The sequence below is a fragment of the Monodon monoceros genome, unplaced genomic scaffold (genome assembly GCF_005190385.1).
Source record: "Monodon monoceros isolate NGI ecotype Baffin Bay Population unplaced genomic scaffold, NGI_Narwhal_1 Super_Scaffold_21, whole genome shotgun sequence".
Lineage (NCBI taxonomy): Eukaryota > Metazoa > Chordata > Mammalia > Artiodactyla > Monodontidae > Monodon > Monodon monoceros.
In genome coordinates, this window is record NW_021703778.1 from 116,596,225 (window position 1) to 116,740,403 (window position 144,179).

Sequence of the window (144,179 nt, forward strand, 5' to 3'; positions counted from 1 at the left end):
AAAATTTCACTGGTGAAATACTTATGCTAATATCTGAGCATCTTGGTTCAAAGTTAGAAAATATAATTTTAAATATTAATGAAATATTACTTGTCACCTTTGTCAAAAAGCAACATAATACCAACATTTCTGATATCAGAATTAGCCATTTAAAAATAACATTTAATTGACCTTTTTTCTACTATATTAACTTAAAATTTGATTATAAAGAAATATGCAGCTCTCTAATTCTTATTAGTACAGATAAAATAAAATTAAATACTTCCAATTTGGCAATGGCAGACTAGGATATTTTAATCTACTTACCTAGACAAACAATAATAATTATTAAAATATGAAAATCATTAATTAATTCATTCAAAAAATATTGATTAAGCACTTATAGTCCAATCACTGATATAGGTATACGGGATACATTTTGAAGACCCCTGTCCTTGTGGATCTTACATACTAGCAGAAGAAAACTGGTGATATTTAATAGACAGTAAAATAAGTAAATTCTTTAGCATGCTAGAAAAGTAGGAAGTACCATGTACAAAAGTAAAATCTGGGTAGCAAGAGACTAATCTGGAGAGCCAGAAATTTAATATGGACCTGAATTTTTAAGTAAATTGGTCAAAGTAGCCTTCTTTATGGTACTTTGCAAGATGCATCCATTTGTCTTCTGATTTGAAGGACATATTCCCTTAGGCTCCTGACAAATGGATCTCTATGGCACTTCACAGAAATGCCACGTCCCTGAATCCTCATAGATTTACTTTCTCATCTCAGGGGTGAATATGTCTTATCAGGGCCTCCAATGTACGTACCACCTCCTGTTGGTCCTGTCCAATCAGCTTGATATCATCAAGGTGATATTCTGTGGGATGTTCAGACGATCCACTTCTGACAGAGCAGCAGATATAACTTATCTCTGAGAAAAACATGTAAATGAATACTTTAATGTTCTAATATAAGTTCAAGCTATTCTGGTCACTTTTTCTAACGCAAATGGGAAATAATAAATTTACCAAATTAATGGCACATCATGTACTTAAGTCCTTATTAATCTGCACTAGCAACAATATCAAGTCCAGCACGGCATCTGCAATCAGGGCCACTACTTATCTGAGTCTGTGATAATTTATAGTTCTTCTCTAGGATCCATCCAGTTTCTGCAGAGGTGAATTAAAAGGAAACATAAGAAGAACCTCCATCCTTTAGCTTGGTGCCTGTAATCTCTACCATCAACCCACAGGAAGCAATGTTAGTTTTGATTTACTATTTTGTCTAGGGGGCTCGGGGCAAGCAGGGTCAGAGGCTGTGGCCATTGAATAGAATCTGCCACAAAATCTAAAAAGCTAAGATTGTGGTCAGAGGTCTGACCAGATCCAATGGGAGGAAACTTAGATGCCACCTCTGGATAGGAGGAACATACATCACCTTGTAAGACCATCATATGGCATGGGAGATATTGTTCTGGCCATTGTGGAACGTAAAATCTTGCATGGTAACTGGAAAAGAAAAACAAAGAAAGAACTGTAGAGACAAGGCCAGCACTCAGTAAAGGTTTTGATTTATTTTTCCTGGAAGCAATAAATGCCATTTAGCTTAGTCAGGCAAAATTAGACCTGAAGGGTAGAGGTTGGATTGTGGGGACAAGAATATTCAATGATCAAAGGGTATTACAAGAAGTCATCTTGGCTGATTGCACCTTTGGTCTAGGATAGTAAGAGCAGAGGTGAAAATAATTGGATTTGAGGATATTTAGGATATAAAATAAAATGTGGGAAAAGATTGTCAAGAGCAGGCATGGGACATATAGATAACAATGGCAACTCTTACGTTTCTGGCAATGCAAAAGATGAGTGATGCTGCAATTTGGATGAGAAATATGTTTAGATGAGAAAGATCATAAGTTTTACTTTGTAGATTTCAAATTTGGGATGCCTTGTAGCACTCCAATAGGGGACTGGATAGTCAACTCTATCTTAGCAGAGAGGCTATCATTGGAGATTTAAGTATGTTGGGCAGTTGGAGGTGTCTGAAACTCTGGTGAGATTATATCACTTAGGGAGAGATTGTAGAATGAGAAGAGAAGGTCTTCCAGAGCAGAACTTTGGGATTTCACTATATTTTATCTGGTAGATTAAAACAAACCTGCAAGGAGAATAATAATAATGTAATAGCTATAATGTAATTACTGAAGTGAATTAACGCCATGTAGGAAATTTTATCTGTAATCTAAAATACTGAAATAGGTGAACATGTACCCATGGATACTACTTTTGGAAAATTTAAAAAATAAATGTCAGTGTTGAGCAAACTGGAACCTCTAAAGTATTGTTGGAAAATGAAGTTAGATCTTCCCTCAAATTTTAAAATCCTGAAGCATCCTTCAAACAAAAGCTAAATAATATATTTGTAAACCTAAGCTGTCCTCTGTATTGTAAGTATAAAAACTTGTACAGGAGGGCTTCCCTGGTGGCGCAGTGGTTGAGAGTCCGCCTGCCGATGCAGGGGACACGGGTTCGTGCCCCAGTCCGGGAAGATCCCACATGCCGCGGAGCGGCTGGGCCCGTGAGCCGTGACCGCTGAGCCTGCGCGTCCGGAGCCTGCGCTCCGCAACGGGAGAGGCCACAACAGTGAGAGGCCCGCGTACCGCAAAAAAAAAAAAAAAAAAATTAAATGCTTGCTGAATAAGTGAATAATTAGTTAGGTCAAGTAACTGTACCTCTTTTCTAATTGCTATTTCCTCTTAAAATTTAATAGTAGTGCTATACTAATTAGGATAACTGTATTAATGTTCTAAATAAGTATCATTATTTATAATCAGTACAATAATACTACTGAAATAACAAAGTGTTATAAATCTTACATAAGTTGATACCTATATGTTCTTAGAATGTCCTTGACCCATACTCAGCCCTCAATAAATGTTAGGGGTTACCATTATCTATTACCAACCATATTAAGTTGCATTGGAAGACCTCTGGAATACTATGACTTCATATAGCTCTAAAGTTGTATAAGTCCATGTCAGTAGTTTGATAACTGATCAATACTAAAAGAAATGCTTTTCAATGTGTAGGGTTTTGTTTCTGCTTCTAATGAAATTCCTTTTTAACATTGTTTTCAGGGCATTTCTCCAGAGGAAATAGCATGATGTTTTGCTCTAAATCCATACAGGATAAATGATCTGGAGTCATTAGAATATGGTATTATGCACAAACAACTAGACAGGAATTCTACTACAGATGATTAGTCAACTGTGAATACAGCAGTCAGCAGATGGACAGCTCCAATGTACCACATGAATTCTGTGTGAGAGTGAGTCTCTGGTAAAAACTAAAATGCTCTTGATGAACAGCTGCCTTTTTCTTAGGATTCTAGTAAAGTGATACCAGTTAAGTTTTTTATTGCCATAGCACATGGCATAGAAAGAACTGATTACCTTGAATAAAGGTTGTATAAAAAGGTTTTATAGTTTGCTGTGTTAATTTTATATTTAAGGGACCTTCTGTATTTACATATTGAGCATCTGCATTGTGTTATCTGATGTGTATTTTATGTGCCTATAATTCAGAGTGAACAATTGTAAATTTGCTCAGGCTATTAGCTAATGACGGGAGAATGTGCTTTACATAGGTCTATAAAAAGATAAAAATTAAAATGCTGAGATATTGAGATCTTAAATGGTGAATTCCTTATATTCAGTGACTGAATAAAACCAGTTTGCATATTTTTACTCTTGCTCTTGATTACAGATATTTCTTAATTCAAAGGTAATTTCAAGGATCATTGTTGCAACTTTTCCGCCTCATTAATAAGGCCTCCAACTTCTCTTGTTACATTTGAATATTGAATTAAGAACAGAAGAATAAACAAGTCCATATTAGAATTATTTTAAAAATTCATAGTACTAGGCTTAAACATATACTTCATGCTAATATTAATATGCCTGTTTTGAGAAGGTAATAATGCTTTCATTGAGTACAACTTTACTGCGCATGACACTTATTGGCTTTATTTTTATATGTGGTGCTATGTTATTCCATGCATTTTCTAAAAAGATTTTTTTAATGGGATAATTGCTTTATTTATTTTTTCTGTAGATCCATCCATATATGTAAAGCTTTTAATAAGTATATTCTCATTTGTAAAACTTAGTCACGTTCATAATGTTTAATGAAGAACATTCTTCCTTATTTCACATAATATTAAAGTCTGTCATGAGATAAGACGTGACTACCTATGTATTTAATTTTATGAAGATAAAAGCCATTTGTTTGATGGGGAGAATAGAATAAAAATATTTCCCTCAGAATATAGTCTAGTAAAGTCTCATTAATTTGTACTATAGTAAATCTCATAATAGAAAAATGCTTCAAAATTTTAAGTAACAATAAAAATGTAAAAAGTACAATTTAAATATATTTAATTATTTTTGAAACATATTTTAATACCTTGTCTTCTCTTTATTCTAAATTAGTGATATTTGTGAAACTAAAATACATATACATATTTTGCTAAGTATATATGCTGAATATGTTCATATATATTACTTAAATATTGAATATATATGTGTGAGTACATATATATATATATATATATATATATCTCAAACACTGACAACTTTTCAACAATCCTAGGTATTGGATGTACACAAATGAAAAAGGATATCCTATACTACCTCAAGGAATTTATTACTCAAACAAGAAAACAGGGCTTCCCTGGTGGCGCAGTGGTTGAGAGTCCGCCTGCCAATGCAGGGGACACGGGTTCGTGCCCCAGTCCGGGAAGATCCCACATGCCGCGGAGCGGCTGGGCCCATGAGCCATGGCTGTGGAGCCTGTGCTCCGCAACGGGAGAGGCCACAACAGTGAGAGGCCCGTGTACCACAAAAAACAAAAAAACAAAAAAACAAGAAAACAGATAATCAATAATACATAGCACAGAATAAAACTAAAATGAAAACTATTCTACAAAGTGTATGATTAAAATACAGGGGTACAAAAATAGGGGTAATTAATTTTGCCAAAGAATGCCAAGAGGAATCCTTGATCAGTGACTGGTAAAGCAAGTATAAGCAAGTATACAACTCTTTCTCTGGAAACCATCCTCATACCTCATGCATAGAATATACTAATCCCCCTTCATTTGTACCACCACTGCCCTCTGGATATAGCCTTATGATTTCAATTCTATATTTGTAAATTCTTTCTTACATGTATATTTCAGCTAAATTATGATTTTTTTAAATCCAAGAATGAATTCATATTTATTGTTATATTCTCAGGAGATAATGCCATGCCTGACATTTATAAATTGCTCCCTATTTTCAAAATAATTTAATTGGCATAAAATGCATGCATATGTACAAATTTTAGGATTATTATAAACTTCTTGGTTTTTTTTGTCTTTCAGAGTTGTGATCATCATTCAACTAAAGGATGAATCAAAGTTAATCAAAGAGTAGCCTTCCAAAATATAGAAATATCATCATGCTTGTTTAACGAGTTGATATTTTAACTATGCTTTACATTTAATTAAAAATGAATATTTGCGCACACTTATGAATACATATATGTGAAAAAACAATTAGTCAAAATACTTGCTATTGCAGGTTATTTTTCTTATGCTTTTAAAATATACTTTAGGGTATCTAGTAGCTTATATTTGCAATTTTTGATATCTCATAAACACTTAAAATTGTATTTTCAAAATTAATATTTACATTAATTTATCCTGCTACTACTATGATACTCTTTTTACTCACATTAGGTGTTGTTTTAATTCATTAAGTAATGTTAAAAGTTTTCTCTTTTTATACATTAAATTTCATATTTAGTCTGTATTCCTATATTTATATATATGTATATCTGGTATATTGATGTTGGTCAGAGAATGAATTGAGTGTACTGTCCAACAGGGTAGCCATGCAAAACTATTTAAATTTAGATTTAAATTACACAAAATTAAAATTCCTTTTGTAACCCCATTCCAAGTGTTCAGTAGCTATATGTGGCTAGTGGTTATCCCCTTGGACAGTGCAGATACAGAACATTTCCATCATCATGTAAGTTCAATTGGTCAGTGATGATATGGACAAGGATTTAGTGCTAGAGTATCTATTCAGGTCTAGTTTAGATAGTGTCTTACTTAAAGGAGGTACTTGTTATGGTACTGTGTGTATCCCCAAAATTCACGTCAAAGCCCTATTCCCCGATATTTGGAGATGGGGCCTTTGGGAGGTAATCAGGGTTAGATGAGTTTATGAGAATAGGGCCTTCATAATGGGATTAGTGTTCTTATAAAAAGTGGTACCAGAGAACTTGCTCTCTTTCTCAACCATGTGAGGATACTGTGAAAAAGTGGCCATCTGCGAGCCAGGAAGAGAGCCCTCACCATAATCTGACCCTGCTGACACTCTGATCTTGGATTTTCAGGCTCCAAAACTGTGAGAAAATAAAAGTCTGCTGTTTAAGTCTCCCAGTCTATGATATTTTGTTTTAGCTCTGGTTGCCATAATGACTAATATAGTACTGAACAGCACATATACCAGACAGTAAAGAAACTTCTCATGTTAGAAGACAAAGAGGATTTCCAAAGACTATTTCTAAAACTTAGCATAAAAGATACCAAATATGGAAGGAACTGCATGTGCGTGTATGTACGCATGTGTATGTATCTGTGTGTATGATTTTACTGATTCTGGATTTAAAAAACAAGTGTACTTCTTTGGGATGAGCATAAGAAATCAGAAAACTTGCTTTCTATGAAGCTCATTACCTATGGAAATAATGAAATCTCCTAAGTTACAGCAAGCCATTCTGATCTTTTCCTTCGTTAATTAACTTGTCAACTCCAGGGACCATAAATAGTGAGAGGCTGTCCTGGTAACAGTACCAAATATAAGGCAGCCTTTCAAAATGCCAAAATGTTTTCGACCAGCCTAACGGCAATCACCAGTTTGAGAATATGTTAGTCAATTAATATTTTGGTATAAAATAGTTGCCAATATGATGAAGTGTTCAGGATTGGTGAGCTGAGCCACTATTAGATCTAGTTAAGTTAGCAAAACCCAAATATTCAAAGCCAATTCATAGAAAACCAACGCCAAATAGCCAATTCAATTAACTTACTTGTTACTTTTAATTATTTATAAGGTGTTCTGTAACTCATATTAAGTATAAAGTGTACCATAATTCACATTAATTAACATAATAATTCAGTGGGATACTGGAGGCTTTTGTGAAGTTTTAGTGACCTTACATTTTTTTCTCTTTAAGTATACAGGTATTGATTCCAAAAGACTAAAGATCAAAGGGCAGACAGAGAAGCTGCTGTCATATATACAAATTGCCCTATAAATATTTAATGGTATAATATTGGTGAATCTGTAGCTAAATTTAGCAAATTGATTTTATCAAAAGATTAAGCAGCCGTTCAGGAAATTGACTTTTAGGAGATGAATTCTGAGGAATCGGTCTCCTTCCAGCTGCTATCATTGATTGCCAAGTGGCCACAGCAGGCCAATTTCTAAGTTTGTCAGGATATAAGACCAGGTTCCTTAGAGCAAACACTGACCTAAACAGCGAGGCAAATGCTCAGCAGAGGGCTAGAGGTGCTTCAAGTTTGCCTTAAAGTGGCAAAAACACTTAGTTTAACTTGATCTTTGTAGCAGAAATTAAATCACAGGGTCTTTTCTTAAAACCCAACCTTAATGGACTCTTTTGTTTGGGAGATTTAGATAGATCTTTACCTGTACAAAGAGTTATTGATTTTTTAGCAATACTGCTAAATACCAGAAACTTAGCTGGATATATCATCCATCAATCTTAGCAGAGGTTCTAAGGGAATCTGCAAGTATTTGTATGTAATAGAAAGGATAGAAAGAAAATGCAGACACGTCCAAATTAAGCTTGTAAATATTCTTCATTAAAATGAGTTTTTAACAAGACAATTAGAATGGCTTATAAATATCATTCAAAGCACTAGAAAAATGGCCTGAATATTATGAGGAAAAGCATGGTTCTAAAATAAATGAACTACACATATATGAAAAAACTGTCTTCTCAGTAAAATACAAAATAATATTTTCCTTATTAAAAAGAGAACAGATAATAAACATGTTGGGATAAATTATTAAAAGATATACTAGACAAAATAAAGTTTACATTTTCTGTAATTTGTGATTATTACATTTACATTGAAAAGTAATCACTGAGGAAAAATTCAATTAATACAGTCATGTATTTATCAACTACATGTAAATAATGAGGTTAAGATAACTTGCACAGAACTTATTTTTAAAGTTCCATGGATGTTCCCCAAAAGAACATAGGCTAAATGGATCAAATGCTTCCATATAAAACATAATCATAATGTCATGTTAGCTAGTTGCTATTGATTAACTTGTCATCATTGTCCAAATTTTCTTTTTAAAAACTTACAAAATTTTAAAAAATATATAAAGCTTGATTTAAAGACTATAGAAGATCAAAGTCCAGAGACCCCAGGCACAATGTCCACTAACTTGTAGGTCTTAGAGAGTTCAATGAGAAACACAGTAAAGGCCTCTGAATTTAGTATAAGTCTGCCAACCAAGAAGATATAGGAAAAAAATATTTAGATTTAGATTTTGCTTCACCATCTATCTCTAGATAGATATTCCAATGTAGATATTCTAATAATTGATAATTAACTAGCCTTCTTTTGTTTCTACAGATTCTGTTCTGAGGTTTCCAAAGTCATTTTTTCCTTCCTGTTGTCAAGTGGACCTTCTAATTTAATGTGTATTCAGAGACTGAAACTCTCAGCATACAACATAGACAGGATAAAGAAGAGATGGTTGGAAAAACATCACAAGCTAAGATATAAAATTGCATATACTGGGACAAAACAAAAGAAGAGTACTAAGAAAAATTCATGTTGGGTATGCCTTGTGTGAGAGCACTGCCTTTTGTATATTGTCTCTGGACATAGAATAAGTGTAGACAGCACTATTCTTTCCAGTAAACACAAAGAACTGGGCAGCTCTAACTGAAGATTCTACTTTAGTTAATAGTGTCACACAAGATAACTGTGATGCTGGTCTCTGGATAAAAAGCTAGTGTGTATGACCAATAATTTGCCCTTCAGCTTTATATCCTTTATAGGATATAAAATCCACATATATGTAGGTAAACACTAAGAGGGTCAATGATTCTGTCTGTTGGAAGAAGACTCTAAAAGGATTATTCTCCATTGATGAGAAAAAGGGGAGCAAAATAAAAACTTATTTTTTCTAAATTTTTAAGGAAAATCATGACTCTAAGTTAATAGAGATTAAAAGAAATTTTTTTTGTTTCATTTTCCTGTATTCCCAGTATAATTAAAACAGTAATGGCCTCTATACGATAGGAATATGGTAAGAGGAAGGATGCAATGTAGAATTTGACTGAAATAGGAAATCCAGAAAACAAAAATCATAACAGCAAATTTAAAATCTGACTTGAGAAAATGTTGGCAAATGAAAACTGAATCATTGAAAAATTTTTCTATTATAAAATTGAGAATATTTCTCAGAATATGAGGAAAAACCAAAGAGTACTAAAAATATAATGAGGGATAAAAGATTAGTTTAGAAAAAAATATTCAAGTTGAATAGTTTTCCCAAAGAAAAAGCCAGAATAATTTAAACAAATTTGATGATCAAAGCAAAAATAGAAGAAAATCTTTCTGCACTGGACAATTATGATTTCAGGGCTAAACAACAAAATCTTATATCTAACCTCAAAAAGTATATGCACAATGCAAATGCAGAATCATAATAGCTTCAGAATTTTTATCTACACCATCAAATTCCAGAAGATATTCAAGCAGTATCATCAGTACCTTGTTTAGAGTAGAAAGGGTTCCAAGGAGTCTATACCTAAATAAGTTGTTGTGTCTGTGAGCAGACAAAGGAAAAACAATAACAAACAAGATTTTAGAAAATTATACTACCATTTCTCCCAAAATAAAAGAGTAAATATTTAATAGTGTTCTCTATTGAACACATGAATTAACCAAATCAAAATTAAGATTGGAAATGCATGTGTCTGAGCAAATACAGTGGCGGATGAGAGCCTTTGTGTGGTTCTTTGTGGTTGGCAGCAAGCAGAACGCTGGGGTAAGGTGCTGTGCAGATTATAGCTAAAAGGGTCTTTGTTGATGTTATCAAGTGAATCAGAGGAAAAAACTTAGGCTTCCATGGGTTGCCAATATTCTGTCACTTAAGGCTAATATTCAGGTATGTCTCTTGGGTCCTTTTAACAAAGCCGTATCTATGAAGAATGTGTACACATATTGCACAGACACAACTGGATTCCAGCTCAACCCAACAACCATCTACAACTGTACACTTGCTCCTTTGATTTCAAAATTAAACTGTGGGACTATATAGATAACATTCTGATAAACACTTTCATATTGGACATAAATTTCATGCCTTCTTTTTTCTTGCTTATGAGAGACTATTTGAGTGATATATATGGCCAATATCATAATTAGAGGAATTCTGATGCTGATAGGAAGCACACATACATATGTTTACATTGCTTACATGCCACGATAGGATCATGGATCTGGCTTTTTCTGCACCAATCACCAGTCCGATGAGTAGCCGTTTTAAATTTGTATGCAATGGAGTGCAAAGACACCACAATGAAGAGAGAGTTTATCTCCCACTTAGGGGATACTACTGACCATCTCTTAGTCTTAACTGCAGGGTATTGGTTCTATACCTTACTCTGATAGTGGAAGACAGGGATATCTTTGATAGTTTTACAATTTATCCAATAATTAAATCCTTGGCAGTAAACAAAACACCTACAGCCTGCAGTTTTTCTTTTCTAGACTGATCTAAACCGAGCTAACAAAGGCTTTATTTGGATATCAATGTAACTTCCTTGCAATAATGGAACAACAGCAAGAAATGGAAATTCAGCTTGAATTGCATATGAAAACAGGGACACATAATAAGAAAACACAAGGGATCTGTCCCTTCTTAACACAAAGCTTAATTTGCTACATAAAGATTATAACACATCTTTCTGTCTCTGTAACACAAAAAAATTATTAAAACCACATCTTTGCTCCAGTTGGTGAAATTATCACTTCAAAATGTGAATATTAACAGATGATTCTGGTACATGGAAAAACGCTGTTGGTGGAACTGTGACTTTATGGGCAGTTACCACAAATAACAAGCAACTCTTTGTTGTTTCTTGGAAGATGATTACTTGTTAGCTGAGAAAAAAAGTGAAATATGACATTGAGAGGCAGATGTCAATAAGCTGCAAAAATAGGGAAACTTTGCTTTGGAAGATTAATGTGTCTGAGATTAATGTGTCTGAGAACATATCTTCTTGGTACTGCTGAAAATTATATTCTTTGCTATTGATCTGCCCAGTTATGCATTGGAATAGAGTGTAAAATTAAATGTTAGAATTGTGAACTTGATCCTAATTCAGAGAATGTCGCTACAATATCTTGGTCTTCAAAAGATTCAAATTTGTTTGTACTTGAACCCAGTGAGCTAAGGCCATTTTGTATTCAGAAGGATATCTCCAAAGAGGAGGTTTACGGGGGGCTGAGGGTGGGGGGAGGGGGAGGTGTTTGATCCTGGGGAAATCTCTGAATCCTTCACATCAGAAGTTCACCAAAGAAGAGATCAGTTTTACTTACAGTTTTGCTTACAAAACTCACAAGCCTTATTGATATTTAGACCAAAGTCTCCAGAAGAAAATTTGGACTGAATGTTCAAAGAGACAAAATTCAGTTCAAAAGATAAATGGTAATAGCAGAAGAAAGTTGTCCAACAGCACCATTTTATTTCATGTACAAAAGCTCAGGCCCCAACAGGATGAAAAATAAATAAATAAAGCTTTGGCTAATGACTGGTACAACTACCTTTAAGAGAAAACATACTTCCGTTAGTGAGTTTCTTTCTACTCTAGCCCAGGCACTGCCCTCTGTTTTCTATGCTTCATGTTTGTAAATTCATGGCTGCTATCCGAAAAGAAAGAAATTAATGATCCAAATAAAGAAAGTTATTTAATTTGATACAATATGATATAGATTTTGGAGAAGACACTGAACACGAGCAGTCTAAAAGTGAAAGGAAAAAAAAAAAACTAAGGGATGAAGGAAAGTAGATAACATCTAGAAAACTGTTAAGTTTTCGGAATGAGGACAGAATATTAAACTTTAATTTTTACGTTTGTACACTCAAACCAACATTTTAAATGCTACTGCTGCTCTAAAATATTAAAGATGGAAAAGTAAAGTTAGGAACAACAGGATGAGAAAATAAAGTATACATGGGGCAAAATGAATAAGGAATACACTAATATATAGAAACAGGTATAACAAATTGTATAAAGATTATTATAAATTTAAATTAAGTTAAAAAGTCAAAGAGAATACCTTAAAATATCATATTGATAGTAAAAGTTAATATCTAACCAAACTAAATGTCTAATCATTAATCCCATTGTTTTGTTTTGTTTTGTTTTGTTTTTGTGGTACGTGGGCCTCTCACTGTCGTGGCCTCTCCCTTTGCGAAGCACAGGCTCCGGACGCGCAGGCTCAGCGGCCATGGCTCACGGGCCCAGCCACTCCGCGGCATGTGGGATCTTCCGGGACCGGGGCACCAAGCCGTGTCCCCTGCATCGGCAGGCGGACTCCCAACCACTGCGCCACCAGGGAAGCCCTCATTAATCCCATTTTAATTTAATGAATCTTGAGTTGTAGGTTATAAAAAATAAAAGGGAGGCTGAATTATATTTCTCATATAAGGGAAAGTCAAATGATATAATTTTGTTTTGTTCTTTGATAAATTAAACATATAAAATGAAATGAATTTGATTGCCTACAGATAACCACCACTGTTTAAATCACTAGCAAATATAAAAGAAAACTCAACTTGGTTCATATGAAACATAAAATTGGAAATCATCAGAATGCATAATATACAAAGTACATTTCCAAGTACTTGTTATAGTAATCGATCAATTGCATGAGAGAAAATCTTCAGATTAAATTGAAACAATAATTTCTAATATGTTGTTTATCACTGTTTTACTTAAATAGAATAAAAATGAAAGATGACAAAAATATGTCAAGTGAGTTTACCCCAAAATTAAGCAACAATAGCAATATTATTTGCTAACAAAAAATAATCCAAGGCAGAAAGTTGTGTTGTATATTATTCCAAACATACAAACAATTCCACTGATCCTGATGTCCAATTCCAGGCTCCCAAAAGCTTTTTCTTAATTTTTCATTGATTTGAAATTCTCTTGTCCCTGGCAACATCTGATTGATGAACATTTATTTTTCACTAAAATTCGGTTCAAGAATCACTTTCTCTACAACCTCTTTCAAATAATGCAGTCCATCACTGCCAAACTTTCAGGACTTCCCAGCAACAAACTGAACATGTTCTCTCTTGTACCTCTTCATCTACATATATTTATCTAAGTTATTTTCATTCTGTACCATATTCATCTACCAGCTTATCCAAACAGACTGTGAGTTCCTTAAAGTTAAGATACTATATACTCTTCATCTTTGTGGCAGAGATGGACTGGTCATTCACAAAACCTGTTTTATCTACTTCCTGGGTCCACAGTTAGACAATATTTCTCAGCCTTTCTTGTAATTGAGTGTAGCTCGAAGTTCTAACCAATGGAGTGTGAGTAGAAGTGTTATACATACTTTTACAGCCTTATCCATACAAAGTTCCCGCTTGTCCTCTGTGCCATTTTCCTGTCCCCTGGCTTGATGCACATGACAATGGTAACTTCAATGCTGGAATAAGGTGGGTTTCCTGGATCACCACGGTTAAGAGAGGTGCCGCCTGTATATTAGAAACATAGTTTTGGACTTCTCACTAGGGAAAAATTAAAATAAACTTTTACTGTATCAGCCACTGGGATTTTGTAGTTTGCCTCACAGTAGCTAGCATTACACAATTTGATGCTGTTTTTGTATCCTCAACACTTGTCACTTATACCATCTGAATAATAGTTGCTGAATGAACAAGTAACATGTCTTTAACTCTCCTTTGTTCAAAGTAATAACTTACAACTCCTGTGAACAAAAACATCTCTTTTCAGTCATCCAACATTTCCCTTCTTTCCTAATAATCTGAAATTTATGAATAACAAGTTATCATACGACTCAGAATCCCACGAATATTTTGGCTTTACTATTTTCATTGAATCTGGAGAAAGAATAGAGTTTATATAGTTAAACTGCACAGTGATTTAATTTTTGTAACAAAATAGATTTTATATAATTGGAATAAAAATTTTGTTAATAATATTATACTCCAAGTTATAAATATTTATTAAAAATTAACTCAAATAGGAAATCATGTAAAAATCCTGCCTATTTAAGGTAGAATATAACTTGTTCTTCACTTGGAAGAACTTTATTAAGTTTTACCATACTCATAATTCCTTAAATTATTAGAGAATATATGGATCCACTGCTGTATCCAAATTGCTTTCCAAAATGCTGTATCCATATGGCTTTGGTAATATATCATTGCCAAAGTGTAATCGAATTTTTTTTTTTTTTTTTTTCGCGGTACGTGGGCCTCTCACTGTTGTGGCCTCTCCCGTTGCGGAGCACAGGCTCTGGACGCGCAGGCTCCGCGGCATGTGGGATCTTCCCAGACTGGGGCACGAACCCGTGTCCCTTGCATCGGTAGGCAGACTCTCAACCACTGCGCCACCAGGGAAGCCCGTAAACGAATATTTTTTAAAGAAGTTTATTTAATGTAATACGTGTGTTTTTAGAAACCATGTTGATTGTAGTTTCTCTGAAGTATATAAATATAGAATATACCAAAAATCTGAATTAATTATCCTTGCATTTCAATATCTATTATCAAGATTTCTTTATATTGAAAGACTACACTGGCAATTTTCTAGCCCATATATTTTATTGTCAACTTCCAATTTTGATTATTTGACTCATATTCACTGAGATATGATGGTGAAGTTAAGAAAATGGAGATGAATATAAAATAATGGATCATCAGAAATAGTGGGTTTGCAAAAGTATAAGTGTAATAGAAGGAGAACTATAAGAGATATATCTGGGGGCAAAAAACATGATTGAATAGGTCAAGAGTCAGAAGGGCTGATACCATGGCACAGATTAAAGGCTTTCAAAAGGAATAAGAATACTTTGATTCATGAGGCTGAAGGGAGTGGGGTTATCCGTAAATACAGAATTATTTTAGTGCTGTAATAGTAAATACGACTTTCATTTTAGTCAAGTAGGAAACAATTTTGTTTAGAGACAAGTGTAGAAAAAGGGAAACCAGTTGGGAATTCCACAATATAAAGGCAGAAGGCAAGCCGTTTTAATTAAGTTGTAAGGGAGTGAGGACCATATCGTTGTCAGTAGACAAAGTACGAATTAGACCAAAAAGAGGTGACTGGATTCAAAGTAATGATGCAACAATATCATTTTTGGGGTAGCATATAGATAGATACCTACTTAATTGGATATTTTATTGAATTAGTGAAAGACAGGATCAATAATATCTTTTAAAATATTTTAATTAAGTTAAATGTTTTCTACCTTGAGAAATAAACATAAGCATGTTATGCAGAATTTTCCGAGTATGATGGAATAGGATAGATTGATCAATGGTATTCTCTGTTATCTAATAAAAGGATATGAACTGAACACTCATGTTATTTTAATATTTAAGAGGAGACTGTAAAGTGGAAAGTATATCTACATTCACATGGAAGCAGCCGCAGAGCACAGGGAGATCAGCTCGGTGCTTTGTGACCACCTAGAGGGGTGGGACGGAGAGAGACACAAGAAGGAAGAGATATGGGGATATATGTATATGTATAGCTGATTCACTTTTTATAAAGCAGAAACTAACATACCACTGTAAAACAGTTATACTCCAATAAAGATGTTTAATAAAAAAGAAATATGTAAGCAAAGGGTAATAATAAATCATTATTTCCATGCTAAACCTGGCAGAGGATTTTAGCCACCATATATGTAGTAAAAACTATCTCACAATAAACCAAAATAGTGAAAAAGTTGAAGCAGCATTGTGACAATAATCTTTTAAAATGTTAAGCAGACCCTAGCTTAAAGAAATTGTACTCCTTATTGGAAGCAGATGTAACTAAAGTGAATCACTGCTGAAACTAGACCAGGGATTTAACTTATGATGTGATTCTGTGTTTGCTATGTCTATCGGGAGACAGGATCTCTAAACTTTAGTTACAACTATGTTAAAGGAAGAAATTACCAGTATAAAAAGCCACTAACAGAGTCATAGATAGAGAGGCATCTATAAATAGCATCTCCCCTCAAAAAAATTCATTGGATATTGCTGTTCCTGAGAAGAGAGGAAGGTGGTTGAGATGTTTGAACAGTGTAATAACAGAAATAAGCATAGAGCATAGCTGCAGATTGTATTGTTTAAAATACTTGTTACCCCTTTCTCTGGCCCACTGACATCAAGCTTAGCTATGTAACTTGCTTTGGACAATAAAAATAAATGGAAATGATGTGTGAAAGCCATCACAAGGTTCTGCTGTGAAGATGATGTGGGGCAGGGCATCAGCACAGTGCATGAGCAAGAAATAAACATTTTCTTTTTAAGTAACTGATATTTGGATGTTATTTGTTACAGCAACATAATTTAGCCTACATGATATTGTGTATCACTTTTTGCTGAACAGTTCTGAAAAAGACTCCATATAGCACTATAGCTCACCTTATGAACAGGAGAAGCACATCAAGGAAAATATTAATCAGTACATTGGGACAAATACCCTTTCTTATCAAAATTATAAAGAGGATCCCAAGGAAGCACTATTTACAGAATGAAAGGAAACAAATACCTTCGTAAATGAAACGCAAACAATGTGGTCCTTAATGGAGGGCAAAGAAGGAAATCACACAATATGACAGGCAACAAATGGGAAAGGATATATGGAATGGGAGGGAGCAGTAACTCTGATTTTTATAAATCCAGTGTGTGTTCCAATTTGTGATTCATTTATCAATGGGGTCTATATTTAGTTTTATTTTTTCTTGCTCTGTATACCCTTTCACAACACACAATATTTAACTGCTACTACCCACAGGTGAAGGGTTATCAAAGCTGGTTTCTATCTTAAAATCTGCCCTTACATTTCAGACCCATATAACCAACCAGGAAATATCTCTACATGATAGTCTATAGGCACCTTCCCATCTTTCCTCATTATTTCACCTGGAATGTTACAATCATGTCATAGTTTCTTTACCTTCTGGCTCACTACAAGCATATTAGTCCTCAACATTACCATCTTAAGAGCTATCAAAACTGTAAATTTGACCATATAAGTGCCTCTTCTATTTTTAAACTCTTCAGTGAATCTACACTTGCTTAAAAAAAAAATGATAAAACTTTGTAGCACATAATTCCAGGCTCTTCATAACCTTCTCTAGTTTCTTCTCCGAAATAATTTTCTGCCACTTCCTTCACACAACAGACACACAAAACTTATTAACCTCTTTCACTTGCAAAATATTCCTTCATCATAAAACACACATGTAGGTATGGAAAAAGAATACATAAATACACTAAAAATGGCATTTGCTCTGTATTTATCCGATAAAGCTTTTCACCTCCAATCTTCAGCAAAGCTGTTTCAATTATTTCTTTGTTTTTTCATGCCATTGGTGTACATGGTATCTGGACAAAGAATGTTAAGTATTGATAGTGCCTGACAACATGCAAAATCATCTCAACCACAAATAATCAGTCAATTCTCATCGCACATCTAAGCAGATTTCAGAACCACATTTTCACATAGTGTCCATATAGCCACAAAAATAAGTTGTTATTTCATACTGTGTGTATATACAGCTTGAGGAATATGGTGTTTTTAAGGCAGATTCCATTCGTATTTGATTCAGGGAACTAATTTAAACTGACAAAATATTTTTAAGTGAATCATTCAAGTTGTGCTCAAATAAAAAATTTAGGGCAAGTAATTTATATGTGTGCCTCAAGCTTAAGAAACACCTGCCTCTTCTCACTGTATGTCACAACAGGGGGGTTCAATGGATGAATGGATCTGAGATCACATTAAATGCCTTGCAGCTTATCCAGATGCCAGAATAAAAATGTAGAAAACAAATATACCTTTGTGGAAATCAGCCCTTTACAAATTTTAAAAAACTTTTTATTGAAATGCGATACCTCCAGAAAAGTGCACGTGTCACAAATGTACAGCTGGATGCACTTTTCACAGTCAGGAACCCATGCAACCAACCTCAGATTGAGAAAAAGAACATCACCAAGCATCCCAGAAGCCCTCTCTGCCTCCTCCTGACCTGTCATGGCAGAAACTAGTCTCACCTGTTCTTGTACTTTATATAAATGGAAGCAAATAGGAAAAAATGCAAAAACAAATCTAGGTGCAAAGATCCACTGCAGGGTATTTAAAAAATGCAGGGCCACTAGACCAAGCAAGGATACCTCACTCTTCTTAATCAGAATTTCAATCATTGTAAGAGTAGGATAAAGTCAGAATTTAGACAACAGTATAGGGAAATGACTGCACTTGATCATTTTTCAGTCTTCTGGTTTCTGACATATATAGTTGAGATAAATGCAATTCTTACTTCTCCACACACATTACCATTGAAAGCAAGTGATTACATTAGTTTTACCTATGATGAGAAATACAAGAAATACTTAAAACTTAACAAGGTCAGAGCACCTTTTGCTATATACCTTATATTAATAAATCATTTTTTAAAGTTTTCAATTCTATCTTTTATAACATGTAAAGCTAAATTTATCTGGTTTCCAGCATTTCCTGGATATATATTTTACGGGAAATATTTTATACTTGACTTTCCTAATAATTCTAAGCACAATTAAATTTATTTTTACTCTTCCCTTACCATTATTGAACCTATGCCCAGGTGAGAAGAATTAGTTTTATATAAATCTAGGAAGATCATATTTTGGAGAATAACTGTTTCATTGAGCAACATCATAGACATGTGCCAAAAGCAAACAAATGATTTTTTCTTAACTGCACTAATGCTTCCCCCTCCATTCAGTTGAATAATTAACTTTATGGTGCAATACCTCACTGTCACTTAAGATTACCTCTCCTTGCAGAGAGGCTGTTGACTCTGAATCCCCGGATAGCATGCTAATAGTGAAGAGAGCAAGAAAGAAAGAGAAAGAAAGGCAATCAATCAAACAAAAAGGGAAAAAAAGTTTGCATAGCCTGTATAGATAGGAGTAGAAAGGGAAGATAAAAGCTACGTCAAGAATTTTCTGTAATTGTTAATCAACTATACCCTAATATAAATTTAAAAAGTTAAAAAAAAAAAAAAGAAGAATTTTCTGTAAAGAGTACTTTGCACTATCTTCTCTCAGGGTCCTTTTTCTTCGATTCATTCTACCACCTACTAAAACCTGAGTTTCCTTCTCACCAAATTCCTTCTAGTTTTTAAAAAGTGTAGTGCTTAAGCATGAAATTCCTCATATTTCCGACCCCCCTCACAAATTTACTTACATTCACACCCGTGTACATATATTATTTTATTCTCCTGCTCATACAGTGTTTTTGTAGCTTCCTGTAGCCTTCAACAGCTTAACCTCTCAGTTTCAGTTAGTAACTTAGTAATTCAGTTAGTAATTTCTCTAAAATTAGTAATATATGTTCATGTCTCTAAAGAAAAAGTAGATTTAAAAAGTGGAAGTCTCAGATCTCCTTCCCCTCAAATGAAACAAAGTTAATTAAGTAAAAGACTAAAAAGAAATAGAAAATGTCTATATCAACAGCTACCAAATCAAAATTTTAAAAAAAGAAAGGAAAAGAAAAAAAGTACAAAGTATAATTTATTTAACTTCAAAAAGTGGAGATCAAAGAAGTGAGGAAAGGATTTTGGATTGGCACAAAGAACCAGAGAAAGATTTCACCTCTACATGCATGGACTCCCCAGGATCCACACTGTTGAGATGACCAAATCTGCAAAGTTTCAGAAAAATGCCTAAGTTTTCAATTAAATGGAAGTCTACGTATGTTTGGACTATTGAAACTGGCTGTTGGGGAGAAAACCGCAAAGTCAAGAAAAGCAAATAATGAGTTTGATTCTCTAAGAAGGAAATGAAATCTCCTTGGCAAAACAATCCATACCATAAGAGTATGGTATATAACAAGTAAATTTGTGCCATCCACCATTGTGTAAAAAAATTAACTTTGTAAGACCAGAGAGCAGAGTTCAAGTGTTGTAACAAAGCCTGAATACAACCTCGCTAAACAAAGCCCTCCAAGTTTACCATTTTCTTTACCTACAGAAATGTCAGAGAATGCAAAATTCCTAGCCCTCACAATATATTTGTGGGAAAAAATCAAACTGCTCTGAGATATAATGGAAAAAGAATCCGAAAGTTTTGAAAAATTATATATGGGCAGAAACACCCAAGCACAAGAAAGATATAAAGTAGAAAATATTTAAAACACTACAGAGTGAAAGAAAAGAAGAAAGAAACAAAAGATATACAAAGAAAACCACCATAAGAGGAAATTTTAAGGAACCCCCCAAAATGCTGTAGATCAATGAAATAAAAGCAAAAGATCTTAAAGATGAGGTGACAAAACAACAACAAAAATAAGTGAAATTCCAAACCTGAGAAAACATATTGAGAACCTAGGAAACATCACTAAAGACTTATATATTAATTAGACATAGCAAGTATTAATACAATAGTATAGAAACCTGAATTGTTGTAAAAAGGGCTTTAAAAAACCAAAGTGAATACTCACGAAAAACAATTTGATTAAGTAGCTACACATAAATAAATACATACAGAAGGCAAAGGAAAAACAAGATAAAATGTAATATGTATTTCTGAAGCAGAAAAGTCAACAGATGGTAAAGATTTATTCAACAATATACTCCAAAGGAATTTCTATTAAATTGAGGGTATTTAAAATGGAGTTTTGATAATATGAAGCACTCTGCTCCAGCGACATTTGATACAGAATGTTCAGTACATGATATGTCGTACGTAAGGTATTGTTCCTTGACTATAAAGAAATCAGTGAGTAAAACAAAACAAAAAAATCCCTTATTTCACAAAGCTTTCATTCTTTTGGAAATATGGCATGGAATGTGCCAAGTCAGTGACAGAGTCAATTCTAGATGAATTGAGCAAGGTATTTTCTATGTTCTTCTTTGAACTTCTCAGTATTTCTAGTTTCTGGAAAGAACAAAAAAACCCATGAGCCGATATTCACTTTTACTAATTTCCTTATCACCCAAATTTTTGTTTCTCCCAAGACCACTTTTCTATTTACTGTAAATATGCTGGAACAAGTTATTAAATATTTTCGTAGAATTTCCAAAATCTTATGTGGGGAAAAGAATAACACTTCAAATATCTATAATTTTTTTAAACAATTATAAGAATAAATTGTAGAGTAAAGCAATTCCTATCTGGCTATAGATAGAGAGGCAATTTTAGTATATGGAGTGTGGAGTCAGACAAATTCTGGTGCAAATTGAGCCTGTGCTGCCGAACACCTGGATGATTTTGAGAAATCGACTTGGACACTAATGTCTACCTATAAGATTAGTGTGGTATAAAATATGCATCGAGCTTCATATTCTTCCTATAATGACTATAGGATACAAGTTGGTTCTTAATGCTATTTTCATTTTCCATATACTTCTTTTTTGTTTCATAAGTCAAAAGCACATCTGGAAAATGACTTAAACAACAGTGGTGCTCAATACTGCATACCCACTGGAATCACTAGGGAAGCTCTTTAAAAATACAGATGCCTGAATCCCATCACTGGGGATTCTTATATAATTGGTCTTGGGAGGGAATGAAGCTTCATCTTTTTTTAATCTCCCCTGGTGATTCTTATGTGCAGCCAGGTTTGAGACCTACTTATCTAGAAAACACTTCAAATGTTTTCATCGGACTAGATTATTTTTAATTCCTTTAAGTCCTTTCACTTACATTTTGTTGAGTTGTGTCTGCCCTATAAAACTACTATCAACCAAATTCAAATCCTTGTCAATTTTACCTCCTAAATATTTCTCAAGCTCATCTCCTACTCACTTTCCCTCATATTAGCAGTCTGGCCTTCATCATGTTCCCCCTGGGTTATTAAATAGGTTCCTGACTGCTATCTCTCTATGATTTTTCTTCTCAAATTATTTTTCAGGCCAGCAATAGAATCTCATTCACTTCCTGAATCTTTTCAATTCTTACTTATCATGTAAGATGGAGCACAAGCCTTGCCCTTCAATGTCCTCCCCCACTTTTCTCCTGCTTAACAATGAGCATATCTCTGCCACTTCCACTACACAATCTGTGTTCAAGTACCATCAAACTGATTGTAGTGTCATACCACTACATGAAACATTGTATTACTTTGCTTATTGCCATTCTGTTTCTTCTCCTTCAAATGCCATCCTTTTTTTTTCTTTTCCAGGATCATCCTTTGAGATTTCTCAGAAATTCATTCCCCTGAAAAACTTCTAAGCTCTTTGTTCGAGGCAAAGAACAACTGCCCTATATTCATAAAGCTCTTGGTGCATTAATCTACCAAAATTCTTCCATTAAATTGTAAGTTCCTCAATGAAGGTACTGTGTTGATCTTATCTTTGTATCCCCAAAGGTTAGTATTTTTACCTGTGGTGATCAGTAAATATGATTTGATTAAATTGGTCCAAGGAGCAGAAAAATGTATCAGTAGATATTTTGTGCTTTCTAGAGTAGAAAAATGTCTCACTGGAAGTGGCAATTAAGAATATTTTTACTGAGTTTTTAAGAATCTTTTAGAGTTACTGATGGCTAAAACTAACTAGGGTTACCACATACTGTGATGGGAAAATTGTACTATATATTTTATGGGGTCATGATTTCTGTCTTGGAATATATGGAATAAATTAATGGGCTCCCATCCCCTTGGATTGTGCAAATCATACATGGTACCCTAGGCTAATGCTAATCAAATATGCTGATGCCTTGAAACAGTAACTTTTAAAATTATGGCATTATGCTTATAAATTAATAAAAATATTCATCTCAAGATAAATCAAAAAATTTTTAAATCAGCAGATGTGAAAGTATCATTTAAAAAATTTTGTATTCCCTTAATCTTTTTCACAACAAAGGAATTTCAACGAGAAGCTTCCATTTAAAAATGGATCACTTTTTTTTAAAAGTAGCCCTTTTTGTTTAAAATATTTTTGTTTAATTATTTTATTCATGGGAAATAAATTTGTAAAATGACAAGTTATTAGAAGGCAAAAATTAAAAGTTAACCAGATTTTCTTAAAGATTTACATGGTCTACTAGAAAAACCTAGTTCTGGGACCTTTCTTTCATAACTGATTTACCCTGTTGTGACAGATGTGCATATACTATTCAGTTTTCTTCTTGAAAAGAGTTTTTGATTTTGCCTTACACTTCTGCCCTGGCTAGATGTCACCCATAGCTTTAGTTTACCTCATACAATGACTAGCCAAGCATCACAAGGAAATAGAATCTAAGAAATATTCTACAAGTATGAACTTGATAGGATCATGTCAGAAATGGCAGATCACCAAATTTTAAGAATTGGAGGCTGTCTTCTAGTTCTAAGATGGTAATTAATACCATCTTCAGTTTGGTACATTTGCAAGCAACATGAACAATCTGAGATACCATGTAGATGCCACGCCTGAAATATGACTTGGATGGTTTGGGATGATGACCTGTTCGGGGCATCCAGCACTTCCATTGTAGGGTAAGTTTTGTTGTCACAAGTCAGTGTCCAGGCAGATGATGCATTCTTGACAATGAAGCCCCATAATTAACTGGTATATTCCAAAGGCTGTTACCATTTTTTCAGGCTGTAAAAATGTTCTTAATGCTGGTACTGATCAGTTGATAGTTTCCCCACATCTTTTACGGCTGTAAACTGGGGAAATTTTTTGATAGTACAATCAGATATTTTGCTTCCAGTATCTAAAAGAAAGGTATTGTAAAAATAACTGCCAATTTCCTTAGAATCCACTTTCAAATTCAACAACCCAGTTTGAACACCAGTTATAAAATACCCTGGATCCTTGTTATGACAGTCCCCTTTTTGTTAGGACACATAGCTCTTTCTGTTCGCAAATTACCACAAAGAGATATCAATAGAGACAAGTTTAATTTTGGACTTCAGCTTATCCAAGAACCAAGCACATTTAAGGAACCACTTTGTCATTTTACCAGCTTCCTCCTGAAATTCGATCATTCTCCAAGAGAATCTTGGGATTTCTACCACATTCGTAGACCAGATGAATACTAAAAGTGGACTTAGCTCAGTAGAGTACACTTATGACTAAGAGATTGAAGAAAGACCACTTGAATCACTATCTGACTCATAATTTATTCTAATGGAATAATTTGATATCTGAACTAAGATGTAGGCACAAAGCTTTTATTACATGTAATAGATTAGAATAAAACTTTATATGTCCCAAAATAGGAATAATCAAATAAATCATGATGCATTTTTATTATGAAATGTGTTTTCATTTAAATGTTGTTTATGAAAGATATTCAAAACAACATAAAATGCCTTTGATACAGCATTACATAAGAAAAAACAGGACATAAAATTGTGTATCATATATGATTTAAAATATGTGATAATATATGCATAGAAAAAAATAGAAAATAACACAATAATGTTATGTAGTGATTATCTCTATCAGGTAATTATTGATGGTTTATTTTACCTTTACCTGAAATTGCTCTGCATTTTCTTTTTTTAACTATAAATCACTTTTGTAATAAAAACTTTAGAAAAAAATTAATTCAGATCACATTAGATATTGATGAACAGAAATATGCTCAAATTTTTATGTTTTAAATTATTTTATGGTGTTTTTGAGGATAGATTATATATATGAATAATATATATGAGTAATACACTTTAAAATATTAACTCATTTAATCCTAATAACAACCCTACTGAGGCAAGTTCTATTATCATGCCTGTTTTACAGATGAGGAAACTGAGGCACAGGACACCAAATAACTAAGCAACTTAACCAAATACATACATTCTTGGTGATGGAGCTGGGATTCTAGAATATGTGCTATTAGCTGTTATGTTATACTTCCATTTATAATGACTATATAAATTTTATATGCTTTTTTAAATTGGCTGGTGGATTATAATCTACTGAATATTAAAATAGGTTTTGCTCAAAAAACAAATTAGCATTTATAAAACCAACAAACCAACAATAAAATTATTCTGTTACTTTCATTCATGGTATTCACACCTAATGAGCCATTTTACTTTAATAAACTTGAGGACAGATGCCTCTCAAGAAGCACTGTCTCACAATTCATGGCCATGTCATTGGCTTTAAAATGTTTACAGGCCTATTTAATTTTTTAGATTTCCCTAAAATTCTGCAAAATGTTAATTTTCATAGCCAGCATTTTGTAGCATCTATGGAAGGAATTTCTTTTACATTGGCCTCATAAGCATTTTTTGATTGAATATAAAGTTTTTAGAGAGACTGCTGAGCTTGAGTTATAAATGATAAGTCCTTTTTTATCACGGCTGGTTCCATTAATCACTCAGAATGGATAACAATGTGCTGAAATGTACCTTTTCTCTGTGCATATTACTAAGCATTATTGTTGGGATATGTTTGGGTTTGCACTTTGCAGCTGCCAGATATGCCTTGTTATATATTGCTTAAACATGAGTTTCCAAGAACATGAATAAACAGTGTTTTTAATAACAATAGCTATCACTCACAAAGTAGTCTGTAATTTAGCAAGTTTTCAATTGAAAATGTAAAGACACTATGCTAAATAAGCCCCATAACAGAACAGATGTTCTCCTGCTTGGTTTCCAAAAAGTTTACATAATTTAAGTGATGTAAAGTTTTCAATTAACATATTTCCAAAAACATAGATTATTTTCATTCTCAACAGCAAACATTTACTACGTCTTGATATGTGCTGCAAATTCTGCAAGATATTATAATGCAAAGATACAGTGCCTGTTCTCAAAATTGTGTTTGGGACAGGATAAATCATGGAAAAAACTGGATGGCTGAATGAGTAGGTAGGAAAATAATTAATAGCCAGGTAAACAGCATAGGAATTTGGAATCTGAAATTTTAGTTGAATCCTTGTTGACAAGGGTAACTTTCCTAACTTCACAAATTCTGTAATTGCACATTTGCACATTTGTAAAATTAGGCTAGATGGGAATAAAATAAAATACATAAAACATGCCACAGTAAATAATAATAACGGTAGAGGTCATCACTGTATGAGACGAAGAGCAAAAGATCTGCATCTACTGTTGTGTTCACTGGCTCTTGGTTAATTATTGGCTTTTAGCAGGTTTATGATAAATACATGTTTCAGAAGGATGATAACAGGAAATAATTCCTTCAGGAAATCAAGAGCAATATTAACCTCAAAAAGAAACCTCAAAGAAAATTTTCCCAACATGATATAACTTGAGCTATACATAGGGAAACACTCTAGAAAATATATAATTATTGAAAAAGTAAAAAGGGCAATCCAGAAAAAGCCAATTTTGGAAGCAGATATACAAAGGTTGAAATCTTAACAACTGAATATATAAACTTACTTGTATAGGAAATGGGTACAGAAATAAAATTGGAGACATAGTTAGGGTGATCTCATTATAAAGATTCTTATAAGTTAACATAATGCTTTCCAGGTTCATCCACGTTGTTGCAAATATCAGGATGTCCTTCATTTTATGGCTGAATCATATTCCATTGTGTGTGTGTGTGTATTTTTTATCCATTCATCCATGATGGACACTTAGGTAGCTTCCACTTCTTCATATTATGAATAATGCTGCAATGAACATAGGAGTGCAAATATCTCTGAGATGCTGATTTCACTTCTTTCATATATATTCCCAGAAATGGGATTAATGGATCATATGGCAGTTTTATTTTTAATTTTTTGAGGAATCTTCATACTGTTTTCCATTACTGCTGTAGCAGTTTGCATTACAACCGATAATGTACAAGGATTCCTTTATATCCACACCCTTGCCAACATTCATTATCTCTTGTCTTTTTGTTAATAGCCATCTCAAATTGTCTGAAGTGATATCTCACTGTGGTTTTGATTTGCATTTCCCTGAGGATTAGTGATGCTAAGCATCTTTTCACGTACTAGTGGGTCTTAATATATCTTCTTTAGAAAAATATCTATTCTGGTTCTTTGCTTATTTTTAATCAGGTTATTCATTTTTTGCTATTAAGTTGTATGAGTTCCTTATGCATTTTAGATATTAACTCCTTATCATACATATGGTTTGCAAAAATTTTCTCCCATTCTGTAGGTTGCTTTTTCATTTTTTTGGATTATTTTCCTTGCTACGCAAAAGCTTTTCAGTTAATGAATGGACTTGGAGGGCATTACGCTATGTGAAGTAAGCCAGGCAGAGAAAGATAAATACTGTATGATATCACTTACATGTGGAATCTTAAAAAAAAAAAAGGCAAACTAATAGAGAGTAAAATGATAGTTGCCATGGGCTGGACACGGTGGAGCTAAGGAAAAAGGGAGAGTTATTGGTCAAAGTGTACAAACTTTTATTTATAAGATGAATAAGTTCTAACGATCTAATGTACAGCATTGTGACTACAGTTAATAATATTACATTGTATGTTTGAAATTTGCTAAGAGTAGAATTTAAGTATTCTCATAAATAAGATAATATAATGAAGTGATGGATGTGGTAATCATTTCACAGTGTATATGTATATAAAATCATCACATTGTATACTTTAAAAATATAAAATTTTATAAAGCAGAAATAAATGAGACAGGAAATAAGCATACAATAAATAGCAAGAAAAAGCACAGGAAAAACTCAACTATCTTGTTGGAGTATGCAAACTTAGGTGTTTATATTATAAACATAAGCCAGAAAGTTAGTACCATGAAAAGTCAGAATAGAGGTTACTTTTAGGGAAAAGAGTAATTTTGAATGGGATGAGGCAGGCAGAAAGCTTCTGAGATGCTAGCCAACTATACAGGGTGGTTACACACTTGTTTGCTTCATAATAATACTTTATTAAAATTTTAATTTTAGACCAAAAAAATACAATTTTGTTTGTCAATTATACCTCAATTAAAAAACAGTTAACATAAAAAAGAAAATAACACAATATACCAATAAAATAAGAAGTCATTAAGGTTCTGTGAATGGAAAGATAAAGTGTAAAAACAGTATTTTAGAAGTACAAAATAAGTGTACAGAAAAAATTAGAATTCATGAGAAAATACTGAGGCAAAAAGAAATAATTATCCTAAACATGCAGAGAAGAGCTGTACCTTTAAAAGTTACTCATTCAACAGACTGAGAAGAAATAGTTCAAATATGTAGAGAATCCTTAATGAAATTTATTTATGTTTTTAAAATTTTAATTTTATATTGAAGTATCATTGATTAAAAATGTTGTATTAGTTTCAAGTGTACAGTAAAGTGATTCAGTTATACATATACATGTATCTATTCTTTTTCAAATTATTTTCCCATTTAGGTTATTACAAATATTGAGCAGAGTTCCCTGGGCTACACAGTAAGTCCATGTTGGTTAATATATTTTAAATATAGCCGTGTGTACGTGTCAATTGAAAACGCCCAATTAGAGAAATATTTTTTCCTAAATATGGCTAAAAAATTAGAAGTTAGAATAATATGAAATACAAGCAAAAATGGCAAGATAAAAGGGGAAAAATTTTAAAAACCCTGTAATTTGCTAGAAAATTAAAAATGCATTAAATTCAGTAAATTAAATGACTAGTAAATTTGATAAGTGCTCACAGAATTAGGGAAGGCAAAAAGAGATGAAAACAATGAATAAAGATCTTGACTAACAAGGACAGAGAAGAATAAACCAAGACGAGAAATAGTCGTCTATTGTATGATTCTAAAAAGAAAAAGAGAAACAATAATCAAGAGATTTAGAAATAAAAGTTACTGAGATTAACATTATAGATCTAATTATAGATCTATAGATCTAACATTTTATAGATCTAAGTTTTATTGGATCAAAGCCCCATCCATCCCGCTCCATATTGTTTATGTCTACTTTTATACTATGCTAGATTTGAGTAGTTGCAACAAGGACGATATGACCCATGAAGCCTAAGATATTTCATCTCTAACCCTTTAAAGTTTGTAATCCCTGATGTATACCAAACCACACCTGATAAATAGTAGCTACTTGTCATTATTATTACCTTATTATTATTTGAAGTATTTTTCAATTGTGTCCAGCTCATTTGAAAATAAAAAAATACATAGCAGCATCATAAATATGGAAGTAATATATATTTCAACAAAAGTCATAAAAATGTGGTGTTTTACAAAAATTTAGACATTTACTACTTCACATGCTATAATAAAGGTGAAAGTTCATCTTAGTGCAAAATTTTTTAAAAGCAATTTGAGAGCAGGCAATAAGAAATGTTTGTCCTTTCAACAAAGAAATGTCAATTTCTGAAATCTACAGGATGATTTTGGAAATAAGAAACATAAATAAAGATTTACTCTGTGAAAAATTTTTAAAAATGGAAGAAAGTAAAGATGAAGTTCATTTTTTACAGAGTATTACAAACACATTAAAATGTTTTACTAAGGTTTTTAATAAAAATACTTACATATTATATATCTCATTTTTTCAGTCATCCATCCATTCATTCCCCCCAACAAATAAATATTTATTGAATGTCTAGATACAATGCTAAATGCTATATATATAATGGTAAAAAAAAGAATACACTATCCCTGCCTTCTTGGAGCTTATAATCAATCTATTAGGGGAGAAATTACATCAAATAGTCATGCAGATATAAAATTGCAAAATGTGCTAAGTGACATGAAGAAACAATGTTGAGAAATATAGTGCATTTAACAAGGAGTGTATCTAGTCTTCTGAAATTGAGTTAAGGGAGCAGTAAGAGAGGCACAGCATAAGAGAATTGGAGGTTCTAGACAGTGCAATAAAGGAATAAAATGTTCAAGGACTGAAAAAATTTTTAACTATCATTATTTGCCAATGACAGGATTGTGAATATAGAAAAAAATCTGCACACACTATTGGAATTAATAAATTAATAGCGAGTTTGCTGGAAGCATGGTCAGTAAACAAAAATCCATTCTATTTCTCTATGTCAGTAGTAATAGAAAATATAATTTAACATGGGAGCCATTTTCAGCAGCATAATAAATCAGATAACCAAGAAAAAAATGCAACAAACAGTATGTGAGACTTCTACTTAGAAAACTAAAATGAATGATTGAGAGAAATTAAGGAACTAATTATGGAAGAATAGACCATAAGCATGATTATAAACTGTCAATTCTCTCTAAGCTGATCTATAAGATTTACTTGAAATCACAATCAAAATTTCAAGGATGGTTTGGGGTAGGTTATTGATAAGTTGATCTCAAAACTTACATGACATGCGAAGTTTAGAGAATGGCCAAGTTAATCTTGAAGAAGAAAGAGAACAGTAGGACTATATGACCAGATCTAAAGATTTATTAACACACTATGGTAAATAAGAAGGTGAGGTACTGGCCCCAAAATAGTTCAATAGACCTATAGAGCAGAGTAGAGCCTGGACTCATACCCAGTTGTATGATTTATGACAAAGTTTATGCTGAACAAATATGGGAGAAGGGTGGGATTTTCAACAGAAGTTGTTGAATCAATTGGATTCTCACATGCAAAAAATTAATTGTGAGCCTCACTATAAACAGAAACATCCCAGGTGAATTGTAAATCTAAATGTGGGAGGCTAAATCAACAATATTTTTAAAGATTATATATATATATAATATATTTATGACCTTGCCCATAGTCATTTCTTAAACAGGGTATCAAAAGCATTAATAACAAAGAGAAGAATTGATAAATTGGGCCACAAGAAATGAAGAACTTCTGTTTATCAAAAAATCCACTGAAAAGTGTGAAAAGGCAAGCCACAGAGCAGATGTTTGCCCAAAATATACCTGAGAAAGGAGCTTTACACAGAATATGTTTAAAACTTCTATGCACCAATAAGAAAAAGCCATACATTCCAATTTTTTTAAAGGATCAAAATAACTGAACAGACAATTCACAAAGAATGGCCAAAAAAAAAGACTGGTGAACATATTAAAAGATGTTCAACTTCACTAGTCTTCATCAGGGAAATGGAAATCAGTATAATTCCATGCAGAAGGTCTAACATATAAAAAATAGGTAATAACTAATTGCTGGTAAAGATGTGAAACATATGGATTGTCAATGAACTTTAGTTTTCTCATTACTATTTTTTCTTCCACTAGTTTGGGAATTTTGTACCCATTTTCTATTATCTCAGTAATGACTCTTGAAAGTTTTTAATTTAAGAAGTTAATTTAATTTCTTATGTGGAAGGGGTAAGGGCAAGAAAGAGCAAAGACACTCCTGAATAAAAATAAGGTGAGGGAAATCATTCTGCAAAACAATAAAATTTTGTAAGAGCTACAGCAATTAATACACTGTGGTATTTGCACAAGAATGGGCAAATAGAATAGAACAGAATAGATTATGCAGAAATAAACATTTCTATTTAAAACATCAGATGTGAAAGAGTTGGAAAGAAAAATATCTATTCAACAATATTATTATTGTTATTATTATTATTAATTGGTTATCTATATATATTTATTAAAAAACATGAAATTTGATTTTTTACTAAATATTGCATGCCCCCCAAATCAAAATGAATCAATTAGAGTCTTAAACCTGGAAGACAAAATCTTAAAACTCATAAGAACTATAAAAGAATAGCTTAATAATCTCTGGATAAGAAAATATTAAGTAATTTTTTAAGTTTACTGAATGTAATAGAAGGGAATAATACACTTGATTTAGTCAATAACTTCTGTTGATAAGAATAAACTATAATGAAGCAAAATGCAAGCAACAGCACACATAAGTGGCAATAATAGGTATTCAGATTATATAACCCCTGAAAATCCATAGGTAAAAAACATAATCTAATAGAAAAATAGAAAAATACTAAAAGAGACATTTCATAGAAGAAAACAAATCATTTTAAAATGGTAAACACATGAAAAAAGATGTTCAACTTCATCAGTAATAAGGAAAAGCAAATTAAAACTCCCACATGACATGCCATATTACACATATATGTTGGACAAAAATTTACTGACAGTAACTAATGTTGGTGAGGATTTTGAAAAATATGGGACTCATTCTTAACAGAAAAATAAAATGAGATGACAATTTTGGAAACTATATACCATTATCATGTGAAACTACATGCTACTGCATTGTACTTCAAGATATATGCACTATAAAATCTCTGCCATATGTGAACTGAGATATGTACAAGAATATTCTCCGTAGCATAGTTTTTTAAAAGAAAAAATACTGGAAACTATCCAAATGTCTATGGATTAATAAATTATTGTTTACTTAAACAAAGGATTTTTAAACAATGGAAATTAATGTATAAGATGCAGCTGACAAAAATGATAAGAGTGATGAATACAAATAGAGCCAAACACAAACAAGAAAAGTTCACATTTAGAATAAATTCAAAATTCTTTACCATGACTTTCAATTTCTACACATTCTGGTTCCATCTGATATTCTTATGAATAATTTATTTGTTGATTGATTTACTTTCTGTCTTTCCCCTGCTGAAACTGACATTCCACGAAAATGGAGATTTTTATCTATGTTGTTCAGTAGAAGCGTGACTGACATTGAATGAGTCAGTACACTATTACACTTAAGTAATTATAGTTCATTTTTGCATTATTGAAATCTATTTACTGTCCCTGAAACTTTGGATTTTCGATGGTGATTGCAGCTTCCTTGGGTACAAAATAAATTTCACTATGGTATACAATGTTGATGATTTACCTTGTTATCTACTCTGTCCTTCCTGTTTACTAAGATAAAAATTAATTCTGTTTAGGGCTCTACTGTATGCAGAAAAGTTCTAAATATATGAGCTCCGTTACAGAAATATGAACAAATGTCACACTTTTGGCCAATGGTGTGTGTAGAATTTCAGATAAGCATTTTAAAGAGAAGCAGACCCTATGGCACATCACATGTCTTTTTCACGTTCTCTTCATTTTCCTACCTGGAATATAGCAGGAATCCAGACCTAGACTTCCTATCCTTTTGTAATATAAGAAAATTTAACTGCTGGAAATTTATATTTCTTTGGAAAAGAAAAATATGTGTATCAAAATTGGGAAAAAAGTGAAAAAAAAAGGATTGAAAGGTAAATTGATAAAATCTCCAAGAAAACAGAACTAAAAGATGTAAAGAGAAAGATCAGAAAGGAAAAAAAGAGAGAAATAGAGGATAATTCTAAGAAGTTCAGTATGTGACTATTAGGATTTCAAGAAGAAAACCTAGATGTGGGGAATAATCAGAAGAAATATAAATTGCCTAGATTTGAAGGACTTATATGTTTCTTAGTAATAAATGAATGGAAATCTAAATCAATACACATTTATTTTTAAATTTTATTTATTATTATTATTATTATTATGGTTTTGGCTGCACTGTGTAGCATGTGGGATCTTAGTTCCCCGACCAGGGATGGAATCCATGCCCCCTGAAGTGGAAGCATGGAGTCTTAACCACTGGACTGCCAGGGAAGTCCAATACACATTCATTTTAAACTTCAGAAGACTGAACTTCTATCACCCTAAGTTTTGACATGTGAGCTCACATTCAGCCATTCTCCTCATCCACTCACATCTCCATTCCAGTAGCTTCTCTTTTCTTTATTTGATCAGGTCTTGACCAAATAGACTCACAGCATAAATAAATATAAAAGGTTCATATTTTTTTATAATCATGAGGCTTCAAGCACAGCATTGTAAATTCTTCCTTGTTTTAAACCATTTGTTTCTGAGCCAAGTACCTGAAAAGCTCAGCACAGTGTCCTGTGTGTATTATGTATGTGAGTATATGTACACAAACATATATAGGCATGTTCGTATATATGTGTGTGTGTACATATATGCATATATCTTTGTGTGTGCATATAATTACATATATGTACACACATATATGGTACTTATGTATGCAGATGTGTGTGTAAACATACATATATGTATAGTTACACACTATTCTGTGTAGGAGTCTTATAATTTATACCATTTTCACCTTGTTTTTTAAACTATTTTATTTATAGTCCTATAAAAAATTTTAACCTTTTATTTTTTTGGAAAAATCTCCCTTATATGGAATCTCAGTGAAGAGTATCTTGAAGAAGACATATCAATAATTTAACTAGGTGTGAAATTAAAGAAATGCACTTGCCAGAAACTTTTATTTTTTTGAGTGTTTGAGTTTGAGTTGATGCAGCATCCTTAGCCTACTTCTCTAGTTCTCAATTTTGGCACCCCAGTACAATCATCTGAGAGCTTTTAAAAATCCTGATGCCCAGACTTACTGGCAGACCAATTAAGTATGAATCTCTGGGAGTGGGAACCAGGCATCAGTATTTGTTAAAACTCACCAGCTGATTCCAGTGTGCCACCATGATTGAGAACTGGAAGGCCTGAAGGGGATGGAATGAAGTACAGGAGGTGATTTATGTGTATTTAGGGTAGGAGCTCTTCATGGGTAATTTAGTAAAATGCATGGTAAGGCTGCAAATTTTTCATTCATAAATAAATAAATAATAGATAAATTCTCTCTCACACACACACACCTTTGACTTGTATTTTGTGAAAATAAAATAAATATCCCTATTTCACTAAAATTCCAGCTCATTTTGTTGTGCAAAATTAATAACTGAAAAGTCATTTTCAGAGACTGGTGGTTCCTTACAGATGTACCATAAATACTTCATAGGTTGATGTTCCCTGTATTTCCTATCATCAACTCTATAGAAAAATTAAGTAGGTTATATATCTCCATTAAAGATAACTGTAAACAATAAAATGTCTCTCCCTAAAATATAAAAGGGTGCTAAATAGGACTGATTCTGAATATAAATATATGAGAAGATTTTTAATAAAAAATAAGAATGTAAATTTACATGTCAATTTCTCAATATTTTGAATTAGTATTTACCTAACAGTGATTCTATACATCATAGACTTCATCCTGTGTTATTTTAATACAGAGATAAAAGGCAGGAAAAATAAATGGTTCCACCTTATTTTTTTAATATAAATTTATTTTATTTGTTTACTTTTGGCTGCATTGGGTCTTCCTTGCTGCGCGCGGGCTTTCTCTAGTTGCTACGAGCTGGGGCTACTCTTCGTTGTGGTGCGTGGGCTTCTCATTGCAGTGGCTTCTCATTGCAGTAGCTTCTCTTGTTGCGGAGCACAGGCCCTAGGCGCATGGGCTTCAGTAGTTGTGGCTTGCAGGCTCTAGAGAGCAGGCTCAGTAGTTGCGGCGGCACACAGGCTTAGTTGCTCCGCGGCACGTGGGATCCTCCCGAACCAGAGCTTGAACCCATGACCCCTTCATTGGCAGGCGGACTCTCAACCACTGCGCCACCAGGGAAGCCCCTACAGTTCTACTTTATTATAAGTTTCTCACAATAAAGAAAAATCGTGTTTTTGACTAATTTGGCTGAGAATATGGAGTTCAAATAAGGGACATATCAATTTTATTCCCTAGAAATCTTTTAAAATATGCAGCTTCTTTGAAGACATGGACAGTGACAAAATGCCTAGCAGTAATATAAATCATGTTCCACATTGGAATCAACAAGTGAACTTTAAAAAAACTAACTCCTTCTTCTACACCCAGAAAATCTGACTTAATCCTTTGGGGTGAAGTCTAGACATTGTAACTTTAAAAAATTCCCCAGTATTTTACCCATTACCATAGAGTTAGTACACACAGATTATATGTCTTAAAATATGATAGCTGAACGTTTGGTGTTAATTTCATAAAAAATTAACACTTTCCTCCTTTTTGGAACCATGAACTTCACATACCTGCATAGGAGTTATCAAGAGAAATCCTTAAGAATATATAAAGTGTTTCTGCTGAAATCACAAAAAGCAAGAAAGGGACTTTGGCAACTATTTATTACATGATTTCCTGCCGTCTGAAAAATCTCAGATGTGGCAAATCTACCTCCCCAACTCTGTAGTTCTAGCTTTATGAGGTACTTATAAGGTGAGGTTAAATTTACTATTTAGCATGAGAATGAGAATTTGTATCACATGCCAAGAAAAAATATATCAGGATATCTCCTTTTAAATATATCTGTCCTTACTCCCAAAGTTTTCATTTTAGTGTCAGCCACTTAACTCCATGTCTATCTATCTCCATTTTTCCCCTTAAGATCACTATTATTAACCCACAATCTTTACTTTTAATAAAGCTCCAAAGCCCAGGAATTAGCTCCTCCTACCCCTCCTAGAATCAAGGACCATCTATTATACTTGAGTATATGCTTAATGAATCTCATTGCCTGCCACCATCTGTATAACTCCAAACAGCTTGTTGAAATATTCTCTCAAGAAAATTAGATCTCATTAAAGAGGAAGAGGAGGAAAGAATGGATCATTTCCAGCTACTAAGAAAATAAAACTTTCTCCATATTGTTATACTGGTATGAAGAATGTCTAAAACCACCCTTTGTTCCCCCTCCTAATGCTTCCATCAATCTGAGATGTTCAACCCCATTTTAGTTGACATAGTGAAAACCCTAAGACTTGCTCAAAAGAGACAATGTAGCACTGCTGCCACTCCTGATTCATGTAGAATTCCTGTGACTAAGAATGGGAGTTTGGATAGAAACTACAGTGACCATTAATTTCAGAACCTTCAGGAAACTATGCTTTTGGAGAACCCCTTCCAATATGCTCCCAAGTTAAGAAAGAAATGACAAGGACTTTCCCACTGGCCACTGCTGAAGCCTGCTGTATCTTAAAAGGCGTGAACATTCAGTTAATTCAGTTTCAATTAATTGAATTCAGTTAATTGGATTCAGTTAGTTTTGTTTGTTATATTCCAGGCACTTCTTTAATTGATTTACAGAGTTTGAATCTCATTTCTCAGATCAAGCCTATAAGGTACTGATATGATCTTCATTTTCAGAGAAGGAAACTAATGGTCATAGAAGTCAAGAAATAAAAATGCAATTCCAGAACAAGAAGCTTCTTTAGCGTTATGGCACGTAGTGTTGCCCAGTAAGCCTAGACGCATGATTTGTGACCAGGATATTGTGATATTGCACTAGCAGACACAATTCTCTGGCCATAATTCTGGGATGCTTCTGACCTGCACCATCCTGATTGCTTCTAAGTTCCTCCAAACTGCCATCCATGCATAAATAAACTTTTCTACTATGCCAGAGATCTGAAATAAACAATCCTAGAAGGTCAATCACTGAACCATAAAGGGAGAAAGGGGACAAGAGAGCAGGCTGCCCTCACTCCCTGTAATCTTGGCACTGCATACTTCTTATTTATGCCTCAGTTTTAACCAGACAGTGCTGGATTAAGTGGATAAAGGATATTTTGTTTCCTCAATTCATTATTAAAAAACCACTTCCAGTACATATCAAATCTTAACAAATATGTAAATTCTTTGTAATTGGCATAATTGGCCCAAATAGTGATAATAAAAATGATCATGCTGATAACAACTGGTCTCAGCCCTTAAAAATTATCTAATTTGGGCTTCCCTGGTGGTGCAGTTGGTTGAGAGTCCGCCTGCCGATGCAGGGGACACGGGTTCATGCCCTGGTCCCAGAAGATCCCACATGCCACGGAGCGGCTGGGCCCGTGAGCCATGGCCGCTGGGCCTGCACGTCCGGAGCCTGTGCTCCGCAATGGGAGAGGCCACAGCAGTGAGAGGCCCACATACCGAAAAAAAAAAAAAAATTATCTCATTTAATTACAGTAAACCTAAATATGTTTTATTACAATACTTATTTTACAGATAAAGATTTTGAGGCACTAATATGTTAAATAATTCATCTAATTTCACACAGAGATCTCTTTTTATGGTCTGTTTTCCCCCAATCTGTGATACTATGTGTTTCAATTATTTTAGTGATTCAGCAGAACTGGTATTTGCTAAGTAACAATTCATGCCTAAATTTTTCAGACTGTTGAGTATTTTGAGTATGTCATTATTCACGGAACTCAAAATATCATCTATATAAAGTAGCCATTCTGAACAGTACATATTTAAAATTATAGACTCTTGGAAGACAGAAGGATCATTAACCTCCATGGGAAGCTTTCCAAATGACAACTTGTTCTTTTAACATATGGATGCCATATTTTCTCTTTCCTCTCTAACCAAAAGGATTTGATTTCAACACTTCTGAAATCCAGCACCAAAAAACATTGTTCCTAGAAAATAATCTTCATGATTCTTGGTTCCCAAATTTACCACATGCCAATGAAACATAAAGATTTTATCAGAAATACAGAATCCTATATCCCATTCTAAACCTAATGAATCTGAATCTACAAGTTTAAGGCCTAAAACTGTATTTTAACAAGCTTTTCAAGTGATTACAAGCCACACAGCCCAGCACTGATCTTCTTATTGGATGGAAAGAAACCAAAGCTTTAATGGTTATCAAAATGTGATCTCCGGGCCTGCAATGTCAGCATCGCCTAAACTTGAATTTCAATTCATAAATTCTGAATCAGAAATCTAGGGATAGAGCCCAGCAACCTCTGTTTCAACAAGACTTCATATGATTCTGATGCATGATTAAGCTTGAGAGCCATTGTTTGACCAGTATTTCTCAAATAGTAATGTGCATATGGGTCACATGGAGAGTCTGTTAAAATGTAGATTCTGATAATGCTGGTCTGAAGTGGAGTATGAAATTCCTCATTTTTAATATGTGCTTTGGTGATGCTAATCACCATACTCTCTCTTCGTATGACTATTTAAATTTAGTATAGTTCACACAAGGCAAAAAAAAGAAATCAGTTCTTCAGCAACACATGGCTGGATGCTACCAGATTAGATAGCACAGGTATAGAACATACACACCACTGTAGAAAGCCTATTCAGCAGCATTGCACTAGAGCTTCTTGAGCATGTAGCTGAAGGTGACACTGTGTATCTATTCAGAGGACAGAAATCCATGCACATCTACATTTTCCCAATGTCTTCTCACCACTAGAATGATGAAAATGTCTCTGTTAAGTGTTAAGTGATTCAGTGAAAATATTGTTAAAAGTGAGCCTTTTAAAATGATCACTAAATCATTAATTTGAGAAAGCTGAGCATGGTTCATATTCAACATATAATGAGTGAAAAACACTCCTGGTTACAGCAATTACAATATCTCTTTTCACTTTTCAGGTACTAAAGGATGCCCCGATCAAAGCAATGGGGATTGAATTGAAAACCCATTTGGGACAGTCTCAGGAATGAAAGAATGAGATTAGAGTATTTGGATTTTTTTCTACCTCTGTTTTGTTCTCTTTTTCGTAGTCTTCTGGATGCAATCATTGGATGGTAAAAATATCAAGATGTTCTGTTAAAGTATGTTGGTTGTGACTTAGAACACAAACTTTGAAAATATACTATTGGCCCAATCAAGAGTCATCTTCACTATAGCTCTTCTGCAGAAGGAAAACAAAAAACAACCAAAAATTCAAGCCTTTGTTAAACGACTAACAAGAACAGCTCTAAAATGACAGTTATAGGGGAAGCAAGAATCTGGCAGAATTTATAGGGGATGGCAACTCAAAATTCACCTTGTTCTGGGAATTTTTTATTGTTAAGATTCTCAGAACGTATGGGGAAACTGAAGTTGCATTCACCATTAGATGGGATGTAGAAAAAGATAGGAGTCATAGTTTTTCAGTTGTTAGTTGGGGAATTTTGGTTTAATAAAAAGTGTATACAGAAAGAGTTGGGGCTAAGTTCTTACTAGTGTCAGTGAAAAAGTATGTCATGTTCATCATTTTTCACATTACTGCCCTGAACTCCATACACCTTAAAAAAACTCAACTTTTATAATCACATATTCAAGACAGTAATAACCATCAATACGCAAAGCACGCATTGTTTCACTCAATTTACTAAAATGTTGATCAGTTTTGTTCTTTACACTACTTTAAACTTTTGAATATTGTAATGGATATTGCCTTTGCCTGTCATGTTTTCCCTTCATCTCTCCATAAACAGGACACATCAGAGACCAAATACCACATTCTCCTGGCCAAAGGATTTAATTCATCCATTCATTTTTTCATTTAATATACAAAATATTCAAGTATTTATTCAACATATAATACATCCACTGTTCTAGATGGTAGAGATACAGTAATAAACAATCCATTAAGATTTCTGACCACATGATATTTATTTTCTATTAAGTGGAGAAACACAATAAACAAAAATAAACAAGAAAAACTCTGTAGCGATCAGTGCTATGATTTTTAAAAGAGTCAACATAAATAACACCCACTGGCACTATCACCAGCTCCACGTGTTCTATTTCTGCATATGGTTTCCTAACCCACTTTTCTGGGCTTAAAACTAGTTAGATCATATTTCTTTTACATTTTTATTTTCTTCTCTGAGGACCCAGACCAACACAATCTCAATGGGTACCTGTGTCAACAACAAGAGTTGAACATAACCTACAAAGAAAGAATTAAGTACTCTATTGGGGGAGGAAGCAATTTGAAGGAATAAACTTCAGAGGTTAAACTATTTTCATTGTTCTGTTTCCTTATTTTTTTAGTGCTCGTGAGAGTATTTCTTCAGGGTGGTATTTTATGCAAAAGATTCAGATTAATATTTCAGTTGAAGAGACTAAGCAAAAAATTAAACTGATCACACACTCTTTGGAGGGGTGGTCCACTCTGGGTCCCAGGTGTCCCTACACATTTTTGCTGAATGTGCCCCACTGCAAGACTTCTCCCAATACTGAGTGGTTTCCATAGTTAGTTACAGAAGCAACGAAGTAGGTCAAGACTGAGAATAAATGCCCTCTCCCTGCCGGGAAGAGAATTGTCTTGTTTGCTGCTTATAAGAATGTTTACGCTAGCTCAAAAACATTGATGAACCTGCAGGGCAGTATGCTAAGTGAAATAAACCAGGCACAGAAAGACAAATACTGCATGATCTCACTTAGATGTGGAATCTAAAAAAATCAAACTCATAGAAACGGATAGTTGGAATGAAGGTTGCCAGGGGCCTGGTGGTGGGGGAAATGAGGAGATACTGGTCAAAGAATACAAAGTTTCAGTTATGCAGGATGAATAAGTTCTGAAGATCTAGTGTATGATGACTATAGTTAATAATATTGGATTGTATACTTGAAATTTGCTAATAGAATAGATTTTAAATGGTCTCACGCCACACACACACAAAACACTATGTGAGGTGATGTGTTAACTTGTTTATAGTAATCATTCACAACGTATACATATATCAAAATATCACATTGTACACGATAAATATTTACAATTTTTATTTGTCAATTACTTCCCAGTAAGGCTGGAAAAAAGAACTGGGCCCTTGACCCTGGGTCCCTCTCCTGTTAGGCAACCCACTGCATGTGTAGGTGTCATCGGTCCCTCCATGCTGCTCAGCCAGACTTGGGGGGTCAGAGAGCAAAGACAAATTTACTGACCCTGGTTACTGCTCTGTGGTGGGTAACAACTCTTCTGTCTCTGTTTCAGGAGTCGCCTGTCTTCTGTCACCATCTACACACTGTGGCAGATTGAATTGTTACCTTGCAAGTGGAGTAAAATTTTATACCTTGTCAGTTGATGACATTCACTATGTCTCTCTTTGCAAACCTGCTTCTCCATGTTCCCTTTTTTAGTGAATGTGGGTCCTATTCATCCTACAAAGAAAATTTCTCAAGTATCTAAGAACAATAATTGAAGTCCAGTGTAATGCATAAAAGAAATTAATTAAACATTCTTTCTCTTCAATCAGAAAATACTGTTCTAAGTAACTTAATATAACTACTACTATTCACTGAAGATGCATCCTATAGGATTTAATGAGACACCGTTCATGTTCCGGTTGTGGTTAGGAGAATATAATCACACATTTAAAAAATATATTGGCTTGAGTATAACATCAGTTAATGAGCTGTCTTTTTCATCCCAATGCTTCATTTGAATCTTACAATTTACCTTAATTAAGTAGTTGAGACAAATGATAATATAAAGGGTTTGCACAAACCCAATTTAACTGCTCAGCTCTTGAGTATGTTTCGTTTGAGCATAGAATCCTATTTATGTGTGCATAAATTCCTATACAATAAATTCACAAAATGAAGTGCATTATATAATTATACTCTTCCTACTGGCTTTTGGTCCACCTTCATTAAGCATCCAAGTGTCCAGATGTTTCAGGAAATGCTCAGATAACTAGAGATTACATATAAAAAGTCTGTGCCAAATGAAAAATTAATGTTTCTTCCAATGTCTTCACAGTAGAATCTAACTCTGGATGAGAAATGAAACTATGAGGGATGAAGAATTTTAATTCTTTTAAGATCTAGTCATATAAATTTATAAAATCAAAACTTCACTATTGAAAGTATATATATTTTTTAAGTATATAAATAGTAGATTGTGTTGAGGAATTATTCTGTTTTCCTTTTATATCACCTTCAGTTTAAACATACTATGAGGACTTCCTTGGTGGCGCAGTGATTAAGAATCTGCCTGCCAACTCAGGGGACATGGGTCCGATCCCTGGTCCAGGAAGATCCCACATGCCACGGAGCAACTAAAGCCGTGAGCCACAACTACTGAGCTTGTGCTCTAGAGCCCGCGAACCACAACTACTGAGCTCGCGTGCCACAGCTACTGAAGCCCGCCTGCCTATAGCCTGTGCTCCGCAACAAGAGAAGCCACCGCAATGAGAAGCCCGTGCACCGCAACCAAGAGTAGCCCCTGCGCAGCAATGAAGACCCAATGCAGCCAAAAATAAATGAATAAATAAATTTATAAATAATAAATAAATAAACATACCATGACATAACAAACGCCTCATGTATCCCAGATGTTCACCTCATACGTTATTAATGATTAGTAGCATTCAGCTATGCATACTGCACAACACATATTCTGAAGAAATGATTCAGTGTTTTAGAACTCAATATTTATTCAAGGGGGAAGGAGGTAAAACGACTGTCATATTTTCTCTTCCCTATCACTTATTGTTCTTTATATGCAAATATTTGATTCCTAAAATATGTCAGAGAATAAAATGTATGAACCTTACCGAATGGTACCTTAAAGTGCTCTTTTTAATGACTATACTCTTGTTAATGGATTAGTAGCAAAGGTCCTATTACCATCAATACCAAAATTACTGTCACAAATAAAAATGAAAGAATCAGGAAAATTTATTTTGAATGATGTGGCCAAAATTATTAGCTAATTGTTTTAAAATTTTCAAAATGGAAATCATTAGTTTTATAGCTAATATTTGCCAGTTTTGTTGGCTGTGCCTTATCTCATAAATAGCACACTGGTTTTGTTGACATGAACTAATTGCCATTTGATGTATGCTTTTCACTATTCACGTCCCTGATGGTGCTTTTCTGGTACTGGCATACTTCACATTATATAAATGTGAATCTGAAATTACAATTTAAATTTAGTAAATGTACGTACATATTGAAGTGAAGAGGTAATAGAGAAACAAAAGGACTCAGAGGTTTGAAATTAGTTAAACCTGTATTTGAACCTCCTGATATGCCACTTAAGAACTACTATGTTAATTTAGGCAAAGTACATGGCTTCTCTCATTCCCCATCTCCCTCAGGTGTAAACTGAGGTTACTGAATGCTTCCTAGTGTTGTAGTGAGGATTAGAGATACTCTGAATAATGTGTCTGTAATGTGCAAAGAACATCATAGGGTCTCAAAAAATGATTACTGTTGTTACAAATTTATTTGATAAACTACATCCCCTCTATGTTATTGAAATTTTTCATAGATAAATTATCAATTTATTTCTTGAAAAAAGTAAAAATAATTTGGTAATATGAATAGTAACTCCTATTATCACAACTGAGTTTTCTTTCAGAGTGTTCTTGTTTTAATATAATTACATCTATATGTATGCTAAATTATTGTCTTTTTCCTTCTAATGATCTATATAAATACATTTTTGTATTCAGACTGAAATTCTAATTTTGATTTTACAGACCATATTCACATGAATGAAAATATTTACGGTTCTAGTTAGGAAAAACAGTGAAAAACATGATTATTTTGCTACTCTCACACATTCATACCTGTTGATGTACTACAGTTTCCTTTTTTGTATAACCACATTTTGCAACTCAGGCTTGAAAAGTTCAGATTAGCCACTGATACTCTCAACAGATTTTTCAACTCAACTCTGTTTCTGAAAACTTTTATTATTTCTGTTTTTCATTCCAAATTTATCAAGACAACAAATACTTAGGTAGAAACCATAGATAGATTGAAAGAGAAACCAAGAATACCTGGGAAGGTAGAACACCTTCGTCAGAAAGTTGTTTCTTAGGTGGTTGACCTGAGACAAACTGCCCTGAGCAAGAGGCCACACCAGTGGTTCCTGTGGGTATGGCAGCAAAGGAATACCAAGAAGACCGTGGTCTTTAACTGTCAAGTTTGAGGCTCACTTGACCTGAAGTACAAGAAAAATCCCCAGTCTTCTCGGCACCATCCCTGAGAATGAGCCCAGATCAGAGAAACTGCAGTGGGTGCCAACAGAGGAAAGCAAGGGTAAGATGAGAGAAGCCACAATAGATGGATCACCTGATGCCCAGAGAACAGCCCAGGAGCCAATGACTCTCCCTGGCTGCCGTAAAAATATGTAAACCATGCTGCATACAGATGTCAATGAGAGAGTAATTAAGGAGATACAACAAGGAGAATTTAAACACTCAGTGCATAGCAGTACACAATTTTAAAGTAATTATTTATGCATTTAAATACAAAAATAAAATTCTCAAAGTTATCAGCGTATTTCACAGCACTCATGCTTTTGTTAATTATATCTTAAATAAATTTGCATGTAATTAGGGAATATATATCCAAACTTGTCCAAAATAGTCCCATTTTATGCCTCTTGTCTCAAGATAAATAATCATTCCTATTTTATAATCAAAGTATTCCATTTTGGACTATAATTATAATAGGTTGTTTAATTTAATCATATTTTCTTTGTATTGTGCTTTTATAGTGTCCAGATTATACTTTTATAATATATAATACATCATTAATGCATGATGAATATATCATACATGTCATTCTTGACCTTTAAAGTACATGAAAAATTATTTTGTTGTAAGTTCATTTATCATTTTACTTAAAGCCATTCTCTATATCAGTTTTTGAATTAAAGCTATCATAGCATCATACAGAGGATTCTAGCATAATTACTACAAAGAATGCAGTAGTCTCCTGAAGATGAAAGAAACAGTTCTAACCCATTACATGCTGACCCACTTGTATTCCTATTGATCTAGCATCTATTCAGAGTATTCCTGTAACTGGAGAAGAAAATACCAAGCTAGTTGCAGCAGATTTCCCTTTTAGCAGTTCTGAAATTTCAGGTGTTCACCTATGCTCCCGTAATGACTCCTGTGCCCAGCTATTTCTCACTTCAGCAAATAACAATAAAAAAATTCCACTACACAAGTCTTTTATTTTATGGCAATTGGAACAGAATAACCAAAGCATTTTAATAACTTGATGATTTCATTATAATAAAACTCAGTTATTGTTTCCCAAAATGATTCTCTTACCTAATATGAATGTTCAAAATTGAAAGCAAAGAATAGACAACTTTAACTATCCAAGTTGCGTGGCATCTCTGGTAATGCCATTTGCCAGGAATTTTTCACAGGGCTATAATAAATATTGTCATATGGAACCAAATTGTGCCAACCACAGTGTGCCCCGTAATTAAGAAGACTGATCACAGGAATAAATTGGAGTACACAAGAAAAACCATGTTTTTAATCATTAAAGCAGTGGCGCAAAGGATAGAATTTGGGTGGGCACACGTTACAAAGGAAAAACAGCTGCACACCTGCTTCATGTTTTATGAACATCATGAGTATATTTAATACTCAATTAAATAATCATAATTATAATTTAGGGGCTGCCCTCAAGAAAGAATATCTTAACTTTAATTATCTGTCCAGGAGTTGCAACTCTGTTTTGCATATATATATATGAGCAATTATGTTTAATCATAACACAATAAACCAAATTTTAAAACTACCTTGAAAGCATTTTCTAAAATAAGTAATAGACCCATTCATGAAATGTAATGTTTATCTACCTTTATTTTTATAGGAAGCTCTTACATTGATTTTATATATATATATATATATATATATATTAGTCAAATTATATCAGTTGTAATCAATGACTAGAAGTGGCCCACCATTGTGGAAATTTTCATTTCATTAAAAAAAGGAATTTGAACAGTATGTAAAGGAAGTATGTTATTACTGCTAACTTTCACACTTTGTTAGAGGCTTTGTGTGATTTATAACTTTACGAACATTTCTCCCAAAATTAAATGTTTCCTTTCTCTAGGGCCTCACCATAAAATAGTTATGTAACTCTGGCTAAGTTCCTGAACGTCTGTTTTTGCAATTTCTCATCCATAAAATGAGAATGATAGTGATATCTATTTACCAGGATAATTTTAAGAAGTAAATTAGTTAATAAATATAAATTTCCTAGGGTAATACTTAGCACATAGTAAGAGATCAATAAATGTAGCTACGGTTTTGAAGATAAAACCAAGAAATGGAAAGGCTAAATCATTTATCCAAGGTACATGCTAGAACAAGATAGTTTAAAAGCAGTAATCAAATTTAAATTTATAACTTATAGGCTGATTATGCTAAAACTCATTATATGATGCTGTGTTTTTGTTTTTTAAATGCTTCCTCAATGTTTTTAAAAATGAATTATTCATAAGAGCATCTATTAACAAAAAAGACAATTGTTAACAAACAGAGGAAACAGACTAACATATGAAAAACAGTGAATAGTCTAATGTTACCTTTGGTTATTTGACTTTCTATTAGTAGGGCTTTGGGTAATTTAATCACCACAGAGATCGTGGAAAGAGGAAATTAGGATTCAAAACGCTTAATGAGTTTGCAAAGTCTTCCTGATAGTGCAAACTTGGATCTAGATACATATTTCTGATGTCAACTTCTGTGTTTTTTTCTATTTAACTACAGATTTCTCTATCAACCTATACCATGTCCCCACTAATGTCCAATAACAAGGCACATACACACCAGGTGCGCACACACACATACATACATGCACATATACAAGCATAGATGTGCCCCCCCACATCCATATCTGCATTTATGGTGTTGGAGTTTCATACATTTATGTCCTGAACCATCCATTATTTCCTTTTGTGACTAGTGATGTAGCTAACAGCCAAATTGGTGGCTGAATCAGCACCAAAACAGACTCCCCAGTGACTACTAAAATGTGCTTTTAAAGCAACTTCTTACAGTCTCCATTCCATAATGGAGATCAAAGATCAATGACAAGACCTCATTTCAGGTGACAAAGACATGAGCTGATTTATTCCCTATTCAAAGTGAGAGCTCTTTCCTCACTTCAAAATATTTAATCCTGTACATCAGAGATCCTCTTTAATTTTACACTAACATTAAAGCATGTCTTTCAAAAGCTAACATCAAATTATTCATTTTTTCTCAGATTATTTAACCCTCTCCATCATAAAATGTTGTCCCTACTGTAATCTATATTTGCTTACACCAAAGATCTATGATGCTTCACTATGTTTGTTTAGATGTCTATCTCCCATTCCTAAATAGTAATCTCCCTTTATGGACTGTCTGACTTGATATAACCAGCATGCAGTATAGGGAGTGGTGCATAAAAGATGTTTTTGAATGAAGGAATAAATGCATGAAAATGTAATTATGATGTTAAAGAAACTACTTGATATCAAAAAGTATATGGTTATAAAAACTTTCCTGAAGACATTACATAACTATTTAGCCTTCATATGTAAACTGAACATTATGCAAACATGAGTTATTATTTGTATATCTACTTTCTATTAAACTTTTGATGAAGAGGGTTTTTTTCCCTTTAAAATACAGCTCTAATTAATTCTACTTCTTTTGACCTCCACTGACCCCACCCTAGTCCAAGAGTCATCAACTCTCTAATTATTGAGCATAACTAGTCAGTCACAGATTGTTATATATACTTTAATTGAGTTGCGAATACCAGAAATTCTGGATATATGGCTCTCTCTCACTAGAAATATTTTTAGTCACATTTACTTTCCAATCTCTTCCCTCTTTTTATATTACCTCATACAAGTCTATAATTAGTATTTACCAAATAAATCAGGTGCATTACACTAAATTGTCTTAATCTCTTTTATAAAATTCTTGCTGCAGTCAAAAACTAGATACTCCCCTTGTTTCCTTGGATGAATGATTAACTTATCCACTCTGCTTCCTTCATTGATACCCCTCCCCAGGTGTGAGCTTCTCTATACTCTCCAGGAAGACTTTATACTTTGGAAGCAACAAAGCTTACTCCCCTGATGCCTGATATTGTAATGAAGACATTTGAAGAAAGTCTTCCAAGGGAAGATGAAGAATTATTTATGTAACTATATACCCTCCCTTCTGAAGCCCTCAGGAATATCTAAAATAGCATAATATTGTCTCACAATCTAAATGGATTAATTAAATTTGAAAGACTTGCTGATGACAATAATTATACTTGAATCAATGCTTCTTCTATCATCTTATCCCAGGGGTTCACAGAGACTACATCACACTACTTCTTCTGGGATATTTAGCAGCAATGGAGCAGATCAAAATAATTCCTTTCCTTTACTTAATTAAAAAAAAAATGTGGCCTCCATCTTTTTAAAATAATCTTACAACATTTAACTTAGATTATACACACACATACACACACATAAATATGGTAGAATTCCTAGAAATAGACATAACTTCTTTGGGGATTAACTTAGCTAATTTATTAAAAGTATTTATTTGCATTTGCTCATTAAACAAGAAGTACAAATATACAAGAGTTAAATTTTTTTGAAGATATGCAGTTCTATTTGAGAAACAGACATCAAATGAAAGCTCTAAAGGGGGTGGTTAGTGTAATTTATCTGTAGATAAAACTCATTCAGTGTTTCAGTGCCTATACTTACCCTGAGGCACTGGTCTCATTAGGGAGGGAGAAAATAGTGCCCTGTATCTCAAGTTAATCCTTTGAAAGTACAAGATCCTCAGAGGGAGTAACTGAAAGTTCTTTATATCATTTTTGTCCCATGGATAGAAAATAATAAATGAAATTTTATACTCAAAGTTTAATTTCTATTTGAATATTTTTAATTTCTCAGTATCTTCAATAAAGTCAAATAAAACTGGGTCTCATAGGAACTGTTGTCATAGTTTCTATATTTTAAAAAATATCATTAAAAATAATAGCATAACAAAAGCAAATCTGTGACTATGTTATTACTGAATATGAATGAATTCAGGATAATTATAAATTACAGTCAACCCCAACTATTTATTATATTTCAGCAATTCACAATTATAAAATTCAAATTAAGTACTTGTTAATTCATTAAGTCAAAATGCAAGAAAATTTTGATATTTCATTTCCATATGGAACACCAGCTACTGAAAATGAGCAAAATATTGACATATCAGGCTAATAATTCCTATTTGGTTAAGTTTATACAAAAGGTGACACTTGACTAGTTGTTTAAAAAAGTTCTAAAAATCTTCCCTCTCCTTTGGAAACAAAAGCCAAGTTGAAATCTCTTTTGTTTTCCCTTCTAGGCTCATAAAAACTTATCCTTTAACCCTCTAACTCCCTCCCTCCACACACCCCTAACAAATGCAAGTAGAGTTAGTCACCTTTGAATTATGCCTAAATGCTTCTGGCTTGTTCAATACGGTTTAGTCATCACAATATGCACTGAACCATAATAATGACTATTCTAATAATAATAAGCTAACATTTAATGAATATTAAGCTCTAGGCTCTGTTACATATCCATCACTCAATTTTAATACTCATAACAACCCTGTGAGCTAATATTATCATCTCTCTTTTACAAATAAGTAGACAAGGCTTAGAGAAGTGGAGTAACTTGCTTAAGGTCACAAAACTAATAATTGACAGCTTTGGTATTCAAAGCTGGGTCTATCTTAACTACTATGTTCTATTGCCTTTCTACATTGCTTAACAATAAAGCCTGTTGCTAAACTGAAACTTGTAAGAACTTAGATCTTGTGTCTACTTCATCATTGTATTTCCCATGCCCTAGAACAGAGTGCTCAATAAACTGTAGAATGCATGAGAGTATCCATTATACTGAGTCTAAAATATTCTATAATTGAAAAGCCAAGGTTACTATGTCCTATAAATTCAAAAGCAGAAATCATGGTGTTGTGGTATCAATCTTTTCTTTTTTTTTTTTTCCCTCTAACTCATCCCCCTTAACTAACCTTCCTCCAATATAATATTTTCTCCTATGAATCATCTTGCTTTTGCTGTACTGTTTTTTTCACTTTTGAGCAGATCTTCATTGCCTCATGCTTACTAAATAGTCGCTCTGATTTCATTTTCTGCCAATTTATTCACATTCTTCGTAATCTTTGGTAAGTCAGTTAACATTTAGCTTTCTTTGTTAGAGGAAAACAGAAAATAATATATCTATTAATTTTTTTTTTCACCTAAAGGAAATTTCTGTGTTCACTGAAGAATGGACCAGCCAAGCCCCTCATCATCCATCATCTACAACTAAAGAACCGTGCCTTGAATTCCTTCATAGGAAGAGAGAAATTAGTAGAGGGAACATGCTGGAGAAGACAAGATTTTCCAATGTAGTGAGCATGCTGTGGGAGAATGCAGGGCCTTTGATCATGCTTATCCTTTATAAGGATCAGGAACCTTGTCTGCAAGACCTTGTTTCTTTATCTTTACTCTACTTTCCTTTCTTTCTTCCTTCTTTCCTTCCTCCCTTGCTTCTAAATAGTTTCTTTCTTTATTCTGACTCCCTAAAGTGGTAACCACAGTTTTCTCTCTTTCTCTCTCTCTCTTTTGAGCACACATGCTGAACTACTTTACTTTTAGTCTACGTTCACCAACTTTCAGACTTACAAAAACAAAAATCCAAGTCCCACACACATAAAAAATCATGTTCATCTTTCTACTTAGCTTTATGAGTCATAATGGTATGTATCCCATAAAGGAAAAAAATCCATGTAAAAGAATGACAACATTTTTTTTCACTACATATCAGTAATTAAGATCAAAGTTTAAATATAGTTGCAGAAGTCATCACTAAGTTACTAAACTTCATTTAGGATTATTTGTTAAATAAGATTTAGCAAAAATATTTATTTTTCTACTGGTCTATTAGTTTTACAACAATCTTCAAAATTATGTTCCAGAACTTAATAATGATTCCTATACCCTACACTTTTAATGGATTCTCCTCTCCTTATCAAGCTACCCTCTGAGAATCCATTGATAATTCATATTTTCTAACCCACCAATATTTATAACATTGTGGGAAAAAAAACCCTACCTGAGTTGGACTTATGTCCAGCTCCTCCCAAATATCTGTTCCTACCAGTGGTACTAAAAGATAGTTTGGGGAAGGAAATGATTTTGTCTTTTAAAATAGCTTCCTTGTCAAGGTATATACATAAATATTCTTATGCTACCTTAAATATTGTAATCTAGTGTTATTATCCTTGAATAATATTTTGTGATTTTTTTCCATTGATTCCTTATAGAATTCTGTTAGATTTATCCATAGGTTTCTTATCTTTAATATTTATCTTATATAAGGGCTCTTTTCTCTGTTATATTCTCTGTAAGTTTATAAAAATATAATTCCTTTTCTTACTGTGCTTGTAATTAGCAAAATTGCTATGCTCTCAGTAATTCTAACAGCTGGTTTTGTCTACAAATTCCCTTGGATTTTCTACATAGATACTTAAATCATCTAAAATGAGATTAGTTCTTTCTTTCCCACTCTTAACCTCCTATTTGCTTGGCTAAATCCAATCTGCTTGTTTGCTCTTAGATCCACTTGCTGGTTCCTCTTGTTTTCTGCTCTGTACACAGGAAACTCTGCAAACTACATGGCACAGGCTTCTTTGCCAACTGGCTAATACCTTGCTTGAGCCAAAGTCAGACACTGAGATGAGATTAAACAGTAATAGAGAATATAGAACATATATACCCTCTCTCTGGTTTGTACTGTGTTTCCAGCAGCACTGCCTCTCCTCTGTAATCCCAGCTTCTACAAGATAACCCCTCTCTCTGTGGTGATAGCTCCCACAGATGCTACCTTGGGCCTAGGTTTCACTAGATGGCCCCAGATCTTTGTCTTGAATAACACCATTTGTCCATCAAGTCTTAGCCTTAGGAATGGTAGCCTCTGCATACTGTTGCTACCTCTGGTTTGCTTCACCATGTTTTCTTCTTTTTTTTAAAATTTGCTTGCTTATTTTGTTCTGTTTCAATTCTTTCTACAACTTTGTGACAATTTAACCTTTTAAAATGTTCTCCAAAGAACTAACCATTATATAGATAGAGTTTGTTTTTCCTACTAAACCTTGACTGAATCAGAGGGCACCTGTTTCCTTGTTGTCTTAGCTTGGATTCCTAAAATGCAGAGCATAAGACAAGAACTTCCACAGCTGTTTTATTTGAGAGGTAACCCCAGGAAGCTAGTAAGAGACCATTGGGAGTAAAAAGGGAAGGAAAAGAGTCAAAATAAAGGTTAAGTTTTGAGGTCACCTCTGTAGGCAATGAGACTCAATTTTTCTAGGACCTCCAGAAGCTTACAGAATGTCTTCAATAGTTATCTGACCCTCATCTCCCTTTGGTCATGGATTGCCCCAGGGGTGTTAAATCTGTCATTAATCCGCACCAGTGCAAGGGCTGTACACATTCTCACTAGCACATGTAATTTTAGAGGAAGCCTGAGCAGAAAATTAAGACATCAGGCGTGTGCTTGAGGAGAGATATTATGAGAGCACAAAAAGTCAAAACCAACACAGAACTGTCTACCCCATTTCCGGTCAGTATTAGGGTTGTGGTCATGGGAATGTAAGGCAGAGCACCAGAGGTATCTGGTACATTTATAACAAGATTTTTGGTAAACTTGCTATAAAAATAAAATTCCCTTCTATTCTTGGTTTACCAAGAGTGATTTTCTTTTTGAAAAAAAATTATTGTTGATTTAAAAACAATTCTGTGCTAGTTAAGATCATTATATATGTTTTTTTTTCCTTAGTCTACTGGTGTGATGCATTATAATTGTAGGTTTTCTCATGTCATACTATGCTTTCATTCCCAGGTTGAACCCAATATGTTTGTGATACACACACATGCACACAAAGTTGGATAAGGATTGATGAAATTTTAAGAAGATTTTTGAACACCAACATTCAAAAATTAGATTGTGGTAGGCAGAATCATGTCCATCCTTACCTCAAGATATCCACGTCCTGTCCTCAGAATCTGTGAATATGTTGTTTCAAATGTTACAGACTTTGTAGGTGTGATTAGGTTAGGGTTCTTGAAATGGGGAGAGTATCCTGGATTATCCAGGTGGGCTCAATCTAATTAAATGGGTCCTTAAATGTGGAAAAACTTTCCCAGCTCCTGTCAGAGGGAAATGTGACTATGGGAGAATGGTCAGAAAGAAGAAATGTGCTGGCTTTGTAAATGGAGCAGGGAACTAGGAGCCAAAGTGTATGGGTGACCTCTAGAAGCCGAAAAAGGTAAGGAAAGCGATTCTCTTCTACAGCCTCCAAAATGGAAGGCAGTCCTGAGACACTTTGATTTTATCCCAGTGAGAACCATGTTGGATTTGTGACCCACAAAACTGTTAGAAACTACATTATATGAAACTGCTAAATTGGTGGTAATTTGTTAGAGCAGCATATAATACTAACACTGAGATTGATCTAAAAGATTCCTATTTGGTATGTCCTCTCCTTATTTTGATAGTTTGATAGTTTTCATAAAGTTTATTCTGGCCTTAAGTATTGTGTTGGAGAGCTTTCTTTTTTAATACCAGTCTTAGATTTTGTATTACTTGGAGGTTATTTTTTCCTTAACAACTTTGTAAACCCACCTGTAATACCAGCTGAAACATGAGTCATTGGTGCATGTAGGTTTATTTACTAGCTCAATTTCTTCTATGATTATTTGTTTACTAAGAAATTATATTTTCTTATGATTTATTTTTCTTAAGATAAAAGGTCATTTCATCTTTTTAAATATGATTTTTTTCATAATTATTTTTCTCATTTTTCTCTTGATTATTCTTACTAGAAGCATATCAATTTTCTTACTCTTTTTGTTAAGAACCAGCTCTTGATTTTAATTATCCTCTCCAATGATTCTGGTTTTCAGATCATTGAGAATTTTTTTTCTTTCTACTTTCTTTGGTTTATTCTGTTAAAATATGTCTAGTTTTTGAGATGAATGCTGAATTTATTTATTTTCAAACTTTTTAAAACTAAATCATGTTAATGCTATAAATTTATTTCTAATTATTACTTTCATTCCATTCCGGAATTTTGATATGTGGTAAGTTTATTTTCATTCAGTCATAATGACTGTATTATTCTCACCATAATTTCTTCTTTTTTATTTATTGAGGTATAATTAATACATAAGATTATATTAGTATCAGACATAAAACAGAATGATTTGATATATTTGTATATATTGTAAAACAATTGCCACAGAAGACTAGTTTACATCTGCTCATTATGTACTTACAATTTTTTTTCTTATGATGAGGTCTTTTAAGATCTACTCTCTTAGCCATTTTCAAATAGGCAATACAGTATTAACTATAGTCATCATACTGTACATTACATTCTTATGACTTATTTATTTTATAACTGGAAGTCTATACCTTTTGACCCTCTTTACCCATTTCACCTACCCCCCCTTCCAACCTCTCCTAACCATCAATCTGTTCTCTGTATATATAAGCTAGTTTTTTTTTGTTTCTTTAAGATTTCACATATAAATGAAATAATACAATATTTGTCTTTCTCTGTCTGACTTAGTTTACTTAGCATAATGCCTTCAAGATCCATCCATGTTGCTGCCAGATGACAAGATTGCATTCTCTTTTATGGCTGAATATTTGTATATATCCATCTTCTTTATCCATTCATTCACAGATGGACATTTAGGTTGTTTCCATATCTTGGCTATTGTAAATAATGTTGCAATGAATGAGGGGGAGCATGTATCTTTTCAAATTAATGTTTTCATTTTCTTCAAATAAATACCCAGAAGTGGAATTACTGGATCATATGCTAGTTCTATTTTTAATTATTTGTGAAATCTCCATAATGTTTTTAATAGTGGCTGCACCATAATTTCTTTTTAACCCATGAGTTTTTGGTGATGGATAGATAGATAGCTAGATATGAGATTTTATAGCTATTTTTAAAATATTTCTTGTATTTTGGCCAGAGATTAGGACTGTTATACACGTTATTTGAAATTTGTTGAAACTTCCTTTGCAACCTACTGTATGATCAATTTGGGTAAATGTTGAATAATGTTTTGTAAATTTAAATGTTCAAATCAATGTATATTCTGTATTTATTGCAGGCAGAGTCCTCTATACATTGTTTAGATAAAATCTGTCAACATATTCTATATTCTTATGAGTTTTCGTCTTCCAAATCCTTCATTTTATGAAAAAATATGTACTGAAACTTCTACTATAGTTATGCATTTTTTCAATTTCTCTTTGTAATTCTCATTTTTTTTTTTTATAATGTGAAGTTATACAGTTCACAAGGGTCCCGTGTTCCTGTAGGTACTGTTCATTATTGCACTGTGTTCTATTTATAATTATACTTTTTACTCTCAATATTATTTTGTAAATATTAATATTGCTGATCCAATATTATTTTAGTTGTCAATATTTTGACCTTTTTAGACTCAATTTCTCTATTTAAACCTCAAAGAATAATGATATTTTAGCGACTATTCTCAGCATTTGAGGAGTGAGTTCTGGAATATCCTGCAGACTTGAGCCAGCCGACACCATAGCCGCGGGCAAGATTGAAACTGTGAAACTCTTATAACAACTCTTCTTAAACTACCTAGTGGAAGAATGTGTTTCAGATTTCACTGAAAACAGACTATAAGATGCAGATTTCCTCAATCACTCATTTTGCGTATATACCAACATATTTACATCTCTATCCATCATCGTTTCTTCCTCTGAACACCAAGAAAACCTGTCTTCTAAGGTCAACCCTTCTACCTGTGTTCCTGATAAAAATGTGCATCACAGGAACATGCTCCCTTAGCTACCCACCCTGCTTTCTCTTGTATGTTTAACTTCTCCCTCTCTAACTCACTTCTTCCCCAGTGTGATAAGAAAATTTATTGATATCACAGGTCCTCTACAACTCTCCAGTGAACCCCAAATCTCCCACCATCTGCTCTCCTCTACTCCCTAATACCTTCTCTCCTTTTATAGACAAGCTCCTTCACTATCTACAGGATATCACCTCTCAATCCTCCAGAATTTAAGCTTAAATTTCAAAAAACAAAAAACAAAAAAAAAACACTGAAATTGTTTAGCTCAATTTACCTATACTTCTCTACTTTCAAATCTGATGCACTGCTAGGTTCTCATCAAGAAAGCCCTCTGAAATATTGATATCTTGATATTCTCACTTCACCTGGCTTTTGAAATAATATTTTCCTAGTTTCCTACTTCTTTCCTTTCCCTCAGCAGCACCACCATCATTATAATCCCTCAATCAAATGTTATTCCACCATGTTCTTAGAGCTCTTTTCTCATATTATATACAACATTTTGTTGATATAGTTTTACTATGTTAACTTTTATATCTATATTCTATCTATACATATTCTTCCTATGCTCTCTCTATAGAATATAGAGATATTCGATATTTTGATGACTTCTAAATCCACACTTCTGGCTTCGTTCTTGCTTCCAAGTTTCTGGGGAAATATATGGCTTTTTGACAAAAAAAAATAATAGCCCACATTTACTGGACTATTTTATATTTGTGATGAGGATAAATTTGAAAGAAAAATAAGGAAATGACGTTTGACGTCAGATTTTGGCAGACTGTGCCAGTCAACCAATTCAAACTCTACTTAATAGGTAATGAAAAATGATCCAGTGTTTTCTGAAAATGATACTGACTTGATGGATAATACACTTTAGAGAAAGTTCTGTGTCACTGTATGGTAAACAAATTAGAGAAAGAAACAACAGAAACTAAGATATGAAGTGGGCATAAGGAATCAAAGGCCTAAAGTTGGATGGCAAGAGTAGAAATGTAAAGAGAGGGAAAGCTTCTAAAGAGTTTATAAAACTCAATATATGGTAATAACATGACTATTAGAGTCTGAGAAAAAAGGAAAGAAGGACTAAGTAAAATGCTTAATATTCACTCTGGCTTAATAGGAAAAGAACACGCCAATAAGAAAAAGGATTAGTTCATTTTTGTCTCATATTTAAGGTATCAATGAGGCAGCTCAGTGAAAAAATTCTGCAGGCAATTAGAAAAGTAGTTCTGATATTCAAGTAAGAAGTCATGCAAACACAAAAATTAGGAAGTTACTAAACCTGTTGGTGGATGTTCCATAAATAGAAAAGGTCCTCTAGAGAGAGTATATTAGAGCAAGGGCATTGAAAGTAGATTCCTGGAGAGTGACTGCATTTGTATACAAAAAAGAGGAGCCAATATATGTGAAAACACGGCAGCAATCATAGCAAAAGAGAACACAGCATTAGGCAAGCTAAGGGAAGAGAGTGCTCCAAGAAGGAGCTTATGATCAACAGAGATAAAGGTTGTAGAAAAATCAATGCACAGGAGGTTTGAAAAAGGGCTTTGGATATAAAACTTATTAGAGCAACACTGAATACCACAGGGTATGTATTTTTTCATTTATTTGAAACTCATCTATTGAAGTTCCATGAGAGTATGGCAGCAGCTTTTCCTGATTGAAGGTTAGCACCGTGGCATGCAGAGGGCACTCAAAAAGTACTATGCCTTCTTCTATTTGAAAGACACAGTAGGCCCTGGAAATAAAGCAAGTTTACTAACCTCAAGGGTATCCTAACTGGAGAGAAACAGCTATTCTTATTTTAGGTAGAAAGAGCTATGTAAGTGAATCGGTGCACTAAACGTACACTTCACTGTAAAAAAGACACTGTAGGTATTGTGGAAAAAAACTATTTCCAGTAATAAAAAGTCTACATTGAGACACTGATATTAGACCTGAGTCTCAAAAATAAGTAGAATGAAACCTAGGAACTGCTTAGGTATGAGGAGAGATAACGCTGAATAGGTAAGTAGAGGCCAGAACATGAAAAGCATTGTACACTCTGCCATGTGGACCATAGTAGCACCTTAAGAAGGGGAACCATTTTTCAGAGAATGTTTTAAAATATTAACAATTTTCCCCAATGAGCTTTTTTCCCAATAGCCTTGTCCCCATCCAAGCAGAAAGCTATTCTGTACAAATTGCCAAGGTAAAGGAAGGTAAACCTACATCCTGGGTAGAGAACCAGGGAAGCAGCAATATTCCAGAAACAGAAGATGCTGCTTAGCATGTTTATAAGATAGGACCTCAGATGTCTTACTGAGATCCTCTGTGCTCCTGCATGACAGAAGAGCAGCAACATGATTGCTGAGCATGCAAGAATAGGCAAAACATGTAGAGTTCTGCTAGACCTAAAAGGACCTTGTGGACAGGGTTTTGAGGCATCTCCAAAGACACCTGTCTGGACAGATAACAAAGAAGACAAGATGCCCCCCACCTTTAATAGGCTTGACTGTACATAAGTAATATCAGCTTCTACAACTCAACTTGCTCTTTTCATTCAGATTACAAACAACTTCAGTCCTTTCAAATAGTAAAACTCCAACAATAACACAAAACCCTCCCACTGATTCTACATTTTCTTGAAAGAATGGCTATATTTATTTTCTCACCACTCATTCAACTCACTAATGTGTTATATAGATGTTCCTTAGTACTAGAAACAAGAAGGAAGTCTCTTCATAGAGAACAAAGTGGTGGTTGCCAGAGGGAAGAGGGTGGGAGGATGAGTGAAATAGTTGAGGGAGATTAAAAAGTTCAAACTTCCAATTATAAAACAAACAGGTCATGGGGATGTAATGTACAGCACAGGGAATATAGTAAATAATATTGTGATAAATTTGACAGAGTAATTAGACTTATTGAGGTGATCATTTTTTGTAATGTTTAAAAATACTGAATCACTATGCTGTACATATGAAACTAATACAATACAATATTGTAAATCAATCATACTTCAAAAAGAAGAAAGAAAGAAAAGCTGTTTCTCCTGGGGTAGGTAAACTGAGAATGAGGTAGCAGCTGCCTGAAGCCATTTTTCTTCTTCATGTGAAGAGCAAGAATGAAATGAACACAAAGAGTAGAACCAACCACTAGAAAGAGTAAAAAAAGAGACAAAATTTATATGGGCACCTAGATTCATCCACACCTCCATACCTTAAGCTAGTAGCCCTGGAAACTTTTTTTTTTCAAATCTACTAACCAGTAAATTATTTTTGCTTTAAAAAAAGAAGGAACTCTTTCATGAAGAGGAACTATTTTAGCCGAGCTTAATTGGCTAAGTCAGATTATGTTTTGACCTACTGAAAGGAGGAATGGATATTAAAATATCCCCAAGGAGATTATATTGTATATATCCTTCTATACTGTTTCTCAGTACAATGATCAAGTACTTATGTGCGAAATTATATAAGATTTCACTGATTAAAAGCCAAATTAGGGCTTCCCTGGTGGCGCAGTGGTTGAGAGTCCACCTGCCGATGCAGGGAACACGGGTTCGTGCCCCGGTCCGGGAAGATCCCACATGCCGCGGAGCGGCTGGGCCCATGAGCCACGGCCACTGAGCCTGCGCGTCCAGAGCCTGCGCTCTGCAACGGGAGAGGCCACAACAGTGAGAGGCCCGCGTACCGCAAAAAAAAAAAAACCAAATTAGACATCTCAGAGTTAATATTGAAGAGGCACTCTCTGTAAAAGACGGTCTAATACTGTATCGAAATAAAAATGTCTTTGACATATTAGGAAAATTGTGATCATTCTTTTCCTTTTTATGTCTCCCTTCACGTCTGAATATACCATGTAAATTGATAATACATTATAAAATGACCTTCACAAATCTATAATAATGGCTGCCTAGAACAGATCATGGTATTATAGATTACCAAATGAATAATGATCAGGTTTAATGTAAAGGTATAGTGAAACTTATTTGACCCTGCCACTTATATCTGTCCTTCCAAAGAGTCACAGTAATATCTCAGTCCATTCATTCCCCACAACTTAATGACTTCTGATTTAGCACGTCTGTATCAGCAGGGGAAAAAAATCTCTGTAAAATTTAATCGTCGTTAATAAAATTAAGCTAAATGGTAAGATAAAGCAGTAAAATTTCAGTGACAATATTTAATGTAGAACCTGATTTATCTGCCATACCAACCACAGATGGAAAGTGAGAGCATACCTGTGTATTTTAACTAAAAGGAACATGTTAAAGAAAAAAATTAATCTTTATCAAAATAGTTAAAATAACTTTCTTTTCCCTAGAACACATTTTTAAGTGGAATTTAAGCATAGGGAAGTTCTGACATCTGGACAAAATTTAGTCTGTTTGAAAAAGATATATTTCTAGGGCTAAATAATCAGTGGACATTTGACTGTTTCAATTTACTAAAGCATCTATTCAAGTGAATTCACTATAGTTTGAGATTGAGGAATCAGGTAGGTTTTGCCATAGTCAAAGATATTAATGAACTCTAGAACTGAAGCAATGATACCACCAAAATAAAAATTAGTAAAACAAGATCAGGATATTTCACATTAATAGTTTTTATATAGTGTCCTAAAAGTTAACAAACTATATCAGACAAATTCCATATGCATGATTTGCCTCAATTAAAGTGCTAAAGTAGACTGAAGCTAAATTTCCTCTCTGAAAGGAATTATTTTTTCATTTTTGCTGCAGTAAAGAATGATTCATATTTTAGCTTTCTATGTCATATTGCCAAAACCCAATTTTTATTGTCTCCTCTACTATAAAGCATGTCCTCTTCTTGTCAAGTTCAAAAGGGCACCATGATGAACCTTGCATTGCTTCAGCTCATGATCATTTTCCTATCAACCATCTATCACAATACCACAGAAAGAGTGTCTTTTCTATGGTTACCACAATGAGGTTATTATATAATCAGCACTTAAACATGCTTTAAACATCACTGCTCAAAACTGCATTTAACAGGAAAATTTTTAAGAGTCTTGCCTGTTCTGATTAATGATGTGCAATAAGATGTATATATACATCTTACTGAAGTGGGTCAACTTTAAACCTGAATCTAAATGTTGCTTTATAGTTTTATAAAACCAGTGAGATTTTATGCCTTCAGAGTAAGTTGATGTTCTGAGTAATTTAATGGGGAAATTGATGGAGAAAAATCAACAACTTTATGAACTGCAAATAGACCAGATGAACTATTAAGAGATTATCCTCTAAAGACACTTAAAGACTAGTCTATGAAACATAGTCAGCTTGCCAAGTGAATATCCTGTCGCCGAGATATGGAAAATCAGGGTTATTCTCTCATTTTTTAGGGTGACCTGAAAAGGCTCAGTCTTGAAATTGGACTGCTCTGGGTTCAGTTTTGTGCTCTGCTGCTTTCTTACTAGCAATGTGACACTGTGACTATAATTTATATTGCTTGTCCTTTAGATTCATCACTCTTTAAAACATGCAAGCTTGATGGGTGGATTAGACCATTTTTAAAAAAATATATAGCTCACTTCTGGTGATTTTTAATCTGATGATAAAATTGGACATGAAGATAGTTTAAATAATGATATTAGTGAGGCTAGTTTGGCAATTCCAGCCTCTTGTCAGAGAACCCTCTTTGATGTTAAATGTACATCAAAACATAAAGAATCATTTTGAGATACTCTCTAAGGTTATCCTGGGTGAGGAGCTTTCTAAATGGTCTATTTCCTAAATGAAAACTATTCCTTCAAGATTAGATAAAAATGTTTCTTATATGCATGTAGAGAGAAATTTTTTTTTTTTACGTTTATGTAGAGGTTGTGTTTCCCACATAAGAATGAGAACAATTTCAGCCTCATAAAGCAAAGAAAAAGACCAGACAACTAAAAAAGAAACAATTCCAACTAAAGAAACAGGAGTTGGTTTTGTCTTAAGCAACTAAAACCCAACTGAAGTAACTTTGGAATTGCCTATTTCAAAAGAGTCTAGTGGCAGCTACCACTAAAGAGGGAGACATGAACACTATCAAGCCTCCCTTTCTGTTTTTGTTTGTGATCCATATATCTCGTCTCTCAGTTTGTCAATCTCATATTTTAAATTTGGTTTTCTCCATAGAACTGGAACCATGTTCACAAACATCCCTGGGATCAAATATTTCTAGCAACATTACACAGGAGAAAAACCCACCTTCCAGTATTAAAACTCCTAAGGACAGTTTCTAACTGCCCTAAGTTAGATTAATTTACCAGCCATGGGAGAATTATCAAAACCAAGTATTTGAAACACCAGAAATGTTCCAGAGTTGGATCATTTGATTATAACCATCAGTGATTAGGAATCTGTTTTTCACCCTCCTCTGATAGAAGAAAATTTTAATCTGAAAAAAACTCAGTTTCCTGGGGTATAAAGTACTGGTACCAATAAGCAAGGGAAAATATATACTATAATAAAAGCATAAAATGTTGTATATTATGTATACATAAGCATATATTAATGTAAATGTATATATTAGAGTGAAAAGCCCTTTTATGCTAATGTTCAGCAATGGATATATTCCTGTCCTTCAAATCATCAGTGAAAAATAATATAACTTATAAAAATAATGATCATGAAAGGAAAGACAGTGGGAGCAATAAACAAAGTGGGTTAAGGCAGAAAAGAAACAAGACTGATATACTGACTTTTAGATTCAAGGTAGACTTTTTTCCTAACAACTACACATATCTGTATGCATTTACATATGTATATAGATTATAAATTGTCGAAATTACTCTTTCAATACATCTATATATGTAGCCCTTAAATCAAATTGAAATTCATTTGTTCCTAAAGGACAAATTTAATAACCTTTTCATAAACTGCCTTAAAGAATGGTTCCCTGTACATGTTTATTCTCATAGGGTCAATGATGTATTATTACCTAGTCAGATGCTATGCTATATAAACATTATTATTAATTAAGGTATGTCAGCCACAAATAGAAAACATTACAAACAGTGGCTTAGAAAAAATGAGTTTATTTGTCTTGCACAACAAGAAGGCAATGGGTAGACAGTCCACATTGGTATGGAAGCCCTAGCCATGTCACCAGGCATCCATGCCCCTTCCATGGTCCCACTCTGTCACCTTTGGCTGTGACTTTCATTCCAATGTTCATAAGAGGCAGTTATACTTCCAGGTATTCAGTCATCATATTGAAAACGAAAGGGGAAAAAAGGGAAAGGGTAAAGACCAAATAAAGACAGAGCAAACAAGCTGCATTTCCTTTTATAAAGGATTTCCACTTTCCTGGAAGTCTAACTCAGATACTTCTTTAAGTCCATTGGCCAAAACTGCATCAAACTGACTTTCCATGGCCTCAAATTAACATGAGAGGATAAATATTTTGAATTAGTATATTTCACCCAAGGATAATTAGAGTTCTTATTAGTCAAGGAAAGTGTCAACTGGATAAGCAACTACGTATATTGAGAGTGCTATCATGACATAAATATGTCACCTATAATTTACATCCCACAGAGGCATTAAACACATCTGGTGTTACAAGTAAAAATAATCAAAAACCATGGTAGCTACAGCCAGCTAATGCCCAAATTTTTTTTAATAAAAAATAACTTGCCAGTCCATGGGCAAAGTTGGCAGTCTGAAGAAGTTTTCAACATTCCACCCACCTTTTAAAAATTCCATATACGTAATTTATGATGGAAGCATATCTATTTTATAGATTAGAAAGCCTACTTTCATAGAGTTCAAGTAATTTCCCCAAGTCCCACAGCTAGAAAATATTAGGGTCAAGAATTGAACCCAGATATTTTAGTGTTCACACCTCTCTTTTGTTTACCATGCTTTCCTTTCCATTCATACCTTTAGGCTGAACTATTTTTGCCATTTGTTTCTCTCTCAGGTGCACGCTGATGTTCATTTCATCCAAACCCAAACCTTTATAAAAGAAGTACAGTTTTGGGTGTATCTCATTGTGTAATTGGTTTTAGCCCTCCTCTATTGGGGTGTGCAATCCCAAAGAACAGAAATGAGAAAAAAAGGGAAGCAAAACAGAAAAGAGGAAAAGGCAACACAAGAGAATTTTACCAAGTTGGATATTGTTCAGTTATCAAATGCAACCAATTGCTTAAATTTTAGAATCATCGTCCTTTAAGCTATATAAATGGTTGCTTCTCCAGACCGTTTATTGGATGAAGGGGTGAAAGACTTTTATCTACTAGCTCTCATTTCCTGTTGATCAGTGGTTTGCTCCTTGGAGCACTAATTCCTCTGTATTTTCTGATATTGTGAAACCAGTAGATTTCATAGTGTCCTAGCACTTAATATCAGCAGGAGGGCCTGGAGCAGGAAGCAAGAAGTGTGTCATGGGTATGAAGTGAACTATTATAGGATTGTGTCTTTACATATTTATTTGGAGCATTTGCAGATTTTGTTAGTGCAGTATTACAGGGATAGAACATGTTACCTAATGTCCTGGATAGAGGTGAAACCAAAAGTACCTGAAATGGAGCACAAGAGTTGTGTAATACCCAAGAAGTTAGTGTTGAAGAAATCAGCTAAACAAAAATGACTGCTACCTCCCAGCTTCTAGGCTTGCTTTCTTTTTACAAAACTTAGGTCTATTTGTAAAGTTTTGTACAAAATAATTAAAGAAACAAATAAATCTATCAGTAAATTATGAGATATTTTGATGAAGAAAATAATGTAGTCTATCTGGTAAGGTACCCAACCTCCAAAGCCAAACAAATGATTAGATAATCAGATTTAAAATTTAAAGCTAAAAACATATTACTTATACAACATTATTCCATGTAATCTACAATTTTTTCCATGTAAATTTTTTAAAAAGCAATAGTTGATTTTTTTAAAATAAAGTGAGCATTCTCAAAGAGATTTGCCTCAACACTAAAGTTATTCCATAAACTGGTGAATATTTTCATTTAATTATGTTTGCTTTTATATATTGATTTTACTCTATGTATTTGTGTGTGTGTGTTGTTGGTCAGCCTGATAGGCTGATTTTGATCTTCATAATTGCATTTAAATTATGTAATTTGTATCTATAGTGGTCTCTTAGTTATGTTACCCTTACTTGCACATCAAATCAAATTCTTTTTTTTAATTATTTATTTGACTTACTTACACATCTCTGTCCCCTCCCCCAAGCTTATAGATATACTCCTATTCTGTGCTAATAATTTTCATTTCAGCTATTTTTAATTTCTCTTTTAGAATAATAAACCATGATATATATGTTTGACAACAGGATTTGTAGTATGTCTGAATACTGATGTTCTAAAATGTCCAATTAAAGATAAGCATGTTGGGCTTCCCTGGTGGCACAGTGGTTGAGAGTCCGCCTCCCGATGCAGGGGACAGGGGTTCGTGCCCCGGTCTGGGAAGATCCCACATGCCGCAGAGCGGCTGGGCCCGTGAGCCATGGCCGCTGAGCCTGCGTGTCCGGAGCCTGTGCTCCGCAACTGGAGAGGCCACAACAGTGGGAGGCCTGCGTACCGCGAAGAAAAAAAAAAAAGGATAAGCATGTTCTTAGTAGAGTCTTCAGTAGAAATTTTAGTTTGTTTAGAGAATGTAATTAATGCTTAATAGGCGAGGATTTTGGGTTTTTTTAGGCAACTGTTTCCTGTCACAACTGACAGTAGTCTATTTAAATATGAGTCTGTATGGTAAAACACTTAATATATTTTTAATATATTTTTCTTCTATTAATAGTCTTAACTTATTCCTTTAAAATATTTAGATAGAATATAACTGACCATCCATATGCAGTTTCATAGATATTTAAATCTCATTGTATTGCCTTTTACTGAACCACTTCTGCAAGCAATATTTCATAACAAATAATATTTCATGCTCTTTTTAATATGAAATTTCATAGTATGACTGCATTGCTTGATATGGAAATGGTGTTTTATTTTTAAATATTCTTTAATATTCCTTTTAGAGGAGTAAAAGGAAATGATTTTTATGTCAAAAAAAAATCTTAATACTAGGACAAGCATTTACCTTAGGCTATCATAGTTTCAATAGGTACCTAATCCTCCTTTTATTCATTTTTAAAATATTAATTGAATATAAACTATGTAGCTGACATTAATATGGCAGCTGAGCAATACCATCCATAGAGATATGCATTCCTACCTCACCCTGCTACTTCCAAGAGCCTCTTTTGGCTCTGAATTTAAGCTCACCCCAAAAAACTTTTGGTTGAAATGGCTCTTTTCACAGGTTTTAGGTATCTTTAAGTTATCATTTATTCCCACCTGAATTTGTTTATGTATGCTTCTATTTATAGAGTCCTAAAGAGGTAGAGCTGATTTTAGCTAAAGATGATAAATAATTCTTCTCATGCAATTATAGAGACAGACTCTTTTGATAAAAAATACTCACCCAAATTTAAATGGTTAATTGATGAGGTTCACAAAGAAATAGCCAGCACTAGTGAATTCACAGCAGATAGCAACATTAAGACTCATTCTCTAAAAAAATAGTAAGCACTGATTGGCAGGTAGCAGGTCTTTTTAATATGATAGCTATAGATGTTTGCAGTCTATTATTTTGTAGAGATTTTGTGTTTTTGCTAATGAGGGATATAACTATTGGCTCTATTTGTGTTTGCTTTATTTTAGGACCAAAAAAAATAAATAAACCTAAAAAAGAAAAAGAAACAAACAAACCCCACGAAGGGAGAGGTTAAGGAACAATGGAGTTAATGGAGCACCCAATCCTCCTCTTCCCAAACACAACCAGCATAGTAGTTCTATATCACTAAAGGAGAAAGGTTGGAAGAAAATATCTGAAAAAGTTTGCCGATTTCCTGAGTATCAAGGTGGTTAATTAAGACAATTAGGACAATCCAAAAACTAAAAGTAACAATGAAGCCCTCACGCACTTTCTGTGATGGTGTGGGTAAGAGGCAAGGAAATAAAATGTTTCATTTTTCCCCACAGAACAGCATCAGGTGTGGGTCAGTTGAATGACATGTAGTGCTGGCATGGAAAATGTACTATTGCAGAAGAGCCCTGAACAAGCTTATGGCTGTTTTGTGGATCTGGAGAGGCTGAAGAGATGGCAAGGGGGAGGCCTAAGAGTGGAAAACTACTAAGTCAAGCTGGAGGAAAATATCTTAAGGCCACCCAATAAGAAGATCTAGGCAGAGTTCCTGAAAAGTGCCTTAGTCAAGGCCTTCAGATGAAGAAGGCTTTCAGAATGAGGTGCTTGAGGTAGAGGTACATATATATGTATGAGCATGCCTGGCCCAAAGTGGGGCAGGTAGCCTGACCCTTTGACTGCAATTTCCACTACAGACAGCGATATACTTGCTGTGTACCAAGTGTGGTCATGGGGAAGGCAGCTTTCCCTCATGAGCCCTGTCAGGCATGCTCTGTAATTATGTATGGTCAGCCCTGAAAGATCATACATAGGATTTTTGCCTGGAGCCAGATTCAAGAGAGTTCTTTCTGGTTACCAAAGATTATGTGATGCCTTCGTAACAATAATTATGCTTCATGTTCTGGGAGACAAGTGGATCATAGATATGAAAGGGTTATTTTTTATCACCTACAATCTGACAAATGATATAATGAAGATAGATGGTCATCAAACTAGGACCCAGAGGAACATTATTCTTATTAAGGGCCCCAAGAAAGGTCATATTGGTGCAGCAGATTATCACAGGAAGCCCACAAACAGCAGCTGAAAACCTTGAGTAAAAATGTTCTGCACACAGGTGAGAATCTGGAGATATTTTGAAACAAATTTGAGGAAACGTTTGTATAGCCTATGGTGATTCCCAGCATGGTAAGATTTATATACTGTAGGACTCAAAAAAATGGTTTGCAGAAATAGGTCTCTGTGTGAACTGAAAGAGCTGTTTCTATTACTAGGTGCAACACTTAAAGCCACAGCTACTTGATTATGATACATTCAATTGATAACTGGGGATGGAAGAGACTGTCCTCCTCATTTCAGGGAGCCAGCTACTACCTAGGCAAATCAACTGAAATCCACAGTTACACTAAAACCAGTAGGTATGAGAAATTGACCAAAAATAGTTTCTTTTTAGGTCCCTTTCAGTTTAATCCATAAAATCTTGGACTATAAGCCATAAACCTTGACAAATTTGTTGCTCTGTTTCTGGTATGGCAGAAGAAGTAGTGGCATCTGATCTCAAACTCTCTGCCTGAACCACAGGTGTCAGGGTGCTTGACAATCCCAAATCAAAAAAAGGTGGAGATGAATAGATTGAGATATCTCATCCTTAAGACTTACAGAAGGGCAGAAGTTGCAGAATCTGCTCCCGAGGATTCCTAGCTCATCAGATGTGGTTAGATACAACCAGAATGGATACAAAAGATGTATAAAACTCTAGACATGCTTGGAAGTCCTAGAAAATGTCTCGAATTCCTGTTGGTCAAGATGGGGGACTTGGAATATTCACGAGTTAGAATAACCTAGAAGATATGCTGAGATAGCAAACAACCCCAAAAATCTTAGGCGTTACTACAATAAAAGTTTATTTTTAGTTTATGCAAAATTGGCTGAGGCTCTGTGCAATTCCTCAGGGCAACTGTTCTCTGTAGTAACTCAGCGATCCAAGCTAGAGAAGTCCTCACCACTCTCTAGGCATTCTATCTAGAACACATGGTCTCCCCAGTCAGTCAATGTGGAATAGAAGGTCAGTGAGGAAACGTCTCCCTCCAGTCATTAAAGACTTTGGCCCTGAAATGATACATCACTTCCACTCACCAAGCCTTTGCCAATTCTGGTCACATGACACCACAACTTCTCATACAATGAGAAGTTATGGGTGAGCAGTGGAAGTCTTTAAGGCAGATTATCAAGCTTGTGAGATATTGTAAATGTGACCTAATTTGTACTCAGGACAATAGAGCTTGGAAATACTAATAGTAGATATAACCTCCACATTAAAAAGATTGGGGGGGGGCTTCCCTGGTGGCGCAGTGGTTGAGAGTCCGCCTGCCGATGCAGGGGACACGGGTTCGTGCCCCGGTCCGGGAAGATCCCACATGCCGCGGAGCGGCTAGGCCCGTGAGCCATGGCCGCTGAGCCTGCGCGTCCGGAGCCTGTGCTCTGCAACCGGAGAGGCCACAACAGTGAGAGGCCTGCGTACCGCAAAAAAAAAAGAAAAAAAAAGATTGGGGGATGGGGTGGAGTAGGGATGATTCAACTGCTCTCAGAGTTCTTCACTAAATGAAGAACTTTTTTCTCTTGTTCACATAAATTAGTATTTCTTACAATTTAAGGTTATGGTACTAATGATTCCAATTTGATATCCACTGCCCTAGGAGTCATTATTCAAGCAGAAATAAAAATATACTTATGACTACAGCTAAGCTCTAGTGAATTCTTCGACAAAAATCATAATTAGATTCTAGATGTTAACTTCTCTCCCCAACAAATATAAAAGTTTCTTTTAAGTTTAGAATATTTTAAACTTTTAATAACTATCACTTTAACATCTGATAAGTGAGTAATCATTTTATATCCAAAATTTCTACTATTACTCAGCTTTTTTATTTTTATTAATACAGGGAAGGTAATATGAATGAAAAAACTGGTAAAAATTATGGTCAGTTTAAAGTCACCTGGTGTCAAGACTGTTAAACAAGTCGTATTTATTAACTTAAATGCTTCTCCTCCTAATTATTTTTTGATAGATCATCATCCTTCCTTTCTTTTTTTTGTATTAGATTTTTTTTAATTTTTGAATTTTATTTATTTTTTATACAGCAGGTTCTTATTAGTCATCAATTTTATACACATCAGTGTATACATGTCAATCCCAATCACCCAATTCAGCACACCACCATCTCCACAGCCCCGCGGCTTTCCCCTCTTGGTGTCCATACGTTTGTTCTCTATATCTGTGTCTCAACTTCTGCCCTGCAAACCGGTTCATCTGTACCATTTTTCTAGGTTCCACATACATGCGTTAATATACGGTATTTGTTTTTCTCTTTCTGACTTACTTCACTCTGTATGACAGTCTCTAGATCTATCCACGTCTCAACAAATGACTCAATTTTGTTCCTTTTTAAGGCTGAGTAATATTCCATTGTATATATGTACCACATCTTCTTTATCCATTCGTCGATGGGCATTTAGGTTGCTTCCACGACCTGGCTATTGTAAATACTGCTGCAATGAACATTGGGGTGCATGTGTCTTTTTGAATTATGGTTTTCTCTGGGTATATGCCCAGTAGTGGGATTGCTGGATCATATGGTAATTAAATTTTTAGTTTTTTAAGGAACCTCCATACTGTTCTCCATAGTGGCTATATCAATTTACATTCCCACCAACAGTGCAAGAGGGTTCCCTTTTCTCCACACCCTCTCCAGCATTTGTTGTTTGTAGATTTTCTGATGATGCCCATTCTAACTGGCGTGCTTCCTTTCTTTTTTGAGGGGGAAACTTTCATGGAAGTTGTTACTGCACAGCTGTTATTTCTTCTAACTAATAATTAGCTCATTGTAAAATTCAATCTGTTGTTACATTAAGACCAGGTATTTCACTAAGCTGCCAAAAGCATTATGTAACTTACTTATTCATGTTCACTTTTTGAAAACTGTGTGGAAATATATTCTGCCTGATATCAGCACAGTTCACTTTTATATTTAATGTTTTTTATTTACCTGTCTTTTGCCTCACTCTAACTCCTATCCTCATGGTATATCACTCTCGTTCAGTACTTTGGGGGACTTTATTAGTTTTGTGCTTTAAATATTAAATGTCTTCCTATCCTCAGCTCTCTGTTCTAATCCGTTAGTATAGTGTGGTAAGATAGAATAAAATGAATCCAGTGTATCCAGGGGAAAGAATGGCTTGGGACATGACTGGACTTTAAGACATAAATAAGCATCCTTCTACCACGCAAAAGAGAGGCAATAATGTGTTATTTACATTTCATCTTTATCTCCAACTCAAACCTCCTCTGTAATTATTTTCCTTCCATCACAGACATGTATGTAACATAGTAATATTTTATCAAAGGTGACAAATAGCCAAGGATATAAAGTACACTACAGGATGCAATGTATATAGAGGATATGTGTGTGTACACAATAACACAGCATGCCCATGTTAGTTACATGATACACACATAACAGACACATAAAACCATCCACATCCACATATATCAAACACCCCCACATACACACACAATCCACACCCACAACATACCATATATTTACCCATATCACAAACATACACACAACAGGAATCACATTACACACATCACTCACCACACCCACATATGCAGCACCTATCCCACCCTCACACACAACACTCACACTCAGAATCCTGAAATCCACAGACTTATTACTAGCACAGACATGTATAAAGTATCATGGATCTTTACCATTCTTTATTTGTTGCACATTTGTGTTAAAAGGAAACTTTTATTGTTTCCTAATAATACCTAAAAATATTCTAATCTATATGTTTTCATATTGTTTTGTATGCCTGTTTTAAAAAAAAATGATCTTTCAGTATTCACTTTGGAGTATCCCAAGAGTACAATATTTGTTTATAAGATTTTGTAAAGAAAAAGTTAATTTTCTTTCTCAAAAAAAGCAGCTAATTATTTCTAACATTGTTAAAAGTGTTACAATAAAATAATGAAAGTGTTAAATTAGTTCTTAACCTCATAAATGACTTTTATCATAATACACTTTAGTATTAAGAGTTATTGCAAAAATGAAAGTTGAGTCTTAAGATGAAATTATTCCAAATATTAAGTTTAAAATATTAACCCATTTGGGCTTCCCTGGTGGTGCAGTGGTTGAGAGTCTGCCTGCCGATGCAGGAGACACGGGTTTGTGCCCCCGTCCGGGAGGATCCCACATGCCGCGGAGCGGCTGGGCCCGTGAGCCACGGCCGCTGAGCCTGCGCGTCCGGAGCCTGTGCTCCGCAACGGGAGAGGCCACAACAGTGAGAAGCCCGCATACCGAAAAAAAAAAAGAAAGATAAAATATTAACCCATTTATTAGATATTTGCTTCTGTAGGTTTATGGACACATAGTTATAAAAAATGTAATCATGGACTTTTGGACATATGCATCTTTATTCTGAAGATGTTTAGTAAAATCATCAAATTATATATACCAGTTGACCAAAGAGTCAGAAAATATTAAAGAAAAAATGCTGTGAGGGCTATGGTCATTGAACGAACTAAATATTTTGCTCAACCTTTAATATTTATCATCTGCCCTCCCTCAGGAAGGTATGGATGGTCAGAGAGAAAGAAAAGAAAGCAAGCAAAAGGACATTAAGAAGTCTGCTGGGATAAAGGACATGACAGATATAATTTTTAATAAAAGCATAAAAGGCTTAGACTAAATTAGGAGGCCTATATTTGCACCATTGTATCACAGCAGATTGTCTAGCAAAACAAAATGCTTAAAATTATAGATTATTAACTGATACAGCAGTTCCCCTGGCTCAGACATCCATCTTTGTACACATACACACATCTACACACACACAGATACTTCCAGATATAAGTAGAGAAGCAAAGAAGTGTGATAGGCATGGTATAAGGGAACATGAGAGAATAACTTAAAACATATTTGTCTAAGGCTATTCATGACTATGATTCAGGTTCTCTTCTACTGTGAAAAAACAAATCCTGTTTTCTGAGTGTATACAATACTCCTAACGTGTTTTTCTATTTTTATGTTCTTGATGAAGCATTTTCTCTGGTGTCCTACAGGATGACTTGTCAGAACAGCACGATTAATCCTGATGATCAAAGAGGTGAAGATATCTATGACAATCTATTCCTGGAGCTCACAGCAACCCAAAATATTATTGAATTAGATGATAGAATGCCTGTGTTGTGTAGTCTTGAAGTCTTTTATCTGAATATGTCAGAATATATAGATGGACCATGAATCTCCCAAGTATGCCAGATACAGTTGTAAGGAAAGTGGCCCCAACAATTTTATTTCAGTTACTGTCACTGTTTCATCTCCACTCCTTCATAAAGTTTCTATTTTTATTCTGTATGCTTTGCTTGGCAAATGAAGCCTTTTGCTACAAAAGCTACAGAGGTCTGTACTGGGGAATGTTGTACTAGCTGGAAAGTAAACATGTAATAGCAAGGCTCGGGAGAGATTCCTAAATTCTGAAATAGATGATGAGAATCCGAAAAAATACAGACATACTATTCAGATTAGCATCAAATTAAACCAATATAAATCTTTTTTTAATATAAATTTAAGAAGATCAGAGAGAAGGGCAAATCGCTCAGCTCAAAGTGATGACTGAGCAACATTTCCCAAGCATCTGATTTCCTTATGGAGTTCAATACCTATCTCAGAATTGGAAGAACAGTAGACTAGGATAACTGCATGGCCAGTAGAGCAAATCCCCCTTCTAACTCAAATTTCTATAGAGGTTCACAATAAACTACTAGCACTGTAAGAAAAGTGGGGGAAAGTAACTGCTATTTAAAAACACTAGCTAAACCATTCAGCATTCTGTAATGGGGAGGATTTTGTCTCATTGCACAACACCCTTAAGAGGACAAGTTGACTGAGCTGGATTGACCTGTCCATTAGAGGAAAGGAATTCTGAGCTCTATGTTTATGTTTTCTAGTTTGTTGTCTTCGAGAGATCTGAATGGATAAAACGATTCAGGGATGCAGAGAGAGTGTTTGGCAAGTTTTTCATAGGGCCAGAAAATAAGGTAGGGACACAGATAATTGGCAACCAGTAAAGATGCATGTGCCCCCAAAATTTTAGTAAGAGTAGTGACTATGCTCATTCAAACTGGTTACTGTTCTGTGCTCTAATATCCTTCCATTGTAGCCAAGATTTCATGAAAATTTTGTACCATATAACACATTGTTTAATAATGACTTGGAAGATGGCACAGTCCTTATTCACACCCAGGCAAAGGGGACAAGACAGAGTAAGAGAATTCAAAGTGACTGATAAATGAACCTGAAGTAAACTTGCAGAACAAGATGTGATAGGTGGCCAACAAGAGAGGGTAAGCATTTACAAAATAAGAATGTGTGAATTCTAGGAACCATTAGGGGAGGCCTGGGTTTTGAGCAAGCATGTGGGATAGAAACCAATGTTATTTTATATGCAGAGTAAAAGAAAGGGCCAATCCCAGAAGAGTAGGGTATCTGGGTACTAACAGTTGGTCCTCTTGTGAGAGAGAGCTATGTCATCCACAGAAATCCATCTCCAATCCTAGACATACTGCTAGAATTTTACCAGCCTCCTTTGCAGTTAGGTATGACTATATGGAATTATTTCCAAGGGAATGTTATTTGTAGCGAAGTCAAATTCAGGCACATTAAAATCTAAAACATGGCTCCTCCATCCCTTTCCCCTTCCACCAGCTGCATGCAAATAATTATGTGTTCCTAGGGGATGACACCGTCACAAAATATAAGGAGCTTTAGTTTCCAAATCACCACATGAAGGAAAGCCATATCTGATATATAGGAGGTTCCTCTGATTTTGTGGTTTTGACACATTTCCAGAAGTCTTGTATATTCATATATCTCTGTATTTATTTATTTAAATTTATTTATTTATTTATTTTTGCTGTGTTGGGTCTTCTGTGCGAGGGCTCCCTCTAGTTATGGCAAGCGGGGGGGGGCACTCTTCATCGCGGTGCGTGGGCCTCTCACTATCGCGGCCTCTCTTGTGGAGCACAGGCGACGCGCAGGCTCAGTAATTGTGGCTCATGGGCCCAGTTGCTCTGTGGCATGTGGGATCCTCCCAGACCAGGGCTCGAACCCGTGTCCCCTGCATCGGCAGGCAGATTCTCAACCACTGCGCCACCAGGGAAGCCCATATATATCTCTTTATTAATCCCAAAATAAATGAATAAAATGAGCCTCATACTTTCCTGAGACTGAAGATAAAACTGTCACAAAGATCACACAGTCAAACTAAGTAGGCAGAAAGGTAATTAAACAGGTAAATACAATACATTGTGATAAGTAAACCTTATCACATGATAGGAAAAGTAAACCTTAGGGAAGAGTAAAGTTTAAAATAAGGGAGAGGTGATATCAAAGATGAATTTGGAGGGCTTGGATGGAAAGGGCATTCCAGGCAGTGCCTACGCAAATATGAACGTCCAAAAAAAGAGAGAAAAGGAAAAAGAAAAATAGTAAGGTATTTTCCAAACACTGACAGTAATTGAAGAACTTCAAGAATACATGTACTGTGGTTAGAGAGTGATCCATTAGGTTTAGTTTGTGAGCTAAGGATTGTGTAACATGCCTAAGCGTCTGCACTCTTATCTTAAAGGCACTGCAGAATTTTAAGCAAAGTGATGTCGTTGCATTTCCTGAGTAAGGTGACTGGTGACCATAAAGTCAGTAAATTAGAGGAGGGACAAGACTGATGACAGGGAATGCCAATTAGGAAGTTGTTGCATTAATCCAGATAAGAAATAACGAGGCCTGAGTTATGTCATGGCAGTGGGGATGGGCGCGAGCAGTTTGGAGAGATGTTGAGGTACTTCCAGTAATTAGATATATCAGACTTGAACACTTTTACTCTTTAGATGCTACCTTTTTTACTTGCCATCACAATCTTCCCTGAGTCATTACTGGAGGAAAAATACATCTGAGATGTAGGATCATTTGGCTGTCAAGCCAACTTCTGCTGGCTTTAAACACTAGATGATGATAATTAATCGGATTCATTACTTTACTATCTTAGTGATCCCAAAAGAAAGTTATAGTTAGTATGTAGAAGCTACTATCTGTTGTTCCCTTTAAAGAAATAGAAAATAAAGGGAGTAAAATTGCCCTGAGAGTTAAAATATAGAATTATCACGAAAATGCTAAGACAAAGTCACCTTGAAAAGACATCTCAAGCCAACAAGATTTGACTGAAACCAGACTAGTATTTTTTTCTGTACACCTTTGGTAACAAAGATTTGTGTTTATGTTTTAAAATCAGTTGTATGAAGCTGCTAAGTATGCATTTGCATCTAAACAGGCAATGCATTCTCATTTTAACAGTTTAACAGTTGTTAACAAGTTAACAATTTAACAGAGAGGTTTGATCTGTGGTTACACCCAAGGTTAGTTGATGGAGGGTTGGCTCTATTTTTTGCTTGGTCTTCAGAATTTTTCTTCTTTGTCATCCCAAATAAACATAAAATCTAAGTAAAGTCAGTGTTTTTGTTATGTAAACCTCAGCTTAAAGATAAGTCCTATAGGCTCCACCGGCCCACCAGAGATTGCTCCCTCAAAACCCCTCTTTTAGAGAAATATAGAATAGCCAAATTAATTCAGCTGGTAATGCTTATGACCAGAATCCCTTCCTTGGGAAGTTCAGTAAGATAAGGACACCAGTGAGACTCCTGAGGATAAAGCCAGCTTGTTTTTCCTGTTGGTTACCTTCTTTCATGTTCAACTATCTTCAAATGTCTGCATAATTTAATAAAAGTAATTGCTCTCTAATTTGTATATGCATAACCTGTCAGCCCCTTTTAATACAGGAGATAAAACTGGAGCAGGGAGGAACATTGGAAGTGAACACTTAATGTAAGTGGCTATTACCATGACCTCACCATGTTTTCTTTACACTGCATTCCTGGCAAACCACAATGTAAAGGTAATATACAAAAAGTAAATTTATAAAGAGCAGAGCCTAAAGAGTGAGCGACATCTTCTGTGATGCTAATCCCAGGCTTCTAAGGTAGCATTGGGTTTGTTTTAGTAAAAATGTGGAACAGAAAGAGCATTTAAATAATTCTGATTCTTGTCAATTCGGAAAGTGATTACTCTTATGAATCCTTACCAGTACTAAGTGCTAAATATTGTGTTCTTTTTTTTTAAAATACCTTGAATTATCAAATATAAAATAGGAAAGGATGACAAACAAACATAACTCACAAATATGACTGGTAAGAAATTTATCATTCCTAATAGAGCAAAGGCTAAGTTGAACACATGGACAGACACAATTCAACCACTCACTGAATGAAAAACATTAGAGTTCTATCAAGAAGGCTGTATAAGTTTCCTATTGCTATTGCAACAAATTACCAAAAATTTAGTGACCTAAAACAACTCAAATTTATTACCACATACTCTGGAAGTCAGAGGTCCAAAATGGTCTTGCTAGACTAAAAGTAAACAGTCAGCAGAGCTGTATTCCTTGTGGAGGCTCTACAGGAGAATTGGTTTCTTTGTCTTTTCCAGCTTCTAGATGCTGCCAACTTTACTTGGTTCAAGGCCCCCTTCCAGACATAATTGCATCACTCCAACCTCTGCTTCCATCATCACATCTCTTTCCCTTATTCTGATTTTCCTTTCCCTTATAAGGACTCTTGTGATTACACTGGGTCCCCAGCAGGATAATTTAGAGTAAACTCCCCATCTCAAGATCCTTAACTTAATCATATCTGAAAAGTCCCTTTTGTCACGTAAAGTAACATTCACAGGTCCAAGAGATAAAGACCTGAGCCTTTTTGGAAAGCAGTTATTCAGCCTACCACAAAGACGATACTATGCACTTAGTTAAACACTAGCCAGTGAGAAATTGACTTCTTGCTGTTGCTGTTACGCCTAGATGAAAAGAAACATTATTGTCATATAACCTCAAGTCTCAGATGATGGCACTTTTCCAATTATCATTATGAAATTTACATATTTGTCACAGGACACTCCAGAGCTAGTTTCCATTTTGTCTTCATACTTGCACAAAATTCAGTGAGGAAAAAAGGGGGACTATGACTCTATGCTAACAAATGCTCAAGACTGGTCATCCTTTTTGGAAATGATAAATGAATTATAATGTTAGTTCCAAATGTCACAAGACACTGTATCATTCTATATTCAGTATAAAATAAGATGGAAAAATTTTCCCCCGAGATGTTTATGTATAGAATATGGACAGATTCTAATATCCCTGTTCCAATGCATCTGCAAGCAAGTAACCTAAGCTAGATGTTACCAGTAGCCAATCCAGATAAACACTAGCCTCTGTCCCCAGATACATTTCAAGATGGCCTCTTTCAGTATTCCTTTTTCTTGTTTTCTTACTCTCATAAGATGGTTCTCTATTTATATAAAGCACTAAAAAATATAGTCTCTGAGATATTTTCTTGACTGTGCCAGTTGAGCAAAACTATGTAGGTTTAGCCAAGTTAATTTGACATGGGTTTGGATAACTAAACAATCAAGGCAGTGAAAACAACCAATTTATTGTGTTCGTCTAGAAGTACAAAGTTCTGAAAATAAAATCAGGATCGAAATAATATAGTTAAGAAATGTTCTCTGTGGGGGTTAATATACTTGTTAATAAATATTCTCTTTTCACTGACCATCAATTATACCTTTAATTTTGACAGTGATCTCCCAAATGTGACTCTCAGCCTCTAGATTTTTTTTTTTACATGACATAATGGTATTTGTACACATGGATCACTTTTGTTTGAAAACAATTAGAAAAGTATGAGAGAGAGTTTGTATTACCAACTTCATGTAACAAGAAGAGAACCAAATAGTAATAATAATAATAATTCTAATTGAATACCTACAAATGCCTGGTTCTGAACTGACAATTTTAAATGCATGATTTATTTAATATTTGTAACAAACTTACAAGTTAAGTATCATTTTGCACTTATAGCTTAGAAAATTAATGTTTAAAGAAATGAGATAAGTTTTCCAGGGATGCCCAATTGGTAAACTGAAAATCCTGGATGAGGACCGCAAGGTGGAGTCAGAACATCTAACCCTGCTGTGGGCTCTCTCCAGTTTAAAGATCAACTTGAAATAGTGGAAACAAAAGGCTTACCACCAGGATTGATTTCAAGTGGGTTATCTATTTCAAAAAGAAATTTAAAAGAGGAAAAATAACACTAATTATCATTGGGTTTAGTCTAACATTATCCTTAGGTTAATCATTTAATCTCTAGCACTCCTGCTTGGCCAGAGCCACGTGAGGTTTCTAGACAAGAGACACAGTTTACTGACCTCTGACAGGTGAAATTGAAAACCATTACAACTATCCTAGCAAATTAAGCATTTAATGGGTAGCATTTGTTGTATCATTTGTCTTGAGTATACTGGCATAGTTTTCTAAGGACCCATAAAAGGGATAAGTACATTTAATGTCACAGTAATACTAGTAGTTTAGTAGTTGAGTGTCAAAATCAAGATCGGTTGATTGGTTTCCCTGTTTTGCCTCAACATTTCCTGAATTTGAGAGGTTGCCTATGTAAAATAAAGACTAATCAAATGATAGGTCATACATCAGTCATTTAAATTTAATTCCTCCTAGTGGGTTTAATTTTTAAAACTTAATTTGAAAGTTAGTTTACTTTGGGATTTGGAATTTCTAAGATGTCTGTGTGTATATTTACACATAAACACATTTATATAATATACATATTATGAAATATAAAATGTAACATCACAGATATGATTGATGTCAATTTAGATTTTAAAATAGATCACAACATTTATCATTTTTTTAATCAGTGTGCCTTATTAAAAGGTTCTACCAATGCCTAAATAAGTTTATAATTTTAAGTACTTAAGATAGGTACATTTCGGCAACTATTTAGAAGTTACATCAATGCTTTTACATGATTATTATAAAGGCTTAATCTCAAAAGATTTCTAACTTACATAGAAGCTTATAGGTTTTCCTCACTACAAGCAGTTGTTTTTTTCTTTATCTGAAAATACAAATTCTTGAAGCACAAACATCAGTTCAAAATTTTTTGATCTCTGTAAGGATTATTCATTTCACCCCAAGATTCACTCTAATAGCCACATAATTAATGAGTTTCAAAGAGCATTTGAAAGATAACATTTCTGAAAGTTAATTTAGTTTTTAGAAACATTCATTTTATAAAATGTTATATTTATATAGGGAGAATTAGAAAACACGTAGAATTCTAATACCACTATGAAGATGTATTTGACATAAAAGGGTATCTTCAATATTTAGAGTTATTTATAACTGTCATTATAAATTCAGTAAAAGATTAAAATAACTATATATACATATATATAAAATCACCTATTTAAAAGATTTTGTATATACATTCATTACATAAAGTGTAATATAAAGTGTCCATGATTCCTACTTCATTTCTTGGAATCAGAAGCTGTATATGAAACGTAAGAGACTATCCTATAGTTAGATAGGAAGGAAATAAGTTGACCCTTGGTAACCTCGGGGGATGGGTCCAGGACCACCTGCTTATGACAAAATTTGCAATGCTCAAGTCTCCTATATAAAATGTCTCAGTATTTTCATGTAACCTACACATATCCTCCTATACTTTAAATCATCTCTAGATTACTTATACTGTAACACCTAACACAGTGTAAATTCTATGTAAATAGTTGTAAATACAATGTAAATGCTATATAGATAGTTGTCAGGGTGCAGTAAATTCAAGTGTTGCTTTTCCAAACTTTCTGGATATTTTTTGGAATATTTTTAATACAGTTGGTTGAATCCCTGGATGCTGAACCTGAGGACACGTAGGGCCAGTTGTATTCTCAAGACCAAAAAAATAATAATGATGATGATGGTGATGGAAATGATGAAGACAACAGAGCATACTAGTTTAATAATGGTAGTGAGCTGCTTTTAAGAGTGTGAAAAGGTAGAAATATCTTCTTTTGAAAGTGGACATTTATGAAAGAAAACTGAATCTGATTTTTTTCTTTCTCGAAGGTCTGTTAAAAAAAGACATTTTTATAACTGTACTAATCAGAAAATTACCATAATATAAAGGTAATTCAAATGTTCTGTTTTATTGCTTTAAACATTTAGCTTACTGTCGTGTCTGAGCAGAAGGAATTATTTCCTTGCATATTATCACATGATAAAAATACAGAGCAAAGCCGCATTTTGAACCATTCATGATTTTAAACTGCTTTGTGTTAATGGAAATGACTTTCCTTTCTTCCTCCTTCCACAGACAAAACAAAATAAACACATTTTCTGCATCTGCTACAATTTTGTTATCTTACTTAAAAGTGGCTTTAATAAAGAATTAGTCTGGGGCTTCCCTGGTGGCGCAGTGGTTGAGAGTCCGCCTGCTGCTGCAGGGAACACGGGTTCGTGCCCCGGACCGGGAAGATCCCACATGCCATGGAGCGGCTCAGCCCGTGAGCCACAGCCGCTGAGCCTGTGCGTCTGGAGCCTGTGCTCCGCAATGGGAGAGGCCACAACAGTGAGAGGCCCGCGTACCGCAAAAAAAAAAAAAAAAAAAAAAAAATTAGTCTGAAACTAGGTCAACAGGCATCATTTAACAGCATTCACTCTTAAACTAAAATCAATGTTTTTGATACATGCTTTCTAAAATTTAATTGACTTAACATCAAAAACTTTGTTTTAATACATCTTTATTGGAATGTAATTGCTTCACAATGCTGTGTTAGTTTCTGCTGTATAACAAAGTGAATCAGCTATACATATACATATATCCCCATATCCCCTCCCTCTTGAGCCTCCCTCCCACCCTCCTTAACCCACCGCTCTAGGTGATTACAAAGCACCAAGCTGATCTCCCTGTGCTATGCTGCTGCTTCCCACTAGCTATTTTACATTTGGTAGTGTATATATGCGATGCTTCTCTCACTTAGCCCCAGCTTCCCCCTCCCCCCACCGTGTCCTCAAGTCCATTCTCTATGTCTGCGTCTTTATTTCTGCCCTGCCAATAGGTTCATCAGTGACATTTTTTTTTTAGATTCCATATATATTCATTAGCATACGGTATTTGTTTTTCTCTTTCTGACTTACTTCACTCTGTATGAGAGACTCTAGGTCCATCCACCTCACTACAAATAACTCAATTTTGTTTCTTTTTATGGCTGAGTAATATTCCATTGTATATATACATCTTCTTTATCCATTCATCTGTCGATGGACACTTAGTTGCTTCCATGTCCTGGCTATTGTAAATAGAGCTGCAATGAACATTGTGGTACATGACTCTTTTTGAATTATGGTTTTCTCAGGGTATATGCCCAGTAGTGGGATTGCTGGGTCATATGGTAGTCCTATTTTTAGTTTTGTAAGGAACCTCCATACTGTTCTCATTAGTGGTTGTATCAATTTACATTCCCACCAACAGTGCAGGATGGTTCCTTTTTCACCACACCTTGTCCAGCATTGATTGTTTCTAGATTTTTTGATAATGGCCATTCTGACGGGTGTGAGGTGATACTTCATTGTAGTTTTGATTTACATTTCTCTAATAATTAGTGATGTTGAGCATAGTTTCATGGGTTTTTTGAACATCTATATGTCTTCTTTGGTGAAATGTCTATTTAGGTCTTCCACCCATTTTTTAATTGGGTTGTTTTTTTTGATATTGAGCTCCATGAGCTGTTTGTACATTTTGTCCATTGTTTCATTTGCAAATATTTTCTCCCATTCTGAGGGTTGTCTTTTCGTCTTGTTTTTGGTTTCCTTTGCTGTGGAAAAACTCTGAAGTTTAATTAGGTCCCATTTGTTTATTTTTGTTTTTATTTTCATTACTCTAGGAGGTGGGTCTAAAAAGATCTTGCTGTGGTTTATGTCAGTTTTTTTCCTATGTTTTCCTCTAAGAGTTTTATAGTGTCTGGTCTTACATTTAGGTCTTTAATCCATTTTAAGTTTATTTTTGGTATGGTGTTAGGTAGTGTTCTAATTTCATTCTTTTACATGTAGCTGTCCAGTTTTCCCAGCACAATTTATTAAAGAGGATGTCTTTTCTCCATTTTATGTTGCCTCCTTTCTCGTAAATTAGGTGACCATATGTTCATGGGTTTATCTCTGCGCTTTCTATCCTGTACCATTGATCTATATTTCTGTTTTTGTGCCAGTACCATACTGTCTTGATTACTGTAGCTTTGTAGTATAGTATGAAGTCAGGGAGCCTGATTCCTCCAGCTCCATTTTTCTTTCTCAAGATTGCTTTGGCATTTGGGGTCTTTTGTGTTTCCATACAAATTGTGAAATTTTTTGTTCTAGTTCTGTGAAAAATGCTATTGGTGGTTTGAGAGGGATTGCATTGAATTTGTAGATTGCTTTGGGTGGAACAGTCATTTTCACAATATTGATTCTTCCAATCTAAGAACGTGGTATATTTCTCCATCTGTTTATGTCATTTTTGATTACTTTCATCAGTGTTTTATAGTTTTCCAAGTACAAATCTTTCACCTCCTTAGGTAGGTTTATTCCTATGTACTTTATTGTTTTTGTTGCAATGGTAGATGCGATTGTTTCCTTAATTTCTCTTTCTGATTTTTCATTGTTAGTGTACAGGAATGCCAGAGATTTCTGTGCACTAGTTTTGTATCCTGCAACCTTACCAAATTCATTGATTTGTTCTAGTAGTTTTCTGGTGGCATCTTTAGAATTTTCTATGTATAGTATCATGTCATCTGCAAACAATGACAGCTCTACTTCTTCTTTTCCAATTTGTATTCCTTTTATTTCTTTTTCTTCTCTGACTGCCATGGCTCGGACTTCCAAAACTATGTTGAATAAGAGGGGCAAGAGAGGACATCCTTGTCTTGGTTCCTGAGAACCAAGAGTTGGTCAAATCTCACACAACTTCTAATGAGTTAATTAGGTAATTTTGTGGGGAGTCAGGGGGAGATAAGTTTACTGAGCATGTTAGTATTTAGTGGGAATACTACTGATAGAATTTTTTTATTACTATGTGGTAATTTTATTTACCTGCTCTAAAATATAGTTTATACTTGGCTCAATATGGTAGATTAGGCTGGCATGGAAAGACCATTTTTAACTCCATATTTCTTTTAAAAGTGCTTCAAAAAAACACTTCTAAGGAATTAAGTGCTAGCTTTATCCCCTTCTTTAAGTTGAAGGATAACAAATACTTATACTCAATTTTAAAAAGGCTGAAAAATAGTTATACTTACTTTATCTTTAGTATAGGTAGATATTTGAAGAAATTTTCTACTATGTTAACAATTGTTTATGACATCATACCGCCATCAATGTCCATCTGTTCTCAAACTACTATTCTAGAAGCCTCAATGTTTCCCTCATACTGACTTCACTTACACAATTATATGTTCAATATTCAACTAAAGTGTATTTAGATGTAACTCTCTGCTAGCCAGTGTACTAGCATTTTTACCTGTGTTATTATTGCACTTAGTACTTGCTGACACACACCTAACAACTCTGATTCAAATGCAAATCTAAATGGAAAAATCTGAGGCTCTAAACTAATTTTTGTGTTGTATGTTTTCTTGTTGACTAAAATGTGTAACAATGGGTTATAAATAAATCATTAAATGAGCTATTTATTTCATTTTTGTGGACTCATTTCTCTCAAATAATAAAAATATTTCATTGTGGAAAACAACTGGACCAAATACTTTAAACTGTTCACATTTCAAAGAATAAACTCCTGGATACAAGATTTGGGTTGACATTGCTTAGATGACACTCAGTCCATACCAGTATGATGAGCAAGGGTTTCCAGGACACTTTTATTTATTTATTTATTTATTCATGAGACAGCTTACTATCTTCTTGGACTTAGCTTCCTAGCCTCAGGATATCAAATAGTGGAGGCTTTTGACAGTCCAATCTTAAATTCCTTATGAAAACTTACAGAGATTAACTTTGTGTTCTTAGTAACTGTTTAATACTGTTTGGCTCTAGATTTCACAAAGCAAACTTAAGGAGGCCTATGTAGTAAATTAACACTCTTTCTATACCTATGTAATTAATCAGGCCAAACCTAATGTGATCAGCCTTATTTTGTGATTAAGAATTATATTTTGGAGGGATTATTATCATCACAATTTAAAGATGAATGGGTTCTGAAGGACTCTGAAATGTGTAAAGTAAGACTACTAGGTATACTGTCCAGATCACCTTTTCATTATCTCTGTGATTCATTGTCAAGCTATTTTATAACTCTACAATGTAGCAAACTGATAATAATGCAAAGTATTATTGGTTACAGAACTTCAAATTAATTGTGTCTTGTGCAATGCACTTGACTATTGCCCTGTGGATATCCATTCTGCATTTATTAGTAAATTTATTTCAAAATTCCCTATTTCTAATATATGTTTCTACTCTTCAAAGTCTTCTTAGTACCAGCTATGTAAGCAGCTTTTGGCAGGGAAGAGCTCTCTGCAGTAGGCCCCTTTTGTCTTGTCACTTTAGCAAAGCTATACTGTAACTAACCTTAAACCAGGCACCCCCATGCTCTACTCATCTCTGGGCCAAGCACACCTTTCAAATCTTTTGATGACACAATACCTTGCCTAACTTGTCAGTTCTTTTTGTAGATCAAAGAAGTAGAAATGAATAAGTAATTAACAGATGAGCAGATCTCTTCCCTAGCTTCCCCTTCAATAATCTTGAGAACAAACTGTGTGAACAAGATAGCATCTAAAGAAAGAAAGTGAGGAGTCAGTCAACCTGCACACAATGAAAAATGATCCAGAGCTTGACCTCCTGCCTCAATGATTAACTGAGATTATTTCCCCTTTTCAATTTAAAAACTTTCATGGCTGAGCAAAATCTTCCAAGTTGGTTTTGGGACATGGCTCTCCCTTCTCCCCAGATTGCTGACTTTTGTGATTAAAGCAACTTTCCTTTCTACCAACACTTGCCTTTCAAGTATTGACTTTTGACCAGTGAGCAGTGAGCAAGCAAACCTGAGTTCAGTAATAGCTGTATGTAATATGTTACCAGTTTGCTTCTTAATAAATAAGTTAAATAAAAATTTTGGCATGTGTTCATTTTATGTAGGCACGAGAATCACAATTAAACACTATTTTAATAATTTTTCTTTAATGTTATAAATGTATTCAAATAGAAATTATATATTAGACATTGTATTTTGAATATGACTTAGTTAATGATAGCTTTATTATTATAAAACTTCTATTTTACTCAAATGCACAGAGAATAAGCTCATACACTATTGAGAATGTATAGCCTACCTAATGAATAATCTTCAGTATTTCAAAAATAATCACTTTTGCAACAAAACAAACTCTCAAAGATCAGATGGATGACAACATCTGTTGGGGTGATATGATCCTTAATATCAAGTGAATAGTCTCTTGAATTGAATAAAACAAAACTGCAAATGCTAACAGGCAGAAGAGAACCCTGATTCGTTTTTTTTTTTTTTCATTTTCTGTTTTTATCATAAGAGGCAGATCAGGCCAGAAAGTCTGAAAAGGTAGTTAGGTCATTCTACTCACTACAAAGTCCTAGTTTCCCTGGAATTACTGCAAAGATGCTTAGAGGTTTCCAGAGCTAATTAAAGATACCAAGAAGCAAATTAACACTTTCTCTCTAATAAACTGCAAACACATAGTTAAGTCCCTTTAATAATGCTCCAAAGCCCTCCAAACAGCAGGAGCAAGCCCAAACTGACTGAAGTGGACAAAGCAGGAAATGCAAAATAAAGGCAAAATGCCTGGGGAATATGGTGGCCTAAGTCTGAATGGGAGAAAGTTAAAGGTCCATCCAGATTGAAGGTATGAAGAAGCTGGACTAGACCAAACAAATATCTTTGTATATTTGATCAATACCATTTTTTGATTTGCATCATTATAGTTCTCTTGTTACTATAACTGCCTATTTATCATTTTCTCTATGTAAAACATATCTCTCTTGCTTTTTTTTTTATTTTCTAGCATCCAGCATAGTGTAAGACCAGAATAGAGTTCAATATTTTTTAATAAATAAAAACATAAGTTAAAGAATGGATATATTGATGAAGGGAAATGTGTTAGAAAAGGCTTAGAAATATCAAGAAATTATTTATAATTTAATTAAAAATAAAATATTTTTACTTGTAATAATTCATTCATTTATATAAAAATGAGTTTGTGTCTCTCCTTTTCCTAACTGTCATCTATTTTTCAGAGTCATGTTTTCTTTTTTAAACAACATACAGATCACATCCCTCTCCCATTCAAAAATCCCCAAACGTCTCTTATGACAGTCAAGCTAACATTGAGACTTGACCCTCCACCACCAAGTCCCTACTCCTCCTTGTCTTTTACCTTGCTCACTTTTACTCCACTCAGTTACTTGTCTGTAGCCCACTAGCCACCCTGTATGTCTCTGGGTCATAACCAACTATTTTTCCCTCAAGGTCTTTAATTTTCCTTTTTCTTCCACATGGAATTAGCTTCTTCCCTGAGTTCATTCAGAACTCTGATTAAATGCCAATTTATTAGAAAGACCATCCCCAAGCATACTATCTACAAAGGCTCTTGTCCATCACTATCCATTTACCTTGCTCTATTTTTCTTCAAAGCTGTAATTCATTTCCTGAAATTATTTTATAATTTATGTGTTTACTGTCCCTTCCTGCCAATAATGAGCTCTCAATTTGTTCTGTTCACCTCTTTATTCCCAGCGTATAGACGGTGCCTTAAAAATACTACATATAGTATATAGTATTTTAAAAACTAATTAACATTCAGATGTAGATATCTATACATACATATAGATAAATGTACACTTTATAAGTAAGAATGTTTATAGATGGTAAGATTCAACTATAAGTAAGAATGTTTATAGATGGTAAGATTCAACATCATAAAGGTTGAATTAATTTACAAGTTTCACATGGTAATCAGGAGTTAGTTGGTTTTTCAAGCTAATTAGTAAATTCAATATAATCCCACCACACACACATACAGACAAGATTTTTTGAGGGTGGCAAATGAATCTAAATTTCATAAAGAAGATTAAATATACATAAATAGTTAAAACAATTTTAAAAAAGAACAGAGTGGGTCAATCATTCTATCACATATCAAGATATGTTATATTTAATTGTGTCAAATTTAAACTGATTACATCAGTTTGATGTTGGTGCAGAAATAGAAAAGTAGATATTGAAGCAGAATACAAGGTCTGGAAAAAGACCACAGCCAGAGTCTGACAAACTTTGAGGTTTGAGGGTGCAGTCCCGACAAAACTGTCCTCACTTCTGACACTAATGGCAAGTTTGAGGACTCATCAAAACTACCCTCCAGTTAGGTAATTTACTGGAAGATTTCAAAGAACTTATTGAAAGCTATTATACTCACAGTTACAGTGTTTATTACGGGGAGAGGACACAAATTAGAGCCAGCCAAAGGAAAAGGTGTATCTGGCAGAGTCTAGAAGGGGGTTCAAGTGCATAACTGCAGGTCACCCTCTTCCCACATGGTCAAGAAGGGCTTTCCTTCCTCCTGGCCAGGATGTGTGATGATACTCATAAAGTACTGCCAAACAAGGAAGCTCATGTGAGGTTAGGTGTCTGGAGATATTATTGAGCACTCATTATGTAAGCACTGTTGATTAATTGATCGCCCATGGGCTGAACTCAGTCTCCAGCAGTCCCCCACCTCAGTGGTCAGATCGACATCAGATGGGGACTCAACATCTCATCAGCATAAGCTATCAGGTATGATCAGAGGGGTCCACCATGAATGCACTCCTATCACCGGGGTTTAGTGGTTATGAAAGACAAAGATCTCTTTGGCCAAGGCTGAATTCTTTACTACACAGAACTGTGTGTCTGTAGATTTTTTTTTAATTGACCATAATGGAGGAAGGGTGACTTAAACGTAATTTCCTATCTGTGAAGGAATAGTTTGCCTATGTGTTAAATGGAAGAGACCATATTCTCACAAAATCTCAATAACTCTCCCTAACCTGAAAAACAAAAACAAAATGTGGAGCAGTCAGAAGGTGTATTTGGGAAGAGCCAGTTATTCTAGAAAGGGTATCATAAGTTAAAGGCCACTGGTTTAGATGGATGTGCAAAGCACAAAACATTACTATTGCTGACTTATAATGAGGGAGGCTATGGTAGGCAACCAACTGCTTATTACTACTTGAAACAGAGAAAGAACATTTCTTCACTGCAGTGCCAAAACTAAGTGGTATGATTGCCTCCCCTTGGGTACATTCCTTCTCTGCTAGGGCTGCTCTTAGTGCTGAACCAGCAAAGTCATACAAGAACAAATCTAAACTCGTTTCCCCTTCATTGTAGCCTCTTCTCCTTCACTGATTAGGATATACAAACTCTTATTCCAGTACTGGATAAGCCTAGTCTTTCCACTGTAAGGATGAGCAGGAAAAATATATTTAATTAAAGGAGTGTTTATGAATAACCAGAAAAAGCTCTTTCCAGTGTAATAGAATTATTGAGAAGTTGTAGGAAAAGATTATATAAAACATTTAACTTGCAGTCTCAACAAGATAAAAGGGCATGTCATCTATGGCACAACTGTTTAAATTTGTTAAGGATTTAGAATAGAATTGCTAAATCAAGGAAGGTTATTTTGCATGTTGGCAACATTCAATGTGGAATATACAGAGAGTAATGGTGATACCTCAACACATCCTGCTGTGAATTTTTAATTTGGGGGTTTAAAATAACTTCTATGAAAAGCCAGAAAAACAAAAACAAAACAAAAAAATATTTTGCCCTCATTCTTCTCAACAAGTATAAAGGTCATAATAAAGAAGAGTATATAATAATAAAAACAACCTGCATAATAATCTTTGCCTCTGTTATCTCTGGGAATAACTGCTACTCAAAGTAGGACATATTTTCCAGAGTTACAGCTTCTGAGTGGCAGAGCCAGGATTAAGCCCATATCTCCAAAGTAAGGACCATTGATGAGTGCCTCTAGATAGTTTTGTGTGAAAAAGGTTGAGACTCAAAATCCTATCTTCAGCAAGTTGTTCTTCTTAATAACACAGGAAAAGGTATTTACATATATCTGTATTTCAAAAAATAAACCTTCCATGCAGAATTGCAGGTGAAAAAAAATGCTCGAAAGTATACTCCTTTCAGTCAGATAAACAATTCAAGAATAGAGAAATCAGGGTACAAAAGTAGTAGTAATTAACAAACAGTATATTTTTTAAAAATCATAAAACACAGAATCAATTCTAAAATTATGTTTTAATATAATATCAAAGCAACTTCTTTGAGAAAAACTGCAGAATCAAAATTAATAAAATTATTCTACATCTAAAATTGAGATATTTTTAACAGGAAAATTAAAATTAAAAAAATAAAAATAAAAGGAGGAAGAAAAAAATTGCACTAAATTTTTGATGTAAAAATGATACTGTTTCAATCTTAATACAGCTAATTAGAAAAATGTAGGTCCAAATATATTTTTATTCTTAATTTTAAGTAATCACAGGTAGATTAAAATGGGATATATCTGCAAAAAACCCGAGTTGTATTTACCTCCCCATCTTCAGAAATTTAGGAGTACAGTTGTCCCTCAGTAACTGCCATGGGTTGATTCCAGGACACCTGCAGATACCAAACCCTGTGGATGCTCAAGTCCCTTACATAAAATGCCATAGTATTTGTATGCACATCATCCCATATATTTTAAGTCATCTCTAGATTACTTGTAATACCTAATACAATGTAAATGCCACGTAAATAGCTTTCAGTGAGTAGTAAATTCAAGTTTTGCTTTTGGAACTTTCTGGAAATGTTTTTATCTTTTCAACATTTTTGATCTGCGGTTGATTGAATCATGCGGAACCCACAGATATGGGGCCACCTGTACAAGCTCTTTGGCAATCAGGGAAAAACAATGTCCCAGTTCAACTTCTACTGACTTCCCTTATCTCTCTTAGCCTGATCCTCTCCTCAAATAAGAATCTTGTTCTATTTTGATTCAGAGACCTAGCAATAATTTATTTTGACTTACTGCATGCGTTTTCTTCTGCAAGTTGTATTTATTTTGTTTACACACAAACATAGGCTCATTTTGTGAAAATTTGAAATACATTAATTTTAAGTATCCCATGGAAGAACTAAACGTTTGTAGTTATTTACTCAAATGCTTATTGCAGTTGTTGACAAATGAGAAGTTTGCTTGGCCCTCAAAGAGCATATATTCATCTGAAGTAAAAATACTGCAGAAAACTACTAAAAAGTAGAACTTGGTAACACTGATTATTAGCATGTTTATAAAGCCACTCCTCAATCCAAACTGGGGGCCCATATCGTAGATTATCATTTTCAGTGGTCACCCACCATCTTCTCCTTATCTCTAGGTACCAACCATTCCTAGAATCAGTGTTCCGGATATGATGGAAATTCATTGCTCTTAATACTTAACCCGAGAATATATTGCAGAATACAGAACTAATCAGGAGAATATGGGGACCTGTGAAAGTTAACCTGCACTGAAGTACATCCAATCTGTATTATCATTACTGAGAACTACCGAACACCCTGTTGCAGGTGTCTTTCAGGACACAGTCCTCACTCCCAATAGATCAAGCATAACTTAATGCCAGTAGTATTAATGAAATTTCATAGAAAATATTTGTTTGGTATTAGAACATCAGATATCCAAAACCCACAGTAAATTTAGTGAGTTATTACAAGATTTATATGTGACAACCTCTGATCTATTAATCATAAAACTATGGTTCTGTTAGTGACAAATTAGGAAAACATTAAATCCCTCACATGGAAATGCTGGGGGGAATGTATGTGTATGGGTATGTCCATTTATGTGTGTGTGTATTTGAGCCCATAATAAAGATAATTTCCTGGGGTGCAAGACAAAGAACAAACCAATAGAACAGGACACGACCAGAAGAGGACCCAGTGAATCACCTGAGTACCAAGAATATCCCTCCCTGGCTTCATTATGAGGCAGCATCTTACCTCTCATGATGACCAGAGTCAATTATCTCTGACAGTGTAATAACTCCTTCCGTGCCTTATGGTCTACTGCCACAAGAAGTCCTATGAACAGATGGAAGCTCAGGCTATATGTTTAGTGGGATTCTTACTTTCTCTCCTTACCCCTGGGAAAACTATCACCCCTTTGGGACCCAGCACAACTAGAGCCAGGAGTCTAAAGATTCAGGGACAGGAGTACAAATCACCTGGTCTTTGGAAGGAAGGGTGAGTAGGGAAGCTTCTACTTCTACCACCTCATTTTCAGACCCAGGAAACCATTCTACTTAGGAACAGAAACAACAACAACAAAATGATCATTGCTTAAGACATACACCAAATCTTAAAGGATAATTCCCCGTTCTCACAGGGTATCATCTTCAAGCTGGTGCCTCAGCTACACATAAAAGTGGTAGTTCAAGTGCACTATTTGATGGTAGTTTCAGAACGGTGCAGTACATGGCAGAACCAATGTTTCCCACTGCCATTATAGAGGGAAGTACCAGAGTTTCTACTTGGCCTTTCCTATTACATTAGTATTTACTCTACTAGTTAAAAAAACAACGCAAGAGGGGAGACCTTCAAAATGGCAGAGGAGTGAGACATGGAGATTGCCTTCCTCACCACAAATACATCAGAAATACATCTACATGTGGAAGAACTACAGAACAACCACTGGATGCTGGCAGAAGACCTCAGACCTCCCAAAAGGCAAGAAACTCCCCACATACCTGGGTAGGGCAAAAGAAAAAAAAAAAAAAACAGACAAAAGAATAAGGAATGGACCTGCACCAGTGGGAGGGATCTGTGAAGAAGGAAAAGTTTCCACACACTAGGAAGCTCCTTCACTGGCGGAGACGGTGGGGGTGGGGTGGGGGGTTGGGGGAGTGGCGGCAGGCGGGGAGTTTCAGAGCCACGGAGAAGCCGAGAGGCTTGTCTGCTAACCCGCCGGATGGGACAGGTGGGGCCTGGGAGCTGAGGCTCAGGCTTCAGAGATCAGATCCCAGGGAGAGGACTGGGGTTGGCTCCGTGAACACAGCCTGCAAGGGGCTAGTGCGCCACAGCTAGCCGGGAGGGAGTCCGGGAATAAGTCTGGAATTGCCTAAGAGTCAAAAGGCCATTGTTTCAGGGTGCGTGCGCAAGAAGAGGCGATTCAGAGCACCGCCTAAACAAGCTCCAGAGACGGGTTCGAGCCTCAGCTATCAACGTGGACACGAGAGACGGGCATGAGACACTAAGGCTGCTGCTACAGCCACCAAGAAGCCTGTGTGCGAGCACAGGTCACTATCCACACTTCCCCTCCCGGGAGTCTGTGCAGCCTACCACTGTCAGGGTCCCATGATCCACGGACAACCTCCCTGGGAGAACACACAGTGAGCCTCAGGCTGTTGCAATGTCACGCTGGCCTTTGCCGCCGCAGGCTCGCATCGCATTCCATACCCCTCCCTCCCCCCCGGCCTGAGTGAGACAGAGCCCCCGAATCAGCTGCTCCTTTAACCCCATCCTGCTTGAGCGGGGAACAGACGCCCTCAGGCGACCTACACGCAGAGGCAGGGGCATATCCAAAGCTGAATCCCAGAAGCTGTGCGAACACAGAAGAGAAAGGGAAATCTCTCCCGGCAGCCTCAGGAGCAACGGATTAAATCTCCACAATCAACTTGATGTACCCTGTATCCGTGGAATACCTAAACAGACAACGAATCATCCCCAAACTGAGACGTTGGACTTTGGGAACAACAATATACATTTTTTTCCTTTTTCTCTTTTGGTGAGTATGTATGTGTATGCTTCTTTGTGCGATTTTGTCTGTATAGCTTTGCTTTTACCATTTCTCCTATGTTCTGTCTGTCCATGTTTTTTTGTTTTAGTATCGTTAGTTTTTAGTGGTTGTTATCATTGGTGGATTTGTTTTTTGTGTTCGTTGCTCTCTTCTTTCTTTCTCTTTTTTTATTACTTTTTAATTTTTTTTACTAATTATTTTTTAATTTAATAACTTTCTTTCTTTCATTTTTTCTCCTTTTCTTCTAAGCCATGTGGATAACAGGGTCTTGGTGCTCAGGCCGGGTGTCAGGCCTGTGCCTCTGAGGTGGGAGAGCCGAGCCCTCCTAGCTGCATGTAATAGTAAACGGTGAAAGGTCTCCCAGAGATCGCTTTCTAACCACTAAGACCCAGCTCCATTTAACGACCAGCAAGCTACAGTGTTGGACACCCTATGCCAAACAACTAGCAAGACAGAAACACAACAACACCCATTAGCAGAGAGGCTGCCTACAATCATAATAAGGTCACAGAGACCCCAAACACACCACCGGATGCAGTCCTGCCCACCAGAAAGACAATATCCAGCCTCATCCTCCAGAACACAGGTACCAGTCCCCTCCACAAAGAAGCCTACACAACCCTCTGAACCAACATTAGCCACTGGGGCAGACACCAAAAACAACAGGAACTACGAACCTGCAGCCTGTGAAAAGGAGACCACAAACAGAGAAAGTTAAACAAAATGAGAAGACAGAGAAACAAACAGTAGATGAAGGAGCAAGGTAAAAACCCAGAAGACCAAACAGATAAAGAGGAAATAGGCAGTCTACCTGAAAAAGAATTCAGAGTAATGTTAGTAAACATTATCCAAATCTTGGAAATAGAATGGAGAAAATACAAGAAACGTTTAACAAAGACCTAGAAGAACTAAAGAGCAAACAAACAATGATGAACAACACAATAAATAAAATTTAAACTTCTCTACAAGGAATCAATAGCAAAATAACTGAGGCAGAAGAACGGATAAGTGACCTGGAAGATAAAATAGTGGAAGTAACAACTGCAGAGCAGAATAAAGAAAAAAGAATGAAAAGAATTGAGGACAGTCTCAGAGACTGCTGGGACAACATTAAATACACCAACATTCAAATTACAGGGGTCCAGAAAAAGAAGAGAAAAAGAAAGTGACTGAGAAAATATTTGAATAGATTATAGCTGAAAACTTCCCTAATATGGGAAAGGAAATAGTTATTCAAGTCCAGGAAGCACAGAGAGTCCCATACAGGATAAATCCAAGGAGAAACATGCCAAGACACATATTAATCAAACTATCAAGGCTTCCCTGGTGGTGCAGTGGTTGAGAGTCTGCCTGCCGATGCAAGGGACACGGGTTCATGCCCCGGTCCGGGAATATCCCACATGCCGTGGAGCGGCTAGGCCCATGAGCCATGGCCACTGAGCCTGCGTGTCCGGAGCCTGTGCTCCACAACGGGAGAGGCCACGACAGTGAGAGGCCCGCGTACCGCAAAAAAAAAAAAAAAAAAAAAAAAAAAAAATCCTATCAAAAATTAAATACAAAGAAAAAATATTAAAAGCAGCAAGGGAAAAACAACACATAATACACAAGGGAATCCCCATAAGGTTAACAGCTCATCTTTCAGCAGAAACTCTGCAAGCCAGAAGGGAGTGGCAGGACACATTTAAAGTGATGAAAGGGAAAAACCTACAAGCAAGACTACTCTACCCACCAAGGATCTCATTCAGATTCGATGGAGAAATTAAAAGCTTTAGAGACAAGCAAAAGCTAAGAGATTTCAGCACCACCAAACCAACTTTACAACAAATGCTAAAGGAACTTCTCTAGGCAGGAAACACAAGAGAAGGAAAGACCTACAATAACAAACCCAAAACAATTAAGAAAATGGTTATAGGAACATACATATTGATAATTACCTTAAATGTAAATGGATTAAATGCTCCAACCAAAAGACACAGACTGGCTGAATGGATACAAAAACAAGACCCATATGTATGCTGTCTACAAGAGACCCACTTCAGACCTAGGGACACATATAGACTGAAAATGAGGGGATGGAAAAAGATATTCCATGCAAATGGAAATCAAAAGAAAGCTGGAGTAGCAATTCTCACATCAGACAAAATAGACTAAAACAAAGACTATTACAAGAGACAAAGAAGGACACTACATAATGATCAAGGGACCAATCCAAGAAGAAGATATAACAATTGAAAATATTGATGCACCCAACATAGGAGCACCTCAATACATAAGGCAAATGCTACCAGCCATAAAAGGGGAAATCGACAGTAACACAATCATAGTAGGGGGCTTTAACACCCCACATTCACCAAGGGACAGATCAAACAAAATGAAAATAAATAAGGAAACACAAGTTTTAAATGATACATTAAACAAGATGGAGTTAATTAATATTTATAAGACATTCCATCCAAAAAAAACAGAATAAACTTTCTCTCACATGCTCATGGAACATTCTCCAGGACAGATCATACCATGGGTCACAAATCACGCCTTGGTAAATGTAAGAAAACTGAAATTGTATCAAGTATCTTTTCCAACCACAACACTATGAGACTAGACATCAATTACTGGAAAAAATCTGTAAAAAATACAAATACATGGAGGCTAAACAATACACTACCTAAAAATGAACAGATCACTGAATAAATCTAAGAGGAAATCAAAAAATACCTAGAAACAAATGACAATGAAAACACGACAAACCAAAACCTATGGGATGCAGCAAAAGCAGTTCTAAGAGGGAAGTTTATAACAATACAATCCTACCTCAAGAAACAAGAAAAATCTCAAATAAATAACCTAACCTTACACCTAAAGCAATTAGAGAAAGAAGAACAAAAAAACCCAAAGTTAGCAGAAGGAAGGAAATCATACAGATCAGATCAGAAATAAATGAAACAGAAATGAAGGAAACGATAGCAAAGATCAATAATATTAAAAGCTGGTTCTTTGAGAAGATAAACAAAATTGATAAACCATTAGCCAGACTCATCAAGAAAAAATGGGAGAAGACTCAAATCAACAGAATTAGAAATGAAAAAGGAGAAGTAACAACTGACACTGCAGAAATACAAAGGATCATGAGAGATTATTACGAGCAACTATATGCCAATAAAATGGACAACTTGGAAGAAATAGACACATTCTTAGAAAAGCAGAACCTTCTGAGACTGAGGCAGGAAGAAACAGAAAATATAAACAGACCAATCACAAGCACTGAAATTGAGACTGTGATTAAAAATATTCCAACAAACAAAAGCCCAGGACCCGATGGCTTCACAGGCAAATTCTATCAAACATTTAGAGAAGAGCTAACACCTATCCTTCTCAAACTCTTCCAAAATATAGCAGAGGGAGGAACACTCTCAAACTCATTCTATGAGGCCACCATCACACTCATACCAAAACTCTTGCTGTCACAACGTTGTCACAAAGAAAGAAAACTACAGGTCAATATCACTGATGAACACAGACGCAAAAATCCTCAACAAAATACTAGCAAACAGAATCCAACAGCACATTAAAAGGATCATACACCATGATCAAGTGGGGTTTATTCCAGGAATGCAAGGATTCTTCAATATACGCAAATCAATCAACGTGGTACACCATATTAACAAATTGAAGGAGAAAAACCATAGGATCATCTCAATAGATGCAGAGAAAGCTTTTGACAAAATTCAACACCAATTTATGATAAAAACCCTCCAGAAAGTAGGCATAGAGGGAACTTTCCTCAACATAATAAAGCCCATATATAACAAACCCACAGCCAACATCGTCCTCAATGGTGAAAAACTGAAAGCATTTCCACTAAGATCAGGAATAAGACAAGGTTGCCCACTCTCACCACTCTTATTCAACATAGTTTTGGAAGTTTTAGCCACAGCAATCAGGGAAGAAAAGGAAGTAAAAGGAATCCAAATCGGAAAAGAAGAAGTAAAGCTGTCACTGTTTGCAGATGACATGATACTATACATAGAGAATCCTAAAGATGCTACCAGCAAACTACTAGAGCTAATCAATGAATTTGGTAAAGTAGCAGGATACAAAATTAATGCACAGAAATCTTTGGCATTCCTATACACTAATGATGAAAAATATGAAAGTAAAATCAAGAAAACACTCCCATTTACCATTGCAACAAAAAGAATAAAATATCTAGGAATAAACCTACCTAAGGAGACAAAAGACCTGTATGCAGAAAATTATAAGACACTGATGAAAGAAATTAAAGATGATACAAATAGATGGAGAGAGATACCATGTTCTTGGATTGGAAGAATCAACATTATGAAAATGACTCTACTACCCAAAGCAATCTACAGATTCAGTGCAATCCCTATCAAACTACCACTGGTATTTTTCACAGAACTAGAACAAAAAATTTCACAATTTGTATGGAAACACAAAAGACCCCGAATAGCCAAAGCAATCTTCAGAACGAAAAACAGAGCTGGAGGAATCAGGCTCCCTGACTTCAGACTATACTACAAAGCTACAGTAATCAAGAGAGTATGGTACTGGCACAAAAAAAGAAAGATAAATCAATGGAACAGGATAGAAAGCCCAGAGATAAACCCACGCACATATGGTCACCTTATCTTTGATAAAGGAGGCAGGAATGTACAGTGGAGAAAAGACAGCATCTTCAATAAGTGGTGCTGGGAAAACTGGACAGGTACATGTAAAAGTATGAGATTAGATCACTCCCTAACACCATACACAAAAATAAGCTCAAAATGGATTAAAGACCTAAACGTAAGGCCAGAACCTATCAAACTCTTAGAGGAAAACATAGGCAGAACACTCTATGACATAAATCATAGCAAGATCCTTTTTGACCCACCTCCTAGAGAAATGGAAATAAAAACAAAAATAAACAAATGGGGCCTAATGAAACTTAAAAGTTTTTGCGCAGCAAAGGAAACCATAAACAAGATGAAAATGCAACCCTCAGAATGGGAGAAAATATTTGCAAATGAAGCAACTGACAAAGGATTAATCTCCAAAATTTACAAACAACCCATGCAGCTCAATATCAAAAAAACAAACAACCCAATCCAAAAATCGGCAGAAGACCTAAATAGACATTTCTCCAAAGAAGATATACAGATTGCCAACAAACACATGAAAAGATGCTCAACATCACTAATCAGTAGAGGAATGCAACTCAAAACTACAATGAAGTATCATGTCACACCAGTCAGAATGGCCATCATCAAAAAATCTACAAACAATAAAATGCTAGAGAGGGTGTGGAGAAAAGGGAACCCTCTTGCACTGTTGGTGGGAATGTAAGTTGATACAGTCACTATGGAGAACAGTATGGAGGTTCCTTAAAAAACTAAAAATAGAACTACCATATGACCCAGCAATCCCACTACTGGGCATATACCCTGAGAAAACCATAATTCAAAAACAGTCATGTACCAAAATGTTCATTGCAGCTCTATTTACAATAACCAGGACATGGAAGCAACCTAAGTGTCCATCAATAAATGAACGGATAAAGAAGATGTGGCACATGTATACAATGGAATATTACTCAGCCATAAAGGGAAATGAAATTGAGTTTTTTGTAGTGAGGTGGATGGACCTAGAGTCTGTCATACAAAGTGAAGTAAGTCAGAAAGAGAGAAACAAATACCGTATTCTAACACATATATATGGAATCTAAAAAAAAACAAAAAAAAAGTTTCTGAACAACCTAGGGACAGGACAGGAACAAAGACGCAGATGTAGAGAATGGACTTGAGGATATGGGGAGGGGGAAGTGTAAGCTGGGACGAAATGAGAGAGTGGCATGGACATATATACACTACCAAACGTAAAATAGATAGCTAGTGGGAAGCAGCCACATAGCACAGGGATATCAGCTCGGTGCTTTGTGTCCACGTAGAGGGGTGCGATGTAGAGGGTGGGAGGGATACACAATAGGGAGGAGATATGGGGATATATGTATATGTGTAGCTGATTCACTTTGTTATACAGCAGAAACTAACACACCATTGTAAAGCAATAATACTCCAATAAAGATGTTTAAAAAAATGTGAAATCTCTGCCAAATGCTGAGTATATTCATTAAAATTATACCATTGCAACGTGAAGAAAATACAACTGGCATGCCAAAGATACAATGGACCATCTGAGATGGAGTTCGTTAGAACTCCATATATTACCTGACCTCCAAATACCCCCTAGCCTAACATGGCATTATAATTATACTAATTACCTGTGTATCAATAGCAACTCAGATCTTGTATCCAATAACCTTAAAAAATCTAGGAGTTATCTTTTCCATCCATTCTTGATTTTTTCTGTATATATAGAACATATATAGTGAATATATATGCAGAACATATATATTCCATATGTAAGGAAAAGATCAAACATGAATTAGCTGAAGGTTGAGGTTAGCTTTCTCTTTGTGTGTGCATACACACACATCAATATATGTTCATATATAATGTGTATATAATATAAAATATCAAGAACATATGTATATATATATGCATGTAGATCTATAAATATAGGGAGATATGGAAAAATATTATCTAGATAGATAGATATGGATGCAGATATATTTACAGACACAGATACAGATATACAGATACAGTCCTTGCTGGCTGCCACCAAATTTTATCCCTATAAATACCAAATTCTCTTAGCCAGCTCCAAAGATCCCACATAGATCAGGGCTCCCTTGCTACCATTCAGCCTTGCTACATATTCGAGTCCCAATCTTTTTCTCATAAAACTCTCTAGAGGCACTCATCCGCAATCCTTACTTTGAAGATAGACATGGGCTTAATCCTGGCTCTGCCACTCAGAAGCTATAACATACCCACAATGCTTCTAACAGTTAAGTTCTTCCACTAAGCCCCACAATTCTGGAATCCTATGATCCCTATTACTAAAAAGCCCAATTCTTTAATAGCATTTCCTACCATCACCTTGGCCTCCAGAGGGCAACAATTAATGAGCTTCTCAATAACACTTGTGCTCCTCTCTTATCAGGGCATTCCATATTGACTTGGTAAGTGGACTGTTCCCAAGCTCTCCTATGGAACATAATCAGCTGGGGAGTTTGGGGTCCTATGGAGTATATCCATTCTAGCATGCCTACTGTAATCCTTTTACCTTTTCCTCTAAAGTCTATCACAGCAGTTCTGGCATCATTTCATGTGTGTCATCACTTTTATAAAGCCTCCAAGATCCATCTAAGCAGTGTATTAGAACAATCTCCTGGGTCCTTGATAGGATTTAAATCCTATGTCACAGGAAAGAATTCCCATATGAACAAACTCACAATTTGGGGAAAATCTCTACATAATCTCCAGCTGGGCTTATAAATAAACAAACTCCCTCCCCTTTAGCTAGTTTCTTTTTTTTTTTTTTTTCTTTTCTCTTTTTTCTATTTGGTCTAGGCCTCTCAAGATCGACTTTCAAATTCTCAGGCATATTCTCCCAGTTAGGTTAGCTAGATCCTACAGCTTCTTTAGCACATAACCCCTCTCTTCCTTTGATAGGCCCAGAAATACTCCATCTGAATTCTGATGAGATTTTCCCCTATTGTGGGACTCTGTGGGTTCAAGGTTTTTAACTGCATATATCCAGGATACCTATCCCAAATCTCACATCTGACCACTTTCCTTTTAGGTCCCTGACTTGCCAAGGCCAAATAATAAGGCTTCTTTGAAATTCTGCCATTCCTAAAATTAATATTCAGCTCTATCTGCTATCCAGATGCTGAGAGGGATCTCTTGCAATGCTGCCAAGGAGGCCCTCTCACTCTCACACTTCCCATGAAAATGTGCAAACTGAAATAATGGCATTACCTAATGACAAAATATGAGTGAAAATTAAAATACTTCTAACATTTATTATTGGCACAGACATAGGCAAAAGGAACTCATATGTATTGCTACTATAAATTATATATTGAGAATGTAAATTGGTATATTCCATTCATTTAAATAGAAACATGGGACTAATGTGATAAATTCGATTATTGTTCATCAAATAGTTATTCCCCCTTCCCCTCCAACCTCCACAAAAGAAGCATGTTTCACCATAACTTTGATATTGGGTTTGGCCAGTGATCTGCTATAGTCAATGAGAGGTTAGCAAATGTGACATGAGCAGAGACTTCAAATATGCTTAAAAATCTGTAAAAGGGAAATGAATAGGATCAAGTAGCTAAGTCACACTGCACATTCTGAAGAATTCTGTAATGTGTTGAAAATGAATGTTAACCTAATTTTCAACTTGCTGTAGTTATAATTGTGTTAAACTTTGCTACTCTTTACAGAGCTTTGTAACCTATTCAAATGCTTTTTCGGAATAAGATAAAATTAAAATTCTTTGAAGATATTGTTGTTATCCCCAAATATTGCCACCAACTATTACAGGCTCCTATCTAATGCAGTAGAAAAAGAGTACGGTTTGGAAACTGAAAGGCCTTGGGTTCATATACAAACAGCTCATGGAGCTCAATATATAAAAAACACACAACCCCATCGAAAAATGGGTGGAAGATCTAAATAGACATTTCTCCAAAGAATACATACAGATGGCCAAAAAGCACATGAAAAGATGCTCAACATGACTAATTATTAGAGAAATGCAAATCAAAACTACAATGAGGTATCAACTCACACTGGTCAGAATGGCCATCGTCAAAAAAATCTACAAATAATAAATGCTGGAGAGGGTGTGAAGAAAAGGGAACCCTCCTACACTGTTGGTGAGAATGTAAATTGGTATAGCCACTATGGAGAAGAGTATGGAGGCTCCTTAAAAAACTAAAAATAGGGCTTCCCTATTTTTCTCACAGTGGTTGAGAGTCCGCCTGCCGATGCAGGGGACACGGGCTCGTGCCCCAGTCCGGGAAGATCCCACATGCCGCGGAGCAGCTGGGCCCGTGAGCCATGGCCTCTGAGCCTGCACGTCCGGAGCCTGTGCTCCGCAACGGGAGAGGCCACAACAGTGAGAGGCCCGCGTACCACAAAGAAAAAAACAAGAAAACTAAAAGTAGAACTACCATATGACCCACCAATCCTACTTCTAGGCATATACCTGGAGAAAACCATAATTTGAAAAGATACATGCACCCCATGTTCATTGCAGCACTGTTTACAATAGCCAAGACATGGAAGCAACCTCAATGTCCATCAACAGAGGAATGGATAAAGAAGATGTGGTACATATATACAATGGAATATTATTCAGTCATAAAAAAGAAAAAAATAATGCCATTTGCAGCAACATGGACCTAGAGATTGTCATACTGAGTGAAATAAGTCAGACAGAGAAAGACAAATATCATATGATACTGCTTATATGTGGAATCTAAAAAAAAGGTACAAATGAACTCATTTACAAAACATAAGTACAGTCACCAATGTAGAAAACAAACTTATGGTTACCAGGGGATAAGGGGTGGGGGGTAAATTGGGAGATTGGGATTGACATATACACACTACACTATGTAAAATAGATAACAGGGCTTCCCTGGCGGTGCAGTGGTTGAGAGTCCGCCTGCCGATGCAGGGGATGGGGGATCGTGCCCCGGTCCAGGAAGATCCCACATGCCACGGAGCAGCTAGGCCCGTGAGCCATGGCCGCTGAGCCTGCGCATCCGGAGCCTGTGCTCCGCAACGGGAGAGGCCACAACAGTGAGAGGCCCGCATGCTCCCAAAAAAAAAAAAAAAAAGATAACAAATAAGAACCTACTGTACAGTACATGGAACTCTACCCAATACTCTGTAATGGCCTATAGGGGAAAAGAATCTAAAATAAGAGTACATATATGTATATGTATAACTGATTCACTTTGCTGTACACCTGAAACTAACTCAACATTGTAATCAACTATACTCCAATAAAAATTTTAAAAATAAATAAGTGAGACAATAAACTGTAAAATGCAAAAAAAGAAACATGCTTGTCCTCTAGGGTTCCTACATCGTATTACAAGAAGAATATGTACATGGTAGCCACTGATCCAAGAAGGATAAAAAATATTTGGGGAGGACTTTGACCAAACCTTCAGCTTAGAGCAAAGCCCTGCCAAGTGTAGCCTGGATCAGCTGAAGGGCAACCAACTTGCAGACACATAAGTGAAAAATAAGTATCTTCTGTCCTTATGTCACTGAATTCTGCAGTGATTTATCACACATCATTATTGTGAAAATAAGTGATTAATATAACTTATACTATGTGGCCTGGAAAGTCCACTTATGTCTAATCCCCACACATGTGTATAAGGGATATGTAAAATGATGTTCGTGGCTGTACTATTTGTTCTACAGAACCTGCCTCACCTGCAAGTTTACCATTCTTTATGTTATATTGACTTTTGAAACATGTGAGCCAGCCAGCACTATCCGAGAAGGGTTTATCATTTTTCTGACCCTGGCTAATGTGACTGTAAATTTCTTTGGCCTTCAGCCTCACAACAATGCTGTCCACTACCCTTTTTAAAAAATTGGTTGCCATCTTATGAATCCATAAATTTAGTCACATTTCAGTCTTTTCTGTAGCTTCATAACACACAGTAGATGTTACAAAGTGGTCTCATGTACAGTCAGCAAATTTCCTCTTCCCTTTTCTTGATATACCACATTTTTGCTTCATTAACATTGACTTTATGGCCCACAGCACTCAGCTCATGCCTGAATGAAAATAACTCATGCCTGAATGAAACCCATCAAACATATTTTCTCCATAAGGCACATCACAGCATACTTGCACTTGAGAACACTAGACAGCACCTCAGTACTACACTGGGAACCATTTTAAATGGCACACTCACCAAAAATGTGAAAAGAAGCAAGCACATTGTTTAAAAAGTGGCACTAAATAAACTACTAAAGGACACTTGTTTACAGAGTATGAGAACTGAAACAAGAGGGCGGAGCATTGCCTTATTCAACCGCAGCTGGAAACAGGTGTAATGGGCAACTCAAAAATTTTGTGCCTCTGTGCAAGTCAGTAAATGACCATGAAAGTGCCATGAGTATTGATTTTGGTATTACAAATAGATTTCGGCGTGTAGGCAAATTTGCAAATACACCATGTATAATGAGGAGTAACTAAATTTAGTTTTAGTAAAATGTAAAAATATGCACAGGAATGAAATTACCAAATCAGGATAGTTCCTATGTCTTGCAAGAAAGAGACAAAAGATACTTATGTGGGTCTTATTTTTATCTTTAATATTTTATTTTTAATAGAAAAAAGATTTTAAACAGATATTGCTGGTGTCTCTATCATCTCTAATAAGTATAACTGCCTCTAAGTTTTGGAATATTTGAAACGTTTTCAACTTTACATATTAAATTTTAAGTATATTTACAAATTCTCTTTGAAGAAAAAAATTCATGGGAACTGGGAACTAGAGCTGGGCAATTAGACTTGGCACAGAGGGCAGATTCTGAGCTATCAGCTGGTCAAAGCACAAATCTGGTAAATGAAGCCACAGAGGCACAGATCTCCATTGATTCCTGAAAGGGTCTCTTACCTTTCATTTAGAAACCATTCAACTGTTGTTTCAAAGAATATTTTGATTGTGGGTTACTAATATTTTCAGTGTTCAGTTCACTTAAAAACTTAAATCCATTAAAGTATCCTGAGAAGGCAAGCAAGCACTGAATTACTGATACCATATTCTCCACATATACCTCCTACAATTTGGACCAGCTCCAAAATGGTGACCCTCCCCTCCTTACAAAACATTGACTTATTTCTTACCTGAATATTCCATCCAAATAGAATGCCTGCTATTTTCCTGCTCAAGGGGTAACCTGGAATTACTGGTTGAATATTCTGACTGAAGAACAGGATGTCTTTAGTTACTGCTTTTCCACACTGATTACTGTTATATTTTTCTATCGTACATATTGACCCCTTCCAAATCTTGGTCATTGAGGCTAGAAATAATACTTATAGAGCAATCTGAACAAGCTCAAAAAAGACCATGATTATTGTCAACATTCAGAAACTGAATCATATACTCTAGTGCAGACTCAGATTCGATAGGAACGTTGCGTAGATGGAACAGCTAGAAATTTCAAGAGGTGTAGACCTTTTTTTTTTTTTTAACTGTAATCCTCAATTAAAACACGTTGAATAGGTTCCAGCTTTTGTTCCCATGCAAAAGCTCCACCCACTTGGCATCCCAGGAAGCCCTTTGAGTTCATGGCTCTTTTAGTTTTAACCATTTAACTTAGATAAAAACAGAACCATTTCTGAAAACAAAAACTGGGTATTTTATAGTCAGATATGTTGTGTTTGAACCCCAGTGCCCAACTTCTGAGCTGGCTATTTAACTTCTCTGAACCTGTTTCTTTATTTGAAAAATGCTGATACAATACCCTCCTTGTTAGGTTTTTATGAAAATTAAGTGACATAATACACACCAAATGTGTATTATGCATACACAGAGTGTCAGTTATAATGCCAGGCACATAAATAGGAGCTAAAAAAACATTACTTCTTTTCTTTTCTTTTTTAATTTTTGAATTTTATTTTTTTCTACAGCAGGTTCTTATTAGTCATCCATTTTATACACATCAGTGTATACATGTCAGTCCCAATCTCCCAATTCATCACACCACCACCACCACCACCCCCGCCGCTTTCCCCCCTTGGTGTCTATACATTTGTTCTCTACATCTGTGTCTCAATTTTTGCCCTGCAAACCGGTTCATCTGTATTCTCTTCCTTTTTTTGTAAAATATTTATTAACCATCTTTTGCATAATTTGTATAAGGCTCTCCTGTTATAGGTAACAGATCAAGCTATAGTCATTTACATGTAGGTCATTATGTACAGATAACTGTACAGTAAAATCAAGTTTTTTTCCTGAATCCTGGGAGGTAACTTCTAAACCTTTGGAATTTCTCCAGTGATAGGAGTGTCTTTTTCTTCATGGTGGGCCCCTCAGACCACACCTGATATTTTATGCTAATGAGATGGCTAGACCAGGCCCATCTGATAGTCTTAGGATGGAAGCTAGTCATACTAGAATAACCAACCATATGATTTAGGGTGGGGGCTCTGGGTTATGCAACATCGTCTCACCTCTGGAGAGTGAGGGGACTAGAGATTGAATTCAACCATGTGGGTAATTAATCAATCAAGCATGCCTCAGTAATGAAGCCTCAATAAAAACTTTGGAGATTGGAGCTCAGTGAGAGTCAGCTTCCTGACTCTGATGATATTCTGTGTGTATTATCACTTGCAAATACCAACGGAAATCCATACTGAGGATAAAGAATGCTTGACATCTGGAACTTCCTAAACTCTCTCCTATGCATCTCTACCCTTAGCTGATTTTAATGTATCCTTTTCCATGAGTATAATCGTCTTCACAGAGTTCTGTGAGATTTTCTAGTAAACTGTTGAAACTGAGGGTAGTTTTAGGAAACCCCTGAACTTCTATCTTGAACAGACTTGGCAGTCTGGAGGACTGTGTCCTCAACCTCAAAGTCTGGCTAACTTGGTAATAATAAAAATTATTTTCTATAAGTAGATGCAATTGGGAAGGAAAACTAACAATTTGTTTTCTAACAATTGTCAGAAAAAGGCTATAGATCAACTATTACAGAACCAAAATAAATATTATTACATATTTAAAAATAGTTAATGGGTTTATAAATACCACATTCTATTATAATAAGATAGCTCATTTGCTTGGTATACATTTCCCAAAATATACCCAGAGTTGTTGTAAAATAATATTGTCCAAAGTGATATACTCTCTACATGCATACTTTATGTAGATTTTTTAGGCTCAGATGGTATTGGATCACCATGACTTAAAAAATCTTTCTGAACAAAAACATTTCAGCAATGCTGAGTCAAAAGGAACTTTAGAGTATCAATTGCTCATTCTTTTATATATAAACTGGAACAAAATCAAAACAATTATCTAAATGGAATCAAGGTTCTTTCTGTTACTAAGCTCACCTAAGACCAAAGAAGAAATAAATACTATTCTGGTACCTATATTAGCAAGGTGTCTTGTATTCGTTTAAAAACAAAACAAAACAAATACAATGACATTAACCTACTTTTAGCTTGACTGTTTGTCCAAGTATACATTATCTGTATAACTAGTAACACAGAACAACTCTTTCCAGGTATCTGTTAGTGAGTATGATTTGAGCTCACTAACTATCAAAACCTTAGTTAACAGAAACAATAATCATGTTACATAGAATATATGTATCATATCTGTCTTTTTGGTATTCTAAATTACATCCTAGATCAAGCCATACCCACAAAGAATAGGATACTATGACAGTGATCAGGCATTCTCTGCTAATCATTCTACCCAACCACACACACACACACACCACTCCGACCAGTATAAATACTGCATTTTCTATTCCCTTGGCTCTAGGTGTGCCTACATGATAGAGGCTTTCTTACTGGTAGCCTTAGAAGAACAAAACAGTTACCTTGGCACCTAAGGATACAAGCTCAAAGTCGAAGATGGAAATAACATGGTACCATCTCACCCAAGCCTTTTTAATCAGATGGCCTCCAAACAGCTGTTACTATCAATATTTTGGGGAAGAGGAAAGACTGGGATGGAGGGGAGTAGATGGAGTACAATCAGTAAAAAAAAAAAAAAAAAAAAAATCACAGTTTTTAGACTCAGATGCTATCTAGGCAAGATCACCAGTTTTACTTATTGACATATAGTCCTAAAACTAAGTTTTCAGAGAATTACTTTGACAGAGAATCAATCCTGGCTTGCAAAGGATGGTGGCTGTTCAGCTCCAAGAGTAACAGCTCTCCATCCCTCCACCTATAGCAAGTACACACACACCCCAGCTGGATCACAAGGATGCTGGCTCTGAAACTGTGTAGTCCTCAAAAAGAACATTTTGACAATGTTCACTTAAGATATGACCCAAGAAGAAAATAGTCAAAGAAGAACTTCCCAGAGAGCTATGGATTACCAGGTGGACTGGCCAAAGGACTTGTACTTTATAATTTACATACAGCAGGATTTGATCATTGCTATAGACCTATAATCACTATGTATTTCTCATTCTCCTCTTCCCCAAATGAGAATTTCATGCTTATTTTGTGTATATGCTGGGGTGGGAAAACTATGACCCACAGGCCAAATCCAGTTTGCCTGTTTATGTAACTAAAGCTTTTATTGGAACACAGCCATGCCTATCTGGTTTTATATCTGGTTGCTTTCACCCTTCAGTGGCAGCTGAATAGTTGTAACAGAGACAGTATGGTCTACAAAGCTGAAAATACATACCATCTGGCCCATTACAAAAAAATGTTTGCTGACCCCTGGTTTATGTCACCATTTTATATTGAGCATGCATGCTAAGAGCAAATGCCTGTTTCTAAACTAAAGATAACTATATCAGACTTAAAGGAAAAGATTGTACATCTACTAGAGATCCTGGGCTTTCAGCTGGATACAGCAACTGAATGGAACTCTGCCTTACAGAAGGGATGACACAGAAGGAAGTGCATGGAGAGCTGGGTGTTCTAAAGGACAGATTGTATCAGAGAAAACATCTGTTCTTTCTTTTCCCTATAGAAAGTAGAAACTTCATGAATACCAAAACTGCATGTTTTTGGCCCTGTGAAAGATAGTTTTTAACTGTCCTTTAAAATAATGACATCTGCTTATATTGAAGATTTCTGTAAGAAATAATCATATGAGATTTTTAATTTGGGTCTATTATAAAGATATTGTTGAAGTTGTTTATTCATTATGTCATTATCATACTATGCACTCATCTCTCCCAAGAGAAATGATCATGGTACCTAGTGATGTTTACGTCATTTTTGTAAGTATCCTAACTCCATTTCACTACAACTGTGTTTCTCCCTCTTCTTTTCACTCTATTTTTAATTATTCTAGACACTTTATGTAGCACTATAAGCCACATAACTTCTTTGCTAGACCAAGCAGATAGAAAAATATACAATCCATCAATCTAAAAAATAAAGCATTAACTCATTTAACCCTAAATATAACTCTTTTAATTCATTATTTACATTTTACAGGGAAAAGACAAATTAACATGTAAAGGCAATCAAAAAATAAGTAAAGAATGTATAATTTAAACACATACCTAACCCTAGAAATGATACTTTTTTCCACTTTATCATGTTTTCTTTAGGAATAAAGGTGGTAATAGAGGGGCTTCCCTGGTGGCACAGTGGCTGCGAGTCCGCCTGCCAATGCAGGGAACACGGGTTTGCGCCCCGGTCCGGGAAGATCCCACATGCCGTGGAGCGGCTGGGCCCGTGAGCCATGGCCGCTGAGCCTGCGCGTCTGTAGCCTGTGCTCTGCAACGGGAGAGGCCACAACAGGGAGAGAGGCCCGCATACTGAAAAAAAAAAAAGGTGGTAATAGAGCAATGTTTTTCTAAAGCCTAGATCAAATTAAATTAAAAACTGAAACAGGCCTGAGGATGAGTTCTAAAGCCTTGAATTTAAAGAGTCTCATTTTTATGGCTGACAATGTTGAAGAGATTAGCATGTGTATTGGGGGCTCTAAAAACCTTTAAGAAAACTTAGCAGAAACTAACACAACATTGTAAATCAACTATAGTCAAATTTTAAAAATTAATTAAAAAAAAAGAATTGTTGGATGTAGAAAATTGCAAACCACTCCAAAAGTCCATTACATGTAATGATTTTCAATACTGCTAAAACTGCTGAAACTTATGAATAATTAGGCTAATATGGAATAGAGGCCCATAGCTAAAGAGCAAGCCTGGCCTACCATCCAGTATTCAGCTTTCAATCTGGTTTCCTCATTCTCTTCTTATCTTTATGCAGTCAGTAACTCATGAAAATAAAAATAAAGTCTTATTTTCATAGGCTAAAAAGTAAACAATAATGTTTTGAATATAAGGTTAAGAAACCTAAAATATTTCTTATCCAAGAAAGAATTTTGAATAGAGAATAGAATAGCAAATTCTCAAAGGATCCAGATCTATGACATTCAAAATCATCATATATATATTCACTCAGTAAAAACAGTTTATGAAGTTTTACCCCCACTGTGAAAGTTGCACAATAATAGTGATAGAAGTTAAGTGAAACTTTAAATAGCAGGTACTTTGTCCTTTGAAGTAATATAGTCCCAGGAAACATGGGACTATTTCAAAGAGTTCTTTGCATCTGTGACAGTATGAGAAAGAAGAGAGCGTGCTTCTTTCTGAGGGACCTGCGTTCCGGATGGGGAGTCGGGGGTCTCAGAAAGGAAGGGATATAAGCAGGAATAAGAGTTCAACACTGATGAAATTCAGCTAGTTTTATAACAAAATTTGTAGGAAAGAGGAGTATCATGGTTAAATGAAGCAAAGCACATATTGATTCCTATATCATTGAAATGTGGAATGTTTGGGGCTATGTCTATTCTAAAATTGTATTAATCTCAATTCAAAACAAAAAAAAAAGAAAAAGAAAAATCTCATTCTTCCGTTCAGATAGCCTCTTAAAACATTCACACACTCATATCATGGTACAATTTATCATTTAACATGATTTCACAACTATATTTGTGCTTAAGTGGTAATTCACAAATGTGAAGTCCAAAAAACATTGTAAGTGGTTTTTCTTACGAATGTCAGGATTCTACTCAGGTTTCTTTTGGCAAACCCACTTAAATTGAAATGATCCCTAGCTAGCTGACATCTTCTATGTAACCAGTCTTCAAACTGTTGCATTTCAACAATCTAACTGAAATCCAGCTGGCTCATACTCAAAATTATGATAAAAATCCAAAGTGTTGCTAAGCGACTAGGGAACAGAATTTGAAAACCTGACAAGAAATATTTCCTCACCCTTGATTGAGGAAAGCAGTGCACAGATGGTCAAGGTGACACAGATTCTTGGGACGTTCAAAGATTAATTCCTTCTCAATCCCTACATAGAAAGTGATTAATTTTTTTTAAAAGTATCATTTTTAATCTCTGCTTTAAAGTTAACTTGTTAATTAATTGTTAACTCCCACTATAATTTTGGTTTTAACTGCTGCAGTCACCATTGCTTCTGGTTTAGATTACTGCGTGTACTTCCAATCCTACTACAAGCAGAAGTTTCTGTGGCAATTAAAGTTCTTTCAGAGGAGAAGAACACTGAGGTCATATCACATCAGTACTTCCTGCCCTGTACTGATACCGATCAAATTCTGAAAACAATTTAAGGTTTTGGTCCTTAGCTTTAGGGCACAAAACTCGATAGAATCTAGCAATTTGAGAAACTTTATCATGCTCGACGTCACATTACTCGTAGCAACTACTTTCAACAAGCAGTCTGTAGTATTGAATCTAAAACTGAAATGGACAAGATTCTAGGTCAGAATACTCCTTTAAAATCAATGACATTGTGGAAATTAGTTTGAAAACTTCTACCAGGACATCAAAACATTTTCAAAGAACCTGGCAACAATTTAGCAGGTTCATTCTTTCATGTACTTACCAAAATGTCAATCTTCAAGCTATAGCTTTATTCAGTTCCCTTTCCCATTTCCAACAAGTTTCCAACATGGTTTCTCAAAGGCCCCTCCTCCATGTATGCAGCCGTAATTCTCCACCTCTACCACATACTTGACTGGGAAAACATAAAATCAGGAACACCCTCAACTTCGGCCCTCTATTCCACCCAATTATTTTTATATCCAAGTGTCTGTCAAGATTGACGTTTATAAATAATGACCCATTTAAAATAGTTTTGAAACCATGAGTGATTAGTCAATCCATTTCACCTGGCTTCCCTAATCAAGGTCGTTTTAAGGCTTGCATGTTCTCCACGCGGCACATAGCTTAAAGGATAAGATGTGTAAGATACCTGCCTGGGGGCTCCCCTCCCCTGGTGGCGCAGTGGTTGAGAGTCCGCCTGCCGATGCAGGGGACACGGATTCGTGCCCCGGTTCGGGAAGATCCCACATGCCGCTCCGGCTAGGCCCGTGAGCCATGGCCGCTGAGCCTGCACGTCCGGAGCCTGTGCTCCGCAACGGGAGAGGCCACAACAGTGAAAGGCCCGCGTACCGCAAAAAAAAAAAAAAAAAAAAAAAAAAGATGCCTGCCTGAGTTGTTTTCCAGGAACCCGGAGTCACCTGCATCTGGTTCAAGCTGAGCTGAGAGTTATCTGTGTCTAGCTTGAGCCGAGCTGGTTAAGACTGGATAGGACCACTGACCCTCCAACTGAGCATGTGCGAGTGTCTGGCGATCTTTAGAAAATGCAGAGCCCTGTAGCTTGGTTAGGCTTGCGCAGAATGGTGATTATCACACGTTTTTCCAATCACCTTTCCCCATGCTTCCTATGCACCATGCCTCAAGACCACCCTGCTTCTTTATTCATTATCCCATAAATACCCCAGCCCCCTGCCTAAAGGGAGGTGGATTTGAGGTTTTTCTTCTATCACCATGCTTGGCTGCCTTGAAAATAAACCCTCTCTTTGCTGCAAACTGGGTCTCTCAGCATTTTGGCTTGCTGTGTTTCAGGCAAGACCAACCTGGTTCTGTAACAGTTTAAGCAGCAAAGCTATTTGTTAAAGAGATATTAAGTCAATTTCTCTCTCTCTTCCCATGCCTCATTTTCTTTTTCCCCTCTTTCACCAGTTACACAAGAAAAAGGAAGCATGTAACCCTACTAGTCACTGGCAGCTATCTTTTAATTGCAAAGTGAAGCTAGACTTAGGCTAAAACCAAAAATAAGGACAGCAAAGAATCAGAAAGAATCTTTCAGAGATGGCTGCCTGGATCTCAGAATCATTACCCTTGGTAATAGGTATCCACTGTAACTCCGAGAAGTCATGTGTCCAGACCAAACTGATCCCATTCCACAGAGTGGATTTTGATGAATTGTAAGCAATATCCTGAGACATTACTAGGAAAAGTATGCTGGCTGGGGTGGCTCTTGGAAAGGTCTACTCATTCTTAAAGACAAAGAAAGTACAAAAGAGTCACATCTGCTTCTATCAGTGAGAATACAGTCAGAGAAGCAGAACTACACTTAATTTGTCTAAATGGGGGAAAAGTACTCTCAACAAACTAGGAATAGAAGGAAACTCCTTCAACCTGATAAAAAAATATCTACAAACAACCTACATGTCACATCATACCCAACCATGAAAGAATGAATGCTTTCTCCCTAAAATTGAGAGTGAGGCAATATGTCCATTTTTACCACTTTAATTCTTTATTGTACTGGAGATTCTATCCAGGCAATCAAACAAGAAAAAGATATAAAAGTAATGTAGATTATAAAAGGAGGATTAAATGTCTTCTTATTCACAGATGTCATGGTTATGTAGAAAATCCAAAGGAGTGTGCATGCACACACTGGTGCACACACTAGAACTAATAAACAAGCCTAGGGAGGTTGTAGGATACAAGACAATATACAAAAGAAGTGAAAATTTGTACACTGAAAACTAAAATCCTTGCTGAGAGGGGAAATAAAAAGAATCTAAAGGAAAGGAGAATCATTCCATGATGATGGATTGGAAGACTCAATATTATTAAGATGGTAATCCTCCCCAAAATTATTCAGTGCAGTTCCTATCAAAATTATTGAAGATATTCCTACCAAAATTGACAGTCTGATACTCAACTGTATAGGGAAACGTAGAGGACCCAGAAAAGTCAAAACAATCTTTAAAAAAAAAAAAAGTTGGAGGATTTGCACTTCTTGACTTCAGGCTTACTACAAAGCTACAGAAATGAAGACCATGTGGTACTGGCCTAAGGATAAATATACAGATCAGTGGAATAGAATTGATATTCCTGAAATAGACACTTAAATTTATTGTTAACTGATTTTTCACAAAGTTTCCAATATTTCATTGAGGAAAAGATGGTATTTTCAACAAATGGTACATTTCCATCTCTCTACTGATTTGGAAGTTGTCAGTTCTAGTTTATATCTTAATGATAGCTCTGAATATTTTACTAAATTTGCCAGAAATAGAGACTGCTAGATTTCTAACCAATAATTTTTTTTTCATTTTCTGTTTCTAAAACAACCTTCATCTAGTTGGGGCCATTTGAAAACTCTACTCTTCAATTTCCTATGAAGTTTCAGCAAATGTAAGTATACAGCCAATATAATACAGGTTGAGTTTTGGGGTTGTGGTTTCCATGAAAGCTTTCTTTAAAGAGGGATCAGAGTTAACTGGGAGACCATTTGCCTTTGACAGACTCTTACTACCTTATGTCTTTCTTGGTGCCTGCCAATTGGCCACAATGGGAGAAAGTACAGTCACTGACTTCTAAACAAATTCAAAAGACAGCAGGGCAGAGAGTCTGGATTTCTAAAACAATATGGAGCAGCCATCCCTGCCTCAGACTGCCTATCTTTTGCCTTATTTTATAGAAAATAAAATCCCTAAGCTGATAGAAAATAAATCCCTAAGCTGTTTAAGGCAGTCATTTTTGGATTTTTGGATTTCTGTTACAGGAAGCCAGACACAATTTCTAATAACGCTAAACAGATATTTAATTACTATTTTAACACCCCTCTCCAAAACAGCAACTTAAAACACATTAAATATAATCATCCCCATCTTTTAATGTAGGCTATGGTAATGGTCAGCTATAATTTTAATTCAGTCTTTTTTAGGTGTTTTTGTTTATAAACCCACAAATTAGATATCTTATTATTGCTTTATAATTTAATATTTATTTGGATTTGTTTGCATGTGTTAACAAAATGTTTTGTTTATCATTCCTTCTCGACCTCAGACCTAACTTATGGTTAATTTCCTTTATTCCTAAAGTATATTTTTTATACTTTTGTGCTGTACATCTGTTGATGGTGCTCTCAGTTTTTGTTTACCTGAAAATGTTGAACTTTTCGTGAAAGATTTGCTTGGGACTTGATTCAAGGTTTAACTTTATTTTGTGCTTTTACAATATTATGTTACTTATCTAGCTTCCATTGTTTCATTTGAGAAGTCTACTGCAGTATAATTGTCTTTCCTTTGGAGATGATCTGTTTATTCTCTCTTGATTAGTGAATTCATATCTTTAATTAATTTTGGAAAATTCTCAACCATTTTCTATATTTTCTACTCCTGAAAATGGCTATTTAAGTCTATCCATCAAATCCATTAACCTGTCCTATTTTACATTTTGTTGTCTCTCTGGTATGCATTCCCAGGAGATTCATCATGTAGTTCTTTCTTCTACCTTATAAATTCTATTTCATCTATATGCAACCTATCAATTAACCCACTCATTGTGCTATCCTTAGTTTCAATTTCTATGTTATTTAAATTTAGAAGTTTTGTTTTGTTCTTTTTCAAGTCTTCCTAGTAATTTGGATAAACAGTTGTCTATTGCTTACTGCTTTTAGGTTTACCTCTCAATTTTCTGAACATTTCATATAATATATCTAATTCTATTTTGGTTTTTCCAGTTTTATTGCAATATAATTGATATATAATTTGCATTAGTTTAAGGTGTACAACATAGTGATTTGACATATGTACATATTGCAATACATACATATACATCTATTACCTCATATAGTTACATTATTTTCCTGTGATGAGAACCTTTAAGATCTACTCTCTTAGCAACTTTCAAATATACAGTAGAGTATTGGTAACTATAGTCACCATGCTATATGTTATATCCCCAGTACTTATTTATTCTTATAATTGGAACTTTTTTCCTTTTGACTACCTTCATCCATTTCCTCTAACCACCCCGCTCCCAGAACCTTTAGGAAACATCAATCTGTTCTGTGTTCCTATGAATTCAGTGTTCTTAGATTCCACATACAGTATTTGTCTCTCTGTCTGACTTATTTCACTTAGCATAATGCCCTCAAAGTTCTTCCATGTTGTCACAAATAGCAGGATTTCCTTCTTTTTATGGCTGCTTAATACTTCATTGGCTGTGTGTGGTGTGTGTATCATATTTTCTTTATCCATTTATCCTCTGATGAACACTTAGGTTGTTTCCGTTCTTGACTATTCTAAATAATGCTGCAATAAACATGGAGTGCAGATATCTTTTTGAGATAATGATTTCATTTCCTTTGGGTTTATACCCAGAATTAGAATTGCTGGATCATATGGTAGTTTTATTCTTAATTTTTTGAGGAACCCTCATACATTTTTCCATAATGGCTGTACCAATTTACAGTCCCACCAACAGCACACAAGGGTTTCCTTTTCTTTACATCCTCAGTAACACTTGTGATCTCTTGTCTTTTTGATGATGCCATTCTAACAGGTGCGCAGTGATATCTCATTGTGGTTTTGATTTGCATTTCCCTGATGATTAGTGATATGGAGCATCTTTTCACATACCTATGGCCATTTGTAAGTCGTCTTTGGAAAAATGGTCTATTCAGTTCCTCTGCCCATTTTCTGATCAGGTTATTTGCTTGTTTGTTGAGCTATATGAGTTCTTTTTATATTTTGGATATTACCCCATTACCAAATATATAATTTGCAAATATTTTCTTCCATTCTGTAAGTTACCTGTTCAGTTTCTTTATGGATTCCTTTGCTGTGCAAAGCTTTTTAGTTTGTTGTAGCTCTGCTTCTTTATTTTTGCTCTTTTTTGTCTTTCCTTTTGGTATCAAATCTAAAAAATTATTGCCAAGACCCTGGTCAGGGAGCTTCTTCCCTATGTTTTCTTCTAGGAGTTTTATGGCTGTATGATTCCAGGTCTTAATTTATGTCTTTCATCCATTTTGAGTTGATTTTCGTATATGGTATAAGATAGTGGTCAAGTTTTACTCTTTTGCAAGTGGCTGTCCAGTTTTCTCAGCACCATTTATTGAAGAAACTATCCTTTTCCCTATTGTATATTCTTGGTTCTTTGTTGTGAATTAATTGACCATACATGCATGGGTTTATGTCTGGCCTCTCTGTTCTAGTGCATTGATCTACTTGTCTGTTTTTGTGCCAGTATCATACTGTTTTGGTTACTACAGTTTTGTAGTAAAGTTTGAAATCAAGAAGTGTGATGCTGACAGCTTTGTTCTACTTCCTCAAGATTGCTTTACCTATTTGGGGTCTTCTGTGGTTCCATACAAATTTTAGGATTATCTTTTCTATTGCTGTGAACACTGCCATTGGAATTTTGATAGGGATTACACTGAATCTGTTGATTGCTTTGGGTAGTATAAACATTTCAACAATAATAACTCTTTCAAACCATTAGCATGGGATATCTTTCCATTGATTTGGGTCTTCAATTTCTTTCATCAATGTCTTATACTTTTTAGTGTACAGGTCTTTCACTTCCTTGGTTAAATTTATTGCAAGGTTTTTTGTTCTTTTTGTTGCAGTTGTAATGGGATTTATTTCTTAATTTCTGTTGCTGATAGTTGGTTATTACTGTATAGAAACACAACTGGTTTTGTATATTGTTTGTATCCTGAAACCTTACTGAATTCCTCTATTAATTCTAACAGTACTTGGTGAAGTTTTTAGGGTTTTCTATATGCAATCTTATGTCATGTGTAAATAGAGAAAGTTTTACTTCTTCCTTTCCAATTCAAATGCCTTTTATTTCTTATTCTTGCCTAATTGCTCTGGCTAAGACTTGCAATACTATGTTGAATAAAATGATTAAGGTAGGCACCTTGTCTTGTTCTTAATCTTAAAGGAAAATATTTTTTTTACCTCATTTTATTTTTTGAAGAAGATATCAAAGATTGGAGTGAAAATAAAAATACAGACAAGAAAGACAATAGAAAAAAATCAAAGACGCTAAGAGATATTTTTTAAGTAAACAAAATGGATGAGCCTTTACTTAGACTTACAAATAAAAATAGAGTGAGGACCCAAATAAATAAAATCAGAAATAAAAGAAGAGACGTTAAAACTAACCACAGAAATACAGAATATCATAGGAGACTAAAATAAAAAATTATGTACCAACAAATTGGACAACCTAAAAGAAATGGATATATTCCTAGAAATATACAACCTACCAAGACCAAATCATGAAGAAATAGAAAATCTCAACAGAACAATCAAAGCCTCCCAACAAATAAAAGCCCATGAATAGATGGCTTCACTGGTGAATTCTACCAAATATTTAAAGAATAATTAATACCATCCCTTTTCAAATGTTTCCAAAAAGTTGAAAAAAAGGAAAGAACTTCCAAACTCATTTCATGAGTCCAGAATTACCCTGTTACCAAAACCAGATAGGGGCACTACAAAAAAAGAAAACTACAGACCAATATCCCTGATAAACATACATGCAAAAGTCCTTAACAAAATATTAGCAAACTGAATTTAATAAATTAAAAGAATTATATACCCTGATCAAGTAAAATTTATTCAAGGAATGCAAAGATAGTTCAACATCTGCAAATTAATCAATGTGATACACCACATTAATAAAATGAAGAATAGAAATCATACGATCATCTCAATAGATGCAGAAAACACATTTGACAAAATTTAATGTCTATTCATGATAAAAATTCTCAATGAAGTGGGTATAGAGGAAACACACCTCAACCTAATAAAGGCCATATATGACAAGCCCAAAGCTAACATCATACTCAATGATAAAAAGCTGAAACCTTTTCTTCTAAGATCAGGAAAAGACAAGGATGCCCACTCTCTCCACTTTAATTCTATTTTCTTAAATTATTGGAGATAGTAAATCTGCTGTGTTTTTGCTCTTTTTGTTGTTGCTGTACTGTTGTTTCTGCTGACTTTTATACATGGTTGTTGTTTCTTTACATGTTATATCCAACTGTACTTCAAAAGGATGGAGAGTTTTGAGGCAGGTGAGTAGAGAATGATCTACACATGACCATGAGGGAGAAATGTAACCTTTATCTATACTTCCAGGTCCAGTTTACTTTGAGTATGGGAAAAAATATTAAACCAGTTGCTATTTGAGATGACTAAATGGAGACGTGTCCCTAGGGGATATCTATATTTCATTTAGAGAAAAGAATTAGGTGAATAGTAAAAAAAATGGGGGTACAGAAAAACTTTTGAACATATCATTAGGTCCAAGAGTCACATCAGATACATTTATTGGGGGATGAAGACAGCTTGGTGAGAGACTGAATCAGATCAGGGGCTATATAGTGCAATATAAGCATAAGTCAGAGTAATGAATGCCTAAGGGCATGGGGCTTCTGCTAGGCCTAAGGTAAAGAGGCATGTTATACACAATGAGATATTTCTTGCTTGTCACTTAGTATAAATTCTTTTTAAAAAATCATTCTTAGAACAACACTCCTAGGGAATATAAAACTTGAGCAAAATACCTTGCTGTGGAGTTCAGCAGGTCTTGCTTAAGTTCTGCTAAGGGTAGAACCCAAAGTCTTAACAGGTGTTAATAATAACACATGTGTGTTAAATTTTATTAATAGCAGTAGAAAATAACTAAAAATAGACACCTAATATCTCCTTTCAAATTTCTATATTACTTGAAATAAACCTCTCAACTCTTTGGGCCCTAGCTTCCTTCTCTTTAAATGAGGAAAACAGACAAAAGTATATAGTCACTTACAGCTACTTTAGTGATTTTTCTAAAAACATTTTTAAGAATGCATAACAGAAACTAATCACAGTATATTAATTTGGATTTTACAGCTCAATATATCTGAAGTATATTTTTTACACTTTTTTGTTGAAAGAATAGAAATGGATTTCAGATTGAACCCTTAGAATTCTCTAGACAACTGACAATTGAATGGAGGGAAATATGTATTATAAAATTAATATACTTTTCAGAAATAACAAATTTTTAAAATAATGCAAAGCTTTCTTTTTAACTTTTATATCAATTTTATTTTTTCAGCAAAAGGTCAACTTAGCAAATGTTAACCAGTTGTAAGAACTTGCTATTTGCCAGCCATGGTCATATTTATTTCTTGTAACAACTTTATGAGACAGATATCTTTGCCCCGTTTTACACATGAAGATGTAAAGCAATGGAAGTTTAATTGTCTATAGTTATGAATCAGTTGGTCCTATCCCTATTCTGCCTTATATATGATCTTTCCTTCCTCATGCTTTCTACCAGCCCGTGAAGCAAAGATCCAAGTAATACAGGACTTATGCTGTAACACTTATGTTACCCAAAGTGTAATTAAATAGTTAATCATGGTTCCTGAGGTAGATATTTTGACTTTTTAAATAACACTAGTACAACAGATGCTGCATGTGCCCTGCCCTTTTTTTCTCAGCATTCAGTGTTACTATAAGCATATGGGTCTTTGCCCAAGAGCTTTCCTTGGTCACAACAGCATGCTTAGCTTAATGCAGAACAGGCTGGAATTGCCAAGAATTAACACTCTCAAGAAGAACCCTCAACCAACGAAGAACAGAAATTGGTAGATAAATACTACTGCTCTGTCCTTATTAATGGAACAAAATAGCCCCCAGAGGCCCCAATGGGAATTAGCCCCAGTTGGACCTAGTGGCAGTCTACTCATTAATATGCCTTGAATGGCTTCTGTACCCTTCTAATCTCACTTTTTGTTCAAGGAATCACTCCAAATAATTTACTAAAATTCTTAATTTAGGGCCTGTTTATGGTGCAACTCAGCCTAAGTCAAATACTATATAAGGTTTTATTTAATTAGTGGGTGGCTACTGAGGTTGAAGATTATTCTCCACAGGTAGATTTTATTATTTATAATGAACTATTAAGCTCTTTCCCCATACACGGGATATTTCCAAATGACCATAATTTTAGGAGCCTAAAAGTTATGTGTTTTAAATGGTTGTCTATAGAAGCAGAGCTACCCACCTTCAGATGGGCTATTTGGACTGAATAATGAGTATCTCAGCATTGACCATAATAATAAAGATCACAGGTGGCCCTTCTTCAGATTGTCTGTTCTACATAGGTTTTCAGAGACCTTTGAATGAACTATGTGTTCAGTAATAGCTTCTTGAATTGATGAATAACTCCTTTTCTCATTCACTGGATTTTGATAATCTTACTGTAGATATAGATACAGATAAATAGTTTTGAGTCATTGGAAAAAGCAGTAGGGAAGTTAATAAAGAGAAAAGCCATATTTGGTTTATTTTAGAATAATTAGGTGATATAATGTTTACTGCATTCAAATATACTTCAGATTTTCAAATAATTCATGAACATTATATATTGACATATTCAAGTATTTCCATGTTTGTTATAATCAAAAACTACATATTTTAGAAATAAATATGGATATGATGACTTTAAGAATTAAGTATTTTCCCTTATCCTAAGAAAAGTAATGTGTCTAGAGTCATGCATCAGAAAAGCTGCAACAAAATAAATTTAATCAACATAATTTTGAATGAAATATCTTCTCTCTGTTCTAATTTAATTGTACAAAGCCACTAGAATAACTTTAAAAAAAAACATATACCCCAAGATTAATGTCTTTACTCTCCAATGACTTCCCACTGTACTTAAAATGAAAGCAGAACCTCCTAATAGCTTGCAAGACTTTTCATAATCTTGCTGCTCTTATAGCCTCAAGATTATTTCAAACCATTCTCCACACCCTAACCCTACTCTACCCATTGACCTTCTCTCAGCTCCTTTAATATTGAAGCCCTTACCTACCTCAGTTTAGATCTGCATGTAGTATTTCCTTAGAGCATGGTCCTATTATAAAATTTGAAAAAATTCTAAGTTTTCTAACAAAAAGTAAGGTGAATTGGTGTTAAATTAGTCACCAGCATTTATTCTCTACTGACCAATATGTATCTCAGCAAAGAAGCTTTTGGTTTATTAAGATCTACAGTGCTTTTAAAAGATCTGAAGATAAAAGTGTAAAAGACACTTGTGCCTTCATTTGGGAAATATCTACAATTTTTCTTTTCAAGTCTTGCCACGTATTTTTAATTCTCCAAAGGAAGAACAGGTTCAGATTTATGCAATTTATACAACAGATTAATTTTAAATAATTTATTTGTCCCATTTCAATTATTTTCCTATTTCATGGATAATCAGACTAATGAAGTGCCTACCAATTCCCTAAATTTAACACCAGTCCATCCCATACTAAGCAGAACTAGAGTGATTGTTTATATCATCATCGTAACCACTGCCAAGTTACCTGTGGTGGTAGGATGCATTATCACCTCGGCAAAATATGCTAGCAATATTTCACTTCGTATTAATTTCAATTTATATTACATTTAAGACTTTCACCTGTAAAAATAGACCCTGAGATACAATGTCTTACTGGTGTGTCTTGCTGTAATACATTATATTTTGAACAAGTCTTGATTTTTGTGATCCTATGCTAGAAAGGATAATGAATATTTTAAACTGTAACAGTGGCAGCACTAGGGTAAAGTCAAGACTAGATATGTGAATTTGGCTGCTGATACCTATTAATGCACTTTATCTATTGGTCTCAAATGATTACATGGGAATAGGTTGCATCTTGTAAAAAGAACTCAAATGGACAATGATTGATGTTGAGGCTGTGTCTGAAAAGAAGAAACTGAATTGGTGTTGGGTGGCAAGAAGCATGGAGAGATTAAGATCCAGCAGTACCACCGGGCAAAGAGTAACTTCAAAAGTTGGGTATGTATGTACATGTGTATATATATAAAGAAATATTTATATCATATATATAATATATATATAATATATATATTATATATATATATAAAGAACACCTGAACCTTAACGTACTTATACACACAGAGACGGAGAGAGACATCCATAGGGAATTTAAGTAGTCCTGACAGTCTAGTAAACAGTGAAGTGGATAGGAAAGTATTTTCCCTTGTCAATGAAGCTTTGACTTTAAAATGGTTTGGAGAGAACCTTAGCTGTGTTAAGGAAAATAAAGAAAATAGACCTATGTTCATAAGCAGGACAAAGTGGTACTGAGTTGAGCAGCATCAGTCCAAGGGAAGCAGTTGCGGATACTGTCTTAAGTGTTCTCTTTCTAGGAAGAGGTCAAACAAGAAAGGAGCTGAATTCGGAATATTATAGTCAGCTGGCATGCTAATGCAATGATCAAAAGACAGAATGGGTCAAAGAATTTATAGGCATTCCTTAACGTAATGGTTTTCAAAGTGTGAGCCCTGAAATAGGAGCACGAGCGTCAACTTGGAACATTAGAAATGCAAAGTCTTGACCCAGACTTAACAAAATGAAACTCTGGGAATAGGACTCAGCAATCTAGCTCTTTGGGTGATGTACATGCATGCTAAATTTGAGAAACACTGCCCCAGAGGTTTCCCAAATATTTTCCAAAAAAGATTATGTATCTGGAAAAAAGATTGGATTTTAAGCAGCTAAATAGATTGGTAGCTTTAAAGTGAAAGTCAGTGAAACTCAGTTTTGAAGTAGCAGATTGATAAGGTTTGGGCATAAAAATTATATACATTAGTACGACTACATTTAAATCCATGTCTGATTTTTTGATGATATTTTGGTTGCAGAAAGTTATGAAATTTTTTCAATTTAAGAAATTACTTACTAAAATTCCTTTTTAAAATACAAAGCAATGATTTTAAGGAATGTAAAGTTTTATTATGGTAAAAGTTAAAAACTAGTCAAATAGAGACAGACTTCTAAAGTCTAACTTTACATTTCTACAAATGAATTCAGCATCTCCCAAAATTTATTTAAATTCTATTTCTGCAATAAATGTAGGCACCATAAAATCATGGCAGTTTGATCATTAACTATTCACTCAACTCAATTTAATTGCTGTTCAGAATAAAGACAACATCTACCAACAAACGCATGTTTTTAAACAGCTTCACAAATTAGCGTTGCATTCATTGGTCACATGAGACATCTTAAAAACAGACTGTAGAAATAAGTAGCTAAGTTTGAATCTCTTAAAATTATATGCCTTTACAAAAGATTAAAATGTGAAACTTGATGTTAATATAGTAAAATCAGAGTCAGCTGCTTGGTTTTATTACACTTGCCAAGTTATCTTAGTTGTACTCATTTCATGGGTTGTACTCATTTCAGGTCTCATTCGGGTAAAATAGTGGTAGCTACTCTTTCTTCTGTGCACCAACAGATAATCCAGCTAGAAACCTTTCATCTTCTCCATTTGCATCCTTTTTTCAATGTGACTTCTGTCCTAAATAATATTTCAACTATGCAAATAGTTTTATCCCAAGTACTGCTACACTTTTCCTTTTATGTACAGTGGCTATTATAGAAGTTATTTAGTTTAATAAAACTAAATCCAAAACTATTAATTTAACTAAATATTCCTAAAACTAGGTTTTTAGGTAATGCAAAGCATTTGATAGAATATAATTAATCCTTCTTTTTCCCATATGAAATTATTAATGCATTCTAATTGGGTTTGGAGGTTTTATAGTTTTCTGTTTTAATAACAATACAATTTTATTATATTATCTGCATTGAAAATTTTAGATGGCATGGCTAAGCTTGTTATTGTTAAGTCTTAGGTTTTTTTAAAGATAGTAATCGCTTTTTTAAAAACTCAAATACAATTTTTCATTTTCTGTTATGGCCAAAAACCCATATCTTGTGCAAAATCATTCTTGGCTGAATTCATTTAAAATTTAATGCAATCAAGCATGAATGAAAAATGACATACTGCATGCATCAAAAATGGGCCATCATAATTACTTTGAATCTTACACGCTGACTCTCAATCTTGGGTTAGTAACAAGGTAATAGTTTGCATTGTCATCAATACCTAAAAGGATAGGATCACAAAAACAATGACAAAGGAGCACATTCTATTGGTTTCTTCTGTAAGTAGCCATTTTTATCATCCAATCTCATAATGAATACTAAGAGCCTGGTTTGCTAAGTTACCTGGAAAGGTGTAATTCATTTGTAGACAGTAAAGTAGAAAAAGGCACATGAAAGTGATACACTAAATGCTAGCTCAGTAATACCATTAATTTGCTAAACTATGCCTATATTAACTCATCATAAATGAAATAAGGATAATATCAGTGAAGACAAAGGCAGACGAGGATCAGAAACTTCCTTGTCCTTTCATTAAATTCACTGTCCACTTGTGAGTTGGATTAGAAACACATCTGAAAGTTCTTTCGTTATTCTCCGATGTCGTGAAATGAAGTAAATATATCTGTACAATTCTGCATCCAACACAGAGCCAGGATGTGCCACTTAACTTCCCTGGAACATATATAATCTGATAGGTTGCACTGTATTTTCAGGTCATCTTGGAGCCTCTGATGTATCTAAAGAATGAACAAATATTCAATGCAGAAGACTTTTCTTCATTCTGTCTTCTGCCTGACACAAGGGAATGCTATGCAGAAACTTAATATGGCATGTAAGGGATGTTAAAATAATGTCCTGATTGCTGAATTCATATTATCATCTCACTAGGGAGCCATCAGCCTCACAGATTAAATAAAAATAAATAAGAGAAAGAATCCATTCTTGTGGTTGCCAGCTGAAAATAAATTAAAAGCTGCTTCCTTCTTAACTATGGTCAATTGTCCCTGTCCACAGGAACCATCATTTGGAAATATAAAAGAATATATTTAGTTCTTGATGAAAGAATAATTTGGTAATATCTCCTAGAAAAAAAGCATTAAAGTTTTGGTTAAACAAAACCATTTTCCTGTCTATAAAAATTTTCAGATTTAAGACTAAAATGCTGCAGAAAAAAATTATCTCAACATCCCAGGGGAACAATGTTTTAATTACCTCATTTATAAAGGGGAAACGGGGGACGAGGGGAAGATGGCGGAAGAGTAAGACGCGGAGATCACCTTCCTCCCCACAGATACACCAGAAATACATCTACACGTGTAACAACTCCTATAGAACACCTCCCGAACGCTGGAAGAAGACCTCAGACCTCCCAAAAGGCAAGAAACTCCCCACGTACGTAGGTAGGGCAAAAGAAAAAAGAGTAAACAGAGACAAAAGGATAAGGACGGGACCTGCACCAGTGCGAGGGAGCTGTGAAGAAGGAAAGGTTTCCATACACTAGGAAGCCTCTTCGCGGGCGGAGACTGCAGGTGGCAGAGGGGTAAAGCTTCGGCGCCGGGGAGGAGAGCACAGCCACAGGGGTGCGGAAGGCAAAGCAGAGAGATTCCCGCACTGAGAATCGGTGCGGGCGGGCACTCACCAGTCCGAGAGGCTTGTCGGCTCACCCGCCGGGGCGGGCGGGGCTGGGAGCTGAGGCTCGGGCTTCGGTCGGAGCTCAGGGAGAGGGCTGGGTTTGGCGACGTGAACACAGCCTGCAGGGGGTTAGTGCTCCACGGCTAGCCGGGAGGGAGTACGGAGAAAAGTCTGGAGCTGCCGAAGAGGCAAGAGACTTTTTCTTCCCTCTTTGTTTCCTGGTGCGCGAGGAGAGGGGATTAAGAGCGCTGCTTAAAGGAGCTCCAGAGACTGGCGCGAGTCGCGGCTAAAAGCGCGGACCACAGAGAAGTGCATGAGACGCTAAGGCTGCCGCTGCCGCCACGAAGAAGCCTGTGTGCGAGCACAGGTCACTGTCCACACCCCCCTTCCGGGGAGCCTGTGCAGCCCACCAGTGCCAGGGTCCCGGGATCCAGGGACAACTTCCCGCGAGAACGCATGGCGTGCCTCAGGCTGGTGCAACGTCACGCAGGCCTTTGCCGCCACAGGCCCGCCCCGCAATCCGTGCCCCTCCCTCCCCGCCGGCCTGAGTGAGCCAGAGTCCCCGAAGCGGCTGCTCCTTTAACCCCATCCTGTCTGAGCGAAGAACAGACGCCCTCCGGCGACCTACACACAGAGGCGGGGCCAAATCCAAAACTGAGCCCCTGGGAGCTGTGAGAACAAAGAAGAGAAAGGGAAATCTCTCCCAGCAGCCTCAGAAGCAGCATATTAAAGCTCCACAATCAACTTGATGTACCCTGCATCTGTGGAATACATGAAGAGACCCAAATTGAGGGGGTGGACTTTGAGAGCAAGATTCATGATTTTTTCCCCTTTTCCTCTTTTAGTGAGTGTTTATGTGTATGCTTCTGTGTGAGATTTTGTCTCTATAGCTTTGCTTCCACCATTTGTCCTAGGGTTCTATCCGTCCAGGTTTATTTTTTTCTTAATAATTATTTTTTATTTTAATAACTTTATTTTATGTTACTTTATCTTCTTTCTTGCTTGCTTGCTTGCTTTCCTTCCTTCCTTCCCTCCTTTACACAACGAATCATCCCAAATGGAGGAGGTGGACTTTGAGAGCAAGATTTATGATTTTTTTCCCTTTTCCTCTTTTTGTGAGTGTGTATGTGTATGCTTCTGTGTGAGATTTGGTCTGTACAGCTTTGCTTCTACCATTTGTCCTAGGGTTCTATCCATCTGGGGTTTTTTTGTTTCTTTTTGTTTTTTGTTTTTAATTTTTTTCTTAATTATTATTTTTTATTTTAATAACTTTATTATATTTTATCTTACTTTATTTTATTGTACTTTATCTTCTTCCTTTCTTTCTTTTTTCCTTCCGTCCCTCCTTCCTTCCTTCCTTCCTCCCTCCCTCCCTCCTTTCTTTCCTTCTTTTTTTCTTTCTACTTCTATTAATTCTTTCTTTCTACTTTTTCTCCCTTTTATTCTGAGCCATGTGGATGAAAGGCTCTTGGTGCTACAGCCAGGAGTCAGTGCTGTGCCTCTGAGGTGGGAGAGCCAACTTCAGGACACTGGTCCACAAGAGACCTCCCAGCTCCACATAATATCAAACGGTGAAAATCTCCCAGAGACCTCCATCTCAACACCAGCACCCAGCTTCACCCAACGACCAGCAAGCTACAGTGCAGGAAACCCTATGCCAAACAACTAGCAAGACAGGAACACAACCCCACCCATTAGCAGAGAGGCTGCCTAAAATCATAATAAGTCCACAGACACCCCAAAACACACCACCAGACGTGGACCTGGCCACCAGAAAGACAAGATCCAGCCTCATCCACCAGAACACAGGCACTAGTCCCCTACACCAGGAAGCCTACACAACCCACTGAACCAACCTTAGCCACTGGGGACAGACACCAAAAACAACGGAAACTACGAACCTGCAGCCTGCCAAAAGGAGACCCCAAACACAGTAAGATAAGCAAAATGAGAAGACAAAAAACACACAGCAGATGAAGGAGCAAGATAAAAACCCACCAGACCTAACAAATGAAGAGGAAATAGGCAGTCTCCCTGAAAAAGAATTCAGAATAATGATAGTAAAGATGATCCAAAATCTTGGAAATAGAATACACAAAATGCAAGAAACGTTTAACAAGGACCTAGAAGAACTAAAGATGAAACAAACAACGATGAACCACACAATAAATGAAATTAAAAATACTCTAGATGGGGTCAATAGCAGAATAACTGAGGCAGAAGAACGGATAAGTGACCTGGAAGATAAAATAGTGGAAATAACTACTGCAGAGCAGAATAAAGAAAAAAGAATGAAAAGAACTGAGGACAGTCTCAGAGACCTCTGGGACAACATTAAATGCACCAATATTCGAATTATAGGGGTTCCAGAAGAAGCAGAGAAAAAGAAAGGGACTGAGAAAATATTTGAAGAGATTATAGTTGAAAACTTCCCTAATATGGGAAAGGAAATAGTTAATCAAGTCCAGGAAACACAGAGAGTCCCATACAGGATAAATCCAAGGAGAAACATGCCAAGACACATATTAATCAAACTGTCAAAAATTAAATACAAAGAAAACATATTAAAAGCAGCAAGGGAAAAACAACAAATAACACACAAGGGAATCCCCATAAGGTTAACAGCTGATCTTTCAGCAGAAACTCTGCAAGCCCGGAGGGATGGGCAGGACATATTTAAAGTGATGAAGGAGAAAAACCTGCAACCAAGATTACTCGACACAGCAAGGATCTCATTCAGATTTGATGGAGAAATTAAAACCTTTACAGACAAGCAAAAGCTGAGAGAGTTCAGCACCAGCAAACCAGCTTTACAACAAATGCTAAAGGAACTTCTCTAGGCAAGAAACACAAGAGATGAAAAGACCTACAATAACGAACCCAAAACAATTAAGAAAATGGGAATAGGAACATACATACTGATAATTACCTTAAATGTAAATGGACTAAATTCTCCCACCAAAAGACACAGATTGGCTGAATGGATACAAAAACAAGACCCATATATATGCTGTCTACAAGAGACCCACTTCAGACCTAGAGACACATACAGAATGAAAGTAAGGGGATGGAAAAAGATATTCCATGCAAATGGAAACCAAAAGAAAGCTGGAGTAGCAATTCTCATATCAGACAAAATGGACTTTAAAATAAAGACTATTAGAAGAGACAAAGAAGGACACTACATAATGATCAAGGGATTGATCCAAGAAGAACATATAACAATTGTAAATATTTATGCACCCAACATAGGAGCACCTCAATACATAAGGCAAATACTAACAGCCATAAAAGGGGAAACCGACAGTAACACATTCATAGTAGGGGACTTCTTTAACACCCCACTTTCACCAATGGAGAGATCATCCAAAATGAAAATAAATAAGGAAACACAAGCTTTAAATGATACATTAAACAAGATGGACTTAATTGATATTTATAGGACATTCCATCCAAAAACAGCAGAATACACTTTTTTCTCAAGTGCTCATGGAACATTCTCCAGGATAGATCAGATCTTGGGTCACAAATCAAGCCTTGGTAAATTTAAGAAAATTGAAATTGTATCAAGTATCTTTTCCAACCACAACGCTATGAGACTAGATATCAATTACAGGAAAAGATCTGTAAAAAATACAAACACATGGAGGCTAAACAATACTTAATAACGAAGTGATCACTGAAGAAATCAAAGAGGAAATAAAAAAAAAAACTAGAAACAAATGACAATGGAGACACAACGACCCAAAACCTATGGGATGCAGCAAAAGCAGTTCTAAGAGGGAAGTTTATAGCAATACAATCTACCATAAGAAACAGGAAACATCTCGAATAAACAACCTAACCTTGCACCTAAAGCAATTAGAGGAAGAACAAAAATACCCCAAAGTTAGCAGAAGGAAGGAAATCATAAAGATCAGATCAGAAATAAATGAAAAAGAAATGAAGGAAACGATAGCAAATATCAATAAAACTAAAAGGTGGTTCTTTGAGAAGATAAACAAAATTGATAAACCATTAGCCAGACTCATCCAGAAAAAAAGGGAGAAGACTCAAATCAATAGAATTAGAAATGAAAAAGAAGTAACAACTGACACTGCAGAAATACAAAAGATCATGAGAGATTACTACAAGCAACTCTATGCCAATAAAATGGACAACCTGGAAGAAATGGACAAATTCTTAGAAATGCACAACTTGCCAAGACTGAATCAGGAAGAAATAGGAAATATGAACAGACCAATCACAAGCACTGAAATTGAAACTGTGATTAAAAATATTCCAACAAACAAAATTCCAGGACCAGATGGCTTCACAGGTGAATTCTATCAAACATTTAGAGAAGAGCTAATACCTATCCTTCTCAAACTCTTCCAAAATATAGCAGAGGGAGGAACACTCCCAAACACATTCTACGAAGCCACCATCACCTTGATACCAAAACCAGACAAGGATGTCACAAAGAAAGAAAACTACAAGCCAATATCACTGATGAACATAGATGCAAAAATCCTCAACAAAATACTAGCAAACAGAATCCAACAGCACATTAAAAGGATCATACACCATGATCAAGTGGGGTCTATTCCAGGAATGCAAGGATTCTTCAATATATGCAAATCAATCAACGTGATACACCATATTAACAAATTGAAGGAGAAAAACCATAGGATCATCTCAATAGATGCAGAGAAAGCTTTTGACAAAATTCAACACCCATTTATGATAAAAACCCTGCAGAAAGTAGGCATAGAGGGAAGATTCCTCAACATAATAAAGGCCATATATGACAAACCCACAGCCAACATCATCCTCAATGGTTAAAAACTGAAAGCATTTCCACTAAGATCAGGAACAAGACAAGGTTGCCCACTCTCACCACTCTTATTCAACATAGTTTTGGAAGTTTTAGCCACAGCAGTCAGAGAAGAAAAAGAAATAAAAAGCATACAAATCGGAAAAGAAGAATTAAAGCTGTCACTGTTTGCAGATGACATGATACTATACACAGAGAACTCTAAAGATGCTATCAGAAAACTACTAGAGCTAATCAATGAATTTGGTAATGTAGCAGGATAGAAAATTAATGCACAGAAATCTCCTGCATTCCTATACACTAATGATGAAATATCTGAAAATGAAATTAAGAAAACACTCCCACTTACCATTGCAACAAAAAGACTAAAATACCTAGGAATAAACCTAACTAAGGAGACAAAAGACCTGTATGGAGAAAATTATAAGACACTGGTGAAAGAGATTACAGATAATATAAATAGATGGAGAGATATATCATGTTCTTGGATTGGAAGAATCAACATTAAGAAAATGACTCTACTACCCAAAGAAATCTACAGATTCAATGCAATCCCTATCAAACCACCACTAGCCTTCTTCACAGAACAAGAACAAAAAAATTTCACAATTTGTATGGAAACGCAAAAGGCCCCGAATAGCCCAAGCAATCTTGAGAAAGAATAAGAGAGCTGGAGGTTCAACCTCCCGGACTTCAGACTATACTACAAATCTAGAGTAATCAAGAGAGTATGGTACTGGCACAAAAACAGAAATATACATCAATGGAACAGGCTAGGAAGCTCAGAGATAAACCCACGCACATATGGTCACCTTATCTTTGATAAAGGAGGCAAGAATATACAGTGAATAAAAGCCTCTTCAATAAGTGGTGCTGTGAAAACTGGACAGCTACAGGTAAAAGAATGAAATTAGAACACCCCCTAACACCATACACAAAAATAAAGTCAAAATGGATTAAAAACCTAAATGTAAGGCCAGACACTATCCAACTCTTAGAGGAAAACATAGGCAGAACACTCTATGACATAAATCACAGCAAGATCCTTTTTTGACCCACCTCCTGGATAAATGCAAATATAAGCCAAAATAAGCAAATGGGACCTAATGAAATTTGAAAGCTTTTTCACAGCAAATGAAACCATAAACAAGATGAAAATGCAACCCTCAGAATGGGAGAAAATATTTGCAAATGAAGCAATTGACAAAGGATTAATCTCCAAAATTTACAAGTAGCTCACGTGCTCAATATCAAAAAAACAAACAACCCAATCTAAAAATGGGCAGAAGACCTAAGGAGACATATCTCCAAAGAAGATATACAGATTGCCAAGAAACACATGAAGGAATGCTGAACATCATTAATCATTAGAGAAATGCACATCAAAACTACAATGCGATATCATCTCACACTGGTCAGAATGGCCATAATCAAAAAATCTACAAACAATAATTGCTGGAGAGAGTGTGGAGAAAAGGGAACCCTCATACACTTTTCGTGGGAATGTAAATTGATACAGCCACTATGGAGAACAGTATGGAGGTTCCTTAAGAAACTACAAATAGAACTACCATATGACCCAGCAATCCCACTACTGGGCATATACCGTGAGAAAACTGTACTTCAAAAAGAGTCATGTACCACAATGTTCATTGCAGCTCTATTTACAATAGCCAGGACTTGGAAGCAACCTAAGTGTCCATCGACAGGTGAATGGATAACGAAGATGTGGCACATATATACAATGGAATATTACTCAGCCATAAAAAGAAACGAAATTGAGTTATTTGTAGTGAGGTGGATGGACCTAGAAAGTGTCATACAGAGTGAAGTAAGTCAGAAAAACAAATACCGTATGCTAACACATATATATGGAATCTAAAAAAAAAAAAAAGGTCATGAAGAACCTAGGCTCAAGATGGGAATAAAGACGCAGACCTACTAGAGAATGCACTTGAGGACACGGGGAAGGGGAAGGGTAAGCTGGGACAAAGTGAGAGAGTGGTAGTGTATATACAGACATATATACACTACCGAATGTGAAATAGATTGCTAGTCGGAAGCAGTCGCATAGCACAGGGAGATCAGCTCAGTGCTTTGTGACCAGCTAGATGGGTGGGATGGCGAGGGTAGGAGAGAGGGAGACACAAGAGGGAAGAGATATGGGGATATATGTATATGTATAACTGACTCACTTTCTTATAAAGCAGAAACTAACACACCATTTTAAAGCAGTTATACTCCAATAAAAATGTTAAAAAAAAAAAAGAAGAAATTAATGATGATACCAACAGGTGGAGAGATATACCATGTTCTTGGATTGGAAGAATCAATACTGTGAAAATGACTCTACTACCCAAAGCAATCTACAGATTCAATGCAATCCCTATCAAATTACCTATGACATTTTTTACAGACCTAGAACAAAAAAATCTTAAAATTTGTATGGAGACACAACAAAAGACCCCAAACAGCCAAAGCACTTTTGAGGGAAAAAAAAGGAGCTGGAGGAATCAGACTCTCTGACTTCAGACTATACTACAAAGCTACAGTAATCAAGACAATATGGTAGTGGCCCCAAAACAGAAATATAGAGCAATGGAGCAAGATAGAAAGCCCAGAGATAAACGCATGCACTTATTGTCAACTAATCTATGACAAAGGAGGCAAGGATATACAATGGAGAAAAGACAGTCTCTTTAATAAGTGGTGCTGGGAAAACTGGACAACTACATGTAAGAGAATGAAATTAGAACACTCCCTAACACCATACACAAAAATAAACTCAAAATGGATTAGAGACCTAAATGTAAGACTAGACACTATAAAATTCTTAGAGGAAAATATAGGTAGAATACTCTTAAATCACAGCAAGATCTTTATTGATCCACCTCCTAGAGTAATGGAAATAAAAACAGAAATAAACAAATGGGACCTAATGAAACTTAAATGCTTTTGCACAGCAAAGGAAACCAGAAACATGATGAAAAGACAGCCCTCAGAATGGGAGAAAGTATTTGCAAACGAATCATAGGACAAAGGATTAATCTCCAAAATATGTAAATAGCTCATGCAGCTCAATATTAAAAAAACAAACAACCCAATCAAAAAATGGGCAGAAGACCTAAATAGACATTTCTCCAAAGAAGATATACAGATGGCCAAGAAACACATGAAAAGCTGCTCAACATCACTAATTATTAGAGAAATGCAAATCAAAAGTACAATGAGGTATCACCTCACACCAGTCAGAATGGCCATCATCAGAAAATCTAAAAACAACAAATGCTGGAGAGGATGTGGAGAAAAGGGAACCCTCTTGCACTGTTGGTGGGAACGTCAATTGATACAGCCACTATGGAGAACAGTATGGAGGTTACTTAAAGAACTAAAAATAGAATTACCATATGACCCAGCAATCCCACTCCTGGGCATATACCCAGAGAAAACCATAATTCAAAAAGACACATGCACCCCAATGTTCATTGCAGTGTATTTACAATCCCAGGTCATGGAAGCAACCTAAATGCCCATCAACAGACGAATGGATAAAGAAGATGTGGTACATATATACAATGGAATATTACTCGGCCATAAAAGTGATACTCAGTCATTTGTAGAGACCTGGATGCATCTAGAAACTGTCATACAGAGTGAAGTAAGTCAGAAAGAGAAAAACAAATATTGTGTATTACCACATATATGTGGAACCTAGAAAATGGTACAGATGAACCGGTTTGCAGGGCAGAAATTGAGACACAGATGTAGAGGACAAATGTATGGACACCAAGGGGGGAAAGCGGCAAGGGGTGGGGGTGGCAATGTGATGAACTGGGAAATTGGGGTTGACCTGTATACACTGATGTGTATAAAATGGATGTCTAATAAGAACCTGCTGTATAAAAAAAATTAAATTTAAAAAAAGTGATATAAATTTCAGTGAAACAAATGCTATAATATTTGGTCAAAAAGCACAATGGTCTACACTGGAATCTGTAGTTCTTTTGTTATCATCCACATCATATACATATCTTCACATAAAAGTATTTTAAAAGAATAATAGGACATAAAAAATGTGCTATAATTGTGTGAGTGATATAAAAATCAAATTCTCCTCTTATACTGAAGTAATGCTGGACCAGCTTCTGTGGTTTATTGGTAACCATATTTTGCTGAAGTGATTTTGAAAGATGAGAGGTAATATAACGTGACCACACTTTCTAAATTTGATGATGATCTTAAAAATAACACAGGGAATAATGAGGAACTCTGGTGATGGGATCATTCATGTAAGTATCAGGTGTTAGTATTTCTTGTAGATTTAATAAATATCATATACATATAGTGTAACCATATTGTCAAGCTTCTGGCTAAAAAATCATAAAGTTGAATGGCTTTGAAAGGCAAGGCAGAAAAATGAATACTTAGAAGAAAAAGAGGACTCTATTTGTCCATAGTAGAAAGTGAGCTTTTATTTCTTTTACATGTGTGACTTAAGATCTCATTTTAAATCTTCAAGTAGATCTCTTGGCATATACTTATGTTTAATAACCATCTAGCCAAGAGGCATCTTTTAAAAACAAAAATTAGATACATTTTTTAGCAAACAGAGAAAAGGTTCAGTTCAGTACACACCATTGAACAGACCTCAATCTCTTAGAGAAAAATTGAAAAGCAAAAGTGCATGAACCATAGCTATTAGGCTTTCATGAACCCTGTAAGTGCCATTATTGGGCTATTTTGGTGGGTTTCTTTGTAATATTTCAAATATTGTAATTCAAAAAGTAAAAGACAGATAACCCTACCCATTTTCCCTTAGCATGATATAAAATAATAATCTGAGGTTTTTCTTTGCCATAATCAAACTATTAAAGGATTGACTGTGTGAATGTCAGTGAATAGTGAAAGGTCAGGGAATGGTGAAAAACATATTCATATAAATGGGTGGAAAAATCTGCTTAAATAAAATATTAACAAATAAACCTAAAATATTTTGTCTTTGTACACAAAATGCACTTTTTATAAAATTATATAAATTAGGTTTTTAAAAGTAAGCACATAATTTTAAATGCATTAGAGGAGATGGCTTTGTAAAATAATACCACTCTGAAAAACTTGTAAAATATTAGCATCTTTTCATAAGCAAATGTGCTGAGTCTTCCTAGCTCATCTATAGTTTATGTGCATTCTAAGCAAAGGATATTTTTAAAAGGAAGCCACCAAGAACAATAGTAGTATTTGCAAGACAGAAAAAGAATGAATATTCTTTCATAAAAATTTTTCATAGGATTCCTTAAATAATTACTTGTTAGCAAATATTTTATTTACGAACTATATTTTTAGGAGTGTTAAATTAATTAAACAAGGAAGCCATTAGACTGAGGTGGCCTTAAAGACCTGGGAGCCTACATAAGCAAACCAAAATCTAAGCCTGTAAACATTTCAAAGTTATGGAATTGAAACCTAAGGATAACCAATCACAAACAGCCAAGTAGGCTCCAAGCTATACCCAATCAATAATTTCCTTATTTTGCTTCCACATTTTCTCTATAAAAGTCCCTCCCCAGCTCCTGTGGGTGGAGTTCTCCAAACCATTTCCTGACTGGTGCTGCCCAATTCAAATGGCTTTTTGCTCAAATGAACTTAAAAATTGCAATATGCTTCAGTTTATCTTTTAACAGCGTGTGTATTTTGTGACAAAGCATACTTGTATGTAGTTTTGTGAAAGTAAAACTTTTTATTTCACAAAATTTAGTAGGTGCCTTGTGTGTCCATAATATCTAGACGAATGAGATGGAAAACTCCGTTATCAGAAGGTATTATCATTAAAAAATTACTAAATGTATTTTAAAAACACACTTCATGTATAGAAGGTGTTCCATGTCTGTTCCTTAATTTTTCTATCAAGTCAACCTAAAATGGCTATCCTTCTGGTCCCTATCTCTATATCTCCATGAAATTATTTGTTCATTTTACAAATCCCCACTGAACACATTGTATCGTAACTATCAGAAAACAGGTTCAATTTGGGTCAATAGAATGGGTGTTAGTCTTTCTCACTCTTCCAGGTAGAATATCTCCAAGACAAATAAACCTTTTGCTTGTTAATATAGACCACATCTGAATCTGATGTGTAATTTTTATTTTCATTTTTGTTATTTTAACATTGAGGCAAAAGTGGTAACAATAGCAAAGCAAAAAATAATAATAAAAAAGACCAATATTTAACTTTCCCATCCACCCAAGTCTCACACTGAAGTTCTATTCCCGTTTCCCCCATAAGCACCACTGAACTAAAAAATCTATTTTAAAGCACCCAAACCAATTCAGACCCTCTCGAAACCAAGAGCCCCAGCCAGAGCTGTCGCCTCTCTTGGGTCCAAGCGAGAGGATGGTTCCGGGAACGCTGCGCAACGCCGGGGACAGGCTCGGGCACTGGGCACTTGGCGGGGAGCCGGGGTGGCAGTCACACCCTCTGTGCTGACACGCAGGGAAGGGGACTTCTTCCGTGATCCCAACAATTCGGTTACACAGCCAAGCAAACGTGACTAGAGAGTTGGGTTAGCGGAATGGGAACCCGGATCTCAGAAACAGACCGGGCCCCTTCCAGCAGGATCTAGCAGGGGGTCGGGGGTCGGAATAAAGACAGAAGCACAAAGGAGACAAAGGCTGGTACACAAAGGGCTGATCTTTCTTTGCAAGGACTCCAGAATGCACTTTTTACTGCTGGCTGGTCAATCTCCAATGGCGAGTGTGGGCGAGTTGGCCCCGGCTCAGAGAAGCCTTCGAGCCGGACCTGGAACCAGATACACTGTCCCCACATCTGCCCACCCCTCAAGTCCCTACTGGTTCCACAATCGCCTGATTTTCATTTGGACTTCTTTTACAGCTAAAGTAGATATAAATGGCTAAACACAGATCCGAGAGCCCCCACCAGGGGGGAAAACGGCAGATTCTATTGATGTCGCTGCCAAAAGGTGGTGGGAGGCTTAGAAGCAGCTAAGGGGAGAAGCAGAACACACATGGCCTGAGCTGGGCTAGAAGGAAAAGCAGGAGAGAAGTGACCCAGATGCTTCCGAGCACGCGGGCGCCATTTTGGATGGAGACGGACCACCAGGGACGGTCTTTGCCTAGATGCTGCCAGCTCCCACAAGGGAAATTTTGTTCTGAGCGCCTGGTGACTCCTCTCCCAGGTAGCACCCACTGGGCTCACAATGCTAATCACAACCGGAAAGGGGTGTTTTTGAGAAGTGTATGGAGGTTTCCTTAGAATGGGGAAGGAATAAAGGACATATACAGGAATTGGAAAAATTGATCTTGCCACTTAATTGTGGTCACTGTGTACATTGTGATGACTTGAAGTGGGATACGGGAGAGAGACTAAAAGATAATCAAAGTAAAGTTTGGCCCCAAGAAGACCATAGACAGGTCAGTAAGCAAAAAATTAAAGTTCAAATTCACAAATGGTTACATGAGAGGCAGTGAGATGCACAGTCACTCCTACTGTGAAAGACTCATGAAAATTTTGAAGAAGATAATAGATGTAAATTGTTAAGGGTTCTGGAGCCAGTCGTAAAGCACCCATCATTTAAGACAGGGAAAAGCAAAATTACAGCATTACTGTTATATATAGGCCATACATAATATAATTAGAGGAAATTTTAATATGTTCTGAAATTAAATAGCAGATACAGAAAGCAATAAATGTGAAAGAAACATCCATCTCTCCTACATAGGTCCTTACCAAACAGAAGATCCATAGCCAGCCCTGATGCATGAGAACTGCTCAGTACACTGAACACACCTAGTGACTCCAATCCTCATCATTAGCTCCTTTTCTATGTCCCTTTAAAGCTAAACTTTATACAAAATAGGCATGAATGCATAGATATGATAATTAGGATGTTTTGTCATTAAAACTACCAATGTAAAAAATGACTCATATTTCTATTCTCAACTGCAAGAGAACATTTTTAAAAATAGTTGTAAATCATTAAGATAAAAATCTAAGAGAAAATGATCCAAAACACTATTCCTAAAGTGACACAACTGACATTGCTATCTGATCTGTCAGAACACTGTACCTATACTTCACTTTCTGGAGGACTCTCTAGAAGTAACAGGGCTTTCCTTGATGAGCTCACTCATCCTTGCTCATGTCTAGTTTCAGCCCACAGATTCTAAGTCAATACAAGCTACAAAAAATATTATGCTACTCTTAGCACATTTTATACAATGTAGAGAGTACAACAGTCAGCTGTGTAATAATCAAACCTAAAAATGTCTGCTAGTCTATTATATTAATAGTGTGAGAAATCCATGAAAACAATTTGACAAGGAGAAAATTGACAGAGTTCAGAAATAATGGTCAATGAACTAATGGAAATGTGTTTTGTGGGGGGAAATGTGTAACTTGCTCTTTAAGGGAATGGCATATATTAAACTGTAGACCAATGTTTGGACCATCCAAGCAAAATGACAAAGTAGGAGAGCCCCATTCAAAGGAGATATATTAAATATATAAAGTAAACTTCACAGTCAATGGTGTGTGGCAGGAATTTTTTAAAACTATTATCCCCCATGTAATTAATACTTGTAATCTCACTTTTGATCATTCAAAATGTGAAGTCTTAGGCATAGCAAAGATTTATTAATGGATCCTAAAATATATGATTCAGAAATGACTAACAAAAATCTTTGCTTAGTAGGAAAGTTTCTATCATCTTGCTTATATACTGAAGGTGGAGGGAAGGAAGGGGACAGTTCTGCCAGCTGGAAGTAGTTGTACTTCCATGTCTGTATGTAAGGAATCAACCATTGCTCAAAAGCAGAAAAAAGAGACCTAAAATAAATGAGATGTCCAATGTTATACTCCCCATTATATTTACATAGTAAAGAAATTTCTAAAGTGTAAAATTTATCATTTTATCCATTCACAGAAAATGTTTATTGTCCATCTGCTATATGCCATGAACTCTGCTGGACGCTGATGATACAAAGGCAAGATTTTAAAAACCCTAACTTCTTGGAGCACGTAGTTTATAGTTTATGAAATAGATAAAAATAAAAATGTAATCAAGTGTAAAAGTGCTGATTTTATGAGTATGACAGAGGAGAATCAAGTGACACCATTAGTATTTCTAATAATAAGATGTAGTGTACAGAGGTATATTGCTGCTGTAACAAATTACCAGAAATTTAGTGGCTGAAAACAACAAACATTTATTCTCCTACAGTTCAGGAGGTCAGAAGTCCCAAATCAGTTGCACTTGGACAAAATTCACCGTTTCAGCAGGGTCGTTTCCTTCTGGAAGTTCTAAGGGGGGAATTCATTTTCTTGCCTTTAGCTTCTCATGGCCTCCTATATTCCTTGGATATGGCCCCTTCCTCCATTTTCAAAGAAAATCACTCCAATCTCTACTTCTGTCACCACATTCCCTTCCCCTGTGACCCTGACTGACTCCTTTCCTTCTTAGAAGGATCATTGGTATTGCATTGGACTCACATGAACAATCCAGGATAATCTCCCCATTTCATGATCTTCAATTTATTGATATTTAAATTCACTTTTGATAGATAAGGTAACATTCATAGGTTCTGGAGATTAGGCTGTGGATGTACTTGGGGGATTATTATTCAGCCAACCACAGGAGGCAATAGACAGTTTCCTGTGGGAATAAGCCTTGATCTTAGATCTGATAGATAAGATGTTAATCAGAGCAAGAGGAAAGAGAGAGAATGTGAAAATACTGTCGTATGGGAGAGAGTACTTTGCATGAAAAGAAAATATATTAATTCAGATAATGCTAGCATAGAGTACAGGGAGAGGTTTTTTAGATAAACAAGAAGAGATAGATAGATCCTTAATCAGACTTGTAACCTGAACAGAAATCTGGATGCAGTATAGATAAGGTATTCCTTATTGTGGGATAGAGCACATGTTGATGGGGGTGGGGACAGGAAGGGGGAGCAGTAAAGTAACGAGATAAGAGTTTATTTCAGTGTCCTGTGGTATGATAAAGTTGATGTGATAAGTTGGTGTGATAAAGAAAAAGAACTAGACAGTAGATTGGGAATTATTTAAATCAGAGATAGAGAGAATGGTCCTATATTTTATTATTCAAATTAGGAAACTTCTGAGAGTGAAAGAGAGAGCTAAACATAACTCATGTTATATATATATATATTATATATATACGTATATATTATATATATACATATATATACACACACACACACACACATATATATATAGAGAGAGAGGGAGAGAGACAGAGACAGAGAGAGAGACAGAGAGAGAGAGAGAGACAGAGAGAGAGAGAGAGAGACAGAGAGAGAGATTAGGAAGGTTCTAAGCATGACATAAAAGGTAACAAATGTAAACAAAACCAGAAGGGTTTAGAAAAGCTATAGACTTTAGGTGAGTTCTTTTGGAGGCTAAACCCAAAGATATCCCTGTGATTACATTACATTTCAAAACAGTTGAAAGAAGAATTAAAAAAAAAAAGATTAACCCACTGGAGAATTAAAGGATATAGGATAGATTATTGAGCACATTTTGCAGAACTCAGGTGTACATCCTGAAGCAAATGTGATCTTGGTTCTCGCCTCACTTTCTGTAAATTGTCTAAAGCTAAAACGAAGCAATTTAATAGGCAAAGACTGGAATAAGGAACAGCCTCATGGAAGACTGCACTGAACGTTTTGAAACAAAAACAGATTAAGACCCAGAAAACACTAATGCTGAGCAAATAAAATAAATAGTGCTCCAATGTCATCAGAAGAAAAGGGCACCTATAAATATAATAAGCTTAAAGGACACTGTAATAACAGCCCATGCTAGCTAGCTATGTGACTAACATATATAATACTATATATGTGTGTGAATATATGTGTATATATATCTTTATTTTTCTCACAATATGGTATATTATATAATATAGTATAATGATTATTTTATATATATTATATATAATATGATACATCTATATATACAACAAATATTTATTGTGGAGGAAACAATAAAAATACTCTGAGGGGAAACCCTGTACCTAAGTTCCAACTTTGCCTTTGAACTAATGAGGAGAAATACCTCTAAATATTGAAGAAGATATTTTAAATTTTAATTGTATTGTTAATGGGACTACAATATCATCTTTAAATAATTCCATTGCCGTACAAACTCTCTCTCTCTCAGACAGATGGACATTAAACAGCTTTGTAATGACTTGCCACTAATTCAGAAAGTTCACTCCCACATCAACCCCAATCAGTGGAAATGATAAAAGAACAAATGAACTTCTCAAACTAAAATTACCAAGCTCAGAGACACGTAAACTTCCATGGTATAAGGTAATGCCATTGGCTTTAATGACAAGCTCAACTTGTCTGGGATTCATAGACTCTCTCAAGGTTAAGTACTAAGTCAGACCATGAAACAGACAAGGTTGAATACTGCAAGGTAATATACTGCATATATTGACATTGGCTGTCATATTGGTATGTTAGTATTATGCAATATACCATGTCTGATCATCAGCCTTTCTTCAACATCCTGCCAAACAACATTTAAATGACGTAAATCTCAAAGATCTAGTCTTCTGGAAGATACACCAGATAAAGACAACTCTTGAACCACAGTTGAAAGGACAGAAAGTTGATCTTTGGGTCCATGATTTTCCATAAAATAGATATAAGTTATCCTTACATCACTGGAAGAGTATCTCAGTTAGACACCTTAAGCTGAAAATTTTTAGGAATCAGAAGCAGACGATCTTTGGCAAACAGAAAACTTACACCAAAGACCTATAGAATAAGATAGACATGAATGGAACCACAGGTTTTGATAAGTATGTATGTTTATTTTTATAGCTATTTTCTTGCCTCTTTATTGGTTTAATACCCTGGAGACAGATATTTTTTGATCAGCTAAAGAACACAATCAAACAAAAAAATGGATTTGTGCTTAATTTCTTTTAGGCTCCACCTACCTCCTTTTAGTACAAGTCCCTTTTAATAAATGAGTTTTTTCCCTAGGCAATTGGATTTACCTCAAATGTGATTTTTATGAGAAAACACCACAAGAGGCCATATATCCAAAATCCTAAAATCCCTTATCATGTAACACCAAAAGAGAGGTTGATGGCTCTACTCAAATCATACTTGGGTACCTTTCAGACTTTGTTGACTTTATAACTGACTTTCACAGAAATAGAGATTAGAAAGTGTC